Source organism: Cannabis sativa, chromosome 6 (assembly GCF_029168945.1).
Source record: "Cannabis sativa cultivar Pink pepper isolate KNU-18-1 chromosome 6, ASM2916894v1, whole genome shotgun sequence".
In the NCBI taxonomy this organism is placed as follows: Eukaryota; Viridiplantae; Streptophyta; class Magnoliopsida; order Rosales; family Cannabaceae; genus Cannabis; species Cannabis sativa.
In genome coordinates, this window is record NC_083606.1 from 21171509 (window position 1) to 21315687 (window position 144179).

The following is a 144179-nucleotide window of genomic DNA, read 5'->3' on the forward strand; positions in this document are numbered from 1 at the left end:
CCTATGGCATGAAAAACTTGGTCACATTCACTTTAAAAATCTGAAAAAATTATCTCGTTTCGTGGATTGTTCGAGGATTACCTAAATTAGGTAAAGAGTCATTGGGAAAATGTGGTCCATGCCGCTAGGTAAGCAATCGAAAATTTCTCACAAGAGTGTCCCAGATGTGAATACTTCTAGAGTTCTCGAACTCTTGCACATGGACTTAATGGGTCCAATCCAGGTAGAAAGCTTAAATGGTAAAAGGTATATTTTTGTTTGTGTTGATGATTTTTCTCGATTCTCATGGGTGGATTTTTTGAGAGAAAAATCGGATACTTTTGAAGCTTTCCAAACTCGTGTTTGAAATTACGAGTTGAAAAAGATTGTAACATTGGCAAAATTGTTAGGATTAGGAGTGATCATGGTAAGGAATTTGAAAATACCATATATGATGAATTTTGTAAAGCTAACGGTATTTCTCATGAATTTTCTGCTCCTAAAACTCCTCCACAAAATGGAGTGGTTGAAAGAAAGAATCGTACTCTAACGTAAATGGCTAGAGTAATGTTGAATAGCAAGAAGCTCACAAAGCGCCTTTGGGCCGAAGCCATTAACACCGCCCGCTATACCATCAACGCAGTATTCTTGCGCCCGTGTACTCACAAAACACCATATGAAATCTGGAAAGGTAAGAAACCAAATGTAAGTCACTTTCATGTGTTCGGATGTAAGTGTTATATTTTACGAGATCGTGATTACATTGGTAAATTTGATTCTAAAAGTGATGAAGGTGTTTTCTTAGGATATTCCACAAATAGTAGGGCATATCGTGTGTATAACATGAGAACCCAAACCGTTATGGAATCTCGCTAATGTTGTTGTTGATGATCTAAAAGATTTTTCCGAGTTTTCCACGGAAGAACAGATTGAAGATTTGCTTGAAAAGCCCGTCGTCGAGGAAAAGGAACCCGACGAAGCTTCGAAGCGATCGTCGAGGTTACCGTGCAGAATCTCGTTGCTACGTAAAATCCAACAACAAAAGAAACCGAGTATCCTTTAAATTCAATCACCGATCCAATACGAGGGAACCATCCTCCGGGGTTAAAAAGAATCATCCTTCGCATCTCATCCTTGGAAACTTGGATGAGAGCATGGTTACAAGAAGAAAATATGCCAATATAATTCAATTTTTATGTTTTATTTCTTCTTTAGAACCTAAATCTGTAAAAGAAGCTTTAATGGATGAAGATTGGTTTTTAGCTATGCAGATGAGCTTCATCAGTTTGTTCGAAACAAAGTCTGGAAAATGATTCCAAGACCACCGTTTGTGAACATCATTGGAACCAAGTGGATCTTCAAAAATAAGAGTGATGAGTTTGGCACTATCATTCGAAACAAGGCAAGGTTGGTCGCCCAAGGATACACTCACGTTGAGGGTGTTGACTTTGATGAAACAGTTGCTCCAAAGAGCTAGACCGGAATCGATCGAGTTACTTCTTTCCATAGCTTGCATTCTTGGTATTAAATTGTATCAAATGGATGTCAAATCCGCTTTTTGAATGGGCCGTTAAAAGAAGAAGTGTATGTGGAACAACCTAAAGGGTTTGAGGATCCACATTTTCCTGATCATGTTTATAAGTTAGACAAGGCATTGTATGGTCTAAAACAAGCACCACGTGCTTGGTATGAGCGTCTAACTGAATTCTTGCTTTCTCATGATTACAAGAGAGGAAATGTTGATAAAACACTTTTCATCAAAAACATTAATTCTGATGTGATTGTTGCTCAAATATATGTTGATGATATTGTGTTTGGCTCTACCTCTAACTCTGAAGTGCAGGTTTTTGTTTCCCAAATGCAAAAGGAGTTCGAAATGAGTATGGTAGGTGAACTCACTTATTTTCTCGGTCTTCAAGTGAAGCAATCAGATGAGGGAACTTTTGTCACTCAAAGCAAGTATGCAAAGAATTTGGTGAAAAAGTTTGGCCTTGAGAAAGCCAAACATACCAACACTCCCATGAGCACAACTTTGAAATTAAGCAAAGATGAACAAGGAGTAAAGGTAGATCAAACCTTGTATCGAAGTATGATAGGAAGTTTGCTTTATCTTACTGCTAGTCGTCCTGATATTTGCTATAGTGTTGGTGTTTGTGCACGTTATCAGGCTAATCCCACGGAATCCCATCTTTCTGCTGTGAAAAGAATAATTCGCTATGTAAATAGCACTATTGATTTTGGGATTTGGTTTTCAAAAGACACTAATTCTAACCTTGTTTGCTTTAGTGATGCTGATTGGGCAGGTAATGCTGATGATAGAAAAAGTACTAGTGGTGGATGTTTCTATCTTGGAAACAATTTGGTTTCATGGCATAGCAAGAAGCAAAACTCAATCTCTCTGTCCACAAAGCAGTAGGCCGAGTACATTCTTTGCGGGTAGTTGTTGTACCCAATTGTTATGGATGAAACAAATGATGGCAGATTATGGGTTTGATTTGAAAACTTTAACCATTTTTTGTGATAACACTAGTGCTATAAACATTTCTAAGAATCCTGTTCAACACTCTCGCACTAAGCACATAGACATTCGTCATCACTTTATTAGAGAGCTTGTGGAAAATAAAATTCTTGTCTTAGAATATGTTGAAACTAGCAAACAAATTGCAGATATTTTTACTAAAGCTCTTGACTCGGTCCGATTTATTTCTCTAAGGAAATCCTTAGGGGTTTGTACTGTTTAATGCTTTTATTTTTCCATAGTCCTTGATATTTGAGTTGTCTTAGAGTTCATAATGTCTTGTCTTTGTCCTAGAAGAAAATTTCAACCTTATAAGAATTTCAGTCATTATTTTATTGCTAATGTTGTAATATTATGATGTCATACAGGTTTGTCAGGAAAATTGTCCACTCCTCACAGGAATATTCAGGTTCATCAAACAGTGTTATGTAAGCTACCTTTTTCGAATGTTGTTGTTCAAAAACTGTGTGTTCAAGCTCCATTGGATGAATAGAGCTACCTATCTCAATGTGTGAAAGCCATCTCTGAGTAAGTTGGAACTATGTAATTGGGAGTTATGTAGAAGATACGCTACCATTGAAAAGGGCTACCATTGAGGTAGTGTGACAGCGTCTCCTATGGGTACAATTTATCAGAAAAAAGTCTTTTTGACAACTTGGGCAATGTTCCCTGCTTACACTTTCACACACTAATGCTTGACACAGTTTGTGGTAAAATGTGTTTATTCTCGAAAATGGTGTTATAAAGCTATTACATACTGTTTGATGTGCTTTAATATTCTTGGTGATGGAGTCAATTTTCCTGTGAACCGGTATGACCTCATTCTATTACTTCATTAGTTTGATAAAATAATTTCTGATTATTCTTATGAGTTTGATTTTTTCATCAGGGACAAAGACAAATGGACATTGTGAATTCTAGTTGCAAAAATATCAAGGTTATTTTATTTTTCTGTCTTTTAATTAAAAAAAAAAAAAATAAATAAATAAAAAAAAAAAAGGTTCGTGATCGAGTTGTCAAGTGAGCTTTGTTAAAAATTTTTGTTATTTTTTTTGTTATGTTTCATTATGTTCTTAGACACAATTTTTGCTCTTAAGTGGTGATTAGTGCTTTTTGTGTCTTGGTGTGTTCTCTTGTTTATTATTTGCATTTTTTCTTTGGGGGGCATTTTTTGAAAAAATAAAAGAAAAAGGGGGGCATATTTTTTCGAATTCATTTTCGAATCCTTGTATGTTTTTTTTTTTCTTTTATTTTTTATTTTATGGAAACATGCTTTAATTGTATTTATTTATTTAGAATGTTTCCTTTATTTGTGGAGATTTGGTCTTTTTGGTGTATATAGGAAACTTGTTCTTAAATAATTAATTTTATTTTTGGTTTCCTTGTTGGTGGCATTTTCGGATTTGGTGGGGTTATTATTTCTTGGATTTTGTGGGAAGATATGGTTTCCTTTTTTCATTTAAGGAAACATTGACCACATTTGAAAAAAACTTTCTTTGGTTTCCTTTTTTTTCCTTCCACACGTGGGTCAAAGGTAAGGAAGTTACCTTCCTTTTTCAGTTTTTTTTATTTATTTGGGCATTTAAAAATTGAAAGTTATATATTCTCAACTTCCCTTAATCCCACGATCACCACTTTCTCTTCTCTTTTTATCTTTTTTCAAAGGTCTAACATTGTTCAAAGTGTAAGAGGGATTGTGTTCTAGGGTTTCAAAGAAAAAATGGCCAAAACTAAGAATGCCCAACCATCCAAGAAGCCCACTCGTGGATCTGCGTCTGCTTCACCGGTGTCTCCGCCTGCGCCGCCTGCACCAGCAACCGGAGCTTCTGGTTCGTCTTCTGCTCCAACGAAGTCTGCCAAGAAATCGAAGACCCAAGCTCGAAAATCAGTGGCAAAATTCTCATCTCCTCTTGTTGGTGCCTCTCCTATTGCTTCTCCAACACCTGGGTTGGGTGATCATGATGAATCCCATTCATCCGATCACACATTGTCGAAGTCCTCTTCTTCGAATGGTGCTCCTAATGTCGACCAAGCTTTGGTGACTTTGCCCACGGTGAGTTCTCGAACAAGGTCCAAGGTTTCCACTCCTTCAAAACCTGAAGTGGTTAAACCTAAAATTGCATCCAAAGGGAAAAAGGTGGTTTCTTCATCTTCGAAGGCCAAAAATCTCAAGGAGAATCCCCCTTCGGTCTCTTCCTCGGATTCTGAACCAGAAGAAAGTGAGGAGGATCATGATTCAGAGGGCTTGTCCGATTCAAGTGAAGAATTTGTGCCCAAAGATCTTCCTGTTGTTGATGATTCTGGATCCGAGAGTGAAGAACCGTAAACCGAGCCCGTCACTACGTAATGCGCTCCGGTGCCTCCCGCTCGTTCCAAAGAAGGACAAAGGAAAAAGGCCCATTGTCTCTAATCCCGTTCTTCCACGTAAAAGAAAGAGGCCCTCTGGTATTTCTCTTGATAACTTCAAGCCTCACTCTCATTATTTTTGTTATAATGATCATGCTAGAGATATGAAATTCTATGAGAATAGGAATTTTACTGTGGAGAAAAATTTTAATGTTATTGCTCATAAGCCTTTTGGAGTGTATAACATGTTGAAAGAAAGACAATGGGTAGATACCTTGATCGGTTTTGATGGGTATGTGGATAGAATTGTGAAGGAATTTTATGCTAACATCACTGATGAGTTTCTCGATGAGGACTCTTTCATGTTTGGCAAAGTTTTTGTCAGAGGACACTGGTATTCCTTCACTGTGAAGGATGTTGCTGAGGCTCTCAATTTGCCTATGGGAATTGAGCCAACTGATGTGGAGTTTGATCGTCAAAAGGTGTTCGGTTATCTCTCTGGTGATGATGAAATTGAACTTTCCGACACCATGCATATGTCTCAACTCACCTATCAACATGCTGCTCTTATGAGGTTTGCCCTATCCAATTGGTTTCCTTGCTCTAATCCGGTAAATGTTTCAAATGAACTTGCTTTCTTTTTGTATAAAGTTTCAATTGGTGCTAAAATTGATTTGGCTGACATGATTTGGGAGCAAATTGTCTCTCTTCGAAAGGGTAAGAAACCTAGGCTCAATCTCATTTTTCCTCACTTAATCTATAAAATTTTATCTGATCAAGAGGAATTGATTCTTGAGAATGAATCAATTGAGATGCCCGTCGTTGGAACCACTTTCAAAATTCCCGAGAAGCCTCCTCAAGGAAAAGTTTGCTCAAAGAAAGGCTCGGTCCGCTTCCCCGGTCTTACGAATGATCCCCGTCGTCGGATTCGCTTCCACTTCGCTCCCGCAAATGGCAGAATTCAACTTGCGTTTGGGAAGAATGGAGACCAGTCAGGCCTTGCTTCTTAGGAAGATGGACAGCATCATGAAATACTTCCGACCCAATGATGATGAATAAGTGGTTCAATCTTTTATCTTTTGCTTTTTATTAATGTTTATTTGAACTTATGACTTTGTCCATGTTTGTTTTTGTTATCTTTGGCTCCTTGATAGACAAAAAGGGGGAGTAGTCATATTTTTTTTGGATTCATTGAACTTTTTGTTTCAACTCTGGACCCTTGGTTTTAGGGGGAGTTGCTTGTTTGTGGTTTAACACTTTTCCGTTTAAAAAGTTGTTTGTGGTTTAACACTTTTCCATTTAAAAAGTTGTGTTCTTCGGTTTGTAAGCTTTTCCGTCCAAAAAAAAGTTCTATGTTTTATGTGTTAGAGAGCTTTCATGCAGGGGGAGTATTTTCTATACTCTTGTATCTTTAAAAAGCTATTTGCTTTGGTTTCTAACACTTGATGCAGGTTTTCTCATAATAAAATGTTTTGTCAATCAAAGTGCCAAAGGGGGAGATTGTTAATTCCATTTTTGGCATATTTAATTGACAAAAATATTTTATTATTTAATGTATATTTCTTTGGCATATATTGATTTGGTTTCCATATTTGTGTAAATCAAACTTGAAAGGAAAGTTGTCTAGCTTTCCTATTTTTGGAAAAAAGGTAAAACTGGTAAGTTTGGTTACCAATTTCGTTTGTTATCTAACCAAATTATTATTCTGATCTTGTGTTGAGTTTCCCATTTTCTAAGATCAGGTTTCTTGAAGAGAAAACCGGAGCTAGACTTTCCTTTTCTATAAAAGGAAAGTTGTAGTTACTGCCCACGATTCTGTATGTACAGAAACGGAAATTCCTGGACTGATTGAAGATTTATTTTAGGGAAGTTTCTAGTGGGTTGAGGTCTTGTTCAGACCGAATGTAAGCTGTCTATGAGATGTATATTCATTATAAATACATCTTATAGCTGCTAGGTTTTGTATCTCTTTCATACACTTAGAATTGCTTTCATATCTTAAGGAAAGAGTGTCTTTGTTTAGTACCTCTCTTGGTACCTCTCTTGTATCTTTGAATTTCATTCATATCTTTAGAAAAGAGAGTCTTTGATTTGTAGAGAAGAGTTGTTCTACTCTTACTCTGTTTATTTGTTGTTTGTATTGTCTTGAGTCTGTATTCAAGTCTACAACGAAGAAGAACATCAGTGCACCTTCGGGAGAAGGGTATTTACAAGCTTTCGGGAGATTGCTTTTGAAGTCTTGCATCGGGAGGATACAAGCACACAACCTTCGGGAGATGGTTGTATAGGCTTTCGGGAGATAGCCTTTAAGCCTTGAATCGGGAGGATTCAAGCACTCTTCAAGGTGATCGAAGGGAGTTCGAGCACTTGGAGTTTTATCAAGATTCGGTTAGTAGGTGGAATACATCAAGCTTGCGGCATACAATAAGAGGGAGTCTATTTATGCATAAGTCAATTACTTTGTATTTTTGATACCGATCTAATGAATCTTATCTCTGGGTTTCTCTGGAGTTACAGAGTTGCATTCTGTAACTACAGAAAACTGTTTTCAGTACCAGTTTTATTATTCCGCATTTAATTAATCATTTAATTAAATAATCAAACTGGGAATATTAAAATACGGAATTTCAATTTTTTCAGCCGATGAAACAACCTCAACCCATATAATGAAAAAAATGAGAAATTTTTGTAATTAAATTAAAAAATTAAGTATAAAAATTCAATTTTTTTTAATATTACCTATTCATGGTAATATTCATTAAAAGTACACCCATATAAATATATATATAGATGAGAAGTCGTGTAAGAACAAATTAATATATCATACTATCATGACATAATTATTTTGGCCGTTTGAAAATCATCAATTAACTATTTTGGTTTACTTCTTTAGTTTATACTCAATCTGTTATTAGGTATATATATACATGGCCTAACAAGCTTAATTACGTCATCCGAGTTTACATTTTTTTCAATATACTCAAGTAAACAAAATAAACACAAACTAAGACTTTTCTAATATCCCTAACACTTGCCAACCAATTGTGTATCACTTCGAAGGAGCGAAAATTGACTTTCTGTAATGGCTTGTCCAAACAAACAAACTTCTGTGTTAGCTTTTTGTGTGTTTTGTTTGGTGGAAACTGACTTGTTATTAGAACCACACAAAATCAAACATGAAGACTACTACGTACTTAAATATAAGTATGTTTGGGATGTACAATCCCAAGTCATTTCCCTTCTTATTGGTCTCAAGATATGCCTGAATTGACCACGTATATTTTCCATATGAGTTATGACGTATTTGATACAAAGTCTGATTTGAATTTAAGAAAAGTGGATAAGATATGTATCAATTTTAAGATTGGGAGTTAGGGCATATGAAGCTAAATGTTCATTGAATATTTGTAATTAGTTCACCAAATACAAAGTACACAGCTAACACTAATTAATTAATTAGGCTTTAAATCGATATATATAGTACAATATGAGATCTAATAACTGAACTTGGTTAATCCTTTTTCTCTTCTCCATAGAAAAAAGAAAAGTGATGCTAATAGACAATTAGAGCAAAAATCCAGTTACAACTTACACACCAAATGCATTAGGCATTAATTAGTACAATACAAATTACATTTTAATCGTTGCTACATTTCACCCTATAATCAAAGCTGCATAGATTATTTATCAATATAAGCCGTTGACTTTCTGTCAAACATCAATTTTGCATACAAGTATACTCATATGTTTATAGAAGGAAAAAAAAAAGAAACTGCAAATTCATCTTCCCTTGCCGACATCCTTTGCTAATATAATATATATTTATTAGACAAAAAAATCCACATGTATATGTTATGAAGCGTGGTCGGTAGAGGGAAGAGCCAATGGGCTGATTGGCACGTGGGAAGCCCAAAAGAGAAACCCATCAAAACAATGGGCCGGTGATTAAGGATCCTAAGGCACCTCCGATTTTAACGGTCAAATAAATATATAGCCGTTGAGACGACTCAGCTTTTTTAAATGTTCAAATAAATATGCCTGACAACACTGAACAGTGTAACGCATTAAACAATTAATAGAACATGAACAAGTAAGCACCTGCGGTTGGGTTCTCTAGGAAGATTAATTAAGCAAATTTAGTTCTTTTTTCTTTTCTTAATTTAATTTGAGATTAAAAATCATTAAACCCCACATAAAAAAAACATTTGGATTAGTAGAAAGAACATGTCTTTTTTGGTCATTTGGTGTCCATTATTAATTAATCTAAGTTAATGGCATTTTTGGAAATGGCGAAATAACAACTCTCATTGGAATTTTGGGGTTGTAGCTTAGTTTATTATCTGCACGAGCATGGTTATCCACACTAATCGTATTCAGTACATTTAATAAGTCAAGCTTTATAATTGATTAGTAATATTTTTTTAAAATTATTTTTTTTAAAGTTATATGAGATTCGATACTTAATTACCAGTATGACATCGAGTATATTATTTGTCCGAATTATTATGAGGCACCCTCCGTGTCCCACACTTTCTATAGGTGGCGCTTCACGATTAGTTAGCGATATTTTCTGAAAGTTAATTTTTAAATTATATGGGATCTGATACTTAATTACACCATATAATAATATTACACTAAGAAAAATATTAAACACTAATAATATCCACACTTTCTATAGGTGGCGCTTCACGATTAGTTAGCGATATTTTTTGAAAGTTGATTTTTAAATTATAAGGGATTTGATACTTAATTACACCAATAATAGTATTATACTAAGAAAAATATTAAACACTAATAATATATTTTAGCAATTTTCTTATCTACCCCAAGTCTTACTCTAGAAAAGGACAACAAGCTTTTACTACCGACTCTACGGCTTTATAAGTTACAATGAATGAGAAAAACAAATCAAAACAAAACAAAAAAGAAATAGAAGGCTCTTAGGTTCTTATCATAAATGCAATTCTTTATGAAAGTAAACCAAGTTATTTGTAGCTTTATGTCCATGGACTTTTTGCGTTTGTAGGCACATAATGTAGCTAGACTTTTCTTTGTATGAGAGGCTCCCGAAAATTGTGACTTTGTGAAAAAGTAACTATTATTAGACCCATCCAATTAATCACTTTCATTATGCACAACCAGTTAGTGCAGCCTTTGAAATTGAACCATTACTAAACACTGTAACTATTAAGTTATTCACTAGTTGGGAAACCATCATAGATTCACCATCGATAATGGCACATCTGATATTGAATAAAAATATGTAAAATATAAATCATCATTACATTACCATATAGGATTAAAAGTTGGCTAACTTTGAAGCTAAGTCTCGGCTAATTAAGAAGTTTGTCATTGTTCAATTTAGATAGGTCATTTTTGGATTTTAGCAATTTTTTTCTTTAAATGTCATTATTATCAAAATCTCATTTCTTGAACTTCATGTGTTAAAAAAGTTACACTCCACTTGTCACTAGTGGTACGTGGAAGAAAATTGCTCACGTGTCATTTCTTACCTACACGGAGACCCAAAATTTCCCCCCAACTTTTTAATTCTCTTCCTTCATCTTAAGCTGTAATCCAACGGCCTATATTCCATCACTGAAGTTGCGTACTCTTCTTCCTTTATATACAGTTTCTTTCCTCGTTACTAGCACTCTCTCTCTCTCTCTAAAGTTTCAGCTCTGTATTTTGGAACCTTCACCGGAAAAAAAAATAAAAATATTTTAGAAAAACCATGGCGATGTATTCTTCTTCTTCGAGCTCAAGCAACAATTGGTCGCTTTCACTCAAAGTAGTCCTGATTTCAATAGGAGTTTTGTCCATGGCTGTGGCTCTGAAGCTCTCAATTCCGGTGGTAGCGAATTTCTTTTCTTCCGAGATCCCTTCTCTATGGAGCTTCATTCTCTCATGGCTGGAGCCTCCATACCTTTATGTTGTCATAAACTGCATCATTCTCAGCATCGTAGCTTCCTCTAAGCTCCAGCAAAAGGCCGAAGCTCCTCCACCACCGTCTCCGTTGCCGGGTATGATGATTGTCCCGCCAGTGACGGTTGAGACAGTGAAAATCATAGACGGAAACAACGACGTCGTAACCGGAAGAACGGATTACGCGGCGTACACTGGGGTCGTTTTGACTGGATACGGTTACGATCCGACTGAGGCTGCGGCCTCAGCGAAAGTCTCGGCAGCTCAGGTCACGGTAGAGGAGCCTGCTGCATACGAGCCGCCGCAGCAGCCGACGAGAGCAGTTTTGAAAGAGGTGAGTTCTACCAACTCTGATCGGGTTGTGATGAACGGCGGTGATGAGATGGTTGTACCGTCGACGTCGTGGAACGGCCTTCAGAGAAAAGATTCTTCTCAGCTTTGCTTTTCGAATGAGAACGAGAAACCACCGCTTTCATCTCGGTTTGGTAACCGGAAATCTGTCAAAGGCAGTCCCGAAGGTATTTATAGCTGCTTTTTTGATTTTTTTTTTTTATAAGGATATGACTGCTTAGTTTTAGACCATCCTAACTTTCGGTGGTCCGAGTTCACACATGATTAATTTTTCTCAGTGGCAAAAGTGCTATTAAGTGATATAGGTGTTTAATTTTTTTTTTTTTTTTTGAATAGGTGGTAAGTCGCTTAGAGTATCGAAACCGCCGAAGAGGCAGGACACACTGGAGAACACTTGGAAGACGATAACGGAGGGCCGTCCGATACCTTTGACGAGGCATCTGAAGAAATCCGACACGTGGGATTCGCACGCGCGACGGAGCGGTCAAACGACGTCGGAGTTTTCATCCCCTCCTCCAGCGCCAAAGATGAAGAAATCTGAAACATTCAGTGACCGAAACTCGTCGATGACGCAGCTGAGCCCGGCGAGCGGTGGGTCCGGGAAGTTGAGGAAGGAACCGTCGCTGAGTCAGGATGATTTGAATCGGCGAGTGGAAGCGTTCATTAAGAAGTTTAACGAGGAGATGAGACTGCAGAGGCAGGAGTCGTTGAATCAGTACCAAGAGATGATCAGTCGTGGGGCCCACTAGACGCCGTTAAAAGAGGCGAGGAGCGTGTTCTCAATGCCCATCATCATCGAGATGACCAAGTTGATCCTCATCTTGAGAGATGACCACGTGTCATGTTTTGATTCGTTGTTCATACTTTCTTTTCCATTCCCCGGAAAAGGAAAAAAAAAGAATATATATATGTTTGATGATTTGGAAGAACATAGGGTGTCAGTATAGTAATTAACCAAAGTTGTAGAATGCGAAAAAGACATAAATGTAAACGGTAAAGTTTTGATTTTTTTTTTGTTCATTTGGTTGTATATTTAGCATATTGCTAATTGATTTTCATTTTCCCTCTGAACTCGAAATTAAGTTTTTTTATTTTTTATTTATTGAGAGATATGAATTGTGTGGTTAACAATGTTGAAAATGATTGTGCTTTTGTAGCTTATAGTTTGTTTATTTGTTTTTTTTTTTTTTATTTGAATAAAGTAATGCTGTGAAATTTTCAGAAAGAAATATGAAAATAGCGACCTATAATGCAAGATAGACCAGTACATGTTAGGCAGATTCGATAAGATGCAATGTGGCCAAGAAAATGTGAAAATAGGCGGCTTATAAGTGCCATTAATAATGTTGAAGATTTTCATGTCTTTGTCTATTGCCCACTCCAACCTCACATAACACTAGTAATAATGTAGTTTACCCAGAATGCAGTTTTTTAGGCTTTTCAGCATAAACTTTCTTGACGAGGGGATTTAACAATATAGGAATACATCTTCAAATTTTATCTAGAAAATGTTGCAAATACACTAGTAATAATGTAGTTTACCCAATATAGTAATAATAAACTTTCTTGAAGAGGGGATTTAACAATATAGTAATACATCTTAAATTTTTATCTAGAAAATGTTGTAGTTTACCAAGAATGCAGATTTTTAGGCTTTTCAGCATAAACTTTCTTGAAGAGGGGATTTAACAATATAGTAATACATCTTAAAAATTTTATCTGGAAAATGTTGCAAATACACTAATAATAATGTAGTTTACCCAGAATGCAGAATTTTAGGCTTTTCGGCATAAACTTTCTTAAAGAGGGGATTTTTATTTATTTATTTATTTTTTTGTGGAAATGAAATAGCAATTTTATTCAAATTTAGCATTATGAGTACAAAAGGCCTTGAAGATCAGGCAGAATATTCTGTATGTGAATGCTACAACCAGATAAGAATCGAGAATGCCTAGCAACGTAGTGGGCAACTCGATTAACTGATCGTCTAACAAAATGCAAAGAAACATTAGGGAGATTTAAGAGTAAACTTAAAGAGGGGATTTAACAATATAGTAATACATCTTTAAATTTTATCTAGAAAATGTTGCAAATACCCATTTAAGTAATGTCTTCTTAAAAAAAATGATATTTTTATAGTACTTATTAAGTATATTCTCTTTTAAAATTTTAAATAAAAATTATTATGCGTATTTATAGATAGGTGACATATGTATATATAAGTTGTTATATCTGAAATTCGGCTACACTTTAGAAGTTAATACGAGTCTAACACAAAGAATACGAAATAATTCTAAAATGATACAACAATATCATTAATTACATATTAAATAACTCGTTTATTAATTAAAGGTTAAATAGATAATATTCAAAACTTTTTGACTTTATAGTCAATAGTGAGACAAGAATAGTAACTATTGATCTGAGATTAACGAGACATATGCCTGCCTCGGAATATACTGACAAGAAAGGAACATTTATCCATCCGAGCGAAATGAGTGTATCAGCATAAGATGCCTCGCATTTTATACAGCGAGAAGATCACATCGCATTACAAATATCACAAAAGAATATAGCGAGATGGGAACCTTCCCAACACTTAGCGTATTTTTTTATCAAGATGGACAAGGAGGATAACTCAAATCGGAGATGATATAACCTTCAACGTCAGCAATAACCATTTAAAAGATAAAACTAAAGAACGACTGTATAGTTATTTAGTATTATCTCACATGTGATTTAAATGAAACGTGGGGATTGTCCACGTGTCATGAACAGTTATACATGAATCAATCCCAAAAAAGATAACCGTCAACCTATATTCCTATAAATAGGGGCAGACTCCATGGGAAAAGGGACAACAAATTTGAGAGTGAAATGTTATTATTCAAATTCTGAAATTGTAATCTGTATTCAATAAAGATCCCTAATAATAAGGACTCGTGTAGTATGTAGATTTTAACTACAAAACCACGTAAAAATATCTAGTGTCATTATTGTTGGAAATATTTTACCAGGATCTAGATTTACTACCAAGTATGTTTTATTAACATCCTAATATGAATTCTAAAATAATGAAATAAACACATAAGAGTTTAAGAAAACCTTACATTGGGTGCAGCGGAATATAATGACTCCTTGCGTTCAGATCTCTAGCCCTTGATTCCTTTCTGTAGCAGAGCATAATCAAGATCTGAACCTGGATCTCTTTCTCTCCTTCTTGTTGGTGCTGATTTTCCATAGTCTTACATACTATGATTGAGGTACCACTTTATGTGTGTGGGCACTACTCATCACTCAAAGGAATTTCGAAAAACAGAGAAGAAAGAGAGATTGGCGGCTTCAGAGTGTTTGAGAAAATAATCAGTAAAGTGTGTGTGTGGGCACTTTATGTGTATGGGCACATAGTCTGTGGGCACTTTATGTGTGTGGGCACTTTCCATAGTCTTACATACTATGATTGAGGTACCACTTTATGTGTGTGGGCACTACTCATCACTCAAAGGAATTTCGAAAAACAGAGAAGAAAGAGAGATTGGCGGCTTCAGAGTGTTTGAGAAAATAATCAGTAAAGTGTGTGTGAAACCTGAAGCCTTTACCTTCTATTTATAGAATACCACATAGGGTTAAGGTTGAATTACTTGGCATTTAAAAATGAAAAATAAAATGATAAATAGGAAGCATAGTGGCCGGCCATGGAAAATGGAAACAAGCCTCTCACTTTTGCAACTTTCCTATTTTATCATTCCTAGTTTCCCATTCTCCAAAATTGCCAATTTTCTCATTCAACCACATAAATGTCAAATCTAATTATTTAATAACTATAATTAATTATTAAATAATATATAGTCATTTATTTTATTTATTAATAAAAACTAATCACAGTTTCTCAATTAATAAATATACCCTTTAAACTCTCTATTTACTGTTTTACCCTTGCTTAGTGAAAATTCATAAAGTAGACATACTCTAACTTTTAGAATTATAATTGATTAATTAAAATCAATTAACTGAGTCTTACAAGCAGTATGGTCTCAACTAGTATGGGGACCATGGGTCTATATAACCGAGCTTCCAATAAGTTGAATCGAATTTACCAAGTAAATTCCTTAACTTATTAATTCCTTATTGAATCTACGCTTAGAACTTGGAATTGCACTCTCAGTCATATAGAACGCTTTATATGTTCCATGATATAGACACGTCATTAGTTATCCATTGTTATGATCCTAATGTGATCAATGTCCCTCTAATAGATGATCTACATTGAAAAGGCACTAAGTTACCGTTACACCTTCAATGTATTTTATCTTTAAAACACTTAGCTCCGTATAAATGATATTTCAGCAAAGTGAAATGAGATCTCCACCATTTATCTCTATTTAGCCAAATTCGAAGGATATCATCGTTTCACTTCTAAATTCCTATAGAAGTTATAGATTCCATATTTATGGTAGCGCTCCCACTCAATTATACTATCATGTTCCCAAAATGTACGTATCACCCTGACCCAAAAATAGGCTTAACTAACAAATCAAAGAACATGTATAGTACTCTTGAGATCGAACCTAACCCTATCAGGATTAAGATCATTTGATCTAGGATCAACAGGTGATATTGAATTGAATAGATATTACGGTAAGTTTTAATATATCTAATCAAAGTTTAATATCGGTCCCTTCCGATGTATACTCCATACATCCGATACTGGTAAACTTTGCCAATGTCCTGGAAAGGACATAACTGTTGGGTTTTATGCCCTAAATAAAACTCATTTCAATATAATCAGATTTACTTATTAATATAGATCAGAAATAACATTTAATGTTGCATGGTTCACATGATTTATTTCATGATTATACGTACATAATGTATGAATTCATCTGAAACCCTTTTCACATACTTAGTCCTGTTTATTGTGCCGTCAACACATTGGAAAGTAAACATGACTATGTGAATAAAGTTTCCTAGATTTATCAGACATAGGGTTTTACTGATATGATAATCTACAACAGAGTTTACTTGCATTTGGAGAAGTGCTATGTTCTTTCCAGAGCATTGGTTAAAGTAAAGCTCAGGTTGGATGCATGGAGTATGCATCGGAAGGGACCGATATTGAACTTTGACTTAGATTTATTAAACTTACCGTAATATCTATTCAAGTCAATATCGCCTAGTTGATCCTAGATCAAATGTTCTTAATCCTGTTATGATTAGGCTCAATCTTGAGAGGCTATTCGTGTTCTTTGATTTGTTAGTTAAGCCTACTTTTAGGTCAGGGTGATACGTACATTTTGAGAACACGGTAGTGCAATTGAGTGGGAGCGCTATCATAAACATGGAATCTATAGCTTCTATTTGGCGAATAGTAAGCAAAGGATGATCTCCTTCGAGCTTGACCAAACAAACATAAATGGTGGAGTACTCATTTCACATAAGCTGAAATATCATTTATACGGGGTCAAGTGTTTTAAGGAATAAATACATTGTAGGGTGTAACGGTAATCTAATCCCTTTACAGTGTAGATCATTCATATAGAGGATCATTGATCACATTAGGATTATAACAATGGATAACTAATGATGTGTCTATATGGTGGAACATATAGAGCATTCTATATACTGAGAGTGCAATTCTAAGTTCTATGCGTGGATTCAACGAAGAATTAATAAGTTAGTGAATTTTAGTGCTAAATTCTTGATTTACTTATTGGAAGCTCGGTTATATAGACCCATGGTCCCCGCACTAGTTGAGATAATATTGCTTGTAAGACTCATGTAATTAGTTTTGATTAATCAATTATAATTCTCAAATTAGACTATGTCTATTTGTGAATTTTTTCACTAAGTAAGGGCGAAATTGTAAAGAAAGAGTTTTAGGGGCATATTTGTTAATTATGATACTTTGTGTGGTTCAATTAATAAATATGATAAATGACAATATTATTTAATAATTTTTTATAGTTATTAAATAGTTAGAATTGGCATTTAAATGGTTGAATTTGAAAATTGGCGTTTTTGAGAAAATCAGATGCAGAATTGAGAAAACTGCAAAATCCAAGTAAGGCCCATTACTGTACATGGCCGGCCACTTGGTTTAAATTTTTAAACTGATATTTTCATTATTTTAATGCCAAATAATTCAAACCTAACCCTAGTAGAATGCTATAAATAGATAGTGAAGGCTTCAGGAAAATTACACTTCTGATTCAGGAAAAACTGAGCCTCTCTCTCTCCCTATCTTTAGCCGCCACTTTCCTCTTCTTTTCTTCTTCAATATTTCGAAATTCTTAGTGTATGAGTAGTGCCCACACACAGTAAGTGATACCTCAATCATAGTGAGGAAGATCGTGAAGAAAGACTTTCAGCAAGAAGGAGTTTCAGCATCAAAGATTCAGAGAAAGAGATCCAGGTTCAGATATTGATAATGCTCTGCTACAGAAAGGAATCAAGGGCTAGATATCTGAACGGAAGGAGTCATTATATTCCGCTGCACCCAATGTAAAGTTTCCTAAACTTTATATGTGTTTATTTAATCGTTTTAGAAAGTTCATATTTAGGGTGTTAATCAACATACTTGTGAGTAGATCTAAGATCCTGGTAAAATAAATTCCAACAATAACACTTTTCCAAGGTGTAAGAATACCTATGGCTGATTATACCATGTCAGACTAAATCCAGTGTTTTGACAAATCAGGGAATAAACTTTTGAACATATAATTAAGATTATATTCCGTTGTGTTGACAACACTATAATCATAACAAATTCATGTGTTCTGGACTTAAATAGAATTCATACATTATATATATAATCATGAAATAAATCATGTGAACCATGCAACATAAAATGTTAATTCTGATCTTTATTAATAAGTAAATCTGATTATATTGAAATGAGTTTTATTTATGGCACAAAACCCAACAATTATATCTTTATTTACTTATTAATTTTTTGTAGAAAATTTATTACTGAAAGGCTATTTATTTTTTGTTAACGAAAATCTGCGTTAACAGTTTGGTGCTTTCATTGAGAGCCTTAGTGATAAAACTCAAAAAAATCCCTCCTTACAAACAAAAATCTATCCATATTCAATGGCTGATAACAATCAAAACGATGGAAATCATCCTAAAGAAACCACACGTCGCCCTGGAAAGGAGCCAATGGGATCCCAAAGACCCCATACCACTGGAATTTCACGTTCAAGGAGGATTGATGGTGGTAATGATCAAAATCCATAAAGATGGAGTGAAGATCCCAATAATTCAACCAAATACGTGCATAGAAGTGAGGATACTTATGATCCAACTAGGTATGTACCATTAGTGGAGTTAGAGAATAGACAACTCCGACAACGCTTAGCTGAATATAATCGACAAAATGCTGAGTTGGAAAGAGAGACTCCAGCAGCCAGGGCGACACAAGGAACAAATCCTCAGAATCAACTTGATCTCGCGGCAAGGAGACCACGAGGTTCTAGAACTAGGAGACAGGAAATAACAAATTAGGGAAATCCCGAAACACCTAGGAAGAGCAACCTGGGGGTACAAGGGATGTTCCAATGGATAATCAGACAAATAATCGAGAGCAACGGCAAGACGTTCCTCAAGGATCCCAAGGATTTACGAACCAAGGGAACAAATAAAATGATGTACCAAAAGCTTCTTGCATGAATGAGGACGCGAGACAGCCTCGACCTGGGAATCAGGGGATCCCTCGTGGCAACGAAAGAAACACTGGAAACTAACCCATGACAAGTGGGCTACCTCTGAGACACCTTCAATGTCCTTCTTGATCAGAAAGAGAGGATGTATACATGTATCTAAATATAGAGGATGTGTATCTAACCTCTTTTGAAGGAGAAGGCCGATACAAGATGAAGCAAGTTCTAGTTCAGGACACTCAAGGTCTCGAGCACACAATCGATCAGGTAGGAAAATGCAAGAGGGAAGTAGGCCCCGACGTTATGCTGGCCAAGAAAGCATGAGCAATACACGAAGCTATCAATCTGAGAGTTATTCAGAGACAATGTCTGCAAGTAATTATGAGCGAAGACAGCCAGATCTTTGCGAGCACTTAAATCAAAGACAACCCGATCTTTGCGAGCGACTAAACCAAAATGCATCTGATTTGCGCCATCAACTTAATGCTAATCAACAACAAATAGATCCTATCTAATTGCGAATAATTAAACTGGAGGATAAGTTCAGAAAGTATCAGGATGGAGAACATGGGCAATTACCTGGTTACGACTCGAATGAGGAAATCGAGTCGTTTCATCTTGATATTTTAAATTCTAAATTCCCTCAGGGATTCAAAAACCCGCATGTCTCGCAGTATGATGGAACTACGGATCCAGTCGTTCACCTGAACAACTTTAATACTATAATACGAGCCAGTAATGTCTCGAATAATTTGTGTTGCATCTTATTCCCAACTTCCTTGACTGGAGCTGCGAGCAGCTGGTCTGACAAATCTACTCATCATTCTATGACGTCTTGGGAGCAACTGTCCAAGGACTTTAAAAAACAATTTTCAAGCTGCTAGAGACAGGCGACCTGAAGCATCATCTTTAACTAACATAAAATAGCAACCAGGCGAGTCACTTAAGGCTAACCGAAGTCGCTTTAGCACAGTCGCTGCAAAGTTTGGAAATATGAATGGCAGTATTCAGCTTACTGCTCTTCAGGCGGGGATCACAACTAACCTATCCACAGCTGGAGGTGAGTTATGGGATGACCTACAGGGTCGCCTAGTGAGGAACATTAATGAATTTAATGAAAGAGCGCAAGTTTTTGTGCCCAAATAAGAAGTCAGAAACGAGATGAAGTTATTGAAGACTGGCTCAGGAAATAAACCTAGCACAAGTACTGCAACAGCAAGTACAATCTCAACTAAGGAGGATAATCCTAGTAGTTCAAATACCAAAAGAAAATATGTTTCGAGAGAATCATCTAAAAATAAAAAGAAACAGAAAAAGCATGACAAGATTGTCTCAATTTATTCAATATAGACCGAGTTGAATGAAACTCGTGAAAATATATTTCTTGTAAATGAAATAGGATTGCATTTTGCAAGTCTGAGCCCATGCGACATGCGACACATAAGTGAGACTCAACAAAATATTGCTCATTTCACAAAGACATAGGGCATACTACTAAAGAATGTCGACAACTAAAAGACGAGATAGAGAGTCTGATCTCGCGTGGATATTTCAGACAATATGTAAGACATCAAGGAAACGAGCCAAACCAGCCCAACAACCCTAATAACCCAAATAACTAGAGAATACAACCTCCCCCCTATTGAGGGCAAGGATACTGGTCATTTCGCGAGGGCCGCATCTCGTTGGAAATAGTAATAATGCCCCGAAAAGATACATCAATGAAATAAAGAATGGACAATCGGCGTTTGCTCCAGAACCACTGAAAAGAGAAAAATTAGATGAACCTTCGATTGTCTTCTCGGAGGAAGACAAAAAACATGTGCAGTATCCACATGTTGATCCTCTTGTCGTTATAGTTCATCTTGCCAATAAGAGAGTGAAATGAGTATTGGTGGATAACAGGAGTTTGATGAACATCTTTTACAAGGATACATTGAAGAAAATGGGGTTGCAGGATGCAAAGTTGAAGCCTTGCATGGTAAGCTTATGTGGATTCACAGGTGATAGTATCGCCAGCCAAGGCATCATTGAACTTACATTAACTGTAGGATAGCCACCATTATCAACGACGCTAATGCATGAATTCTTATTTGTTAATCTTCCATTAGTTTACAATGTATTGATGGGTTGCCCTACATTGATTGTGCTAGGGGCAATAAGCTCATTAAACACTTATCTCTAAAGTTTCCAACACAAGTGGGAGTAGGAGTTGTACAAGGTGACCAATTGCTGGCTCACGAATGTTATCGCATAGAACTTTAGAATAGAAGAGCCAATCATCAATTGATGGTAGTCATAACAAGAGAAGGTGAGAAGAAAGATGAGGATCTAGATCCCAGAGTCCAAGACGAGAGTAACCAGCTCAAACCCATTGAAGAGTTGGAAGAGGCTATTTTAGATCCAAATAATCCTGATTAATGTGCATACAATACTGCTTGTAAGACTTAGTTAATTAGTTTTAATGAATCAATTAACATTCTAAAATTAGACTATGTCTTATTTATGAATGTTCACTAAGCAAGGGCTTAATAGTGAAAAAGAGAGATTTTAAGGTTTATTTGTTAATTGAGAGACTTTACTAAGTCTAATTAATAAATAAGTTAAATGGTAATTTTATTTGATAATTAATTTTAATTATTAAATAAATATTTTTGACATTTAAAGGATTGAAATTGGAAAATATGACATTTGTGAAAGAAAATGATATATTGTTGAATAAAAATGACAAAATTATAATTTAGTGGGACCCATCTTATGGCCGCCCACTTAAGGTGAATTTTGGCCAATTTTTATCATTTTTTTAATGCCATATAATTTAAATCTAACCCTTGGAGAAATCCTATAAAAAGAATAAGATTGTTCTCATTCTATCCAACCTAAGGTTCTAGTGTTCATTCTTTGTTAGACAACTAGAAACTTGTGAACCTCCTTCTATAGAATTCAAACCCTTCTCCCTCTCTTCTTCTTCATATATTTGAGCCTCATAGTGATAGAGTACATGCCCACACATAGCAAGTCAAGTACTTAATCATAGTGTGTAAGACTGTGAAGAATCCAACACCTGAAGGAGAGTCGGGCTCAGATCTTGATAATACTCTATGACAGAAAGAAATAAGAGTTAGAGATTTAGTTCTGCTGCAATCAATGTAAGGTTTCTTGAACTTTATATGTGTTTAAATTCTATTGTTTTAGAAATTCATGTTTAGGATGTTAAACAACATACATGGTAGTAATTCTAGATCTTGCTAAAATAATCCCCAACAATCATGACAATAGCCTCCTAAACCTCGTCAAGTTTGAAGAAAACTCCTCAAAAATTTGAAGATTCAATGTTTTGATGGTGGGTAATCAGACCCACCTCCTACAATTTCTTTGTGGTCACTAAGTTTGTAACTTTTACCTCTGTTAGAGACATGTTGTAGTAGACCTTCCAGTGCTCTTCCTAGTAGGGAGTTGGTCAGGGTGAGAGAAAAAACATAAATGATGAAAAAAGAAAGAAAGGTTCGAATTAAATACTCTAATCCCAGAGACGTAATCGTCAGAAAGCAGAATAGTGACACTTAACAATTGTTTGAATATCAAGGAGGAGAGTGAGATGCCTATGTAGACGGAACCCAGAGGTGAAGATCCAGTACTCTTGTATGTCTAGGGGATGGCTCCAAGTGTTGATAAGGCACTTCACCTTGTTCTTCTTCTTCAAATGGTGGAAACCGTCCTTATTCCTATCTTTCTTGATTGGATTTGACTCCACCTCATAGAAGAAGAGAATATCCTCAAAACCAGGCACCTCCATCTCCCTTACTTTGTAGAAAATAAAAAATCCCGCCAAAAGCCTATAGCTTCGCGGGATCAGCGAAAAGGGAGCCATCCCAACTACTGCCACAAACTGGGAAAATTAGTCTATCAGTGCTAGATGAGCCCCAAAAAAATATGGCCCCTACTCCAATCCCCAAAGTCCTCCACGCTTAAGTTGGTCTTCTCGCCTTTAACGGAAAGTCTGATGCAGAATAGACAGATAGTGTTATGGAATCCACAACCATTTTTTGAGTCCTCTAGCATTCTGTAGTTGCTAAATTTGTTGTTGATGAAATTTATCTCCCAAAATGGTCCTCTGGCTTAATATGCTAGTGTTGGCTCATTGTTGGCATCGCGATCTTGTTCCACATAATTGGCGACAGCTTGGATTCGCTCTGTATTCTAGTTTCCTCGTCCAAAAATCACTGGGCCTCCTTATAAACTCATGAGTGTCGTTCTCTAAGTCTTACGAGGTCGATATTGCGACTCGAACAAATGGAGCGGTGTTCAAAAAAGCTTTGATTGGAGTTGTAGACTCTTTGATTTTTTCTAAAGAAACCTTATTCTTTTCACAGCTTGGCATGGTAAATACCTAGCTAGTTGTGTAATTCAATATTGGGGATGGACATTCACCAGAAAAGGGTTTCTAGGTTTACAGACAATTTTTCTCTTTAAAAATTTGAAAAACACAAAGAAAATGGCTAAAGATCCAAATGGTCGGGCCTCTGGCTATTTCTAAGAACCATGGCGATCCGTCTGTCTCCGATCCAAGGGCTCATATTGAATTTGAGAAAGCACAATTCTCCTAGATCCAACAGTCGAAGGATGCCAAAGATTTCATTTGTTGCCATTTATGGAACCAGGGACGTGTGCATTTATGATGATATTTGCCTCGGGTAATTTGCTGACATAACCAGTCATTAGTCTGTAACCCAAGGCAACACACGTTTCTTTGAATCGCGTGACATACATGGACCAAAGAATACTCGACATGTGTACTCCACCAACAGAATATGAAGGGTTTAGGATCTTCTGCTAGATTTCATCATGGAATCTCAAAAGACTCAAATCGTTTGTGGCCCCAGATTCGATGACAAATTTGAATGATGGTTGCAAACCTCTAGGACTCTTAAGTCACAAAGGCTTGGAGTAAATGTTATCTGTATTTTCGAATAGGCAACACGTGTGTATTCAAATAAGCCCATTAAGCTTAACAGGCCCGTTCACTAGGACTACTAGGTTGATTGACCGCCCAACCCTTGAGCAGAGCCAAACAGAGTGTCCAGATCTGATAGTTTCCTCTTAGCGACTAAGTCGAACATATGGATCCAAAAGGTAATCACACATTTATTAAACAAGCATTCAAAGAGGTAAAGTAAGATACCTTTAGGGGTCGTCCAGAAACGACAATAAAAAAGGCATCTAGAAACATTCAAGTGCCACGAACCATCCTACGTGGCATACCTCTAACAAGAATTCTAAGAAATTTGGCGGCTTGTCCCCTGTGTCAGGTCTTGAAAAGGCACACAACAAAAGGAAATCCCCTTTTTGGGCCAACATCCACTACTCTGATATTCTTTCAACAATCCAACAACTCATGCAAGGCTATCACTGTCAATAGTACGTCCGCATACGGACGACGATTTCCAACACATTGGGCCTCACCTAACCAACCCAAAGATCAATATTAAAATGTAATCTACTCTATCAATGGGCTTCCCGTTTACAAAGGGAAACTTACAAAAATACTGTTTTTTTACCAAATGTTTTCAAAAATACTGGGACACGACAAACTGTACATTTTTACTGTTCAAGCCCATTTTTATTTCTTTTATACTACCCAGACCCAATATATTTACTTTTATACTGTAAACAGTAACAAAACACAAACGGCACCTCTCCTTCGTGGTTGGGGACAAACAAATCAACACCGAAATCATAGAAACACCAGAAAAAAAAACCATAAAATCTGGCAAAGAAAAAAAATTACTAAATCAACAACAAATTACTGTTTTGTAGTGTTATTTTACTGTTGTTTTAATATGAAAAAAAGGCCTCATAAATGAAATATTGTAAAAAATGACGGGACATGGAATCTATACCAGTTCTCATAAAGAGCAATGGACAATGGGAAAAAGAACATAATTATTTCAAGAGGATGTGACAATCCTATAAAAAAAATATAAGAAAACACTACTAAAACAACACAAAAAAAATAAAGAACATAAAAAAAAAGCATAAAAAAACTCTGGAATGGTAGTATTCCGATCGGGTGTACTTGGATTCCCAATCCTATAAAAAAACATAAGAAAAAACTACTAAAAAATATAAATAAAAAAATAAAGAACATAAAAAACAAGCATAAAAAAACTCCGGAATGGTAGTATTCCGATCAGGTGTACTTGGATTCCCAATCCTATAAAAAAAACATAAGAAAATACTACTAAAACAAAACTAAAACAACACAAAAAAAAAAATAATAAAGAACATAAAAAACAAGCATAAAAAATATTGAAACTAAAATAATGAAATGACAAACCTCAACAACCCTTTTCCTAATTATGTCTTCAAACAAATCAGTTGATTGAACAATCTTCACTTGGTATTTACCCTTTCCCTAAGAGTTAACAAAATAAAACCAAAACAACAACAAGACACAAAGTCAAACAAACAAAAAACTATAAAATAGGACTAAACAAAAAAAAAACATGCAAAAAAAAGGAAATATAATCAACTTGAAAAAAAAACCTAAAACAACACAAGATCAATAGAAAAAAACCTTATCAGATTTGGGAGACTTTGGAACTTTGGCTCAAACTCAAAATCAGAGTCGGAGTTCTCCAACACAGATTGAGGGTATTTTTGATTTAGTATTCTTTGAAGTACCAGAACCTATATTTGCAAGAACAGATCTAGAAAATCAAAATAAAAAAACCACTCTTTTATTTCCCCCCAAAAAGTGTGACTAAAAATTAGAAAAACTAAAAAAATGAGAACAAGATAAAGAAGAAGAACTGAACAAGAAATAAAATAAAAAATTTATATGTTAATGGAGAGAGTAAGAGAACTTAAGGAGGAAGATAGTTAGAAAAAAGATGATAAGTGTATGGATTTTGAAAAAAAAAATAAAAGAAAGAGACCCATGAAGAAGAAGAAGAACAGAAGAGGAGCAATTACTATTACATGACACCTTATCTTCATGTTCATCAGATGAGTCCACCCATCTTCTAAAAAGAACAGGTACTTCATGTTGTTCTTGTTCTGCAATTATTTTAGAAGGAAAGGTGTTTCATAAAATATTTGTAGATATTTGGGATAGGAGCTGGTGTGTTGTCACTTTCATGGAGTGTGTCTCACTTTCATCAAAAAATAAAATGAAGACACGTTTTGACTCAAATCTTTATCATTTTTAATTTTAATTTAATAAAAATAAAAATAATAAATAAAAATAAACATGTAAAAGAAGGTTTGTTCAACTTTAATCATTATTTTTATAAATAAATAAAAAAGCTGCCACAAAATTAATCACATCATAATTTTTACACTCATTAAAATAATAAAAATAAATATAAATAATCCATAGGATAATAAACTTGAAAAAGAAAGTTTGTTCAGCTTTAATCAATCAAATCATAACTTTTACACTCATTAAAATAATAAAAATGAATATAAATAATCTATAGTGTAACATGTATCAGTTAAAATGGAATAACAAATTTATTTAGCAAAAAGTTAAGACATAGTAAAAATGTAATAAATAACATTCAATAGTAAAAATGAAATAAAAGTAGAAAATACAGTACCAAGCGTAAATTTCCCTTTACAAATCCTAATGAGTTTAGGTTAACCTGACCCATTACTCAAAATACTTATAAATACGGTCTTATTCCTACAAAGGGTTACCAAGTGGTTAATAATATTAATTCGTGAATTAAAATTCTTTTAACACCCTAATTATATAAAAAAAATCTCATCTTATTCATTTCTTAATCTTATTTTATTCAACTTAATATTCTTTTAATTCTGTTTTAGAAATCTCAATAAACAAAAATATTTTTTCAATTTTCAAAAATGGACTGCAAATTAATTTATAATCATCCATTTTTATTAGTCAAATTCGTATGCCCTTTTTTACACGAGCACTATGGAACACACATTGTAGTCAAATAGCCTCGCACCACGATTTTGTTATATGATGTCATCTCTCCAGAAAAGTTTAAGAGATTGAGAGGCCATTAATATTGATCTTATCTGCTCTAATCTAATGTTAATCTAATTCTGTCCCAGAATATGATAGAAGCTCCCACTGTTTGATATCATTTATGAGGCTTACTTCATTGAGTGGACTCCATTCAAGCAGCCAGTCCACAAAGTTTAAGACACATCACTTTCTGGATAAAAATTGCTTAAATAAATTTTGCGGCGTTGTAAACGTGTCATGCAGTTTTATATAAATATAATAAAGAAAGAAGTCACATTAGAATTGACAATTTTGAATCACAGTTTATTAGAATTGGATGACCATAACTAAATACACAATTACACATTTCTATTGCTCTTTCCTATCTTTTCTTGTACACGTTCTTTTTCTTTTGCTGAATTTTCTTGTACACGTTCTTGCTACACAGATTTAGATGAAGCAAAATACCCGTTCGAGACTATAACTTTCAGCTGCCCTTTTGTGTTGTTTGACCTTATATTTTATATATATACGGGGAACAATATTTACATAGACATTGTTGAGGCTGGGAAAAGTCTATCAAGGAAAGTATATACACCCCCTCCTAACAGTAGGGCACCACTGCAAAAATAAATAAATACATAAAGAAAGAAAGAGAACGAGAAAAAGTAAGCATAATTAGAGATTTGAGTGTGGGGAATCTCGTATAAAAAAAGTTGGTTTAAGAGAAAGATGAGCTGCCATTATACGAGTAACGAGAGAGTGCAAAGGTGGCCTATTCAATAGTTAGAAGAGATCAAATGAAAGATGAAGAATCACCTCACTGGGTTGATCCAAGCTGAAAATTTGCGAAATGAAAGCAGGCTCTGCACATAGCATGAGTCAAATACATTGAGTAGATTAGTTAGGGAGCAAAGCAGTAACCTGACTTCAACCACCCAAAAAATTGGAATGCAGAATAGCATTTTATTTTGCAATTTAGACAATGTCAAAGTTAAAATAAGTGATGGATGAAGAACCGCATACCTGCAATGCGCCAGCAAAAGAAGCAGCAATGAGCAGAGGAGCAACATAACCAGTTGTATAGGTCAGCAATAGGCTTCCCCCAATAATTGGATCCTGTCACCAGGGCGAAAAATGTTAACTAGCTAGGCAATGTCATACCATGAATGAGCTAGAATGCATCTCTGAAATTAACATATTTGTGGTTTAAGTATATTTGAGAGCTGCTGTGTCACCGCAAAAAATTAACACAATCAGCTAGTATATAAATCCAGTCGGAATGAATCCAACAGAATTTAACAAATATTTAAAATACCTTGGAAGTAGCTACATATGCTAACAAGCTGGCGAGTACTGGTGTACTGCACGGTGAGGCAGCTAAAGCAAATGTAAGGCCAGCTAGATATGCTTGCACACCTATCAAATTGTCCCAAAAATAGAAGCTTGTAAGACTTTCAGGATACCAAACTTTATACAAATACAAAGAGCAGTAAAAACTAGAATGAGAAGAAAAATGCCAATTACTTGATGGCAAATTAGCGGCAGCAGCACGGGGATCAAAATTGTCGAAGAAAGATGGAAGCTGCAATTCAATTATCTGCAAAGTTTACATGAAGATTAGTCAGACAAAATAATTCTCAGAATAAATGAAGCCAGCACATTCTCTTATAGCAACATGATACCTCAAGAAGATTCAGGCCCATAACAACAGCTAATCCTGAAGCAGCCAAAGGTAACCCTTGCCCTATCTGCCCATATGCCTTTCCAGCAAATGAGGCTGCTATCCCTAATACTGCTAGCGTAGTTGCCAATCCCAAAGCGAATGAAATTGAATTCCCAATAACCTGGCCAGGAAATATATTGAAATTCATAAAACAAATTCACGTGCGGTCTATGATGCAATTTGCAAAGAAACACTTTAGTATGTGACCTTCATTTACATACATATAGCTACAAGTAGTTTTTCTATACTCGTAAAGAACCAACACTGGCAAAAATGGTAGTCCTCATTTTATTGGTTTTTTAATATAGTTTAGCAAACGCCCACAGTGACCCTAGGGTTCTATTGCTCACCAGTTCAGCAATGTAAAATAATAAAGGAACATTTGGATGAAAATAACTCGGTTAGCAAACATTTACCTCTGATCTGCTTTTCCCAGAGCCAAATGCACCTGTAAACAAATGATCAATCAGTATATGCGATGGTTATATGTAAAAAAGTTACAAAAGGATATAGCCAAAGACAGATACCATTGCCGTAAATTTGAAGCACAAACTGCTTACCAATGTAACCAAGGGTGAGTGGCAAAACACTAAGAGTACAAGGTGAAAGGCTGGTTACAAGTCCTGCTCCAAAAATTACTGCCACACTGCAAAAAAATAATACACGTTAAAATAAAGAAACAAGCAAATGCTGACTTGTATGTTCACAGATTCTCCTTGAAATTGAGGGGAATAAGTGGAGCTGAACCTAGTGAAACTTAGTGCTGCTAATTGGTCCTGAACAGCGTCATTAGCCGTTTGACCAGCAGAAAAAAGAAAGCCACCAAACCAATCTCCAAGGCCCCCATCAGACAAAGTGTACACTGAAGCAGCGGTTACGGTTTCCTGAGAAAGTAAATTAATTCAAGTTCCTAGACATATATACAAACACAACTAGAATGAAGAGATTCATAACAACATAAAGAAATATCCTTTGTAAAAAATTTCAGAACTATATTTCTTGAAAACAGCAACTAAATATGATTATGTTAAGTTTTCAAAGCTTTTTTCACATTAGCAAACTTGTAATGGATACAAAGTATAAAGAGAGATTTGATAAACTAGGAAGCAAAGGACACTTCTAAAGAAAATTTATTGTACTCACTGCCTTTGCTAGGTCGACTGCAGCCAAATTTGCTACTGAAAACATTATAAACAGAGGAAACTGATTACAGTGCAAGCATTTAAAAGTAATGAAATGCTCATAGGATAAAACTATGAGACAAGAAAAAGGACATAAGTGAATCTGTAAGGAAGAACAAAAATAAAACATGCAAATGCAAACCACATGTGTAAATCGTGTGTAGGGTGCTTAAGAGTAAGTTAAGGAGATGAATAGTTTCAAAGCCATCAAAACAACATTCCCCACCCAAGTGAAAACAAAAAAAATTATGATAACATAATGCAATACGATATAGAAATGGGACAACAAATATCTAATAAACCTCTTTGAAAAGAGTGAACAAATGAAAGAAAACGAAGTATTGTAAAACATGTCATGTTAAGCGAAGGATAAAGACTTACCGGCCATGCCATTCATAGCTGCCATAAAGCTCAAGCTGCTGTTTACATTGATCTTTGACAATGGTGCAAGATCTCGGCAATGATCATCCTCATCTATGGAAGATGATTTTTTCACTAATGTGATTGGCCTCATATGGATACCTTGAAAATAAATATTGTAAAATTTTATATAATATTCGTACAAGCAATCCCACTGGATCACAGATACACAAAAACCTCTCAGTACATAATATTTCCATTACAGAAAATTGGAAACCACTCCTGTCGATACAGCTCAATGAAATTCTTCAAAAAAACAATAGTAACCATAAGTGTTTATTAAAGTTAATTAAAACAGATCCCGAAATTCTGCAAACACTAATATTTTCAATTAAAATTTTTTTAGAACATGAACCAAAAAAAATGGTAGATTACTTAAAGCTGAGAACGTTGTTTCCATAGAGAGTATAAAACCCTAGTAAAACTCAAAAACAGTAGATGGTAGGAAAGTAGAGACCAAACAGACTCACCACAAGTGCTTTTGTGAGCCCGCTTGAGGCTTGAAATTCTAAGAGAATGAATTCCATAGCTTCCGCAACAGTTTAGGATTAAACTCATCTCAAAGACGATTACGCAGACCGAAAATAGGGAATTTTGAATCTCAACTTCTCCGTTTTTCCAAAACTATATACAGCGCAGAAAAAAGTAGACCAGATACTGGGAAAGTAAACGGGAAATGAAACCAAAATTGAAAATTTCCTACCCCAATTTTCTCAGCAGCCAAGCAGATGTTAACAGATTTTACAGGTGTCAATTAAGGTTTGGAGTCTCGAAACGAGAGAAAAATGGTAGTTTGTTTTTTCTTTGGGTAGATTTGTCGTTATTTGGTTAGTTAAGACTTACGATAGTTAGTGAGAGTAGCACTTTAAAGTGACACGCAAATAATTATGCTCTCTTAATTTTTGTTCTGTTCAAATTTTTATACGATTTAATAAAATAAAAAATACACGAAATATGGATATTATTATTATTATTATTATTATTATTAGTATTATTATTATGATTTTTAGCCTCAGAATATAATAGTAAACAGCCTCAAAAAAAAAAAAGAAATTGTTAAGGCGATTCTCTCTCTCGGCGAAGGCGATTCCCATCTGCGACTGGTGAACTCCCATGCTCTCTTCGGAAGAGCCTAATCAAAGGATGTGCTCAGAAAGCATGGATCAAATAGAGAAATTGCTCTCTCGCATTAGCCAATTGAAGGTTATTGATGTAGAAGGATGGGAAATCAATGAGGAAGGGGAAGAAGACATTGGCAAATCTTGCCTTATTGGAAGGCTATGCACAAAGAAACCGTTTAGCCGTTCTTTGCTAAAGAACATATTGTGTAGACTCTGGAATTTGGGGGACACCGAATGGAATCTAAAAATCAAGAAAACCACTGCGACAACCATCTTCTTGGTCCTGTCATATAATTCGAACTCTACATTGGAAAGAATACTGGGAAAAACTCCATGGGTGCTGAATGCGGGCTTCTTGATTTTGGAAAGAATGAAGGGCATGCCGGAGGATTGGGAAGCGACTCTCTGCTCATACACCACTACAGGTCGTGTTCTTAACCTCCCAATTAAAGCAATAACCAAATCAAATATGGCCAGGTTGGTAGGAATGGCAGGGGAGATTCTTGATATTCAAGGAGCGGAAGTCAAGAGAATTGCTATTAATGGATTCTTCAAATTTAAAATTTGGAACTCCATTCAATCCAAAATCTTTCCAGGTTACCTCTTCCCACATGAAGGACGACGAATTTGGCTTCAATTCCAATATGATAGACTTCCATATATGTGTTTTAATTGTGGAAGAATTGGCCATGAGATGCGCCAATGCAATGAACGTCGAGCTACTGGGATCCAAGAGGATGGGATAGAGAGGCCAACTTATGGTTCTTGGCTCAAAGTCGACTCGACGGGAAGGATTGAAACCAAAACCAGCAATGAACCAACTCAATCCTATCATGAAGAAATTCATGAAAAGAACAACCTTTGCCCTCCTCAAATGGCAGATAAGAGAATCAAAGAGAAAAGGGATGCAATTTTAATCAACAATCCACCAAAAGGTATCAATAGTATTAATTCTAACATTAATAATTATAAACATAATATGTTACATACTAATAATACCAATCTGACCACCAATTTTATTCCATCTCCTATTGTGCTGAATGAGATGAATGAGGCAGCAACTACAGCTATGCAAAAGGATCAAATGGGTAATGGAATACGTAAAAGATTGGGCGAAGATATCACCAATGAGACAACCATGAATCAAATGGGGGGTAGGACTTGTAAAGCAAGAACAATGGAGACAGAATGTTGTATCAAGGGACTGGATAACACTCTCTTTGAGGTGCCAATAAGCTTCGACGAAGGCTGCAATAATCAACAGAAAGGGACACAGGAAAAAAGAAGGAAGTTTGTCACAAAGAAAGGAAATCGTCCAACAAAGAACCAGGGCAATGGGGAGGCAGGAAAGCACCAGATAAGTGGAAAGATGGAATCGGGATATCGGGACAACACATTCACAGGGGAAGTTTCTATGACAAAGGATTCAACCTCTGAAGAGAATACAGAAGCGGCAAACTCTGCAGAGCAGGGTCGCCGAGAACAATGAATTCCCTATTTTGGAATGTCCAAGGGCTTGGCAACCCTTGGACAGTGACAGCATTGGCCACTCATGTGAAAGATTATAATCCTGGTCTTGTTTTTCTTTCTGAAACTCGTTCAAAAAGCTCCTATATGGAATCAATTCGCATTCAGCTGAGGTTTGAGGGCTGCTTCTGTGTGGATGCTAAAGGCAAAAGTGGGGGGTTAGCTCTCTTATGGAAGACTCCTTTTTACTGTTCAATTGAATTCTTTTAATGCTTACCATATTGATGCTTGGATCAATATGGATGAGGACCTTTCTTGGCATTTTACGGGTTTTTATGGGGACCCCGATCCTTCTCAAAGGAAACATTCATGGAAACTTCTTAGGCGGCTTGCTGGAAATAACATTGGTCCTTGGCTCTGTGGGGGAGACTTTAATGAAATTAGAGGGCACCATGAGAAGCTTGGTGGTGGTGGAAAGCCCGGGTATCTTATGAAGAATTTTAACCATGCAATCGATATGTGTGCATTACAGGAAATAGATTATGAAGGCAGCAAGTTTACTTGGTGTAATGGCAGGGCAGCCAACATGGTTTTCGAAAGGTTAGACCGGGGTAATGGTGAATAACAGCTGGTGGAAGATCTATGCAATTGCTAAAGTTAAACACCTTAGCAGGTGGTGTTCGGATCATAGCCCATTACTAGTAACTTTTAATACCATGGCTAGTGATACTCAGACTCAACAACGGTGGGGACATAGATTTCATTATGAAAAGGCTTGGGCGGATAAGAAAGAGTGCTATCAAATAGTGGAAGACACTTGGAAAGAGGCAACTAATATAGGCTCGGCAGCAGCCCTGGATGAAAGAATTCACACTTGTGGCACTTTATTGGATCAATGGAATACAATTCAAAGGAAATCAAACCAAGCTAAAATAAAAGAACTGCAAAAAGAAGTGGAAAGTTGTTCTCGGGACCATACAAGCCAAGGATTTGCTAAGCTTAAAGAAAGGGAAAGAGATCTTAATGGACACCTAGAGAAGGAGGAACTTTTTTGGAAACAAAGAAGTAGAGCCATTTGGTAAAACCATGGAGATCGAAACACTAGATACTTTCACCAAAAAGCAACCTCTAGGCGAAAGAAAAACCGAATAAAAGGTCTCTTTGATAAAAATCTGCAATGGATGAGCACTAAGGAGGACATCGAACGAACCATTTGTGACCACTTCCAAGAATTGTTCGAAGCACCAGCCCATGGAGATGCTACGATCGCCAACTTGCAAAGATTTGTTCCTTTCAGACTTAGCAGAAATCAAAATGACATTCTGCTAACAGAGTTCACAGCAAAGGATATACAGGTTGCACTGTCCCAAATTAATGCACTAAAAGCCCCTGGAGTGGATGGAATGTCTCGGATTTTTTATGAAAACCATTGGGAAGTCATAGGAGAGGATGTTACTCGGGTATGCTTGGAAGTCCTCAACAACAATGGAGACTGCAGACAGATAAATAAGACTCTTCTCTGCCTCATACCGAAAACTAAACAATCGAAACAAGTTGGAGAGTACAACCCATAAGCCTTTGCAATGTGAGCTACAAGATCATCGCCAAATGCCTTGCCAATAGGATGAAGGATAGCCTAAAGGAAGTCATATCAGAAAATCAAAGTGCATTTATTTGGGGCTGCCTCATTCAAGATAATGCAATATTGGGTTTTGAAAGCCTTCACTGTATGAAAAAAGGCAGGTTCGGCAATCGAAAAAAATAGCACTCAAACTAGACATGTCCAAAGCATATGACAGGGTGGATTGGAGATTCCTTGAAGCAATGATGATTTGTTTGGGTTATGACAAACGGTGGGTGGACAAGGTTATGAACTGCATTACTTCGCCTTCATTCTCAATACTTATTAATGGAGAAGTGAGTGGTCAAATTCAACCCAGCCGTGGCCTTCGTCAGGGAGACCCCCTCTCGCCTTACATGTTTCTTCTTTGCTTGAAAGGCCTCTCTTGCCTTATCCAAGAGGCTGAAAGAGCGGATAGGATCCATGGCATCATATTTGGTCAAGACAAAATCAAGTTATCTCACCTTTTCTTTGCGGATGACAGCTTCATATTCATAGACGGCACCCCTTCCGAGTGTCTTCATCTGAAAGCTATATTGGATAACTATTCAAAGCTCTCTGGCCAAAGAATAAATCTTGAGAAATCAGAGCTTTGTGTGGGGAAAAAGATTACATACGAGACCGGGCTTTCACTTGCGGCTGTGCTGGAGGTTAAACTTGTGGAGTGTCATACAAAATATTTGGGTATGCCAGCATCAATCGTGAAACGAAAGAAAGAGGTGTTTGAAGAAATTCGGACTATAATAAGAACCAAACTCCAAGGGTGGAAAGCTAGTTTATTTTCTCAAGCAGGAAGAGAGGTGCTTTTAAAAGCTATAATTCAAGCCATTCCAACCTACGTAATGAGTTGCTTCCGTCTTCCTAAGGAGCTAATCAAGGACATCCATGCCATGATGGCCAGATTTTGGTGGGGGTCTTCGGACTCAAAAAGAAAAATACATTGGGGAAAATGGAAAAAACTGTGCAAACCGAAGGATGAAGGGAGAATGGGATTCAAAGATTTGGAGAAGTTCAACCAGGCCTTATTGGCTAAACAAGGGTGGAAAATCATAAATAACCCCCAATCAATGCTTGCAAGGGTGCTAAAAGCTTGCTACTACACCAACTCAAGCTTCTTGGAGGCTAAAATAGGAGGTTATGGATCCTTTATGTGGAGAAGCATCATATGGGGCAGGAAAATCATAGAAAAAGGGGTTCGGTGGAGGATCATTTCAGGAAGAGGCATACGAATTAATGAAGATAAATGGATTCCCCGTCCCTCAACCTTTACATTGCGCTCCAAGGCAACAGTGCCTCAAGGGACCACCCTAGACTACTTAAAGAATGCTGATGGCTCGTGGAAAACAACAATAGTTGAATATTGCTTTCACTCGGATGACATTCCAATGATCCTTGGAATAGCTCCTTGCTCAACAAGCAAAAATGATGACCTTATATGGCACTTCACACCGAATGGAAACTATACAGTGAGCAGCGGCTGTAAAGAGGCTTCTAAAGATGAAATGAAAGCAGGTCCCTCGGAGACAGAGTTAACGAAGAATTGGTGGAAAGGAATATGGAAAATAGAGGCCCCCCTAAGATCAGAAACTTCATATGGAGAGTGTGCAATGAGTGGCTCCCTGTTAATGTGATTTTAAGGCATCGGGGCATGAATATCAATCTGGTTTGCTGCTGGTGTGGAGTGAAAGTAGAGACAATCAATCACAGTCTATGGTTTTGTTCCTTTGCATAAAACATTTGGAGGCGATTTTTGATTTGGCCAATCCTCAAAAAAAGCGAAAACAACACACTGGATTTGCTCATCCATATTCAGGAACAGGTATCAAAAGAAGATTTCCTTTTTTTTATAGTAATGTCCTGGTTAATTTGGAACAGAAGAAACAAGAAACATCTCAACATTCAGCTTCCTCCTGGTGAGATATGGATCAAATGGGCTCAATTGGAAATCGATTTTATCATGAATAATATACCCCTGAAAGATCATAGCAGCACACCTCAGGAGATATCTCTTATCGGCTGGGAAGGACCTCCTGCAAATAGCTTTTGCATCAACAGTGATGCTAGCTTAAATAGCACTGATCCATCAATAGGGCTGGGAGCTCTAATCAGGAACACCTCGGGCGATGTTATAGCAACTGAAATTCAGCAGCAGCAGGGCTCTTACTCGGTGGAGCTTGCTGAAGTCCTGGCCTTGCGGATGGGTATTCAATTGGCTATTCACACAGCGGCTGTCCCTTTTATCATCCAAACAGATTGCGTTCGGGCGGCTAACTTCTTGAAGGGCAGCAGCCAGGTGAAAACAGATTGGAGTGCGCTGCTTGAAGAGATTAAAGACTCCCCATCATTCTCAAACTGCCTAGCCGTGCATCACATTGGGCGCCAAAGAAATAAAGCTGCTCATTCTCTTGCGAAATCGGCAATTTCTTCAAAGTGTAATAAGTTGTGGATGGGAGATTATCCCTCTTGTGCGTCTGTCTTTGTTAAGGCGGACTTGCCTAAACTTGTGTAGTTGTTCGTTATGAATATACATCTTTCAAAGAAAAAAAAAAAAGAAAAGAAATTGTTACATGTAAAATATAAATTGGTACTTTTATTATTAATATACCCTCACACAATTTGAGCAACTTTTTTTACCTTTAATATTCTTTTATTTACAAAAATATCACTTAGACACGCTCTTTGCATGCATGATATCATTTGACAAGTTTGACACTCAACCAATTTTTTCTCTCTTTTTCTAATTTTTTTTCTTTTCATTTTTAGCTTTCATTTCTATTTTCAATCTCGGTTTCTGTTTGAAATTATATCCCACGATCAAAACTCTCTTTTGATCCAAAAAAATTGATCTCCTCCATCATGTCCAACTTCCTTCCTCCATCAATTGCCCACATGTTCTCCCATTTTTTTCTTCTTTGAACTGTTTTATATATATATATATATGGATATTACTTGGTCTTCATCTTCTCCATCACTATTGTTGAAAAAATATTCAAAAATAGGTATTAAATCTCTTGCCAACAAAGCTAAAGGCAAATGTCCCATTGTTGAAGATGATGATTTAGATTTTGCTTTGTCTACGACTAAACGTGATCGTTGACCTGTTAAGAAGAAATTGAAGAGTAATGTGGCTGAAAATATTTTCCTCCTTAAAATTAAGAATGGAAAAAACCAAGTAGATGGAAGTCCAAAGGTTTCTTTTTGGTTTCATTTTTGTTTTGCCGCAACTTTAAAATTTTATTTCTATTTTAGGTTGTGTATATTCTTTTGACTTTATTCTAGGGTTCAGATTGTTTAGTTGTTTTGATATTTTGTAGTGTTATTTTCTCAGTTTTGATGGCTGAAAGTATTTCCCTCCATGAAATTAACTTGTTTTTTTGGGTATTTATTTCTAATTTTTTGTTTATTGTTTTATATAAATCAATTCATATTGGTCATTTTTTTGTTATCTATTTTTTTTTATGTATTTTTATGCTTATCGTTGGTATTAGCCCCTTTTGTGACATATGTTATTGATTTAATATTTTGTGATTTTTTAATAGTTTGTTAATAGTTTTATTCTCGTTGCTATATAGATTTGTTTTGACATTTTCCTCTGATCATGACACTTTTTGATTTGATTTCAAGAATGAGAATGCAAATTCTCTGTGTCTGATCATTACAAGTCTAAAGTTGTATCTAGTTGTAGTTACGGAGTAATTAAGAAGCTTAATGACATTGTTTCAGCAAATGCTAAGATTTTGTTCAGTGCTACCCAATTCAATAAATTCTTATACATTCCTTCATTTAAATTCTACCCACAAATTTTTCATGGAATTCTATTAAGAGAGGTGCAGTAGTCAAATGTTAAGGAATTTTGGGCTAATATTTGAGGTCGTTGTGTTTAATTTAGTGTCAAAGAGTTTGCATTGATTTCGGGTTTGGATTGTATGGGGGATTGAAACAAAATGGATTTTTCCTAGAATTCAAGCTATATTATTGACACATGTTTTTGGGGTGTTAAACAAATCACTCAAAAATGTGTTTGAGGATGTTATTTCAGGTTGTGTATGGGGAAATGATGATGCTTTGGGTTTGAAGGTTGATGTGTTCTATTTTATTCATTGCTTTCTTCTTAGTAACACAAGGGAAAAAAAGATTAGTAGGGTAGAAATTGACATTATTAATAGTGGGAGATGGGATGAGTATTGTTAGGGTAGACAATTTTTTGAGTTGACATTTCCCTCTTTTAAGGGTAATGTTGCTCATGGTATTAAGAAGAAAATGACATGAAAGTGAAAAGCTTATCAAGTTGGTATAGACATTTGAGTTGCCCTTGGATTTTCAAGTGTGGTTTTATGAATGTTGTGTGAATAAGATACGAGATTTTAGTAAACGTGTACATTCTCGTATTCCAAGAATTTTAAATTGGAGCAGTGGTGAGTATCCTGGTCTTGGTATGCCACCTTTGCATGATCTAACAATGAAGCTTGTTGATTTGTCTCTTAAAATGGTAAGTATTTAGTTTGCTTGTAGTTGTATTATAGTTGTTTTAAGCTTAATTTGTTGTTAATTTTATCTTTTTATTAATTTATTTTTGTTGTTATTTTTTATAGGTACAAGTGAAGAACTTGAGCCTTACTTCTGAAGAGTTTAAGTAGTTTTCCCTGGATGGTTTCTTTAAGGATCTTTTAATTGCTGATTGTGCCCCAGTTAAGTTTACCATTAATGTTGGTTATTCTTCGGGAGAGAAGGTTTCTCCTGATATTGAATCTTTGACATACAAGGTTGTTGAAATTATTTGTTCTCAAAATAAATTATTTGATGACTTTGCTCTTTTGAGAGGTTTTGTTGAGGTTAATTTCAAGGATGTGTTGTCTGTAACTGGTGAACTTAAGAGAAAGGTCACTAATTTTTGTGATAGGTCTCGTGTTTAGGTTTGTTTAATATATCATTTTAAGTTGGTCTTCTGTTGATTAGATCAAATCAAACTTTATTTCTGTGATTAGTTGTAATTAAGAAGCTTAATGACAATCTTTCAAAAAATGTCAAGGTCTTGTTCTGTGCTATCCAATTCGGTAAATTCTTAGACATTCTTTCATTTAAATTCTACCAATAAATTTTCTACAAAAAGAAACACAAACATTAGTATCACGGAAGCAACAAAAAAACATGCAATAAAATTTAAAGGAAAAGCTCAAGTATGGTCCAAATCATTAATTCTATTATACTTAGGATTTCCACTAGCAAACAGGGAAACGTCTTTCCTGCCTAAAAAAGTCTCATATTGGAAGAATCCTAGATACTTCATCTCAAGAAAAGAATCAATCCTAAAGGTTTGTGTAGACTGAATGAAGTGGTTAGGATTCTTTCATCTACCATATCAATATATTGAGCAACTGGGTATTATAGTGATCTAAGTTCCGAAAATGTGGGTCAAATCCACCCAGGTCAAAATGATTTAAGTTCTCCAAGTGCAGAACACGAACTAAGTAGAAGGGTGTTTTACCTCTTCAGATGTACTTTCTCTTGGAGTACCCTCGTTCTGGACTACAGTCTCAAAGAGGATATAGAGTTCTTCTTCTTCACTTAAAGTTGCTATATGACTCTAGTTTCAATTAGCTAGCCACTCTTGGTCCTTCTTGATGGCTTTCAGCGCCTCATGAGCAACGATTTCAACAATTGTTTGCTTAAGCTCAGAAGAATCGCCGTGAAGGTCTTAGAGTGAGTCCTTGACATGAAAGGAATATATGCTCTGGTGGGGAGCAAGTAAGCTAACCTTCCTAAGGTTGATTGAAAAGACGAGTTTTCCCACCTGCAAGTCTTCAGGTGAAAAACTCTGGTACAAAATTCTCCTGACCTCCAAGAAAGGAGTCTTAACCGGATGAGGTATGGTGTCTAAAAGAACAAAAAGAGATAAACTTGGTCAAATTTCGAATATGGAAGGGAAAAAAGAAAAAAATAAGGAAAAGGGGATCAACAACTACACTTACTTGTAGTGTTGAAATCTAAAGTGAGAGTTCGAACCCTCTTCAGTGGGAAACCTGAGGTATAAAACTAGTAATCCTGAAAGTTGTTGGTGTGCATCACGGAGCTAGCCAGACAAACCAAAGATTTAGAGTACCTCTCAAGCCGATAAAATATAGTCTTGTGCTTATACTTCCACGTGTTTTGAGGCTTGATCTTGTAGCAAATTCTTCCTCATCTACTGCAACCTCTTCATGATGGTCGCCCTTCGCCATGGTACATTCTGAAAGAGTAATAGGGAAATATGTCAAGCAGATAAATATCCATACTAACTAAGATAGCAAGGATACGGGCGAGTCCTCTCTTATAACAACTTGGATAGGTCCCCACCGGACCCTACATCCAGAATCAAGATTCTCAAGAAGTATCCAATTTGGATGATGAGATTGGGAACAACGAAGGCCAAACAAAAGAAAGATAAAATATCATCTGTAACCAGAATGATTCCGTATAGAGGAAATAAAATTTTGCCAATATTTTTGCTACAATTTGGATAAATTACGGTTTCAATAAATTATGGTTGATAAAAATATTCAAACTTGATGTCACATAAGTAAATGCGAGATAAGAATAATAACTATTACCATTTAAAGATTGACTAGATTATAAGTACATCTCGGGATAGACAGAGTGCATATCAAAAGTGTTCAAGAAGAGATAGTAAAGAGCTTGCAGCTCATTGACCCACATACTTGGAAATAAGAGCCTGCAACTAAATGATCCACATATGTGTATATGGAGATAATAACTACATTCATCCATCTCGCCATTTATACGTAGAAATAATCACCTCGTTAATACCATCAAAGTAAAAGAGTATTGCGAGGAGAAGTCTATCTATACTTAGCATTTTTTTCTACAAGGACGGTAAAGAAGGACAACTCGTACTTAGCGAGAGACAACCTTCATAGTTAGCAGAACCGTTTAAGGAGAAAGATAAAGGAACAGTTGGGTAGTTATTAAATATTATCCTATATGCATAGAAATGAAATGTGAGGAATGTTCTCATCTCATGAGCAGTTGTGAATGATTAGATCCCAAAGAAAATAAATGCCACCCTGTACACCTAAAAATAGGGGCAGAATCTAGGGTAAAAAGAACGACAAATTTGAGAAAAAAAGCTATCTATTAGATTGATTAAGAGAATTTGTACTCTGTATCTAGATTATCATTCATAATAAGATGGATTCGTGGAGTATGTAGATTTTAACTATAAAATCATGTAAAAATATCTGGTGTTCATTTATCGTCATCATCAACTCTGTACTATATTTATTACGTAAAAGGTTCATATATTTTGGTTAACAAAAATCTACGTTAACGGTTTGGTACTTTCGTTGAGAGCCTTTGTAATAAAAAACTCAGAAAATACCCTCCTTTTAAACACAATTACAAACCTATATCTATGGAAAATAATACCCCTCGAAACGAAGAAAACCATCTAGAGGAGACTACCCATGGCCCTGGAAAAGAACCCCAGGGATCACAAAGAACCAACACAATTGAAACCCATCATATTGGGAGAAACGGTAGAAACTTCAATCCAACTGGTGAACAAATCCCAGAGAGGCAAAGTGAAGACGCCTATGATCCCACCAGATATGTCCCACTAGTGGAATTAGAAAATAGGCAACTTCGATAATGCCTAGATGAATCAAATCGAAGAAATGCTAAGTTGGAACAAGAGGTTGCGGCAGCCAAGGCTGCATAGGCAAACACTCCTCAAACTCAACCTGATCCATATGTAAGGTGACCACGGGGAAGACCCCAAGGTTCCAGGTCTAGGAGGCAAGAAAATGTTCAAGGGAATCCCATAAATACACAGGAAGACCAACATGCGAATACAAGGGATATCCCAATGGATAGAGAAAACCAACCCAATGCAAGCAACACAAGAAATCAAGAGCATCAACGTGATGTTCCAATAATTTCCCATGGATTTACAAACTAGGGGAATGAACAACCTGATATACTAGAATCATCTCACATGAATGCAAATGCAAGGCAGTCATGACCAGGGAGCCAAGAAATCCCTCGTCATGATGGGAGAAATCCTGTAAATCAACCTGGGTCAGGTCGACCCCCGAGTCATCCATAAAGGCCTTCTTGCACAGACAGAGAAAATACACATACATACATAGGTAGGGGACGTGTGTCGAATCTCTTTCGGAGAAGAAGGCCAATGCGAGATGACTTATGTTGAGCTAGTTCAAGTATAGGGGAGTCAAGATCTCACAGGCCCAGTAGGTTAACTGGGACTCATAGGCAAACACGAGATGGGAATAGGTCACAACATTATTTTACTAATCAAAAAGTATGAGTAACTCGCATAGATACCAATCTGAAAGTTACTCAAGGACTAGATCTATGAGTAATTACGATTAGAGACTTTGTGAACTTGACCTCCATGAACGATTAAATCGAAGGCAGTCAGACCTACGTGAACATTTAAATCGCAGTGCACCCAATTTGCGTAACCAACTCAATCAAAACACAGATCAACATCCTTTGGATCCCATTCGGTTGCGAGTAATACAATTAGAAGAAAAGTTTAGAAAATACTAGGATGGAGAGTATGGAAAACTACTAGGGATGACTCGGATGAAGAAACGGGACCATTCCACCCTGATATCCTAAACTCATAATTTCCTCAAGGATTTAAAATTCCACATGTCTCGCAATATGATGCTACTACTGATCATGTTGCCCACGTGAATAATTTCAATACAATAATAGCAAGTACTATTTCAAACAACTTGTGATGCATATTGTTTCCGACCTCATTAACAGGGGAAGTAAGTAGTTGGTTTGATAAATTCACCAACCATTCCATAACTTCTTGGGAGCAAAAAATTGATGTATTGCTCCAGAATTTTTCGGTTTGTTGTCGATTATTCTCTGCAAGTTCGAATGTGGTTTGAAATTTGAGTAAAAATGATAAACAATGGTATGTCAAAGTATTTATACTCAAAAAGGGTGATTTGCACCTTCCCAAAGTCAAAGGCCAAGATCAAGTTCCAGAATACGCAAAACAAATCCAATGGTTTGGGAATGCCATCAATCAAAAATTTAATGCAGTATATGGAGTCAAGGAAATCTGCATGATGATATTCCCCTCGAGACTCGCACTGAAATAATCCACCGCCAGTCTAATAACTCTGCTCTAAGTGCTTCCTCGATGAACGTTAATCCCACAAACCAATGAAGCAATACCATGTATCACCTTAATTCAAAAAAAGGAAAGTTGTCAACCACCTTTGAAGTTAATTTGAAATTCTTAAAGGCTTCACCTTTAGCCTCCACATGTCCATCCGTGCAGTATGGAGCAAGCCTCCGCAACCCTCAAAGTTTTGGAAGGTTGGGGGTAAATATTATCCATTTTTGTAACTTGGGACACGTGGAATTCCCTTAGTAAATTTAGATTAAATACCTAAGGCCAACCAATGAGCCCAATTGAGATAACTGGGTTGGATCCATAAATCATCAGTCCTTCCGAATGAAGAATAAGCAACTCATCCAGGCAAGATCCCATCTAGCATGGTTAGCTTTCGGAAGAAATAAAATTGCGTAGCCAAAAGAAACCTTTAGCGTGTATTCAAAAGCCCAGTGTAGTTTCCTATTTACTATTAGATCGCATAAGATCAGGGATTTCCTTCTAATAATCTTGGACAAAAGATCATATCTTTCTAAATAAGGAAAGATGGTAACTGGCAATCAAGTAATTAATCTTTCATTAATTCCCACAAAGATAGGAAACATTTTTTACAACCAGCATCGTGATGTGGCCTCCATGTCAACATACGCTAGGCACCTCATGGATCGGGCTTCACCAAATAAGCCCAAAGTTAATGTATAATTTGTAAACTCCCCATTATAGGGAAAACGAGTAACTAGTATGACCTCTATACACTATAAATACTCAACGGATCCTGCATGAAAAGGGTTAGAATTTTTTTACTCAACTTGCCTAGGAAAAAGAGAGAGTACTCATACCTTCTTGTAATTCCTACGGCTTTTCTAACCTACTTTAATAATATTGAATCATGAACTAAGGCTAGTTAATGCCCCAATCACGTAAAAATCTTGAGTGTTCTTATTTCTTTTATTTCTGAATTATTATTCTTTGGCTCTTACATTTAAATTATTGATTTTCAAAAAACTCGTTAAACACAAGTGAAATAAGAGACTAATGAGAATCAATCAATTATTATTTATTGCAAAATAAATAATAAATCTTATTTAAGACAAATTTGAGAAATTAATTTTGAGCTTTAAAATATGACCCGCACGTGTGGTGCTATGGCTTACACGTGTAGGTGACATATAAAGGCAAAATAGTTTTGTTTTGATTATTTAATTATTTAAAATAAATTAAAATAAAATAATAATTATCTTTTAATTATTTGAATTAAATATGTTATAAGATAATGTATTTAAAATTAAAGGATAATATAAAATAATAAAGGTATACCCTGATTCTGTTATTCAGTTATATTATATTATTTTGAATGTCAAATTTAAAATAATATTATCTATTATTTTATAATGGATTAAAAAAAGTTTTAATATATATATGATATATATATATAGATAATACGTATTATGAGAAACAAATACAATCTTTAAAAAATTAAAAAATATACGATATATTTCTCAATCCTAAAATCCTAAAAGAGTTGAACTCTCTCTCTCTAAAGGTTTGGCATTTTCTCCCATATCAGGTTATAGTGTCTCACGAGTTGAGTGCGAAAAGAAATTCATCTTATCAATCTTATAAGCTCACTTTTATCCTGAGTGTTGAGGTTGATTTAGAATATTGTGGTATGAAATCTTCAACAAGTTTATATTTATAATTGGATTGGATATACGAAAAGATACAAGGATCCTCTAATAGGCTTCAAGAGATAAAATCCTTATTCTTGTAGTTTAGATTTAATCTCTGTAATTTTGATGAGATCTTGGGATTATGGTTCATGTCAGATTCAATCTAAAATAGTTTTATAAAACTAAAGATGCTTCCCCTGCGACTTTGATATGAACTGTAAAAACCAACAGATGGGTGCCACAACCACTGAGTTTTAAAATTTATGATTGACCACCAATTCTGGATCAACTCAATGCTATCAATTTAAAGGAGAATGGGACTTATGATGATGACTTCGTTCGAGATGTGATTAATGAGGAAGATACAGAGATCATCCTTAAAATCTTAAGTGAAGGTTGGGATTTGGAGGATAAAATTAGGTGGCATTATAGCAAACATAAAGAGTATTCTATCAAGAGGGTATAGAGTGGCAGCTGATATTCAGGAGGAGGTAACACAATCTAATACTCAATATATGGAACACTGGTAGAAATTTTTATGTAAATTAAAGCTTCCGTCAAAGGTAAAACATTTTGTTTAAAAAATTTGCTAGTCTTGGATTCCTACGAATCATGCTTTATCTAAGAGAGGAGTCGTTGTGAAACCTTATTATGGGCATTGTTATGGTGATCATCAGGAGAAGGTGTATCGTGCATTATGGGAATGCCAGGCAAATATTGAGGTGGAAGCTAAGTGTTTTGTGGGCACAAATGACCACTTTTTGTTATTCATATTTGTTGTTTTATCTACAAACTTATCTTCATGTCGGGATACTAATGTTTTTGAATTATTTGTGTTGTGTCATGGCATCTATGGTCCATTCATAATAATATGAAGCAAGGTGGGGTGAAACCTCGAGCATGGGATGTTTTAGAGTGATGTGGCAAGTATTACAATGAGTTTCTAGAAGCCAACGAGGGAACCACCTACTAAAGGAAGCATCACGATCAATGTAGATGATAGAGTGCAATCAGATTTGCAGCAAGGAGGAATGAATATAAAACTATCATGGTTGCTATAACCAAAATTCTGTAGTAGGATTTAAATCCTCTTCAAGCTGAATTGCATGCCATCAGGGGGTGGATACAATTAGGTATTCGAAGAAAAGAACATAGATGGAGAGTTGAGTCTGATTACAAAGAGGCATTGCAGCTTATTCAACAAGGGGAGAGGAGAGATGTCATGATGCGGATGAAATAGTGCAGTAGATCATACATCTTTTAAATTCTAGTTGTTTTATTGGTTTGCATTTTGTATATAGAAAAGTCACAACAATGTGGCTCATCTTTTTAATGCTTTGATTACCAAAGATAGTGCTATGCGAATTAAGGTTACTCACCCTCGTGTTAGTCAAGTATAACAAATAATACAGATTATGTAATTTAAATGCTAAAATAAAAAGAAAAGTAAAAAAAAAAAAGTAAAGTACTTAAATGGAACCAACTATAAAATTTAGATAATTTAGCATCAATTAACCCAAACTATTTACTAAAATGCAGTAGCAAGACTCACAAAGAAGAAGCCTCAATACTGAATCCACCTCCCCAATATTCAAAAAAACATGATAATGATAATTATTGTAATTAAGGTTAGAGTAATTTGCAGTTAAACCCCCTGAACTCTCAATTTACTTACAATTAACCCTCCAACCTCAAATTTTGGTAGGAAAACCCTCCAAAGTACTATTATGTTTGTATTTTTAAGGTGTCATCCATATAGCGAGATTTTTACACCTGATGCCACATTTCATCATTTTTTTACTTTTTTGGCATTACACGGTTTATTAAACTTTTATACCTTTTACATTTTTCAATTTTAGTTTTCAAAAAGTTTCATAATTACAAAACTACATTTACCATGCATATGTCATCTTCTCTTCACACGTTCACGCACGCCACCTCATAACTCCATTTTTCCTTTTTTTTTTGAATTTTTTTTGGACTATTTACAAAAATATGGGAAAATGAATATATGTTTTGATATATATGACATAAAAACTTAATTACCCTAAATATGACATTTTTTTTAAAAAAACTTACAAATATGGGAAAAAGTAATGAGGAATGCCATAAAAAACTTTAAATTTGTGTTTCTTTTTATTTTATTTTTCTTTTTTTAAAAAATAAAACACTAAAATAAAGAAAAAATGATCTCAACTGTAGATGTTGTTGTTTTTTTTTTTTTTACAGAAATTAAAGTTGCTTTTTTATTTAAACTACTGTTTTTTTTTTTGGTTAAAAACTAATTATTTCATTAAAAGCAGCAGAAAAAAAAAACCAGTTTCATTAACATCATCCTGAAAAAAATACCAGTTTCATCAACATTGAAAGAAACTAATAATTTCATTAAAAAAATAAAAAAATAGTTTCATTATGTTATTACAAATTTTTTATTTTAAGTTACTTTTTTAATATTTTGTTTCTAGGTTGGAAACTTACACTTATATTTTGTTTTTAATATTTGTATGCATGGTGTGTTGTTTTGATTATATTTGTGATTAATATATTTTTTTTTTGTATTTTTGTGTGTGTCTATTTTTTTTTTATTTGATTATCTGATGAAACTAGTTTCAGTTAACTTTATAATTAATATTTATATTTTGTTATGATTTTTTATAGCGTCAAAACTGGTTTCATAGGTCGAAACTGGTTTCACATGTTTTAACTGTTCTCTAATGGGGTTGCTCTATTTTTATGATATTATTGTATTTTTTTTAGTTTGTATAAAACTAGTTTTATTATTGTATGATATTTGAACAACAATTTTTATTTTATTTTAAATAATCAGTTTCTGACACACATATTATTTTATTATTTTCATAACTGGTTTTTTTTAAGTAACTAGTATTCATAACTGATTTTTTTTTATTGTTGTTCATAATTAAGTTTTAAGTTTCAATTTTTTATTTGATTATTTCAAGAAACTGGTTTTCATTTGTTTGTTTTTATTTTTGTTGTTTTACTAACTGGTTTCTCACATTCCACTTTTTTTTTGTTATTCTTTTATGGTTTTTATTCGAGTTTTATGGTTTTTTTTTTTTGTTTTTATGGTTTTTATGGTTGTTTTACTCTTATATATTTTTTTAAATATTTGTATGCATGGTGTGTTGTTTGATTATATTTGTGATTAGTATTTTTTTTTTGTATTTTTGTGTGTGTATTTTTTTTATTTGATTGTCTGATGAATAGTTTCAGTTAACTTTATAATTAATATTTATATTTTGTTATAATTTTTTATTAGCGTCAAAACTGGTTTCATAGGTCGAAACTGGTTTCACATGTTTTAACTGTTCTGTAATGGGGTTGCTCCATTTTATGATATTATTGTATTTTTTTAGTTTGTATAAAGCCACTTTTATTATTGTATGATATTTGAACAACAAATTTAATTTTATTTTAAATAATCAGTTTCTGCACACATATTATTTTATTATTTTCATAACTGTTTTTTTTTTCTAAGTAACTAGTTTTCATAACTGGTTTTTTAATTGTTGTTCATAATTGAATTTTAAGTTTCAATTTTTTATTTGATTATTTCAAGAAACTGGTTTTTATTTGTTTGTTTTTATTTTGGTTGTTTTACTAACTGGTTTCTTACAATCCACTGTTGTTTTTTTGTTATTCTTTTATGGTTTTTATTGCATTTTGTCTCTTTAATTTTCTTTGTTTCTTTTTTTTCTCTTTGATTTTAATTTCTGTTTCTCTTTGCTATATTCGCTACATAACGTATGTTTAAATCAATTCTATTTTTTGAGCAAGCAAATAAAAATTAAATGCCAAAATAAAGAATGAAGTTAGAAGTTTGGTTATTAGGTATTGATATAAAATTTATATATTCAAAACTGGTTTTAAAGTTAGTATCGTTTTTAGATTGTAACTTTTTTTTCATTATCTTGTTGATGAAACTATTTTTTTTAATCTTTTAATGAAATTATTAGTTATGTTCAATGTTAATAAAAGTAGTTTTTAAAGCTTGCATTCTTTCTAGATTATGATTTTTTATATTTTTTTTTTTCATGATGATGTTGATTAAACTGGTTTTTTTTTTTTTTGCTGTTTTCAATAAAATAATTAGTTGTTAACAAAAAAAAAACAAAAAAAATAAAATAAATAGTAGTTTTAATAGAAAAAAAAAGTTTAATTTCTATAAAAAAAAATGAGATACAAAAATGTACACTAATTATATATATTTATATATATACAAAGAGAAAAAAAAATAGTTTGAGAAAAAATAAAAAGAGAGAGACACAAAGAGAAATTAGAAAAAATAAAATAAAAGAGAAAATTAGAGAGAGAAGAGAAAGAAAGAAAAAAAAAAGTCAGACTTAAAAATGAAAAGAAAAAAAAAGAGCCAAAATTGACTAAAAAATATATAAAAAAGACAAAAAAAAAAAACTTTTTAAAATTTAAATAAGTAAAAAACAATAAAATAGAAAAAGAAAATAAAGAAAAGTATAAATGTAAAAATATCTTTGTCAAATTATAAAAGTAATGTTTGAAAAACAAAATAGTATTTGGTGTAAATATTTCAAATAGAAAGAAATCCTAAAATGTAAATGTAAAATAAACTAAAAAAAATAAAACTATTTAAGTTAGAAACAAAAACATGAAATATGGGTTTGGATAAAAGGTTTACAAAAATATGGCATATCAAATACCATAAAAAGTCTTAAATGTGAAAAAATGCCATAGAAGATTGACAAATCTATAAATGCCATATTTTTGTAACTTTTTTACAAAATCCCATATTTCATGTAATTTTCACTTTTTTTTTCCTCTGCTTCTTTTCGTCTTCAACAGTTGCTTCCCACGATCACCATTTTCAAGCCCTAACCCATTTCTTCTTCCCACGATCACCTTCTCCAAGCCCTCACCCACGTTTTCCTCAACCTACATTGTCATCCTCCCCTGTTTTTTTTCTATATAAATGGCAACCACTAGAAGTGGTTCGAAATCCCCATCTCCGGCCAAGAAACACCCTAAAAAATCTAAGAAGCCTCCAACTGTTTCTTCCAAAGTCGAAGCTAAGATGGGGTAAAAAAAAATTGCTAAGAAATTAGTGGGTGATGTTCCAGAGACATCGGGCACTAAGAAAAGAGCCCTTCCAGTTAAGGTCGACGCTCCTAAGCCTAAGAGAGCTAAAATTTCCAAGTCTGCACGCGATGTAAGTTTCTTATTGTTGTTTTTCAATTTTTCTTTAGTTTTTTTTTCTGGTTGTTCTATATGTTGTATTACATTTGATGATTTAATGTTTTCCCCCTTTTTGTTCTAGGTTTCCTCAAATTTTGATTTTGAGGATGAAGTGCATGCTGAGGACCAAAAGCCTAAACTTAAATCGAAGGTAATTTTAAATTGCTTGGTATCATTTTATTGAGTTAATTTTTACATCAGCTTTTTAGGTCACTGATTTAGTTTATGTTTTGTGTTGTTCTTTATGTATTTCTGTCATGTATTGTGGTTGATGTTGTTTTCTTGTTTTTATTCAGTTGTTCTTTGGTTGTTTTTAAATTACACAGTTCAATTCGTATTGTGTTACAGTTATTTACTGCAATTTCCCCATTGGTTATTTATATGTTTATTGTGAGTTTTTGTTCGGTTGTCTACCACAATATTAGTATTGAGAAGCATTTTAGTAATTTCATTTTCAACAAGATGTTACAGTGTTGTTAATACTTTAGTTATTTATATGTTTATTGTGAGTTTTTTTTCGGTTGTTTATCACAATATTGTTATCGAGAAGCATTTTAAAATTTTCATTTTTAACTAGCTTTTACAGTGTTGTTAATACTTTTAGTTGTTTATCTGTTTATTGTTAGTTTTGTTTTGGTTGTTTATCATTATAAAATTTTCACTTTTTACAAACAACTACAGTGTTTTAAATATATTTCGTTTGTTTATCTGTTTATTGTGAGTTTTGTTTGGGTTTTTTTATGATAATTTCAGTATTCACAACCAATTTATAACTTTTATTTTTTACAAGTTGTTACAGTGTTGTTACTGTATTTTTTGAAAGTTGTTTATCTTTTACGTTTATCATACTGTAACGGTTTCATAAATGTTGTTTTTAGGTTTTGTATTGGTTGTATTTTGGTTACTACATTTTATGTTTGCCTTGTTCTTGTTGCTCAGATTTGTTGCTTATGTTTTATTTTGTATTTCTATTTTTTGCAGGTCCATGTTAGGACCTCAGAGAAGGTTGAAGGATTTGACTTACCAAAAAAAAAATCCCCCTAAGGTGTCCTTTTTTAAAAAAAAATTGTTTTTATTATTTGTTTTCTGTTTCTGTTTTAGTTTTTTTGTTTTGTCCTCATTTTTTTTTTCAATTGATACAGGAATGGGATTATATTTATGATCAGACGAATCTCTTCATTGCGAAAGCCTTTTCGACTGCTACTTTCCAGGTGTTAGAAAACATTAAGTCTTGCATTTCACCTGAACAGCTTGAAATGTTTTCCAAAACCTGTTTTGGACATTTCCTTAAGCTTCCTGATTTTAAAGTTCAACCGCAAGTGTTTCATGGGTTGTTGTTGCGGGAGGTTCAGCAACCTAATGATGCTGAGTTGTGGGTAATGATACGCGGTGTTAGGCTTAGGTTTAGCATTGAGGAGTTTGCTTTGATTACTGGTTTAGACTGTGAAGGTGACTGTAGTGTTTTAGATTTTAAGCAAGACGTTAATAGTCTTTCTGAAAAATATTGGCCAACTTCATCCTCTATCACTAAGGAATCTGTTAGGGAATGTTTTACCACCAAGAGGTGGGGTGATTCTGATGAGGATCCTGTGAAGTTGGGAGTTTTGTATTTTGTGGAATGGTTTTTGCTTAGTGCCACTAAGCTTTAAAATGTACCTAGGTCTATTTTAGATGTTGTAGACAGTGGGAGGTACAATGAATTTGCTTGGGGACGGAGTTCTTTTGAACTGACTATTTCGTCATTGAAGGGTAAGCTTGACAGTTGAGTTGAAGGTGTTAGGAAGGCAAGGAGTTCGGGAAAGAGGCCGAGTGTTTTTTACACTTTGATTGGTTGTCCTCATATTTTTCAAATTTGGTTCTATGAGTGTTGTAAGTACATGAAAGGTAAGTATTGCCAAAAGGAAAACTCTCGTATTCCAAGGATTATTCAGTGGACATGCAATAGTCAGCCGACTTTCAAAGTTTTAAAGACTACTATTTTTGATGTTTCCAAAGATAAGGTATATCTGCTTGTTTTAATTTGGTTTTTTAGTAGTTGTTTTTATGTTGTTTTTCATTATTAATAATCTTTATAATTGAAATTTTCATTTTGTTGTTTTTTAATCAGCTGGAACTATCAAATATGAGGCCCACTGCTGCTGAGTTCAAAGCTTTGAAATTGAGCAGTTTCAAGTTTGACACTGACTACAATTCTTACAAGAGTGTTCCTGTTCCCGAAGAGCCTTCTGTTGCTCAGAGTGACATTTCTGTCAAGCTTGATGCTTTTTCTGAGAAATTTGATGGGTTGGAGGTGAAGATCGATTTGCTGCATACTTCCCAACAGAAGATTTCTTCCGATTTGGTTGAGTTGAAAGAGTGTGTGTCTGCACAGTTTGTTTCTTTTGGTGCTCAGATGGCTTCAATGCAGACACAGTTTTCTAATATTTTTGCCGATTCTTATGCTAAGGTATGTTAGTTTTTCAATGGTTGTTTTTCAGTTTTTTTTAGGTTGTTTTATACTAATTTAAATTATATTTTCAATATAGGACAAAGGCAGTGACTCTTCCAATGATGATGGTGGAAGTGGTAATGAAGAAGATTTTGATTTAGATGAATCTGAAGAAAGTGATGACAATGAAGAAGAGAATGTTATGGGTGATGAAGAAGGTGAGGGTAGTGAAGGTGAAGAGAAGGATGGTGAAGCTGATGAACATTCTGAGTCAAAAGAAAAAAATGATAAGGGCAGTGATGATGAATGCACTGATAGTGAGGAGAAGGTAGATAAGTAGACAATGTAACTAGATTTTAGTTACTTTGTGTGGTTTATTTCGTTGTAAGTCCGTTTAGGTAGAGGTTTTGTAATTCTATGTTCTTGTTATGTCTCTTCTTATGTTTTAGTTTTTTTTTTTAAAAAAAAAAATTGCAACTATTTTTCAGACTATTTATTTGTATTTATTATGTTATTTAGATGGCTGTGTTTATAGATTATGTTGTTCGCAATTATTGTTGGTCTTCTTATTTACTTTTTGTTTTTATTTTGTTTTTTAGTTGTTATGTAGTTTTTTCTTTGTTGAAGCCTTTTACAAAAAAATAACTTCATTTTTTTTTCTATCTTTTCTTTCCTTTTTTTTTTTTTTCTGTATCAAGAATTTCGTTGATTTCAATGACGGATCTACTCAAATAGATGTTGAGGCTACTGTTCAGTCCGGTGTGAAAGCAGTTGAGATTATGGTAATGTTACTTTTGTGTTGTTTTTTGGTTGTGTAAAGGTTGTTATTTTTTAACCTTGCTCTAATTACTTTTTAATACCATATATAAACAGGTGTCTTCATATGGAATTGGTGGTGATTCTAGTAAATAGATTTCAGTTTCTGAAAATGTTGAGGTTACGGATCATCGTCTTGTTTGTTTTGAGGTATATTTTTTTAATGGTTGTTTTTTAGTTTCTTCATACTTTTTGTGTTTAACACTGACTTTTTTTTTCATTTTGTTGGAAAAAATATATTAGATGGGTGCAACAGGTCTCAATGTTGATTCTAACATTGAACTTGTTGAAGATGACCCAATTCCCGTTGAAGAAACTCCTCTTGTTGACAAGAGGAAATCTAAGAAACCCATAGCGTTGACGTCTCCGTTTATGGAGTATGACTCTTCCATTTCTAGTTCTAAAGATGGTTCTGGTTATGGAGTTGTTAAGTATGTGGCTGGTTTGTGTCCTCTTGATGATAAGATTGGTGAAGATGTAGAACATAAAGACGAGAATAATTTTGACTTGTGGCTTGGTGAAGGACGGCGATCAAAGAAAGATCCGTAAGTGTTTAATTTCAGCACTTTTGTTGTGTTTTTTGTATATTTTGTTTTTTTACTTTACTATTTATGTTTCAATTCTATTTTTTTTATGTTAGCCATGACAAGGACAAGGTTTACTTGAAGGGTAAGGATAAGATTGTTCCCCATTTTTCGTTTTGGCGTGGAAGATGTTGCAACCAAGATGTGGTTCCAAAAGCTTGCATATCCTGGCCAATGTTTAACTAATTCTGTAAGTTAATTTTTTTTTTTTGATTTTTTAAAAAAATGTCAGTCTATAGTTTTCTTCATGTTGTTTGTTGGTTGTTTTTCAGTTGTTGATATATAATTCATTTTCTTAATTTTGAACATTTCTCATTTTTTATTGTTTAGCATTTGGATATCATTTTTTACTATCTACGTAAAAAAGGAAAGTATGCAAAGGAGCCAAAGGTTAAGTTCACAACCACCGATTGCTTATTCTTCAAAACCATTCATGCTTTGTATAAAAAATTTGTTGCACAGAAAAAAGATCTTTCTTTGATAACTGCCCAGCATGCCATTGCTGATTATATCAGAGGTAGAAAAATGTTATGTGGTTCCCCTTGGCATTTGTGCGATCATGTTTTGTTTATCATCCATATGGAGACTGAATCACATCGGATTCTTGGTCGCTTGAATATTGAGGAAAGGCGTATGTACATGTACAACTCCTTGTCGACTGCTATGAAAGATAGTGCCGCTATCAAAGCTTGTCAGCCATTTGCGGTGTTGTTGCCCCACTTTTTTGCTTTGTTCGATGAGTTCAAAAAGGAAAACAAACCGGTTTGTTTAGACCATTTCGAAGTTGTTAAGGTTGATGGTTTGCCTCAACAAACCTCGAAGTAAGTTGTGTTTAGTTTTTATTTTCAAGTGTTGTTTTATTTTTTTTATGTTATTTTCCTTTTTTTAAGTTTTTCTGATGTTGTTTTTGTTGGGTTTTATGCCCTAAATAAAACTCTGTTTCAATGTAATCCAGATTATTCAATATCAATAAAGTAACAGAAGTAATTTTTCATTCACTTGTGTATGTTTTGGTTCACTTAATCAATTGCTTGTCTATTTGATTTATAAATTCATCCAAACCCTTTTTCACATACTTGATCATGTTTATTGTGTTGTCAACACAGTGGAAAATAAACATGACTATGTGAATAAAGTATTCCTAGATTTATCAGAACACTGGGTTTCATTGATATGACAATCTACAACAGAGTTTACTTACATTTGGAGAAATGTTATGTTCTTTCCAGAACATAGGTTAAAGTAAAGCTCAGGTTGGATGCATGGAGTATGCATTGGAATGGACCGATATTGAACTTTGAATTAGATTTTGAAACTTACCGTAAACATCTATTCAATTCAATATCATAAGTTGATCCTAGATCACATGATCGAAATCCTGATATGGTTAGGCTTAATTTCAAGAGTATTATTCGTGTTCTTTGATTTGTTAGTTAAGCCTAATCTTTAGTCTGGGCAATACATACATTTTGGGAACACGGTAGTGCGATTGAGTGAGAGCGCTAACATAAATATGGAATCTATAGCTTCTATCTGGCGAATAGTAAGCAAAGGGTGATTTCCTTCGAGCTTAACCAAACGAGATAAATGATTGAGTACTCATTTCACTTAGTTGAAATATCATTTATACAGGGTTAAGTGTTTTAAGGATAAAATACATTGTAGGGTGTTACGGTAATTTAGTCCCTTTATAGTGTAAATCATCCATATAGAGGATCATTGATCACATTAGGATTATAACAATGGATAACTAATAATGTGTCTATATGGTGGAACATATAGAGCATTCTATATACTGAGAGTGCAATTCTGAGTTCTATGTGTGGATTCAACGAAGAATTAATAAGTCAGTGAATTTAAGTGGTAAATTCTAGATGCCTTATTGGAAGCTCAGATATATAGACCCATGGTCCCCTCACTAGTTGAGATGATATTACTTGTAAGACTCATTTAATTGATTTTAATTAATCGATTAAAAATTCTCAAGATAGACTTGTCTATTTGAGAATTTATCACTTATTAAGGGCAAAACAGTAAATAGAGATTTTGAAGGGCATATTTATTAATTAGGAAACTTTAATTAGTTTCATTATTAATAAAATAAATGACAATATATTATTTGATAATTAATTTTAATTATTAAATAATTAGATTTGACATTTATGTGGTTGAACAAAGGAATTGGCAGTTTTTGACAAAACAGGAAACTATCAGTGTAGGAAAAGGAAAGTTGGAAAAGTGGCAAGCCTTGTTTCCACAATGCCTAGGCCGGCCACTTAGCTTCCTTTTCTCTTTGATTTTTTCAATTCCAAATGTCAATCACAGCCCTGGGTGGTCTTCTATAAATAGAAGGCAAAGGCTTCAGAGTTGAACACAACTGTACAACCTTTTCACAACATTATTCTGAAAGAATTTTCTCTCAGAAAATTCTCTCTGAGCCGCCACCCTCTCTCTCTCTTCCTTCACTGTTTCGAAAAGTATAAGTGCTAGAGTAGTGCCCACACACATCAAGTAATACCTCAATCATAGTGAGGAAGGCTGTGTAGAATTCAGAAACAACAAAGAAGGACTATCGGGCTCAGATCTTGATTATACTCTGCTACAGAAAGGAATCAAGGGTTAGAGATCTGAGTGGGAGGAGACATATATTCCGCTGCAATCACTGTAAGATTTCTGATACTCTTATGTGTTTAATTTCCTATCGTTTTAGAAGTTCATATTTAGGTTGTTAAATCAACATACTTGTGAGTAGATCTAAGATCCTGGTAAAATAACTTCCAACAGTTTTTTGGTTGTTTTCCAATGACTGTGGTTGTTTCGTGGCATCGTTTGCCGAATACTTCATTGATATGAAACCGATTCCTCCCATATTTGATGTTGAGAAACACCGTGATAGGCTTGCTGTGTTGTTCTATAAGTATGCTCGCATGAAAGAAGTGGATTTTATTGATAGTGAAGATGAGGCTCCTCCAAAGGGTCCAAAGAAGAATTTGTTTTAGTTATCTATTTGTTGTTTTTGGAAATAGTACTTTTTTATTTAGCTTTTATTTTTTCTATTACCAGATTATGTTCATAATCATGACAAGTTGTTGTTTCTATCATGTTTTTTTTTTTATTGAAATTGGTTTTTTATTTGTTCATAGTTTTGGATTTTTAATTTTTATATTCAGTTTAACCCATGAAAGCATATCATTAACAACCTTATTATAACCATCTTACAAACGACTAACCTTGCATTTTAATCACTTTATGTAGTTTTGTTTCGTTCTTATTAATTTCAACTTTCTTGCACTCGTTTAATTATTTAACTATAATATTTGATGTTCTTTGTATATTAAAGATAATAATACCAATTCTCTATTATCAATATCTCTCCACATAAAAATGCACAGTAAAAAAAATGTAACAACCAATAGTAATATGCAGTATGTTTTTCCTAATGTTTTAGTATAGTTGTTTTTTGGTTGATGTGTAGTTGTTTGTACTTCTATGCTGTAATTCTTCTGCAGGTCTTTTTGTTATGTCCCTTTTGTCCACACTTGCCACACTTGTTTTGTTTCTTTGTTTCCCAAGCTGCTGCCATTCTTCTTTTCCTCGGCCTTCCAGACTTGATTCTTTCTTTTGGAGGCAACACTATGATGTCTTCAAAAAATTCTGGTAGTTCCCATTCTCTAACGTTTCCAACTGGGTATACTGTTTCTTCATATGTTTGCAGCCATTCTTTTGATGTGTAGTATTGTGCACAGTAGTTGTATGTGTTTATGTTCAAGTCCTTCATGACGGCGACTGCATGGTTACATGGCATTTCATCTTTTTGAAATCTATTGCATGTGCACGTCTTCTCCTTCAAGTTTACTATTCTTGTTCTGTCCTTCATCTATCACCTCAAATAGGTTTTGGTTTGCTGGTTTCACCTGCATGTTTTAAACCAACTTTAAAACAACCAAAAAACTATGCAAAAACAACTGTTTTCATTTTACTTTTTTTTTTTTTTTTTGATAAATCAGGACATTATATTGCACAAATCGTATTTACAAACTAAAGGCACCCAAATCGGGCCCAATCAATCTATACATCTCATCTTATCTACCTTATAGTTCATTGAACCATGTTTTATCTACTTCTTTAGTCTTCTTGGGTATGAACATAGCAATTCGGTTTTTGATGTTCCATTTTGTCTCCTCAACCACCCGATTAGAGGACAATGATTCCCCTTGCCAAGTGATGTTGTTCCTCAGTTTCCACACACTATAGACCAGTCCAGCTACTGCAGCAGTGTATACCTGCTTGCGAAATCTCGAAATCTTTGCCCTTGCAATCCATCTAAGTAGAGTAACAAGGTTCAAAGACACCACATTCCAAGATAGCCACTGTTTGATGTCTTGCAACCATTTCACAGCCACATCACATTCAAAAAAAAGATGTTGCACTGTTTCAGCTTGATTATTACACAGGCAGCATAGTTCATTTTACTTTATGCGAACAATAATCTCAACTTACTGTTAGTCGCAATGACTGTACATAGTTCCCTATGAGTTTTTTCTCAGATGATGGTGCCAGCCTTGTTGTGCATTTTTGTGCCTCCTTTCTATTATTGTATGTCCACTCTTGCATTTGTGCCCTCAAGCACTCCATTAATGTTGTGACTGATGTTTCCCTTGCTGCTAAATTTGCCGAGTTCAGTGCCTCAACTATGTTTGATGTCATGGTAGAGTACCTATAATTTGGACAGTTTCTATCATAGTTCTATTTTTAAAAAAAAAACTCAAACGCAACGCAAATACAACGCTTAAAATATCTGAATATGTAATTAATGTTATCCTTTTTATTTGTTTTCACCTGTTGTTTTCTGAATGATACCTTGACCATTTTTGATGGCCAATTTTTTCCAGGTACGGTCTTATGCGCTTATCCAAGTTGTTTAGCTCCCTCATATGGAATTCAAACTCCATTTCTGTGTAAGCTTTTGCAGCTGCAAAGAATGGAGCTCTGAAATGCTTTGCATTTTTTTTTTAATTTAGTTTTGAGGTTCGACAAGAGGTGGAAGATGCAGTAGTCATGTGTTATTTCAGGGAACACTTTCCTAGTTGCTTTGATGATGCTTTCATGTCTGCCTGATATTAGGCATTGATATTCTTGAACCTCGAATGCTTCTTTTATTTTTTTTTTTAAGAACCACTCCCATGATTTATCGTTCTCAGAATCAACTATGCAGTATGCAAGTGGAAAAAATTTCGATTCTGCATCTTGTGTGTTGGCAGTGAGCAACGTGCCTCCATACGCGGCCTTTAGGAATGTGCCATCCACAACGATGATTGGTTTGCAGTTTGGCCAACCTTTTATAGCAGCATTCAATGCAACAAATGCATATTTGAAACTGTCATCATCTTCTTTCTCTATGTCAATTAATGTTCCTGAATTTTAATCAAACAGTGTTTTTCAAACAACTGTTACGCAACTAAATAACAACGCAAAAACAACGTTTTTATTTTTACAACTATTTTCGAACTAAAATATTTTATTTTTTTTTACCTGGATTTGTTTTCTGTAGCATGTACAGGTATCTTGGCAAGAGATTGTACGACTCTTTAGCATTTCCATGTAGTTGGGTTTGTGCTCGCTCTTTACTACGCCATGCTTTCATGTAATTCATCTTTATTCCGTATTTGTCTTTCATTTCTGTTTTTATGTCTGTCGGGCTGCACTTTGTTTTCAGGTTCAAGAATTTTGGTTTTACAAAATCTGCTATCAACTTTGATGTAGCTTGTCGTTGATCTCTAAATCTTATTGTAACTGCACATGTGTGTTCTTCTTGGTAGCTCCTTATTATGAATGTTTCTGTGTTTCCATTTTTTGTAGCCTTTAAACTCCATTTGCAGTTTGTGTCCAAACACACTATGTTGTATTCTTTTGTGCAAGATTTCACTACTTTGTATTGAAATGTCTTCTTGATTGCAAAGTAGCATAGTGTACTTATCAATGTTTCTTTGTCCTTGTAAATTTTCCCCTTTTCTATTGTTTCATGTCGTTTGTCATTGATGATAATCATTTCTGTGTTGTCCACTTCCTCTTCTTCTTCCTGGTTGTTTTCGAGTTGTTGTACCATTTCTGCAGCCACAAGCTTTACATAGTCGGTGAAGTCAAAATCTTCATCTACTGCTGTAGTTTTTTCTTTGTTGTTTTCTAGTTGTTGTATGGTTGATTCTGATGACACTGTCCCTGTTTCTAGGAAAAATGTATCATCTTCAGCAGATCTTATCGTCTGCGCAGATAGTTGTTGCTTGGAAGTTGTTGCCGTGTTGTTTCCAGGTTGCTGCAAATCTTCTTTGTCTTTGCGTTGTTGTCATACGATTCCATGATCATATTGTTCCACACCATTGTTTGGTTAGGTGGTGCCGTGTTGCTGGTTTTGTTCACACACAATGGGTACCTTGTGAAATCAACCTCCTTTGTTAATAGCTTTATGTAGAACAACAGACTTTTGTCATCCTTGATTTGTAGTGGTTGGCCTCCTTCCTTCAGTTGATATTTCAGCTGTAGTTGTGTTGATTCAGGATTGCATTGGAGTTCTTCCATCATTATTCTCATTAGTTTCTCAAAAGTGCACTTGGTGGAAATTAATTCTCCACTTGATTGATACTCAGCATAGTTTTTGTGGTCATCCCAATGCCCATTGCTCTGTACCAATATTTGTAATGGTTCCGTGTCCTGAAATAATGTAAATTATTTACTTGGTTCAGTTTTTGTAGTTGCAAACAACTATTTTAATCTGTCAAAACAACTAATAAACAACTCTTTCCAGCAATAACTTCTGCAACTAACACTTTCATCTGGACGACTATTTAAATCTGTTAAATCAACTATCAAACAACTATTTTAAAAGCAATCAGTAATTAATAACAATATAGATTCATCTTTTCTAGTTTGCAGATCCCAAACAACTATTATTCCACTTGAAAACAACTTGTAAACAACTGTTTACAGAATAAAACACTGTAGCAACTATTTATATGCGTTAATGTTTATTTTCATGCAAACCGTTGTTGTTTTTTTTTTCAGCTTCACCAATATTTAATTATTATTTCAATTTAATCCGGTTTTCATCAATTAATAACAAATTTCTATAAATCTACACTAAAGGATTTGAGTACGTTCATGAAAAAATTGGTTTACCTTCAATTCTCTTTATGATTCAATCATGGGTGAGTTTCTTTGACTTCCAGATCTCCTTCTATTCGGTTCTTCACCTCTGATCGCAATTTCTTTTTTCAATGATTGTTGTTTTTGAGTTTTTTTGTACATCAATGGAGGTTGGCTATTTTTTTTCCTTTCCGTTTTTTGAATTTGGATTTTCGGGATTCAACTTGTTTTCCTATAAGATCTACATTTTTTTAGATTTTGATTTTGCTGGTTTTGGAAGAAAAATGGTTGAGAATGGGTTGTTGGGGTTGGACGGCTGGGTCACGAAGAAGGATTGGCTGCTGGGTTGAGAATGGAGGTTTCCGTTTTCTCTGCCGGTATTTTTGTAATTACCAACTTTTTAGTTTCCACTTTTGTTTATTTCCTTTTTGTTATTCATATTTGTTGTTTTATCTACAAACTTATCTTCATGTCAGGATACTAATGTTTTTGAATTATTTGTGTTGTGTCATGGCATCTATGGTCCATTCATAATAATATGAAGCAAGGTGGGGTGAAACCTCGAGCATGGGATGTTTTAGAGTGATGTGGCAAGTATTACAATGAGTTTCTTGAAGCCAACGAGGGAACCACCTACTAAAGGAAGCATCACGATCAATGTAGATGATAGAGTGCAATCAGATATGCAGCAAGGAGGAATGAATATAAAACTATCATGGTTGCTATAACCAAAATTCTGTAGTAGGATTTAACTCCTCTTCAAGCTGAATTGCATGCCATCAGGGGGTGGATACAATTAGGTATTCGAAGAAAGGAACATAGATGGAGAGTTGAGTCTGATTACAAAGAGGCATTGCAGCTTATTCAACAAGGGGAGAGGAGAGATGTCATGATGCGGATGAAATAGTGCAGTAGATCATACATCTTTTAAATTCTAGTTGTTTTATTGGTTTGCATTTGGTATATAGAAAAGTCACAACAATGTGGCTCATCTTTTTAATGCTTTGATTACCAAAGATAGTGCTATGCGAATTAAGGTTACTCACCCTTGTGTTAGTCAAGTATAACAAATAATACAGATTATGTAATTTAAACGCTAAAATAAAAAGAAAGTAAAAAAAAAAAGTAAAGTACTTAAATGGAACCAACTATAAAATTTAGATAATTTAGCATCAATTAACCCAAACTATTTACTAAAATGCAGTAGCAAGACTCACAAAGAAGAAGCCTCAATACTGAATCCACCTCCCCAATATTCAAAAAAACATGATAAAGATAATTATTGTAATTAAGGTTAGAGTAATTTGCAGTTAAACCCCCTGAACTCTCAATTTACTTACAATTAACCCTCCAACCTCAAATTTTGGTGGGAAAACCCTCCAAAGTACTATTATGTTTGTATTTTTAAGGTGTCATCCATATAGCTCTGTTAAATCCTTAGTTTGCCTACGTGGTAAAGATAGATCACTCAAAAATTAGTCAACGTTGCCATATTTACCAAAAGTCAAAAACTTATGTGTGCATTCTTGTACACGTGACACAATTATATTGACACACCTATGATAATTATTAAAAATTATACAAAAAAATATATTTTAAAATTCATTTCCCATTATTGTGTGTCATTACTATTTCTTAAAAAAAATAAATAAATTAAAAAGCCCTAATCTCTTCATCATGTCTCTCCTGCTTCTTCATATTCTGCCTCGAAACCTAGCCGCCATAGAGTTACCATCTTCCTCAACCCAACCTGATGAAGATGGCTTTGCAATGGATGGCTGCTCAACGACATGGATAACTTTGCGACAATAGAGAGATCTGCGGTGACAACAATTTGGGAAACCAATGAAGGTCCTCTAGGGTGGGTCGAGGTAGTCTTCTATCAAATTAGGTGTTGCCGACGAGCTTAACATACGCCACAATCGGTGACCACGTGGTCAGAATTCCAATCTCCCTTTCTTGTTTCATCTCCTCTTTGCTCGCAATTTCCCTCTCTCTCTCTCTCTCTCTCTCTCTCTCTCTCTCTCTCTCTCTCTCTCTCTCTCTCTCCCATCTTTTCCCTTCTCATCGACACCATTAACGAAGATTGCTAACACATCAACTTTCTCCTTTTTTCTTCTTCTTCTTCTCGCTCAAGCATGCTATCCCAATATACCCAACTCTCCTTCTCTCTCTCTCTCTCTCTCTCTCTCTCTCTCTCTCTCTCTCTCTCTCTCTCTCTCTCTCTCTCTCTCTCTCTCTCTCTCTCTCTCTCTCTCTCTCTCTCTCTCTCTCTCTCTCTCTCCAGATCTTACACGCTCTCTCTCCCTTTCTAATCTGCCCAACTCTCTCTCAATCTCGATATGCATCGAAGTTGCACCATTCGAATCCAAAGCAAGGGGAAGAAAAGAGAGGAAGAATTAAAAGGTTGTTCATGGCTCAATCTCAATCGATCTGCATCAAATCTGCCCATTTGTTTTTTTAATACATTTTTTTTGTGTGTTTGAATATGAGATTGGGATTGCGATCTCGATAATTGATTATTTTTTTATTGTTATTTTAGATATTTTTAATCTAAAATGTTTAGAAAATTTTATATGTAAGTTATTTTAGATCTGGTTTTGTTGTTTAAATTTAGTGTGATTTTTGTTTTAATTTTTTTTTTGTCTAATTTGAATATGAAAAAGAGATTAGGAAGGTGATGGTGGTGGTGGTCTCATTGGTGGTGGGTGTGAGACCCTAACTCGGGTTCGCTCATCGGACCTTGACATCACTCAATGCTTAGCTTGTGGGATGGCGGCATATGAGTGAAGTGCACCTGCCTTGGGGCAGCAGGCAGCAGCAGCATAGGCGCTAAGCAACATTAGGGAATGTTAGCTGAGCTTGGCTACGTGATGGGCTTAGATGGACGTGACTTTGCATGGGCATGCATGCAAACGGTTACTCAAACAGTGTGCATGGTGACACACGTGAATGACGGTTATCGGAAGTTACTTATGTCTATCCAAAGACATGCATGTGGGCTTAAGTGATCTGTTGGAGGACAGATGCAAGGAATCTAGGCGAGGGCTTGGATGGCTGACACGCGGGTGTTAGTTAGTTTGCATAGATTATGCTGATGTGTAATGTGCTGGTGTGTCCAGCATGGCCTAGGCGGTTAGGGATGTCAACCGCAACCTATTATTGTGTAATATAGTAGGCTTTGGGCGCTAGAGTCATCAGTGTGTGATGTCCAGCGTGAACATTGTGTAATCCTTGATATTGTGTGAATAACAAGGTTGGGAAAAGGGTTTCCTGTATACTGTGTGTTCTTATGCTTGTGTATGCATTTACTTGATAGCAATTGTGTGTTGTTGAGTGACGTTGGGTAAAGAGTGAAACCGTGAGTGTGTGTGCATACTAACGGGTTGTTGGGTTGGCTGACTAGATTTGGGTGAATCTAGGCCATCGCAGGGAAAATTTGAGTGTGAGAAATCAGCCTTGTGACAACTGGTATCAGAGCGGGAATCGTGTTGGGAAATAGCAGAAATCATGGTGACGAATGCTGAACTTTGTTCTCGGGTTGAAAGGCTCGAGGAATTGGTTGGTTCTCCCAACGAAGAGGATAGTGTCAGTTTGTATGTTCTAGGTGAACAACATTCTGATCAACTGGAGTCCCTTGAGATGTTGGCTCAAGATTTGTTGAAGGAAGCGTCGAATCAAGTTGCGGGTTGTGGCAGGGCCATGATGGATATGCAAAAAGAATTCGATGAGAAGATGAAAGGGGTGGTGGACAAACTATCGGATCTGTCAAATTCTGTGAAGGAGAGATTCATGGATCTCGATGCGGATGTAGAATTGATCAAGAGGGCGATAGCAAATCCGTCCCAAGGAACCGACTCATCTTCGGCCCATTCTTCGAAAATCAAAGTCCCTGAACCGAAAGCCTTCAATGGTAGTCGAAACTCAAAGGAATTAGAGAATTTCCTTTGGGACGTGGAGCAATATTTCAAGGCGGCAAGGATTCCAGATGCAGATCGAGTGACCATTACAAGTATGTATCTTCAGGGTGATGCTAAGTTGTGGTGGCGCACTCGGATGGAGGAAGATACTCGATCGGGAAGGCCCAATATTGAGACTTGGGAAGTGTTGAAGAAGGAGTTGAAGGATCAGTTCCTTCCATGCAACACAGCATGGATCGCTCGTGAGTCCCTTAAGAAACTCAAGCACACTGGTTCAGTGCGAGAGTATGTGAAAGAGTATAGTTCTTTGTTGCTGGATATAAAGAACATGTCTGAGGAGGACAAGATGTTCAACTTCTTGTCGGGATTGCAGCCATGGGCACAGGCTGAATTAAGGAGGCAAGCGGAACTGATTTAACCTCGGCGATTGTTGCTGCCGAGAAATTAGTGGATTACAAGTATAATTCGAATCCTTCACAGGGTGATAATTCGAAGAAATTCGCTGGAGGAAAGAAACATAATCAGAAGCCTTCTTCGTCCAAGGGTGGGCAAAGTTACGATGGCAAGAAGAAAGATGGTAATGGTGGGAATAACCAAAAAGGATCACAATCGAATGCTAAGAAGGGTGTGGGGTGTTTCATCTGTAATGGTCCTCACATGGCGAGGGAATGTCCTAGTAGGGAGAAGTTGAATGCCCTGATCGCACAAGACGGAAGAAGCGGCAGCGAGCAAGAAACAACTTCTAGGATGAATCCTTTACAACTTCTCAATGCAATCACTACGAAGAAGTCGAGTTTATTCAAGGGCTTGATGTATGTGAAAGCATTTGTTAATGGGAGAAAAGTCACGGCCATGGTTGACTCGGGTGCAAAAAATAATTTTGTGGCGCAAAAAGAAGCAACTAGACTTGGTTTGGAAGTGATTGGGAGTTCAACTCGGTTGAACGCAGTGAACTCAGAAGCAAAACCGATTCAAGGGTCTTCTACGGTAATGTTGAAGGTTGGGGCGTGGGAGTCTCAATCTAAACTCATGGTGGTCCCGTTGGATGATTTTGACATGATTCTAGGTGTGAAATTTTTGAGTACAGCCAAGGCGATGGTTGCACCTCATTTGAGAAGAATTATGATTTGTGTGGAGGAGTGCGCTTGCTTTGTTGAAGCAATCTCCTCAAAACAGAATAAAGAGAAGGGCGTTGTGCTGGAATCAACGACCCAATTTGGAAACTCTAGTAAGAAGAAAGGCAATCAAGCGTATGTGGCTGCCTTGATAGAGATTAAACAAGATCAGTGGGTAGAGGTACCCAATGAAGTGGCTGGATTGTTGGAGGAGTTTGCTGACACCATGCCAGACGAGTTGCCTAAAGAACTCCCTCCTAGGAGGGCAATTGATCACAAGATTGAGTTGATATCGGGAGTTGTTCCGCCTGCAAAGGCGCCGTACAAGATGGGTCCTTCGGAGTTGGAAGAACTCAGGAAACAATTGAACGGGATGGTGGAATCAGGATACATGGTGCCTTCTAAAGCTCCATATGGTGCTCGGTATTATTTCAAAAGAAATCAGATGGATCGTTGAGAATGTGTGTGGACTATAGGGCGTTGAACAAAGTGACAGTAAAGAACAAGTATCCGGTGCCAAATGCGGCAGACTTGTTCGATAGGCTGACAAAGGCGTCATACTTCACCAAATTGGATCTCCGGGCGGGGTACTGACAGGTCCGAATTGCAGTGGGGGATGAAGCAAAGACAACCTGTGTAACAAGGTATGGGTCTTTCGAATTTTTGGTGATGCCTTTCGGTTTGACAAATGCCCCTGCAACATTTTGCAACCTGATGAATGATGTGCTATACGAGTTTTTGGATAGATTCGTTGTAGTATATCTTGATGATATTGTGATTTATAGCAATTCGTTAGAGGAACACTTGCAACATCTACGGAAGGTGTTGACAAGGTTGAGAGAGGAAAAGTTGTACATTAAAAAGGAGAAGTGCGAGTTTTGTCGGAAGGAGGTGAAATTCCTTGGTCATTGGGTTGGTCAAGGGAAATTGAGAATGGATGAGGGAAAAGTTAAGGCAATCATGGATTGGCCTATCCCCACTAAAGTAGCGGAGTTGCGGTCATTTTTGGGGCTGGCTAATTACTATCGAAAATTCATTAAAGGGTACTCCAAGAGGGTGAGCGCTCTTACTGATCTTCTTAAAAAGGATCATAAATGGTGTTGGTCTGAGGAATGCAATGAGGCATTCGAGAAGCTGAAAGTGGCGGTGTCTTCGGAACCAATACTAAAGTTGCCTGATTTTGATTTACCATTCGAAGTCCAAACTGATGCATCGGATCGTGCCTTGGGTGGAGTTCTGGTGCAAGATGGCCATCCAATAGCTTTTGAAAGTTGGAAGTTAAAGGATGCTGAACAAAGGTATTCGGCTCATGAGAAGGAAATGGCTGCGGTGGTGCATTGTTTAGATGTGTGGAGGCACTATCTTTTGGGAACAAAGTTTACAGTGGTGACGGATAATGTAGCCAACACATACTTTAAATCTCAGAAGAAATTAACTCTGAAGCAAGCTCGTTGGCAAGAGTACTTGGCTGAATTTGATTTTGTGTGGGTTCATAGACCGGGGAAGCAGAATCAAGTGGCTGATGCACTTAGCCGAAAGGATGTACAAGTTTTTGTTGGTGCGTTGACTCAGGTGAGTTCAACTTTCTTCGACCGGGTGAGGGAGCAGTCCTTACTCGATCCTGGTTACAAGAAGCTTCTTGAAGAAGCAAGAAAGGGAGAATTGGTGCGGTACTGGGAAGAAGATGGTCTTCTCTATGCCAAGGGTGGCAGGTTGTTTGTACCGAACAGTGGAACTTTGAGAAGAGAGTTACTTAAAGAAACCCACGATCCCAAGTGGGTTGGTCACTCGGGTGTGGCTAGAATGCTAGCTTTGTTGTCAAAGTCTTACTACTGGCCAAAAATGGAGCAAGATATAGAAGTGTATGTGAGGACATGCCTTGTGTGTCAACAAGACAAGACAGAAAGAAGGCAAGAAGCTGGGTTGCTTCAACCTCTGCCAATCCCAGAGAAACCATGGCAGTCAATAAGCATGGATTTCATTGTGGGATTTCCAGAAGTGACAGGGTTTCGGTCTATCCTGGTGGTGGTGGATCGATTTTCGAAATACGACATATTCATTCCTGCGCCTCATGCGTGTCCAGCAGATGTGGCAGCAGAACTGATCATGAAGAATGTGGTCAAGTACTTTGGGTTACCCAAAGACATTATAAGTGATCGGGATTCCAGATTCACGGGGAAGTTTTGGACGACATTGTTCAACATGCTTGGTTCAGACCTTAAGTTTTCAACTACGAATCATCCCCAAACTGATGGTCAAACGGAAAGAATGAATCAGTTGCTGGAAGAGTACTTGAGGCACTATGTGATTGCCAGTCAGAGAAATTGGGTTGAGTTGCTTGATGTGGCCCAATTCTGCTACAACATTCAACAATCTTCTACAACGGGAATGAGTCCAACGGAGATTGTCTTGGGAAGACAACCTCTGACGCCACATGAAGTGGCAAAACAGAAATCTCAAGGGGTTTGTCCTGCAGCATATCAGTTCGCGAGGGATAGAACTGAGTTGTTGGAATTGGCTAGGGACAGCCTGGGAAAAGCTTCACGGAGGATGAAGAAATATGCTGATAAGCATAGGAGGGATTTGGAATTTTCTGTTGCAGATCGAGTGTTGTTGAAACTCACTCCACAGATTTGGAAGAAGATAACCGATAAGAGGTATCATAAGGGCTTGGTCCAGAAATACGATGGTCCTTTCGAAGTTGTCCAGAAAGTGGGGGATGTAGCATATAAGTTGAAGCTGCCGGAACGTTTCAAGCTACATCCGACTTTCCATGTTAGTTTCTTGAAGAAGTACCATGAGGACAAAGAGGAAGGAAGACAGCAAGGGGTGAGGGCACCGCCTAATGTAAGGAAGCAATTTGAGAAGAAGTTGTCGAAGATCCTTGATCATCGCACTTTTGGAGCCAGCAAGAAAAACCAGAGAACTGAGTATTTGGTTCAATGGGAAGGTGAAGATGTAGTTGACGCTACATGGGAAAAGGCTGTGACTTTGTGGCAGTTTGAAGACGAGGTCCAGTCCTATGTCAGAAGTATATCGACGAGGACGTCGATTCCTTCTGGTGGGGGTGGTTTGTGAGACCCTAACTTGGGTTCGCTCGGCGGACCTTGACATCACTCAATGCTTAGCTTGTGGGATGGCGGCATATGAGTGAAGTGCACCTGCCTTGGGGCAGCAGCAGCAGCAGTATAGGCGCTCAGCAACATTAGGGAATGTTAGCTGAGCTTGGCTACGTGATGGGCTTAGATGGACGTGACTTTGCATGGGCATGCATGCAAACGGTTACTCAGACAGTGTGCATGGTGACACACGTGAATGACGGTTATCGGAAGTTACTTATGTCTATCCAAAGACATGCATGTGGGCTTAAGTGATCTGTTGGAGGACAGATGCAAGGAATCTAGGCGAGGGCTTGGATGGCTGACACGCGGGTGTTAGTTAGTTTGCATAGATTATGCTGATGTGTAATGTGCTGGTGTGTCCAGCATGGCCTAGGCGGTTGGGGATGTCAACCGCAACCTATTATTGTGTAATATAGTAGGCTTTGGGCGCTAGAGTCATCAGTGTGTGATGTCCAGCGTGAACATTGTGTAATCCTTGATATTGTGTGAATAACAAGGTTGGGAAAAGGGTTTCCTGTATACTGTGTGTTCTTATGCTTGTGTATGCATTTACTTGATAGCAATTGTGTGTTGTTGAGTGACGCTGGGTAAAGAGTGAAACCGTGAGTGTGTGTGCATACTAACGGGTTGTTGGGTTGGCTGACTAGATTCGGGTGAATCTAGGCCATCGCAGGAAAAATTTGAGTGTGAGAAATTAACCTTGTGACAGTGGGTGTTGTTGGCAGGTTTGAAGAAGATAGTAAAATTTTTCTAATTATGATTTTTGTATATGTTAAATTAATTAGTTAATTTTATTTAATTTGAAAATGATTAATAAGTTTTTGAATTTTGGTAAATATGATCACCTTGGTCAATTTTTAAGCAATAAGCTGTGTAAATGACACTTAAAAAATGCAAACAAAATAATACTTTAAGAGCTCGTTTGAAATGTTGTATTAGGTCGTATTGTATTATATTGAATTAGATTATATATCATATTTTTATGTAATACTATGTAATATGTTAAACTTTAATTTATACTAAAATATTATATATTTAAGTGTCCATAAAAGTTAATACCATATATAATTTTACATAAAATACAATTCAATATAATACAATACAATACGACCTTATACGTCGTTCCAAACAAGTCCTAAAAAAATTTTCTACCAAAATTTGAAGTTGGATAGTTGATCGCAAGTAAATTGAGAGGTGGAGGAGTTGAGAGGGAAATTACTATCAAGGTTATACTAATTACTTTGGTTTACAGCTCCTCTTGCTGTTACACATTTTTCAATAACAATTTAACCTTCCCCACACCACACACTTTATTTATGGATTTATTATTTACCTCAAAATTAAAAATCAAAACGAGCCGAAATGATAATGACCATTCCCCACCAACCTAAGCATCAGAAAAATAGCATTGACAAGTTGGCATATATATATAAACTAATAATAATCATCAGAAAAAATAATAGGAGAATTTGACACGAAAAACTAACTTCTTGCAATCCCTTAATACAAAATAGTAGCTCTTTACTCGTATAGCAATTTGGCAGACTGTGTTCTCGATTTTTTGTCGTCATGCTTCAAAACTTTCTCAACTGTTTTCTCGCTCTTAGATATTGCTTTCGCTATGGATTTCATCTTCCGGACATTTTTGGACCTCTTCATTGGTCTTCCCTTCTTTACCTTCCTGTTTTAAAGAAAAAAATTACAGTGAGATGAACGTTGATTTTAGTGTAGATGTACAGGATACATATCAGGAAACAGCCTGAAATGAAACCAAGATTGGTAACCATACCAACTTCATAACATTTAAACGAGAATATGAAGCAAATATACAAGTATTCTTCATTCATTTATTTCAAGTTGTTTATAGGCAACTGTATTATATGGGGTCATGTTGGCATTGTAACGTGAATTCCGAAACTTTCCCTTTTTTCATTTACTAGTTTTGGCTTCTTCATGTCATTCTTTTATAAATAAATAAATTGATAAAATATACCAACCACAAAAATCAAATATTCTCAAGAACAATACTTTCATACAATATCAAAAATATCTATATAAGTTTCATACAATACTTTCAAACTATTTATGCCAAACAACGCCTAGATCTTTCTTGTTTTTAGTCCTCTAGCAGCTGAACTTACAAACTTTTAGAGGGTAAAAAACACAATCACATTCCTAGGTAGAAATAGCATATACTCTATTAGGGGTGTGCAGAAAGTCATCCGATCCAATCCCAACCGACCGATCCAATCCCATCCAATCCAATAAATCGGATATCCAATCGGATGAGACATCCGATCCAATAGATAACCGAACCGACCCAATCCAATATCATCCAATGTCCATCCAATCATATTTAATATTTATAATTTCATATATTTAATTATTTTGTTTTAAAAAAATATATTAATTATTAATAGGTTTTATTATACACCTGCACATATTGATTTAATATTTTATATAATATTTGCATTTGATGTATTGGACTTGTTTATTAAGACTTTTGCTTGATCTATTGGATGGATCCAATCCAATCCAATAAAAAACCAGTTAAAGCATCCAATGGATGAAACCGATCCAATCCAATACATCCATTGGATCGGATCGGATGACTCAATTCAATTGGATTGGATCGGATGGCAAAATCCAATATCCAATAAATAATTGGATTGGATCGGATGGGTCCAAATTCATTGGATTTGATCCAATGAACACCCCAATGTAACTCTATAGATTCAGTGAATACGCAGGATGCTTATGAATGAAACAGTTCCTTCCTACTGTTACTACAAAAACTCATACCAATTTAATTAATTGGCTCTTAATCAATCATCTTTCCTTTAAATCTCAATCCTGTCAACTAAGATAATACATTCATTGATACACCTCTAAAAGCAGGGCCAAATACCAGGATTTTGAAGAAAGAATTAACAAAACCCACTAAGCTTACAAAGAAAACGACTACAATTTAGACCGAAAGGCATAATTATCACATAGCTAAATGGGCATTTCAGTTTCGATACGTACATATTGGGAGAAACGGTGGCCACGTTTCGAGCTCCAGTCTCTGAAGTGTCCATTGCTGAAAGTAAAGCAGATTTTGAATCCAATTACAAAAGAAACTTCATTAAATTTAATCAAAATCGTATGTATATATTGTTTCAAAGATTTGTCAGCTACTTAAGAGAGGCCTTTCCTGAAACCGAGTAAAATATTACCTTGAGGGACATCGGAAACCAAATCTTCCGTTACTTCCATAGCAGAGCTATCTCTTTTCTTCTTGTTTCTATTTTTCGCCATTGCGAAAGAGAGAGAGGAATTTGCGAACCAAACCTTCTCCAACTTTAGAAGACAATTGCATTGGGGCTACAGTCAGAAACCCTAAGTTAATGTGCAGCAGCGACCACCGTCAACGTCACTGGGTGTCTTTGTGTTATTGTCTATTTGGACCATTGGATGCATAGCCCAATGGTTTTGGGTCGGGCTTCGCGAGCAATATGAGATTTAGGCATGGGCCTTGATATCTTAGAATAATTATGGAAATTTATATCCTTTACTAACTTTTCCAAATTTTTGGTTCAAATTGTATATGATGGGTTTGTGGCTTACTGTTGTCTTCTTGGGGTTGTGCCACTTTTTTAAGAAAGTAAATGTTTTTAAAAAAGTTAGATTTGAATGTTTTTGTCAAATTTTTGTGACAGTTTATACTTTTTTATTTTTATTTATTATTTTCAAATACAAAAAAAGTGTTAAATCATTTATTTTATCCCACTCCCCCACATATACTGTTCATCTTCTTCTTCTTTTAGTACATATATGTATTTTATTTCTCTCTCTAACTCTTTTTGTGGGTTAGTATCTCTTTTATATATGTATTCTCTTTACATGTGTTTAGTTTATTAATGACTTATATCACTTTTTTAATAATTAGTTTTTTACTTAAATTTGAAAGTGGGCACAACCCACCCACGTGATCCCCATTCACAAGAATTTAAATATGTATTTTATTTCTCTCTCTATCTCTTTTTGTGGGTTGATATCTATAGAAAATTTATTGAGATTGGTGTTTAAGATAAAGACAATCAACAAAGACTTTACATAAAATCCTTCTCCCCACTCTTCACTATTTCAAAAACTTACAAAGTTCACTCATTTCATTCATTTTTCTACTTGGGTTTTGAGAGAGAAAAGCAAGAAGAACAATACAGAGGAAGAAGAAGAACAACAGACAACTCAAACTTTCCAAGTAAAAAAAAATCTATTTTTTCTTTATTTATTTTTTCTAGAACAACATAAACTTTACTGGGTTTTTGTTGTTTTTACTAATTCGTTTTTTTTTTCTTTTTTGGGGTTGTAGTTTAGCTCTGATTTTGTGAGTGGTGGTATTGTATCGTTTGATGACTCTTATGGCTTATTTTGTTATTGTTTTAATGTTATTTTACTGTTGTTTTCTTTCATTTTTTATCACATTTTTCTAAATATTATTGTACTGCTCTATTTTTAATAGTAATAGGGAAAAAATAAAATTTGTATGCAAGTTATTTTTTTCAGTATCATATATTACAATATATGTTCAGTTTTTCTTTGTTGTTCCACTGTTGTTTTTTGGTTGTTCTCCTTCTTTTTATTTTTGATGTCTTCCCCTGTATGTTCTCTTGTTGTGCCCCAGCTCCCCACATTTACTGCATTTGTTAAGTTGTTTCTTTTCCCAGCCAGCTTCCATCCTCTTTTTTTTTTTTGGTCTTCTAGATTTTACCACTTTAATGGAAGGTAAGATTATTGTACATGATTCTTTCATTCTGGTTACCTCAAACAAATATTCAGTGGTTAGTTTAACTTGTGTAATTTAAAACTAACATTTGTTAAACATACGAAACAATAGTGGAACAACCCAAAAACAACATTAGAAAAATCACGACAGCCCCAATATTAATAGTTTTAATGTTTCTGCTTCATCTCACCTGATTTAATGGTTATTTTTTGGCTGTTCTGGTGTTGTTGTGATGGTTTTGTCTGTGGGTGTGAAAGATGGAGATCTTTTTTATTATTTTTATTTTTTTATTTTTGGTGTTTACAGTATAAAAGAAAAAAAAAGGTCCCAAGACAGTATAAAAGTTATTTTTGCCCTGTGGCAGTATTTTTGTGAAGATTGCGTCAAAATCCAGTTATTTTTGCCGTGTGGCAGTATTTCATTTTCGTGGCCTTTTTTTCATATTAAAACAACAGTAAAATAACACTACAAAACAGTAATTTGTTGTTGATTTAGTAATTTTTTCTCTTTGCCAAATTTTATGGTTTTTTTTTTGGTGTTTCTATGATTCTGGTGTTGATTTGTCCGTCCCCAACCACGAAGGAGAGGTGCCGTTTGTGTTTTGTTACTGTTTACAGTATAAAAGTAAATATATTGGGCCTGGGCAGTATAAAAAAAATAAAAATGGGCTTGGACAGTAAAAATGTAAAGTTTGTCGTGTCCTAGTATTTTTGAAAACATTTGTTAAAAAAGCAGTATTTTTGTAAGTTTCCTATAATTAATAGGGAAATTTTATTTAGACCCCAAAAAGGCAAAAATTTCTAAGTACACCCCATTTTAATAATTTTTTATTTTATATAAAATTTATATCTTTAATTGTACTAAGTATTTTTAACTTTTTTCTTTCAATTTATATTCGTAAAAAATATACCTATCAAACAAAATTAAATTATATTTTAAAAATTATGACAAAAAAATTAAAATAAAAAATTATATGAAATTTTCTTAGAAAAAAATAAAAAAATATATATACATGAGTTAGAAAAAATTATGAAAATGAAATCAAAATAAGTATTAAAATTAACATAAAATAATGTGAGGAAAAGATTTTAAAAAAGTATTGAGAGTAATTTTTAAAAATTATTTAACTTTATATTTTTTTAATAATGGAGTGTATTTATAGTTTTATGGGGTGCAAATATAACTCCTCTAATTAATAAATTGGGGAAATTACACTCTATACCTTTTTTATATTCAAGATACTCTCCATGTGACTCTCTTATGTCAGGGTATTATGGGTACAATACATATAAAAAGAGGTATGTTTCAATTAAATATAAAATTATAGGTAAATTTAAATAATTGATCAATAAAAATGGTATTTTTCAACATACCCCTAATAAATTAAGGGGATCCTACAAAAATTACTTTTTTTTTTCCTTTTGTTAATTTTTACATTTTTACTATCACAATCTTTTTTTTTTTTTTTTTTTTAATATTTTTACTCTTTTTTTTTATATATATATATTTTACTGTACTAAGTTTTAAAAATATTGTGTTAAAGTTTAAAATTACAAAAATACTGTATTGTAGTTGTTGTCTAAATTTTTATAACCATGACACGTGGGATTTAGCAGAGGAGGCCAAAATAATCTTTAGCTAATTAGTGCCTTCGGCCCCAGCTCCAAGGAGGGACTTTCGTGAAGGATGCATCCATCGCAAGGCAAGGACGCATGGAGCGTCAAGGAGCCTGACATCTCTAGTTCCCGAGAGTGGAAGGAAGGCCTTGTCTCCCGGGAAGGAAAGCATCCCACAGAAGCCGAGGACTACCTTAAGCAGGCCAATGTGAGTTACGAGAATACTTAGGATAGGTGTTATCCTCATGTGATGTCGCAGAAGATCTCTGTCTGTACCTGTCGAACCACGAAGGTGACGGTAACGCTTTTTCTGGTACAACGTCAGTCTTTATCTCCTATGTCAGGCCATAATACGAGGCATGGGCACCACCGTACCTGCCCATGGTCCAGCGACCATTTACAAGGGCGATTCAAAAGAAAGCAAAGACCTTTGGGTGACACGTATGCTATGTTCGGACGGTACCAGTCATATCTCTACGGACCGCACGATGGAGCGACACCTACAAAATCGATAGTCAGATCCCTTATGGTGGGACTGGTCCTGATTAATCGGTTTACTTATTTCTTGATCTTTAATTAATTGGTTTCTAAAAATTTCAGTAAATATTTTGGTGCTTTCATTGAGATTTGAGGAAAGATTTAAACCTACATTATTTCTATTATTACGATCCTAGAAAATAAAGAGAGGAATTTGCTCAAAAAATGGAGAAAGTGTTGGGTTTTATGCCCTAAATAAAACTCATTTCAATATAATCAGATTTACTTATTAATATAGATCAGAAATAACATTTAATGTTGCATGGTTCACATGATTTATTTCATGATTATATGTACATAATGTATAAATTCATCTAAAACCCTTTTCACATACTTGATCCTGTTTATTGTGCCGTCAACACATTGGAAAGTAAACATGACTATGTGAATAAAGTTTCCTAGATTTATCAAACATAGGGTTTTACTGATATGATAATCTACAGCAAAGTTTACTTGCATTTGGAGAAATGCTATGTTCTTTCCAGAGCATTGGTTAAAGTAAAGCTCAGGTTGGATGCATGGAGTATGCATCGGAAGGGACCGATATTGAACTTTGACTTAGATTTAATTAGACTTACCGTAAAATCTATTCAAGTCAATATCGCCAAGTTGATCCTAGATCAAATGTTCTTAATCCTGTTATGATTAGGCTCAATCTTGAAAGGCTATTCGTGTTCTTTGATTTGTTAGTTAAGCGTACGTTTAGGTCAGGGTGATACGTACATTTTGGGAACACGGTAGTGCAATTGAGTGGGAGCGCTAACATAAACATGGAATCTATAGCTTCTATCTGGCGAATAGTAAGCAAAGGATGATCTCCTTCGAGCTTGACCAAACGAACATAAATGGTGGAGTACTCATTTCACATAAGCTCAAATATCATTTATACGGGATCAAGTGTTTTAAGGATAAAATACATTGTAGGGTGTAACGGTAATTTAATCCCTTTACAGTGTAGATCATTCATATAGAGGATCATTGATCAAATTAGGATTATAACAATGGATAACTAACGATGTGTCTATATGGTGGAACATATAGAGCATTCTATATAACTGAGAGTGCAATTCTAAGTTCTATGCGTGGATTCAACGAAGAATTAATAAGTTAGTGAATTTTAGTAATTAATTCTTGATCTACTTATTGGAAGCTCGGTTATATAGACCCATGGTCCCCGCACTAGTTGAGATAATATTGCCTATAAGACTCATATAATTGGTTTTGATTAATCAATTATAATTCTCAATTTAGACTATGTCTATTTGTGAATTTTTCACTAAGTAAGGGCGAAATTGTAAAGAAAGAGTTTTAGGGGCATATTTGTTAATTGTGATACTTTGTATGGTTCAATTAATAAATATGATAAATGACAATATTATTTAATAATTATTTATAGTTATTAAATAGTTAGAATTGGCGTTTAAATGGTTGAATTAGAAAATTGGCGTTTTTGAGAAAATCAGATGCAGAAAAGGTAAAACTGCAAAATTGCAAAAAGTGAGGCCCAAATCCACTTGTATAGGGCCGGGCACTTTTGTAGGAAATTTAAACTGATATTTTCATTATTTTAATGCCATATAATTCAAAAGTAACCCTAATAGAATGCTATAAATAGATAGTGAAGGCTTCAGGAAATTTACACTTAAATTTCTACACTTCTGATTCTGAAAAAACTGAGCCTCTCTCTCTCCCTATCTTTGGCCGAACCCACTTTCTCTTTCTTCTTCCTTCAATTTTGAAAATCTTAGTGTGAGAGTAGTGCCCACACACAGCAAGTGATACCTCAATCATAGTGAGGAAGATCGTGAAGAAAGACTTTCAGCAAGAAGGAGGTTTCAGCACCAAAGATTCAGAGAAAGAGATCCAGGTTCAGATATTGAGAATGCTTTGCAACAGAAAGGAATCAAGGGCTAGATATCTGAACGGAAGGAGTCATTATATTCCGCTGCACCCAATGTAAGGTTTCCTAAACTTTATATGTGTTTATTTCATCGTTTTAGAAAGTTCATATTTAGGGTGTTAATCAACATACTTGTGAGTAGATCTAAGATCCTGGTAAAATAAATTCCAACAACTGGCCTCAGAGCCATGGTAATTGATTTACTTGCAAGAAATTTGGACTTTAAAATGATTGTTTGTTTGTTTTTGGATGGTATCATGTTGTATTGAGTGTTATTTGATGATTGATTGGTGTTTGTGAATTTTTGTTAAAAATAATTGAATATCTATTTCTGGAATTATTTTTATTGGATAGTATGGAAAAAATTAAGCAAGTTACTTTTTTACAGAACTCAATTTCGATTTAATTTGAATTAGTTATGATATTTTGAAGATTCGAAAAAGTCGGAGTTGTGCTGAAATTTTCATGCGCACGCGAAAACTGTCCGTACAGCTCGCAATTTTTTCGTTTTTCTTCGATTTTTCATGCTTTTTCATAGAATTAACTTCCGATTTTTTGTGTAGTTCTATATTTATACTATTACTATTCCTAATTCAATTCTAATTATCATTATGAATTAATTTAATATTTTTTAAATTTAATTCAAGATATTAGTGTAATTTGAATTTAAAAATAGTTAGTATCTATCTTATTTGCTTAATTATCTATCTTATTTTTAAATTTGATTATATCTTATCTTATTTTTAAATTTAAGGTCAGATTTTAAATATTAAATTTTTTTTTAAATGATTTGACCTTATTTAAATTTAAAATAAGATAACTATAATCATGTAATTTTAAAAGGATGTAAGATATTTTGCTAACTTTTAAATTTTGTTATTTTATTTATTTAAATTACATTTAAAATTTGAAAAAGATATTCATTTATCTTTTTTAATTTTTTATTTATAAAATAACATTTAAATTTTAAAAGAAGTTAGCAAATTTTGAAATGATATTTAGGTTGGTTGAAACCTAACTTTTCAAAATTGTAGGTTTAATTTTAAATTTAATTTTTTTTTTTTAAATTTTGAATTTTTTCAAATTTTTTTTAAATTTTCGAAAATTATTTTTATTTAATTAATTATTTCGAAATTAATAATTTAATTTAAAATTAAATAAATCCTACATCCAACTATCCAGCTAACCTTGTTGCAGGAGTATGTGTTTTAGCTTGTGTGTAAGTTTTCAAAACCTATTATTGCTTGATTGCAAATAGCCATGGTTAACTTGTTGACAGATCCAATGATCTGATTTTAACTCATGGCTCCCTTGGTCAAGTAAATAATTTGTAACAGGTATATTTACAATCTTCTTTCATTTGTGTATGACCTAGCAACATGATAGGATCCATCCAAAGTGTGCCTGTGTGAGCCTATGTGTTTAATTTCATTATAGATGCATATAGGTTGTTGTTGCTAAATAAATTATCATAGTTCTTGATAGATTTTATTTAGGCCCATTTAGTTTTTGGGCCTATTCAATTAATAACAGTTGTTCATTTTAAGGTTAAATTCCTCTCTTTTGGGCCTTGTGTGAGAGTTGGGAGCCATAGTAGTGGGTACGACATACTGAACCCAGCACCCCCCCACATGAACCACCCCAATTGTGAAGGCCCATTTGCCTGATTTGAATAACTGTACTAGGTTAATTAAACTAGTTTAACCTAATAAAATTGATTAGCAACATAATTAATTTCATTTATTTTGAAATTAATTTAAGAAAATTATAGATTAAAGAATTTTTTATTCTAAGCTAAACTATATGTATTTTCTTGTATTTAATTAAATATAGAATTATAACCATCTAGATTCTTTCTGAAGCTTAATTTAAATTTTTCATTAAATATTCCTATTTAAGTTGATATTTAGTTATCTACAACTAACCAACTTAAATCTGAATATCTTTTGGATTTAAAATTTTAAAATTAAGTTGAGGAATTTTAGGCATTGGTTATTAAGATTCTTTAAATATTTTTTTAAGTTAATATCTTTTCGAATATTAACTTAAAATGGAATATTTTAGATATTTTTTAAGTTGATATCTTTTCGAATATTAACTTAAAATGGAATATTTTAAATTAAGTGGTTACAACTTAATTTTTGATATTTAATTAAATTTAAATTTGAAAATATTTAAGTTCTAGATTTTTTTTCTAATACAACTTAAATTAGATATTTTTTCAAATTTTGTGGAAAAGATACTTAGTCAAATAAGATATTTTCTAGATAATTATTTCTAGACTACTTATTATTTCTAATATTAAATAGGAAAATATTATACATTGTGAAATTAATTATTTTAATAATTAATTTTGGTACAATTTATTTTAAGTATATTTTTTCCTAGCATTAAACTATAGATTAATAATTAAGCCTTCTCTACAGTTAATTATTTATTTCTTGAATTTAATTATTTTAATTAATTTGAAAATTAAATATCTATGTAAAGCCCGCTTAGTTAATTTGGAAATTAGCAGTTAATCATGATTATTTATGAAATTATTTATAGCTATTTAAATAATTTATTATACTGTTATTTATGGAATTCTGAAATGCATGGTTATGTTATTCAGTAGTTTTCATATTTTGCATTTTCAGTGCCCGGTATTTTGGAACTCGGCGTTTGGCTCAGTAGAAATCACAATTTAGTATGTTAGTAATTTGGGACTGGTTTTAGACATTGGGAATGTCGGGAATGGTCGGGAATTTAGAATTTCCCAAAAATACCCCTTTAGTGATTTTTATGTGATTTTAGTGTGGAGGGGCAAAATGGTCTTTTTGCCCCAATGACTTTTTGTCTTTTAGTGACTTGATTATTTGAAAAATAAGTGTTGTTTGTTTAATTAATTGGATGAAGTGAAATATTATATGTGGCTTTGTTTCCATTTATTCATTTTTACAAAAAAATACAAGTTAGAAAAATAGAATTTTCAAACACTCTCTCTCTTTCTTTCCTCTCATTTCGGCCAAGCCTTGGAGCAGCAAGGAGCGGATTTATCCATTGATATTTGCTTGATAATTCATCTCTTCTTAAGGTCCATTGCAAGCTAGGTTAGCTCTTGTTCTTCCTTCTTTAATTTCTTAAAAAAAATGATGAAAATGGTGATGCATGCATGATGTTTTTAGTTGTTGTTGCTGTTGTATGTTGTGGATATTTTCAGAGGTTTAAAGCATGTTTTTAGATGTTAATGAAGCTTCTTGTAGTACTTGATTGTTAGGTTATTTAAGGTTATGGTTTTTTATGCAAAAATATGTGATTTTGATGGAAATATAGTGAGTCTGTTTCTGTGTTATTGTTATTGTTTTTAATTGTTTTCAGAGGCTTAGTTAGGCTTAATTAAGTAGAATTAAGCAGGTTTGAATGCATGTTTGTGGGATTTGCTCAAGTGTGAGTTTAGAACTCAAAGCTTGAGCTTTAATGGCAAATTTTGTATCTGTGGTTTCTGGGCTATTTTAATGCTTTGAAAATGTTCTTTGGGGTATTTAGAGCAGGTCTGGAAGGTTTGGTATGAATTGGGTTTGATTTGGTTGAGTTAGGAATTTTTAAAAAATTCTGAGAACCGAACCTAATTCGGTTGTGCAACCGGAATTCCGGATGAGGGTCCAGTAATTCCCAGAACCGAAATTCCGGTTGGGCAACCGGTCTGCCGGTTGGGGAATTTTCAGAACCCGTGTTTTTCCTCGTTTTTATGTTTTAGGGGGTATTGCACTTGCTTTTTATCGATAGGGAAACTTTTAGTTCCTAGTTTAAGTCCCCGGGAAGTGATTTAGCGTGTCACTTATAGTGTTGTGATTTTTATGGTTTAGGAGCCTGTAATCCGCCGCTCAGCTAAAGTTCCAGTCAGGTTGACCGGCACACCTGAATTCGGAATCCAGGTAAGATTAGTATAACAGTATGCATATGTAGATTACATGTTTAGCGTGAATGTAGGAAGCCTGTTAGATTACATTAGTTATGTATGTTGGCTTCGAACCATCCAACCCCGTCACGTCGGTAGACAGCCGGAGTATGACCAAGAACCGAGTATGACCGGATTCGACCGATAAGGCCGACATTTGGTTGGTGGTTCCGTACTATTGACCTATCCCGTCGGTACGACAGCCGAGTATGACGAGCGGCGGAGTATGACCGCCCGACCGATCGGGAGGATACTGTCAATAGTACCGTCCCCGTGAACGTTCAAAACTCGGTACCATGTTGGACATGGCGGTAGTGGCTCGATGCAGGTGTTGGACACGGCGATGGCGGGACTCGGCATCGTGTTGGACACGGCAGGTTAGGGTTATGATCGGGGGTATGGGCGTCCGATCATAACCGGATTATGTATGAGTATTATTATGCTTTTCTTCCGAGTCCGTCGACTCACGGTTTACGTTTATGTGTAGGTAAAGGCAAGGCTAAAGCTGATGGGCCGTGAGCGAGCTTGTGAAGATTGTACATGTCGGGGCGGTTAGGCCTGGAGCGTACGATCATCGGGACAGCAAGGCTGATTTTTGTAACTGGTCGCTAGGCGACATTTAGTTATTTTATGTATCAATTAAACAGTTAAATCTTTTTGTAAATGATTTTATAATCGGGATCCCGAGTCTTTTGTAATATTGTTTTATAAGTTTAATTAAAAAGCAAAATTTTAATTAATCACGTTTTTCCATAAACCTCGTTGATTAGCAACGAGCCGCACAAGATGTTTAAAAATCACGTAATACGCCTATGTTAGTTAGGGTGTTACAATTTGGTATCGTAGCCGCTGTGTTGTCTTCCGAAGATCGTCACGACATGTACAATCATCATCAGCAGTTAGCTTGTTTCACGGTTCAGTAAGCCTTTATTGCTTTAGTAGTTTATTTTATTCAGTTATGAAAAAGAAAAGCCTGTTAGGAAGCATGTTAGTAGCCTGATAGTAGAATAGGCGCATGTTTCATTTTTAATTTCCAAATTAAGCGGCATTAGTAAGCTCTCCTTGAATACGACCTGATATGCCAACTCTTGGTTTCGCAGGCGGTTCTAATCAGATGGACGCCAGGCGGACCACCAGGAGTCAGGGCAACTCAGTGGGGTCGAACCAAGGACAGGGAGCTCAGTTTCCCCCACCTGTTAGGGGCCGAGGTAGAGGTCCCCGAGGCAGGGCTCGTGGCCGGGGTGATGAGAACCCACCACAGGCTGCCTGTGCTCCCGGCCGATCGGGGAGCCCGGGGTGGGAGTTACGGTTTGCGGAGATGCAAGCCGGATAGAAGAACAAGACCTCGAGATTCGAGAGGTTGAGACGCGGGGTGCTCCTGCAGTTCCGTGCACCGCCCCTGCCGCCTGTGCCGAGATAGTGGTGGCGGCCCACAGATTGGAACCTCTGTATGAGCGGTTCCGGAAGCAAGCACCTCCGGTTTTCCTGGGAGGTCCGGACGTGATGAAAGCCGAGCAGTGGCTGACGGTGATTACCAAGATCCTGAATTTCATGGGTGTCACCGGTAACGACAGAGTGGTGTGCGCCACATTCCAGTTCTAGGAGGACGCTCTGGTCTGGTGGGACATGGTGTCTCAGATCCATGACGTCACCACCATGACCTGGGAAAGGTTCCAGGAACTCTTCAACGCAAAGTACTACAACGAGGCGGTTAGAAGCGCCAAGAGAAAAGAGTTCGCTCACCTGACCCAGCGTGAGAACATGAGCGTCACTGAGTATACTACTCAGTTTGATCGGTTGGCGAGGTTAGCCTCGAGAATTGTGCCGACCGACTTCAGCAAGAAGGAGAAGTATCTGGACGGGTTGAATGCCAAGATCAGGCATGACTTGATGATCACCACGGACGACAGCACCACCTATGCTCAGATGGTGGAGAAGGCACTGCGAGCTGAGGGCGCAGTTGGGTGTATGTCAGAATCAGCCAGTACTCCGGTGAGTGGCGGGGCTCCTACCCCTCCTGCATCAGGCTATAGCAGGGGGAGTAGTGGTTCGGCCATTGATCGGAGGAAGAGAGCACCCACGCTTCCGTGGCTCGAGTCGAACAAGAGGTTCGGGGAACCGAACGCAGGAGTCGTCCCGGTGGTACCGAGACCCGATTCTCCTATCCCGAGTGCCCTAGCTGCAAGAGGCACCATCGGGGTGAGTGCAAAGGTCAGGGATGCTTTCATTGTGGCATGCCCGGACACTTCAAGAGGGACTGTCCCCAGCTCCGATCAGAGGCACCGAGAGCTCCAGCGATACCCACTCCAGCCAGGGTATTCGCCATCACTCAGGCTGATGCAGATGCTAGCCCATCAGTTGTCACAGGTCAGCTTTCTATTAACAACTCGCTATATTCAGTGCTGTTTGATTCTGGGGCTACACATTCTTATGTGGCGGCCAAAGTCTTTAGTAAATTGGGTAGACCGTATGATAGATATGAATCAGGGTTTGGAACCCTTTTACCTGGCGGAGAATTGGTTATCTCCAATAGGTGGATTAGGTCTATGCCGATCAGGATAGATGGTAGAGAGTTAAGTGCTGATCTGATAGAGATGAGTTTAGTCGAATTCGATATTATTTTAGGAATGGATTTCCTATCTAAATATTCGGCGAGCATTGATTGTAAAAGGAAGATGGTGGTCTTTCAACCGGAAAGTGAGGAACCATTTGTGTTTGTTGGTTCAGTTCAGGGATCTCGGATCCCGGTGATCTCGGCTATGTCAGCTAGAGAATTGTTGCACGACGGTTGCTTAGGGTTTCTGGCCGTGGTGGTGGACACCACTCGGCCAGATACCATTCGGCCAGAGAACATTAAAGTAGTTCGGGAATTTTTGGATGTTTTTCCCGAAGAACTTCCAGGGTTACCACCTCAGCGGGAGATTGATTTCGTGATAGACTTGGCAGTGGGGGTGGAACCGGTTTCCAAAGCCCCGTATAGAATGGCTCCACTGAACTTAAGGAATTAAAGATTCAGCTCCAAGGGTTGCTTGACATAGGGTTCATTCGGCCCAGTGTGTCACCCTGGGGAGCCCTGGTTTTATTCGTCAAGAAGAAGGATGGATCTATGAGGATGTGCATCGACTACAGAGAATTGAACAAGCTGACGGTGAAGAATAAATATCCATTACCTAGGATCGATGATTTGTTCGATCAGCTTCAGGGGAAGACGGTCTTTTCTAAGATTGATCTCCGTTCGGGTTATCATCAGTTGAGAATCCGAGAGGAGGACATTCCGAAGACGGCTTTCCGCACTAGGTATGGACATTATGAGTTTCTGGTTATGTCATTCGGACTAACCAATGCTCCTGCAGCATTCATGGACATGATGAATAGAGTATTCAAGGATTTCCTCGATATCTGTGTGATTGTGTTTATCGACGACATCCTCGTGTACTCTCAATCAGAAGAGGAGCATGAGTTACATCTTCAGATGGTATTGCAACGGCTTCGAGAACATAAGCTTTATGCCAAGTTCAAGAAATGTGAGTTCTGGCTATCTCAGGTGTCCTTCCTAGGGCACATTGTGAGCAAAGATGGGATCAAGGTGGATCCCGGGAAGATCGAATCCGTCAGGGATTGGCCGAGACCGAAGATCAGAAGCTTCTTGGGTTTAGCTGGGTACTACCGTAGGTTCGTCGAAGGGTTCTCTAAAATTTCAATGCCCCTAACCGAGCTTACAAAGAAGAATCAGTGATTTATTTGGTCAGACAAGTGCGAAGCTAGTTTTCAGGAGCTAAAACAGAGGTTGATTACCGCTCCAGTACTAGCTTTGCCTTCGGACAAGGAGAAGTTCGTAGTATATTGCGACGCATCCAAACAGGGTTTGGGGTGTGTATTGATGCAAGCCGATCGGCTCATCGCTTATGCCTCCCGTCAGTTAAAGGATTATGAACAGCGATACCCGACTCATGACCTAGAGTTAGCCGCGGTGGTTTTCGCATTGAAGATTTGGCGGCATTACCTTTACGGGGAAAAGTGTGAGATCTATACCGACCATAAAAGTCTCAAGTATTTCTTTACTCAGAAGGATTTGAATATGAGACAAAGGCGTTGGTTGGAATTAGTGAAGGATTACGATTGTGAGATCCTCTATCATCCCGGAAAAGCCAATATTGTGGCCGATGCCCTGAGCAGAAAGGGTCCCGGGCAAATAGCTAGTATGGTTCAGATCTCACCTCAGCTAGCAGAGGATATGGTTAGATCCAGCATTGAGTTTGTGGTAGGTCAGCTTCACAACTTAACGCTGCAATCTGATCTGTTGGAAAGAATAAAAGTCGCGCAGATGACGGATCCAGAGTTAGTGAAGATCCGAGATGAGGTGTTGGCTGGTCAAGCCAAGGACTTTTCAGTGTCAGACAGTGGGATGCTTTTGTATAAAGCCAGGGTTTGTGTTCCGAATAGTGTGGAACTTAGAAATGAGATCTGATGTCGCCCAATTAGTTACACTGCGGTCGCGGTAGTAAACGGGCTATATGTCGTATCCACAGGGAGGAAAAATACACTCAAAAGGACAGTTAGTAATTTTACGAGAATAAAATAAGAACCTTGAATGTGATGTGAGAATATTTGAGAAAATGATTTTTCAAAATTAAACAAGTAATTAAAATGAGAAGTGATCAGAAAATAATTATGGAAGACACAAGCTTTGTACATGCAATTATATTTTCATAATAAAATTGATTCTTTAACCTCAACTATAATTCTACACCATTAATTATAGTTGGAAAATGTGTATGATTAAGCTCACTAGAAAAATATGTTCTTTAATTAAATTAATACTACTTCTAAAAATACTATCATATTATATCATTTAAATCGACAAAATACCACTGGCAGAATGCAGTAAAAATCATATAATATAATAAACACTCTAATAATTAATAGCCTAACTTACATAAGAAAAACATGACTGAACTTATATAAAAGTTACTATTAAATTTAAAGTGCAATTAAGAAGAAGGGAAATTTAATATAACAAATGTGAAAATGAAGAACAAAGAGAATCAATATATTAAAAGAATAAAAATTGCATGAACTTACACTTGAGTCTTGCCAAAGAAATTAGCCTAGAAAAGGCATTGTCTTTACACCAAAATTAATAAAGTAAAATAAAGAAGAAGGAAAGAAAAAGATAAAATTTTGGTATAATAACACTACTAAAATCTGATTATTTTGCTCTCCATAATGATCCTATTTATAGAGCCATAATAATCTCAATAACTGATATTTTTTGTGCATCAGGTAGTGGGAAATTCTTGCTCAAAAAGCTGAACACATTGGAGAACATGGGACCATGCAGCAGAGAAAATTGGAGAGAAAGGGGCAACTGGGTCTCGCTTGCGGTCACTCCGTGCATCAAAAGTGGGACTCGCATATACATAGCTTGAGTGGATATAGTCTTGATCGTGGCCAATTGTTACTAGATATAATATGAAACTTGGACCTGGAGTAATTGGGCTGGAATGATGTTCTTTGGGCTTATTAATGTATGAAGGAATAATGGATATTCATATGTCTCTTATTTCAAGTCAAACCCATAAATCCTGTATAAGTCCACACTCAAAGAGATTAATTAGTATATATATGAACATGTATATTTAACTATACAAGTTTACATGTATACATATGATATTAGACTCCATTTATATTTATCCCCAAATATGAATAATAATATAAAATTAAATTAAATTAAATATTTTCAATCCAAAAAATTTTACAATAGAAAACTACAAAAATATTTAATTTAATTAATTTTATATATATAATTAAAGGCTTAAAATGTATAAATTTGAGCTCTAATCACAACCCCCAACTAGCTTATTGCTAGTCTCTAGCAATTCAAGCGAACCAAAAGAATATCAACATCATATTTTCAGGTCAAATATATATATTTTTTTTAAATGGCCCAATTATTCAAGCAAAATATTAGTAACAAGCCAATAAGAACTATACAGAATTACCTTAAATAAATCTAGAGTTGTGAGTGTGTGCACCAAACTTGAACCTTCTTACCACAAACCATAACACATAGATGCTTTCGAAAAATATACCAAGTAAAAGTCTCAACTCCATTTGCCTCACAGGTATTGAAAATATTTATTCATGGCTAAGGATTTCACTCATGGAGTTGGAAATTGAAAAGTGAGCACTCGAAAAGGATAGATTAATTAAGGACAAACATTTGAATAAATATTGAAACGAAGATAGATTATGAATTATTTGGACAAACCACCATAAGAGTACCACAAACCAGCTTTTCGGGATTTTTAAACAAAAATAGACAATCTTTTACATTTATTCTAGGAGCCAAAACAAATAAAAAAATGAAATACTACAAACTCTTTTTTTCTTTTCTATATTTTTTTTTCAAACAAGAGGCAACATGTTAGACAAATGGATAGAAATGTTGCTCTTGCAATTTTTTTTTCTTGATTTTTTTTTTTTTTTTGAACAAGAGGCAACATGTAATAATAGAAATGTTGCTCTTGTATCATTTTTTTTCTTTTTTTATCCAACAAGAAAATAATTACAAAAAGGCTCCCTAATAAGATTTGTCTATAAAAATTATCCCTTAAAGCAACATCCAATCAAACCCTAGTACCATGTCCAAAATAATTATAACCATTTCTAAGAATCAATAAAAATTCAAAAATTGTTTTCTCAAATCTCGCCACTCACAAAAACATAAACACTTAAACTTGGTAGCTTTTCTAAGCAAATATGTGCTAACAACCATCTTACCACAAAGTTTGGCATGTGCATTTTGTAACTCCAGAAAAATTCTAAGCAATAAAGATAGCAAAAATTGGCTTGAAAATAATATTTTACAAGAATAAATGAATAATTTTTGAAAAATTTGACCATGAAAATATTAATATGACAAAAAATTAAGAAAAATGCTTGAATATGCTCACCACCCCCAACTAAAATCAGACAGTGTCCTCAATGTCTAAATATATAAAAATTAAAAGAATAGGGAAAGAGAACACCTGGAGAACAAGCAACCATGGATAGCAACGATATTGATCCTCGAAAAAAAAAACAAAACAAAAACAAAGGAAATAAATAGTGAATAAAATATAAACATAAACAGAAATAGAAACAACCTGATCATTTTGGGTAGGCCAGAGTCACAAAGGTGATCTCCTCAGGTAAGCCTACCCTCTTACCAGAATTTGTCAATATCGCACATGGACCCGAAGAAGCGTGTCATAGATCGGGTTTGGAATCGCAAATTCTCATATTGCGACGGTGATGCTTCATCTTGGGACATCTCAAGAATGGAAGAAAGATTAGCTTCCTCAGGTGGATAAAGCATATTTTCAGTATCAAAGTCATGGAGGAGATCATTTAAAGAATCAGAATCATCATGCAAAAGAACTTCCTCCTCAACAATTGTGTCTATCACATCAGTATGATAGCAATCTTCCTCCTCGTCTGGTGGTTGTTTCGCAACATGAAAAATGTTAACCTCCATAGTCATATTCCCGAAAGATAATTTCATGAGACCATTCCTGCAGTTAATGAGAGCATTGGCTGTTGCAAGGAAAAGCCTACCGAGAATGATGGGAATTTTTGACTCAGTATTAACCTCAGACTGAGTGTCCAAAATCAAAAAGTCAGCGGGGTAATAGAATTTTCCAACTTTAATCAAGACATCTTCAACTATTCCTCGTGGCTTTTTAATTGAGCGGTCAGCCAATTGTAGCACCACAGATGTGGGCTTGATTTCTCCTAAGCCTAGTTGCAAGTAAATTGAATAAGGCATGAGATTAGCACTTGCACCTAAGTCTAGGAGAGCTTGACCAAATCCTTGTGTCCCAATTTGGCAAGCGATTGTAGGACAACCTGGATCTTTGTATTTGATCGGTATCTTTTGTTCAATCACCGCACTTACTTGTTCTGTCAAGAATGCAGTTTTCTTGACATGGTGTTTTCTTTTCATGGTGCATAAATCCTTGATGACCTTGGCATATGCTGGTACTTGTTTGATCACATGCAAGAGAGGCAGGTTGATCTTCACTTGTTTTAAATTTTCTAGGATTTCACCATGATTTTCCAGTACCTTCTTAGAAGATTTCAAAGCTTGAGGGAAGGGCACCTTCACTGGAGGGTTCTGTGGCATATTAGCATCTGGAGCAGGCATTGGTGCACTAGTTGTCTTAGGTAATGGTGATACTGTACTTTGACCACTTCGAGTAGTTATGGCATTAACCCCCTTAAGATTAGACTCTGAAGAAGTAGAGGTTTGTGCCATATGTTGCCCTTTGGGAGTGATTAGAGGCTGAGCGGGAAGCTTACCACGCTCTTGAATGGCTGAAGAATCATTTAACTTTGTTAATTGAATCTTTATGTCCTTCAATTCCTCTATCACCTGAGCAAAATAATTCCTGAACTCTAGTTGAGAGTCTGCGAGAATTTTCATGGAATTCTCGAGAGAATTATTTTGTTGATCAGGTTTCCATTGGCTCCCAGATGCTTGATTTTGACTTGTATCTTTCCAACTGAAATTGGGATGGTTACGCCAACCAGGATTGTATGTGTTGGAGTAGGCATTATAAGGCTTCGTGTAATCCCCTAAGGCATTACACTGTTCCTCATCTCCTCCCCTCAACATACTAAGACTAGGGCACTCTTGTGGTTGATGATCAGTCCCTCCACAAATGAAGCATGGTTCTTGCTTTTCCACTTTTGCAGCCATCTGGAGTGCTTTACCTTCTTGAGTTTTGAAAGCCTCAAATTGTTTTTTCAAAGCTTCAAGTTGAGCTTTCACACTATCCTCCTCCTTCAATTGGTAGACTCCGGCTGTTCGTGGCTTGTCTGTAGGACTTGGCGCATTCCATGTGTATGATTTTTCAGAGATTTCTTCAAGATATTCCAAAGCTTCTTCAGGATCTTTCTGAAGGAAGTCGCCATTGCACATCATTTGTACAAATTGTCTTTTGTCGGCTGTGAGACCGTCGTAGAAATAGCTGACAAGACGCCAACTTTCGTATCCATGATGTGGGCACTGGCCCATCAAATCTTTAAACCTCTCCCAGACCTGATGAAATGTTTCGTGGTCCTTTTGGGTGAAGGTAGAGATTTGCCTCTTAAGGTTGCTGGTCTTATGGGGTGGGAAAAATTTAGAGAAAAATACTTTTGTCATTTCTTCCCATGTCCCAATAGACCTTGGCCTTAAAGAATACAACCAACTTTTGGCTTTTTCCTTAAGTGAGAAAGGAAAGAACTTTAATCTCACCAAGTTAATGATGTCAGCTTGGTTGTTGAATGTGGCCACCACCTCTTCGAAGGCCTGAATATGCACATATGGACTCTCATTTTCCATACCATGAAAGGTTGGTAAAAGTTGAATCATGCCAGGTTTGAAATCGAAGTTGGGCATATTCATGGGATACATTATGCATGAAGGTGTGGCCGTACGCGTAGGATGTAGATAATCCTGTAGCGTTCTTGGTTGGATTTCCTGTTGTTGAGCCATCATTGGAAGTGCAGGAAGTATGGGTGATGGTGGTGAATGAGAACGAGTGGAAGAAGACGATTTAGGAGAGTTTTCTAAAATTTCAATTTGTTGTTTTACAAATCTCCCTAATTTATCTCTATTTCGTGACATTCACTTTTTTTCTTTTTGTGTATTTTCACTTGTTAAATAATGTAAATTACAACTATGTAATAATGCAAGGGTATTCACACAAGATATTTCCAGGCCGATTGGGAAGGTTGCCAAGGTACCGCTTCGTCCCACACTTTTACTAGAACTCCCCGGGGTTGCTAGAAAGTGTAGAGGGTACTCTATCACAAACCTTTAAAGCCAATCTTTCTTAGACAGAATAATCTCAGTTTGTACCACTTTTACCATTACACAATTGGGTTTACACTAAAAAGTTTATGAAAATATTTTATGCACAATTTTTCTTTTTTTGTTTTTTTTTAGCCTAAAGGATAAAAGTCTACAACTAACCTAAAATAAATAAAAAAAATGGCTAATCCTAAAAGAAAAGTACACAAAATAAAATAATGTAAAAAAAAAAAAAAAACTAACACCCTAATATAGTAGCAAAATAATAAATACGACTGACAAATAAACTAAACAAAAAAAGTACTTGCTGTTTTTTTTTTTACTAAAAGAGTAAAGAATAATAATAATAATAATAATAATAATAATAATAATAATAATAATAATAATAATAATAATAATAATAATAATATATAATGATTTTTTTTTTGAATCTATATATAACTTTAAAAAAAACTAAATTATATTATATTAACTAAAAAGTTTTTTTTTTTTTTTGATATAAACAAATAAAGAGAGACAAAAAAATAAAAAAAAAATAAAACTACTATACTAACATCTTGTAGCGCAGAAACCTCCCCGGCAACGACGCCAAAAATTGATGTCGCCCAATTAGTTACACTGCGGTCGCGGTAGTAAACGGGCTATATGTCGTATCCACAGGGAGGAAAAATACACTCAAAAGGACAGTTAGTAATTTTACGAGAATAAAATAAGAACCTTGAATGTGATGTGAGAATATTTGAGAAAATGATTTTTCAAAATTAAACAAGTAATTAAAATGAGAAGTGATCAGAAAATAATTATGGAAGACACAAGCTTTGTACATGCAATTATATTTTCATAATAAAATTGATTCTTTAACCTCAACTATAATTCTACACCATTAATTATAGTTGGAAAATGTGTATGATTAAGCTCACTAGAAAAATATGTTCTTTAATTAAATTAATACTACTTCTAAAAATACTATCATATTATATCATTTAAATCGACAAAATACCACTGGCAGAATGCAGTAAAAATCATATAATATAATAAACACTCTAATAATTAATAGCCTAACTTACATAAGAAAAACATGACTGAACTTATATAAAAGTTACTATTAAATTTAAAGTGCAATTAAGAAGAAGGGAAATTTAATATAACAAATGTGAAAATGAAGAACAAAGAGAATCAATATATTAAAAGAATAAAAATTGCATGAACTTACACTTGAGTCTTGCCAAAGAAATTAGCCTAGAAAAGGCATTGTCTTTACACCAAAATTAATAAAGTAAAATAAAGAAGAAGGAAAGAAAAAGATAAAATTTTGGTATAATAACACTACTAAAATCTGATTATTTTGCTCTCCATAATGATCCTATTTATAGAGCCATAATAATCTCAATAACTGATATTTTTCGTGCATCAGGTAGTGGGAATTCTTGCTCAAAAAGCTGAACACATTGGAGAACATGGGACCATGCAGCAGAGAAAATTGGAGAGAAAGGGGCAACTGGGTCTCGCTTGCGGTCACTCCGTGCATCAAAAGTGGGACTCGCATATACATAGCTTGAGTGGATATAGTCTTGATCGTGGCCAATTGTTACTAGATATAATATGAAACTTGGACCTGGAGTAATTGGACTGGAATGATGTTCTTTGGGCTTATTAATGTATGAAGGAATAATGGATATTCATATGTCTCTTATTTCAAGTCAAACCCATAAATCCTGTATAAGTCCACACTCAAAGAGATTAATTAGTATATATATGAACATGTATATTTAACTATACAAGTTTACATGTATACATATGATATTAGACTCCATTTATATTTATCCCCAAATATGAATAATAATATAAAATTAAATTAAATTAAATATTTTCAATCCAAAAAATTTTACAATAGAAAACTACAAAAATATTTAATTTAATTAATTTTATATATATAATTAAAGGCTTAAAATGTATAAATTTGAGCTCTAATCAAGATCTTTGAGGAGGCTCATTCTACCCCGTATTCTCTGCATCCCGGCACCACTAAGATGTACCAAGATTTGAAACCGTACTTCTGGTGGAGCGGTATGAAGAAGAATTTGGTAGAATTCGTATCGAGATGCCTCACGTGTCAGCAGATTAAGGCTGAACATCAGAGACCAGCAGGGTTGTTGCAGCCTTTAACCCTACCAGAATGGAAATGAGAAGATATTACGATGGATTTTGTGGTCGGGTTACCTAGGACCACGGGTTTATTTGATTCTATTTGGGTAGTGGTGGATCGATTTACGAAATCTGCTCATTTTCTGCCGGTTAGAACAACATTTTCAGTGGATCAGTTGGCAGAACTGTATGTCAGAGAGATAGTAAGACTTCACGGGGTACCGAAGTCTATAGTTTCGGACAGGGATCTGAAGTTCACCTCCAAATTTTGGCAAAGTTTGCAACGGGCAATGGGTACAAAGCTGAAATTTAGTACAGCATTCCATCCTCAGACAGATGGTCAGTCCGAAAGGACAATTCAGATATTGGAGGACATGTTGAGAGCCTGTGTTATGGATTTTGAAGGCTCATGGAATAAGTATCTACCGTTGATAGAATTTTCGTACAACAACAGTTATCAGAGTACGATAGGGATGGCTCCCTATGAACTGTTATACGGTAGGAAATGTAGATCCCCTATCCACTGGGATGAGACAGGGGAGAGGAAATATCTAGGTCCAGAGTCAGTGCAGCGGACCAATGAGGCAATAGTGAAGATAAAAGCTAGAATGCTTGCCTCACAGAGCAGACAGAAGAGTTACGCAGATCCGAAACGCAGAGATGTTGAGTTCCAAGTAGGGGACAATGTGTTTTTACGGGTATCTCCGATGAAGGGGATTAAACGTTTCGGGAAAAGAGGCAAGTTATGCCCTAGATTTACAGGACCTTTCGAGATTCTCGAGAAGATAGGTCAAGTGGCATATCGGTTAGCATTGCCTCCAGCCTTATCAGCAGTTCACAACGTATTCCATGTCTCGATGTTGAGAAAATACGTTTCAGATCCCTCTCATATACTCAGTTATGAGAGTCTTGAGCTACATCCAGACATGACTTATGAGGAACAGCCAGTGCAGATCCTGGATAGAAAGGATAAAGTCCTTCGGAATAAGACCATAGTATTGGTCAAGGTTCTCTGGAGAAACAGTAAGGTGGAAGAAGCCACCTGGGAGCTAGAGTCAGATATGAGAGCTCAATATCCAGAGTTATTCAAGTTAGATTTCGGGGACGAAATCCTTTTAAGGGGGGAATAGTTGTAAAGCCCGCTTAGTTAATTTGGAAATTAGCAGTTAATCATGATTATTTATGAAATTATTTATAGCTATTTAAATAATTTATTATACTGTTATTTATGGAATTCAGAAATGCATGGTTATGTTATTCAGTAGTTTTCATATTTTGCATTTCCGGTGCCCAGTATTTTGGAACTCGGCGTTTGGCTCAGTAGAAATCACAATTTAGTATGTTAGTAATTCGGGACTGGTTTTAGACATTGGGAATGTCGGGAATGGCCGTGAATTTAGAATTTCCCAAAAATACCCCTTTAGTGATTTTTATGTGATTTTAGTGTGGAGGGGCAAAATGGTCTTTTTGCCCCAATGACTTTTTGTCTTTTAGTGACTTGATTATTTGAAAAATAAGTGTTGTTTGTTTAGTTAATTGGCTGAAGTGAAATATTATATGTGGCTTTGTTTCCATTTATTCATTTTTACAAAAAAATACAAGTTAGAAAAATAGAATTTTCAAACACTCTCTCTCTTTCTTTCCTCTCATTTCGGCCAAGCCTTGGAGCAGCAAGGAGCGGATTTCTCCATTGATATTTGCTTGATAATTCATCTCTTCTTAAGGTCCATTGCAAGCTAGGTTAGCTCTTGTTCTTCCTTCTTTAATTTCTTGAAAAATGATGAAAATGGTGATGCATGCATGATGTTTTTAGTTGTTGTTGCTGCTGTATGTTGTGGATATTTTCAGAGGTTTAAAGCATGTTTTTAGATGTTAATGAAGCTTCTTGTAGTACTTGATTGTTAGGTTATTTAAGGTTATGGTTTTTTATGCAAAAATATGTGATTTTGATGGAAATGTAGTGAATGCATTTATGTTATTGTTATTGTTTTTAATTGTTTTCAGAGGCTTAGTTAGGCTTAATTAAGTAGAATTAAGCAGGTTTGAATGCATGTTTGTGGGATTTGCTCAAGTTTGAGTTTAGAACTCAAAGCTTGAGCTTTAATGGCAAATTTTGTATCTGTGGTTTCTGGGCTATTTTAATGCTTTGAAAATGTTCTTTGGGGTATTTAGAGCAGGTCTAGAAGGTTTGGTATGAATTGGGTTTGATTTGGTTGAGTTAGGAATTTTTAAAAAATTCCAGCGAGGAACCGGAATTCCGGTTGTGCAACCGGAATTCCGGATGAGGGTCCAGTAATTCCCAGAACCGGAATTCTGGTTGGGCAACCGGTCTGCCGGTTGGGGAATTTTCAGAACCCGTGTTTTTCCTCGTTTTTATGTTTTAGGGGGTATTGCACTTGCTTTTTATCGATAGGGAAACTTTTAGTTCCTAGTTTAAGTCCCCGGGAAGTGATTTAGCGTGTCACTTATAATGTTGTGATTTTTATGGTTTAGGAGCCTGTAATCCGCCGCTCAGCTAAAGTTCCAGTCAGGTTGACTGTTAGGCTATTTTTAGCCTATGTTTTGGATCCAATTTATGTGCGTTTTTAGCTGTGTTGGGACGGAATTGCGCTTGTTTTCTATGTTTTCAGGTTCTTTGGAATAAAAGAGGTCTCGGGTGCAGAAATTCGTTAAAAGACGTGCTGAGCCGAAGAAAACTCAATTTTTGAGCAATTGTGCATATCTGGCCGCGGCTAAACACAACTTGGCCGCGGCTAGATCTCGAAGTTTAGCAAGGCGTCAGTCGCCGCGGCGATGAAGAGGCTCGCCGCGGCGAGTTACGAGATACAGAGAGCACCCAAATTTGGCGATTTCTAGCCGCGGCGAGAGGAAGCTTGGCCGCGGCGAGATCCCGTACGGACCAGGGGCATTTTCGTCCATCGAACCCTAAATTTCAATTATAAATAGAAAACTGCGATTGGAAGTCTGGGGGAAGCGATTTGGAACCCTAAAACACAGCAGAAAGAGGCAAGAAGAGCAGAGGAAATCAAAGTGAAGATCCAGAGTCAATCCACCAACAGTTTCTTTCTCTATTCCTCTTTAATTTCTTTATGTTGAATATTGTTATAGGAATGGTTATGGATTTATTTCTGAACTAAATTTCCCATTTAGGGAGGATGATGATTGTTGTTTAATGTTCTGCCTAGTTAATGTTTAATTACCATTCCTCAATTCTTGTGTGTGAAATTATCTTAATTTGTTCTTAATTTCATGTTTAAGATTGATCACCTTGTGCATGCTCTATGATCTCAATTCGAAATCTGAAAAGTGAGAATTGAGAATGCTAAAATTAAGATAATCAATGTTCTATGTGAAACGAAAGTATTTGCATGACTTATGTGACAAGTAGATTATTGCTTAATGCTGATTTCATGTTAGTTTAATTAAGGAATTAATTAGATAACATGTGATTTAGAATCTAGAAGATCTGAAAGGAGCTAGGTTGTTTCATAATCTGTCATTCACTTCAAGAATAGGATAGTAATTAAGCATTAATGATTTGGGTAAACAACAACAGGATTCTCCTCCCTATTGTCTCATCTTGCTCGACTTTAAATTGTGTTATTAAGTTTTCTGAATTACTTTCATATTTTACTGTTTTTAAATCATAATTGCTTTTGATTTACAGAATAGAATCATAAGTATAATTTAGTGGTACTTAATCCAATTCCCTGTGGGATCGACCTCACCTGTGTGAGATTTACTACTTGATTGCGTATACTTGCGTAGTGTTTAAAATTATAGCAACAAGTTTTTGGCGCCGTTGCTGGGGAATTGTTAAAGATTAATATTACATAAAATTATACTAACTTCTACTTTGGTATATTTTCTCTTGCTGATTTTTCTAACCTTTTTCTTGCAATATTTTCTTGATTTATTTCAGGAATCCTAAGTGCATGCGCCGTCAAGGACAAACAGTCATATTACCAGTTGATCCTGAAATTGAGAAAACTTGCAGGAGGAATCGAAAGAACAAGAGGCAAGAAAGAGTTTCGACAGCTATTTGAAACATCAGAGATCATGGCTGCGAATGTGAACAATAATGCTGGAAACAATGGGGGTAATAACGGTAATAATGGAGGTGCCGTGGAAGATCAAGCTAATGGCCGTAGCTTGAGAGATTACATTCTCCCTACTCTTACGGGAGTGCAGTCATGTATCAGGCCACCGGCAGTGGATGCAAACAATTTCGAGATTAAGCCTGCCATCCTTCAAATGGTGCGATCTTCGCCCGTTCAGTTTGGTGGTCTCCCTTCTGAAGATCCTAATTTGCATCTCTCTAACTTCATGGAACTTTGTGAAACTTTTAAGGTTAATGGAGTTAGCGATGATGCCATTCGACTGAGGTTGTTTCCATTCTCGCTCAGAGAACGAGCCAAGAGTTGGTTGAATTCTTTGCCACCTAATTCTATTGCTACATGGAATGATCTGGCAACAAAATTCTTGTCAAAGTTCTTTCCTCCAGCTAAGTCTGCAAAGCTAAGAGGAGAGATCAATAATTTCTGCCAACAAGATAATGAATCTCTCCATGAGGCTTGGGAGAGGTTTAAAGATCTGATCAGGAGGTGTCCTCATCATGGTATAGAGAAGTGGATGCTGGTTCACAACTTTTATAACGGGCTGGTTGGTAATACTAGAACTTTAATAGATGCAGCAGCGGGCGGAGCTTTTATGAGAAAAAGTGCTAATGAAGCGTATGATCTATTGGAGGAGATGGCTCTAAACAATCGGCGGTGGCCAATGAAAGGAGTCAATCTAAGAAGGTAGGCGGTGTGTTAGAAGTTGATGCCATCACAAAGTTAACGGCTCGGAGTTGAGGCATTGACTAAAATCATTGCGGGGCAAGCTAAGCAAGCCCAAATTGTTTGTGAGTTATGTGGAGGAAGTCATCACTTTTCGGAGTGTCAAGCGGATGTGGATGATTTGCCAATGGATGAAGCTAAAGCCATTGGGAATTTTTCACGTAACAACAACAACAACAATTATGGGTTCAACCGAATAACAACCGAAGAAATAGTGGGTTCTATCAACAAAGAAATCGTAACCAACGGTTTAATCGGCAACAAGCCTGCGGTGGAAGTTCTAGTTTGCAGACATATTTACTGCTCCAATTCATGACTGAAACTAGATCTTCAATTAAAGACCTTCAGACTCAGATGGGCCAGCTAGCAACTCAGGTAGCAACCCGCCCTCAAGGGAATTTGCCTAGCACAACTGAAGTTAATCCCAAAGAAAATTGCAAGGCAATTACCCTGAGGAGCGGTAAGAAGTATGATGGGCCCGAGTTACCACAACCAATTGAGGAAGACGAAGAAATAAATGCTCAACCGGTGCAAACACCAACACCAACGGCGAGAAGGCTGCGACGGCCCGGCGGCACCACCACGGTCTCCACTAATTAGTATTGATCATCATGTAAAAATACCCTATCCTCGGAGGCTCGTAAAGTCAAGCTTAGACAAGCGAGTTCACCAAGTTTCTAGAAGTCTTCAAAAGACTTCACATTAACATTCCTTTTGCAAGCTCTAGAGCGGATGCCAAGTTATGTGAAGTTTATGAAGGAAATTTTGTCAAAGAAGAGGAAGATGGAAGACTATGAGACAGTGGCTCTAACTGAAGAGTGTAGCGCTATTCTACAGAAGAAACTCCCTCCAAAACTCGTAGATCCGGGGAGTTTCACTATTCCTTGTACTATTGGTAAAATTGAAGGAATAAATGCACTATGTGATTTGGGAGCCGTATAAACTTAATGCCTTTGTCGGTGTTTAAAAGATTGCAGCTAGGTGAAGCAAAGCCAACTACTGTAACTCTTCAATTGGCAGATCGATCGCTAGCTCACCCTAGAGGAGTCATTGAGGATGTGTTAGTAAAGGTGGACAAGTTCATCTTTCCACTCGATTTCATTGTTACGGATATGGAAGAAGATAGTAATGTTCCTATCATCCTGGGTAGACCTTTCTTGGCAACAGGGAAAGCACTAATTGATGTTCAGAAAGGAGAGTTAAAGCTAAGGGTACAAGGAGATGAAGTTGTATTTAATGTGCTCAAAGCAATGACCTATCCTACGGCTAGTGACAACTGTTTTGCAATTGATGTGGTGGACCAGTTGGTGGAGACAAAGACACATGCTGAAGATCCTCTTAATCTGACTTTGGTACAAGAAGAGGTGGTGGAACAAGATGGTAAGGAAGCTTATGAATATGCTTTGTGGCTCGATTCTTATGGACCGCTGAATAGAAAATATTATGAAGAGTTAGGAGTCATACCAACAAAGCCTACCCCATCTACTGAAAAGCCTCCTCAACTAGAGTTAAAAGTCTTACCAGAGCATCTCAGGTATGAATATTTGGGAGAAAATAAGACACTTCCTGTTACTGTGGCTTCTTCCCTATCTTCTCGTAGAGACGAGATAAGCTATTACGGGTTCTAAGGAAGCATTCAAAAGCCATTGGATGGACTTTAGCAGATATTAAAGGGATCAGCCCTTCAACTGTAATGCATAGAATCTTAATGGAGGAAGGAGTGAAACCAACCATTGATGCACAACGTAGATTAAATCCACCAATGAAGGAGGTTGTCAGAAAAGAAGTCTTGAAGTGGTTAGATGCCGGGGTAGCGTATCCTATTTCAGACAGTAAATGGGTGAGCCCAGTCCAAGTTGTTCCAAAGAAAGGAGGGATGACGGTGGTAAAGAATGAGAAGAATGAACTCATCCCAACCAGAACTGTCACGGGATGGAGAATTTGCATTGACTACCGAAAACTCAACAAGGCCACAAGAAAAGATCACTTTCCACTCCCATTCATTGATCAGATGTTAGACAAGTTGGCAGGACAAGAGTACTATTGTTTCCTTGATGGATACTCAGGGTATCACCAAATAGCTATAGCACCGGAGGATCAAGAGAAAACAACATTCACATGTCCATATGGTACTTTTGCTTTTCGACGAATGCCATTTGGGCTGTGTAATGCTCCAGCAACATTTCAGAGGTGTATGATGGCTATATTTTCAGATTTAATAGAAAAGTGCATCGAGGTGTTCATGGATGATTTTTCAGTGTTTGGCTCATCGTTTGACCAATGTCTGAGTAACTTGGAATTGGTTTTAGCAAGATGTGAAGACTCTAATTTGGTGCTGAACTGGGAAAAGTGCCATTTCATGGTTACAGAAGGAATAGTGCTTTGGGACATAAAATCTCAAAAGAAGGTATTGAGGTTGACGAGCCAAAGTATCTACAATTGAGAACTTGCCTCCTCCAATTTCAGTTAAGGGAGTTCGAAGCTTTTTGGGTCATGCCGGGTTTTATAGAAGATTTATCAAAGATTTTTCCAAAGTGGCCAAACCGCTATCCAATCTTCTTGCTAGTGGAGTACCTTTTGAATTTGGGAAAGATTGTCTTGAAGCATTCCAAATTCTCAAGGAGAAGTTAATCTCAGCACCGATTGTGACTACACCAAACTGGGAATTACCTTTTGAAATCATGTGCGATGCAAGTGATTATGCTATTGGAGCAGTTTTGGGACAACGGGTTGACAAGGTATTCAGAACCATTTACTATGCAAGCAAAACCTTGAATGATGCCCAACTAAACTACGCTACTACAGAAAAAGAAATGCTGGCTATAGTGTTTGCATGTGACAAATTTCGACCCTACTTGATTGGCAATAAAGTGATAGTGTATACAGATCATTCAGCAATCAAATACTTGATGACTAAGAAGGATGCCAAACCACGACTGATTCGATGGGTTCTTCTTTTGCAAGAATTTGATCTTGACATAAAAGACAAGAAGGGTACTGAGAACTTGGTGGCAGATCACTTGTCAAGACTAGAACTGGAAGAAAGTCAGAATACGAAAGAGGTACAAATAAATGAACAATTTCCCGATGAACAACTCTTTAGTGTGAGGGAAAGTCTTATGGTACCATGGTATGCTGATTATGTTAACTACTTAGCTGCTAATATCACTCCTCCTGAGCTATCTCGTCAACAATTAAAGAAATTCTTTTCCGAGGTAAAACATTACTATTGGGAAGAGCCAATCCTCTACAAGCACTGTGCAGATCAGATAATAAGAAGGTGTGTGCCTGAAGAGGAGATGTACTCTATTCTTAATCACTGTCATGCTTTACCATGTGGGGGACACTTCAGTGGAACTAGAACAGCTGCCAAAGTGTTGCAAAGCGGGTTCTTTTGGCCAACGCTTTTCAAAGATGCTAGTACTTTTGTGAAGGCATGTGATAGTTGTCAGCGTATAGGAAACATCTCAAGGAGAAACGAAATGCCCTTGACAGGAATCTTGGAAGTAGAGTTGTTTGATGTGTGGGGGATAGACTTTATGGGTCCTTTTCCTTCATCGTTTAGCAATCTATACATTTTACTAGTCATGGATTACGTATCAAAATGGGTAGAAGCCGGCAACACCAATTAATGATGGAAAAACAGTTCTTCGGTTCCTTCAGAAGAATATATTCACACGGTTTGGTACTCCCCGAGCGATCATAAGCGATGAAGGGAGTCATTTCTGCAACAAACAGTTCGAAGCACTCCTTTCAAAGTATGGTGTTCGTCATCGAACTGCCCTTCCCTATCATCCGCAAAGTAATGGCCAAGCTGAGATTTCTAACCGGGAAATAAAGATGATTCTGGAGAAAACGGTGCAGAGATCAAGGAAAGATTGGTCAAGAAAGTTGGATGACGCATTGTGGGCTTACAGAACAGCGTTCAAAACGCCAATAGGGATGTCACCATATCGGTTGGTGTTTGGAAAGGCGTGTCATTTACCGGTGGAGTTAGAACACAAAGCTTATTGGGCAATGAGAACTCTAAACATGGACTTAAAAGCTGGCCGGCGTAAAAGACTACTACAGTTGGATGAGTTGGAAGAATTTCGAAATGAAGCTTATGAAAACGCCAAGATTTACAAGGAAAGAACTAAGAGATGGCATGACAGAAATCTAGTGAGAAAGGAGTTTCAACCTGGTCAACAAGTTCTACTCTTTAACTCAAGACTAAAGTTGTTTCCTGGTAAATTAAAATCAAGGTGGTCAGGGCCATTTACGGTGATCAAAGTGTTTCCCTACGGAGCAGTGGAACTAAAAGGTGAAAGTCCTAATACTTTCAAAGTGAATGGACAGCGATTAAAGCTCTACTTGGGAGGTCAATTTGATCAAACCAAGTCCGCCATGATTCTGGCGCCACTTTGAAGATCTCGATCAACGTCTAGCTGAGCGACGATAAAGTTAGCGCTAATTGGGAGGCAACCCAAGTGTTCTTTTGATTTAGTTGAACTTTTTTTTAAGTTTACGGTTATTTTTCTTGTTGTGCATTCTTTTTCGTTACAAAAAAAAAAAAAAAAAAAAAAAAATATTTGATCAGTGGCCGCGGCCATGGGATGTATGGCCGCGGCCAGATTTGACTTACAGAAACAGGTCTAATTTCCCAAATTCTAGCCGCGGCGAGGGTATACACCGCCGCGGCCAGATTGGACTTACAGAAAGGGGTCCAATTTCGCGAAATCTCGCCGCGGCGAGGATACATGTGGCCGCGGCGAGAATGGTCAGATTTCCCTTTTTAAACTCAAAATCCCTAACATTTCAAATCAAAACCCCACATTCAACCCCTACCTTCTCCAGCCGAAAACCACCCTTTTCAACCTAATTTCTTCATCTAACCCCATTCAAACCAATTTTCCTCAAATTTATCCATAAACTCTCATCCTAAATCATCATCATCCCTTATTTCTCTCATCTAACACTCTTTTCCTCTAAAAATCCACTCCAAAATCCCTAATTTTTCACCCAAAATTTCAGAAAATCACTATTCACCTTCTTCTTCCCTAAAGCTTCAAGGTTCTCATCAATGGAGGTTGACTAAAGAGTGATTTTCATTGAGGTAACAAATTTTAATTTCTCTACACAAGTTTTATTGGATTATTTGTGGATTGCTAGAGAGTAGTAGACTTTGTGTTGAAATTTTTGGAATTGTTGCTCATTCATTGTTGAATATTATTGTGGTGAGTCAATTGAATGTGATTGTGAAAGGGTTAAATCCCGGGAAGTCGATTTTTAAGGGGAAGTGCTGTCAAAATTTTGAAAAATCTTGAGAGTTAGAAAAAAATTTGGGTGCTATGGGTCCAAAGAGGTCAAGGGTTAATGAGGAGGGAGCTTCATCATCCAACCCATCTAGGGGACGCTCTAATCTTGATAGAGTTAGGTTTACCAACATGGAGGCTCAAGAGCGGTTTCTGAAATTGAAAGATAGGGCATTCATTGAAGATAGAGGGATAGACATTGTCAACCTAAGCCAAACTGCCAACATTCCCCCTGCTTTTGCATCTATTAGGGATCAAATCCTACATAGGCAGTGGACTAAGTTCGTAGATATCACTGAGCGTGGTAATCAAACTCTAGCTTTGGAATTTTTAGCCAACTGGCCTGAAAGAGAAGAGGGCAAAGTTAGAGTTAGGGGGGTTAGAGTGCCTGCTACCACAGCCGCTATTCATGCCCTTTATGACCTCCAAACTTTCACTAATGAAGAACAACCCTTGAAACGACAATTTTATGAGAGAAGTTTGAATTATGTGGATATTGCTGAGACTCTAGGGTATCCTGGCCTTAGGTTCCATGAGCTTAATGGAGAACCATACCAATTGTACCGATGTGAACTCAACCCAGTGGCCAAGGCTTGGCTTTACTTTGTTAGTGCAAGGATGCTCCCCAACAAGCATTTTTCTGATGCTCAAATGGACAGACTTAAATGGGTTTACGGCATTATGAAAGGATATAATTTGAATATGGGGGATATTGTTCGAGTGACCTTTGACATTATGGTTGAGGGATCTTCCGGTGGAGGACTTGGGTTGGCTGGAATAATCACTGATCTATGTGAGAAACATGGGGTACCACAGTACTCATATGATACAAAGGCACCGCCACAGCGCCCTATTAACTTGGCGACTGTTCTTCGCTTCAAACCTCCTCATCCTCATGGTCAACCGCCAGTTCAAGGAGGTCCTCCGGCAAGAGAAGAAGAGGAACGTGAGGACATCGAACCACCACGTCTTGTCGAGCCTCTTGACCCTGCCATGCAGTACACTCACGATCAGCTGAATTATCTGATTCAGCAAAACATGCATATGCAAAATTACATGGCCCAGAGGAGTATCTTCGATGAGCAGCAGGTGGCTCAATTGAACACACTTGTCACGAGAATGAATATCGGTGTGGATGATCCAAACTATTTTCCCATGCCACCCCGTTTCAACCCTTATGACCAGCCACCGCCGCCAAACCCCTTTTAAGGGGCTCAGGTAAGTTTCTCTCACCCTGCTTTATTTTCACACATTGGGGACAATGTGCATTTTAGTTTGGGGGGGGGGGGGAAACTTAATTTATTCGCATTTATTTGTTTTAGTTTAGTTTGTTTTAGTTTTTTTTAGTCTTGCGTGATAGCTAAATTGAAAGATGGATTGAATTGTTGTTATTCACTTGTGCAATGGATTAAAACATAACTGTGTGCTTGACTTGCAACTGTTTGAATTAAATTGGATGTGTGCTAGGAAGTGATTCATGTAGATTTAAAACATTTGCTATTCTCACATATCACTTGTGTTCTATTTGGATTGTGGAATGACTGATTGAACATGGAATAGAATTTGTTTGACATACTCTCTTGAAGCGAAATCCTTGATGATTTTTGTTTGGAAAGTGATTTAGGCAAGTTTTCTTTGGAACGATTGAGCCTTTCAAGCCTGCCTATGAATTTTTTACCATAGTATACCCAAAGTTGAGCCTTAGCCTGTTTTAAAATTTTTTTTTTTTTACCGCTTAACTGAGCTGAATTCGTATCTTAAATTCTTTTCACCCTGAACGTAACTTATTATGCCATGAGCCTTGAAGCAAGTTTGGGGGGATAACTGCTGTAAGTGGAAAAATAGAGTGTAGGAATGAGAGATTGAAAAAAAAAGAATAATATTGTGTGTTGTGCCTATGAAAAAGAAGAAAGAGAAAAAAAAAAGAAAAAATGTGTCTTCTTGAAGAAAAAAAAGTTAAGAAAATTATGAGGTATATACATAAGAAAAATTGCAATCTCTTATTTCTGTTTTTGGGATATATGGAAAGAAAGCAAAATCAATGTCTAGGCTTGTTTGGTTAATAGTGCTTATGGTATAGTAAAGCCTAAATGACTTCTCACCTACCCATGTACCTAAGCCATGTGATGTTAACCGAAAAAGACCTATTGATTCCAAATAGAAATTTGTCAACATTAGTGGAGAGAGGTATGTCATTCAAACTTATTGATCATGTGTTAGTGGAATGTTGGAAAGTTAGAACAGTTGTGATATTGATGGAAATTGCGATGCTTTATGTTTGTATGAATTACTTACTTGTAAATTGCACATTCAACTTAGTTCTTAGAGTTGGCAAGTTGAAATTCTGGTTATTGATGGATTGAAGTTGTGCAGGTGGTGGTAACAATTAAATTGTTGGAAAGTTTAGCTATCATTGTCAGTTTGTTTTTAGTTTAGTCTTAGTTTACTCGGGGACGAGTAAAGAGTCAGTTTGGGGGAGTTTGTTAGGCTATTTTTAGCCTATGTTTTGGATCCAATTTATGTGCGTTTTTAGCTGTGTTGGGACGGAATTGCGCTTGTTTTCTATGTTTTCAGGTTCTTTGGAATAAAAGAGGTCTCGGGTGCAGAAATTCGTTAAAAGACGTGCTGAGCCGAAGAAAACTCAATTTTTGAGCAATTGTGCATATCTGGCCGCGGCTAAACACAACTTGGCCGCGGCTAGATCTCGAAGTTTAGCAAGGCGTCAGTCGCCGCGACGATGAAGAGGCTCGCCGCGGCGAGTTACGAGATATAGAGAGCACCCAAATTTGGCGATTTCTAGCCGCGGCGAGAGGAAGCTTGGCCGCGGCGAGATCCCGTACGGACCAGGGGCATTTTCGTCCATCGAACCCTAAATTTCAATTATAAATAGAAAACTGCGATTGGAAGTCTGGGGGAAGCGATTTGGAACCCTAAAACACAGCAGAAAGAGGCAAGAAGAGCAGAGGAAATCAAAGTGAAGATCCAGAGTCAATCCACCAACAATTTCTTTCTCTATTCCTCTTTAATTTCTTTATGTTGAATATTGTTATAGGAATGGTTATGGATTTATTTCTGAACTAAATTTCCCATTTAGGGAGGATGATGATTGTTGTTTAATGTTCTGCCTAGTTAATGTTTAATTACCATTCCTCAATTCTTGTGTGTGAAATTATCTTAATTTGTTCTTAATTTCATGTTTAAGATTGATCACCTTGTGCATGCTCTATGATCTCAATTCGAAATCTGAAAAGTGAGAATTGAGAATGCTAAAATTAAGATAATCAATGTTCTATGTGAAACGAAAGTATTTGCATGACTTATGTGACAAGTAGATTATTGCTTAATGCTGATTTCATGTTAGTTTAATTAAGGAATTAATTAGATAACATGTGATTTAGAATCTAGAAGATCTGAAAGGAGCTAGGTTGTTTCATAATCTGTCATTCACTTCAAGAATAGGATAGTAATTAAGCATTAATGATTTGGGTAAACAACAACAGGATTCTCCTCCCTATTGTCTCATCTTGCTCGACTTTAAATTGTGTTATTAAGTTTTCTGAATTACTTTCATATTTTACTGTTTTTAAATCATAATTGCTTTTGATTTACCGAATAGAATCATAAGTATAATTTAGTGGTACTTAATCCAATTCCCTGTGGGATCGACCTCACCTGTGTGAGATTTACTACTTGATTGCGTATACTTGCGTAGTGTTTAAAATTATAGCAACATTGACCGGCACACCTGAATTCGGAATCCAGGTTAGATTAGTATAACAGTATGCATATGTAGATTACATGTTTAGCGTGCATGTAGGAAGCCTGTTAGATTACATTAGTTATGTATGTTGGCTTCGAACCATCCAACCCTGTCACGTCGGTACAGGCCGGAGTATGACCAGCAGCCGGAGTATGACCGGTTCGACCGATCAGGCTGACATTTGGTTGGTGGTTCCGTACTATTGACCTATCCCGTCGGTACAGGCTGGAGTATGACCAACGGCGGAGTATGACCGGTTCGACCGATCAGGAGGATACTTGTCAATAGTACCGTCCCTGTGAACGTTCAAAACTCAGTACCATGTTGGACATGGCAGTAGTGGCTCAGTACCGTGTTGGACACGGCAGTAGCGGGACTCAGTATCGTGTTGGACACGGCAGTTAGGGTTATGATCAGGGGTATGGGCGTCTGATCATAACCGGGATTATGTATGAGTATTATTATGCTTTTCTTACTGAGTCTGTCGACTCACAGTTTTACGTTTATGTGTAGGTAAAGGCAAGGCTAAAGCTGATGGGCCGTGAGCGAGCTTGTGAAGATTGTACATGTCGGGACGGTTAGGCCTGGAGCGTACGATCATCGGGATAGCAAGGCTGGTTTTTGTAACTGGTCGCTAGGCGACATTTAGTTATTTTATGTATCAATTAAACAGTTAAATCTTTTTGTAAATGATTTTATAATCGGGATCCCGAGTCTTTTGTAATATTGTTTTATAAGTTTAATTAAAAAGCAAAATTTTAATTAATCACGTTTTTCCATAAACCTCGTTGATTAGCAACGAGCTGCACAGTATGTTTAAAAATCACGTAATATGCCTATGTTAGTTAGGGTGTTACAATCTAAGTTGATTTTCATCATGATACTTAAACATTTCTTTTTCATGACACTTAATTAAATAGAAAATTATTTTTAGTTGAAATTTATTTTTTCAACTAAATTTAAATAATTTTCAAAATATATTTTTTCTTTATTTTATTAATCAAATTTCAAAATTGCATTTTTTAAATGCTGGAATTTCGAATTTTATTTGAAAAATAGATTAAAGTTGTAAATTAATTATTTATTAATTCTTGGATCAACTTAAATCAATGATTTTTTCATTTATTGATTAATTTAAAATAAATTGAATTAAAGTATAATATTAGAAATTGAATTAATTAGTCAAAGGAAAATCTAGATAGATGATATTTTTACTTGAAGTATTTTTCTAGTGTATTTAATTAAATAGAAAATTAATATTTAAGTTGATTTTCATTATCATACTTAAATATTTGAAATTTTTCTTATATATTTAATTAAATATGAAAATTATATTTTTGTTATAAATTAATTTTATTAATTAATTTTGGGCCAACATTAAATTAGAATAATTTTTCCAGGATTAATTTTTTATTTTAACATGCATTTTCGAAAATTGTATTCTTAAATACTTTAATTTTTCGAAATGCAATATATATTTATAGAAAATTAAATTTGAGTCGTAAATTAATTTAAATTAATTTTGTAACAACTTAAATTGAATATTTTTCTAAATATTTATTGGAAATTATTACTAAGATGGAAATAATTCATATTATTTTCATATCCATCTAAGTAAAATTTATAAATATTAAATTAAAATTTATATTTAGAATTTTTCATTCTAAATTGGAAATTTTAATTAAATAAATATATATTTAAAATAAATAGATTAAATAAAGAGAATCAAAGAAAATACAACTCACTATAAATAATGAGCTTTATTATTATTAAGACATTCGATCTCCATTGTGGGTTTTACACCGTGTTTGTTTTAGTGAGTAATCCTCCCTAATGGAGGAACGTTCATTAGCAATTTCGCACCGTTTAATCTCGAATGATAAGTAGTTTGTAAGTGTTTTGTATGGTATGAATCACCCTAATGGTGGTGACCATACTTGACTTGCAAATTATGAAACAATGGTGGAAGCTCATAAGATAGAATTGCCTTGACTCTCGCCTAAACTGGACAACGCTGAATTCCAATCTTGATCGAATAAAAGTTTGCTAGAATGTTTAACATTTTAGATGAGCTGACAACTCTATTCAATGAATGGTAGCTTTGACTCTCGCCTAAACGGGACACTGATATCAGTTTGTTGAAAACCTTGAAAATTATTTAGGATTGTATGTTTTAGTATTTTCACTTGTCATTCCTACTTGCTATATGCTTATAATTTCTGAATTGTGTATGAATTTATATTTAACCATGTTATTTTCTGTTATTAAGTTGTAGTTTAATTTCGAATCTTCATTGTTGGTCTAACTTGGCTTGTTTATCTAATGAGATAAATCCCTAGTGGATTTTCACCATTAGACATACATAATAGCGTTAGATCTCGAAAGATAAATATTGTATATGCGACATCTAGTTGTTCATCAATCGATGACATCTTAGACTAGTACTTTTACGATATGAAACAAGAAGATTGTATAAATAAGATTACTTTGACATTCGCTAATCGAAGCATCGTTCGATTCTTATTTATAAAAGAAATTATCCTAATTCCTCTTAGCTTATTCATTTCGAATTAGCTTCAAAACATATCATTGGATGAATGGTCTATAAATCATTTCATGTCATTCTATATTTTCTCTTAAGAAATTAAATGACGCATATGATTATAATCCCGAAATTCTATTCCCAATTGATATAAACCTCAATCTTAGAAATTTCCTACTTGTATGGGCAAATCAGACTTAGAATTAAATTAGTAGTGGTGGTCCAAGATAGAATTACTCATTATATTTGGTATAAATTTAAGTCTTTGACTTTAATTTTAGATTCCAAACAGAAATTTTCTTATATTTCTAATTCCAGAATACAATACAGTTACACTTTCTCAAGTGTTTAATATCCATCTTCTATTAATGGATTCAAACTGTATGGAATATGAGTTAGGTATTCTGTGACCATGATCCACTTGCACTAATCTAAGAACTCTTTGATATAACTATACCTAAGTCATCAAAAGACTCTACCACATTTTTTTTAATCTATGGCATTTGTATCTTGTTCATAGTAGATTTGACAAGATCAATCTCTGCAAAGAGTTAATATGCCTATATCCACTGAAAGTATTTCATCTCATTCGCAGATGGATGTACATTCAGGGGTGGATATGAGTTTTTCGTTGTATTCTTAAAACGATAACTCTAGATTATACCTTTTATCAAGAAATTTGAAATGTTTGAAAAATTTCATTAATTTCTAGCAATGGTTAAAACCATTAAGGTAAGTGGTTAAAGATCTTCCGAACTGATAGGGGTGGAGAAATAGTTAGTAGATATGCAGCTCAAAGATCATTAAATTGATTTTTGAATTATATCCAAACTTACCTCCCTAGAAATTTCGAGTTGCATATTGATGATTAGTTACTAGTCGTTGCCTAAATCCTTCTATGGTAATACAATTTCAGAATGATGTAATGGTTGTATACTTAATGTAAATCATTACTAGATTCATGGATGACCTAATCAAAATCTTAAGAAAAGCTAGAACTGTTAACCATGGTTTGTTAGCTGTTCTAAGTGATTAGGGGTGGACCATCCCATTGTCAATAGATAAGAAAGTGTTTGTTCAAACAAATACTACTTTTCTAAGAAAATGACTAAGTCTGAAAATCAAGTAGCAAATAAAGGAGATATTTAATTCTTGATTCCAAAAGTGTTCTATCATCTTACATATGATGATCCCACTGCCTCTGTTGTATTGTCACAACCAAAGAGGTTGATACCATTTAGTTTTCTTCGACATAATTCACGGTACCTTGTCGTAGTGGGAGAGTTTCTAGGAACTCACCTTCTTATGACTTGGGAGACACTAATGATTAAAATCCATTGTGAGTTTAAACAAGTAATGGATTGTCAAGAGAAGAAACTAAGAAGAAAAGCCAATAGAACTATGGTTTAATCCATTCACATGGAATAACCTAAAGTTTTCTATTACAAGGACATAAAAGGAAATTTTAGTTAATAAGTCTATTCTATGGACTTAACAAACTTCCTGTTCCTAGTATTATAGGTTTGAGTTTATTTAAACCTATGGCTTGTGGTATACCTGGTAATTACTTACTCTAATGCAAGCAACTTGCTTTAGTAAGATGCTGAAGCATTTTCTTTCTAATGGAAATCTATAGAAGCTTCTCGACTTCTAGGCATAGATTTTATTTATCTAAGGAAAAGTCTCAACTACTCCAGAAAAGATAAAGCCATGAAAGAATTTCTTAAATCAACAGTGAGAGGTCTTAGATATGCTTTTGTATGCCTTAGACCAGACACCTGCTGTTGAGTGGGAGTAATGAGTAGGTATCAGATTAATCCAGCATTGGAAGACAATCAAGTAAATCTTAAGATTAAGAAGAGGAACTATATGTTAGTCTATAAGGGTGTGTTTAAAACTCTTAGACTACACCATATCAGATTTCAAAATTTGGCTAGAAAATCTTTATGATAAGATGGTGATTACTCTGGGGGTGGAATAGTGATTTTGGAGAAGTGTAAAAACCTATCTGAAGTCTCTAGGTCTACCAGATAGGGACTGAATGTTAAAGTTGCAGGAAAGGTACTTATTCAGTCTAAGGAAAATTCTATACATTTTTGGCACCATTCCAAATTGCCTAAACTACTAGTGTTATTTCCTGATTAACCAAAAGTAGTTGCCAAAGATATAGAATCCAGTATCCCAAGAGAGTAGACATATAGAGAGGAATTTCACATTATCAATGATTTTGTGATTAAAGGAAGAGTAATGGTGGAGAAAAGGTTGTGTTTAATTCAACCTTTCAGATCCTATTACGAGGAGTTTACTACTACTACACTTGATTTGTATATCAAGGTGTTGAGATTATTTGAAACACACTTTTTTGTTTTATATTAGTGCAAGTGGGAGTTTGTTGGGTTTTATGCCCTAAATAAAACTCATTTCAATATAATCAGATTTACTTATTAATATAGATCAGAAATAACATTTAATGTTGCATGGTTCACATGATTTATTTCATGATTATATGTACATAATGTATAAATTCATTTGAAACCCTTTCACATACTTGATCCTGTTTATTGTGCCGTCAACACATTGGAAAGTAAACATGACTATGTGAATAAAGTTTCCTAGATTTATCACACATAGGGTTTTACTGATATGATAATCTACAACAGAGTTTACTTGCATATGGAGAAATGCTATGTTCTTTCCAGAGCATTGGTTAAAGTAAAGCTCAGGTTGGATGCATGGAGTATGCATCGGAAGGGACCGATATTGAACTTTGACTTAGATTTATTTAAACTTACCGTAAAATCTATTCAAGTCAATATTGCCAAGTTGATCCTAGATCAAATGTTCTTAATCCTGTTATGATTAGGCTCAATCTTGAAAGGCTATTCGTGTTCTTTGATTTGTTAGTTAAGCCTACTTTTAGGTCAGGGTGATACGTACATTTTGGGAACACGGTAGTGCAATTGAGTGGGAGCGCTAACATAAACATGGAATCTATAGCTTCTATCTGGCGAATAGTAAGCAAAGGATGATCTCCTTAGAGCTTGACCAAACGAACATAAATGGTGGAGTACTCATTTCACATAAGCTGAAATATCATTTATACGGGGTCAAGTGTTTTAAGGATAAAATACATTGTAGGGTGTAACTGTAATTTAATCCCTTTACAGTGTAGATCATTCATATAGAGGATCATTGATCAAATTAGGATTATAACAATGGATAACTAATGATGTGTCTATATGGTGGAACATATAGAGCATTCTATATAACTGAGAGTGCAATTCTAAGTTCTATGCGTGGATTCAACGAAGAATTAATAAGTTAGTGAATTTTAGTAATAAATTCTTGATCTACTTATTGGAAGCTCGGTTATATAGACCCATGGTCCCCGCACTAGTTGAGATAATATTGCTTGTAAGACTCATATAATTGGTTTTGATTAATCAATTATAATTCTCAATTTAGACTATGTCTATTTGTGAATTTTTCACTAAGTAAGGGCGAAATTGTAAAGAAAGAGTTTTAGGGGCATATTTGTTAATTATGATACTTTGTATGGTTCAATTAATAAATATGATAAATGACAACATTATTTAATAATTATTTATAGTTATTAAATAGTTAGAATTGGCATTTAAATGGTTGAATTAGAAAATTGGCGTTTTTGAGAAAATCAGATGCAGAAAAGGTAAAACTGCAAAATTGCAAAAAGTGAGGCCCAAATCCACTTGTATAGGGCCGGCCACTTTTGTAGGAAATTTAAACTGATATTTTTCATTATTTTAATGCCAAATAATTCAAACCTAACCCTAGTGGAATGCTATAAATAGATAGTGAAGGCTTCAGGAAATTTACACTTAAATTTCTACACTTCTGATTCAGAAAAAACTGAGCCTCTCTCTCTCCCTATCTTTGGCCGAACCCACTTTCTCTTTCTTCTTCCTTCAATTTCGAAAATCTTAGTGTGAGAGTAGTGCCCACACACAGCAAGTGATACCTCAATCATAGTGAGGAAGATCGTGAAGAAAGACTTTCAGCAAGAAGGAGGTTTCAGCACCAAAGATTCAGAGAAAGAGATCCAGGTTCAGATATTGAGAATGCTCTGCAACAGAAAGGAATCAAGGGCTAGATATCTGAACGGAAGGAGTCATTATATTCCGCTGCACCCAATGTAAGGTTTCCTAAACTTTATATGTGTTTATTTCATCGTTTTAGAAAGTTCATATTTAGGGTGTTAATCAACATACTTGTGAGTAGATCTAAGATCCTGGTAAAATAAATTCCAACAGAAAGATCATAGCTTGCCTACATGCCAGGTTCTAGCAAAAGCCTTTTAGTCAAGTGTGTTGTTGAGAATAACAGAGATAACGCTGTCAGGGCGACGCCTCTGCTCTTGCGAAGGGCGAAGGAAGGTGAGTGTAGGCAATATTGGGGTTCCCGCTACTCCCATACCTCTTTGAAAAAACATGAATCTAGCCGGTCAACCCTCTAAAGACGCAGAAGGCCACCGGTGCTTTCGAGCCTAGGCACCCTTCTGCTCACAGAGGAACAATCATGCAGAAAAGGAAAAGGGTGAAAGTATCTGAGCTCAAAGGCTAAGAGGGTCGCCCTAGCAATTCTGTTAACTAAGATGGTAGGATCAGGGAACATTATTCAAACGACATGTAGTCTAGGGTGGACCTCCAAAAGTATCTCAACTTTGAGTGCAAAAAGGCTAGAAAGAGGATGCTACTAGATAATAGCCTCCGCGACCGTTTAGTGGATAAGTTTTCGGAAAGAGGTTGCATGGGCCATAACACTAAAAGGTTGGACGAACAGAATGGAGTCTTCACCAACTTTGGCGGTAAAGAGCAGGAGCCTTGCATCAAAAGGTCATGGGGGTTGTACTCCCGGGGAATGTTGGTAGTTGGACCAAGACGAAAAACTTGCCCAAGCTTGCGTCGAAGGCCCAGAGTCTTTGTGGACATTCTCATTCTTGGAGCCCAATGTATTTTGACTATTTATGGACATTATGTGTATATATCCACACATACGCGAACCCACTTCTTCTGGGTAAGGTCTGGCATGATCCAGACAAGAAGTGCTTCCTGGATGGTTCAAAGCAGAGGTCCTAGAACAGAATTTGAGTAGCTCTTGTGTCAAGGTCAAGAAGCTTCAGGAAAACCCAAGAAAGAGTGTGGACTAAAAATGCCCATGTGGCAGAATCCCCAAAGAAACTCAGAGGAGTGGTGTAAACATGACGGGAATGGAACATTTAGCCAAGATATGGTTATTAATGCATATTTTTATTAACTAAATATATAGCATTTACGTAATAAATTACTAAAGAATTAAACAATAATAATAAATAAACACCAGATATTTTATGTGATTTTGTACTTAAAATCTACATACTCCACGACTCCTTCTTATTAGGGATATTTATTTTGATTCAGGGTATAATTCTCAATAAAAGTAAATAATAGTATTTTCTCTCAATTTGTCATCTCTTTTTCCATGGATTTTGCCCCTATTTATAGGTGAATAAGATCGTAGTTATTTTTATTAGGATCTATGTTAGGCTAAAATTAGTCTAAGTTTTGGGTTGTATTTTCGGTTAGTTTTCACTCTTTGTTTCTAGTTTTAGGGCTATTTTACGCTTGATTCTTTTGTTTCAGGTCCCCGAGTGTTTAAAGAAAGTATGTATAAGAATTGAGGACAAGTGGTGAAAGAATCGAGAAGAAAAACTGAAAATTGTGTCGCTGCCTGTTCCAGTCGCGACGGGGAACATGCCAGTCGCGACGGGAACTGGCAGAAAGATTTTCAAGAAATCGCAGCTTACCCCGTCGCGACGGGGGCATTCCCAGTCGTGACGGGGACCCAGAGACGGGATTTTTGGGCAGTTTCGTAATTTCACGAATTTTAAAGATGAGATTTGGTTTAAATAGAGAGAGTTCATGAGAATTAGGGATTATTCAGAATTAGAACCCTAGAAACAAAGAAGGAGGCTAGAAGAGCGGCTTGTGGCGACCCGGATCAATTGCTTCAACTAGTTCTTTCTCTTTTCTTTAATTCTTCTATGCTATTTTCTGTTTCAATGTTAATTATGGATGTTTTGAACTAAACTCCTATTTAGGGAGAATGATGAATGTTGTTTAAGTTTTTCCTAGTTAATGAATAATTGCCATTCCTCCATCTTGATTGTGAACACTATTCATATTTGTGTTTAATTTCCATGTGCAAGATTGATCACCTTTTACATGTTTTATGATCTCAATTCGAAATCTGAAAAGTGAGAATTGAGAATGCTAAAATTGGATAGTCTAGGTTTTGATGTGAAACGAAAGTATTTATATAGCCTTTGTGACATTTAGATTATTGCTTAATGCTGATTTCATGTTAGTTTAATTAAGAGATTAATTAGAGAGCATGAGATTTAGAACCTAGAAGATCTGAAAAGAGCTAGGTTAATTTATAATCTGTCATTCACTTCAAGAGAAGAATAGCAATTAGACAGTAACATTGGTAACTTAACAACAGGATTCGTCTCCCTATTCTCTCATCTTGATTAATATTCACTTGTTTCTTTAAGTTTCTTGAATTTCTTTCTTCCTTTTTCAATCATAAATACTTTTGATTTGCCAAATAGAATTATAAGTATAGTTTAGTAGTAATTAATCCAATTCCCTGTGGTTCGACCTCACTTGCGTGAGTATACTACTTGATTGCGTGCACTTGCGTAGTAATAAATAATTTTCGCAACAAGTTTTTGGCGCCGTTGCCGGGGAATTGTTTAAAGATTGATATTACACAAAATTGTACTAACTTCTACTTTGGTTTATTTCTCTTGCTGAATTTCTAACCTGTCACTTGCAAAGTTGCTTTTATCTATTTCAGGTATCTTGAGTGCATGCGCCGCCAAGGGCAAGCAGTTGTATTACCCGTCGACCCTGAAATTGAGAAAACTTGTAGGAGGAACAAGAGGAACAAAAGGCAAGAGAGAGTTTCAGCACCTGCTGAAACACTAGAAATCATGGCTGACAACGCTAATGCTGCAAACACTGGAGGTAACAACGGTAATAATGGGGGTGCCGTTGAAGATCAAACTAATGGCCGTAGCTTGAGAGATTACATTCTTCCTACTCTTACGGGAGTGCAGTCATGTATCAGGCCACCGGCAGTGGATGCTAATAATTTCAAAATCAAGCCTGGCATACTTCAAATGGTGCAATCCTCAGTTCAGTTTGGTGGCCTCCCTTCTGAAGATCCTAATCTGCATCTCTCGAACTTCATGGAACTTTGTGAGACTTTTAAAGTCAATGGAGTTAGTGATGATGCCATTCGTTTGAGACTGTTTCCATTCTCACTTAGAGAAAGAGCCAAGAGCTGGTTAATCTCCTTGCCACCAAATTCCATAACAACATGGATAGACTTAACAACTAAATTTTTGTCTAAGTTCTTTCCCCCAGCAAAGTGTGCTAAGCTGCAAGGAGAGATCAACAATTTCCGTCAACAAGAGAATGAGTCTCTCTATGAGTCTTGGGAGAGGTTCAAGGACTTAATCAGAAAGTGTCCTCATCATGGTATTGAGAAGTGGATGCTGGTTCATAACTTCTACAACGTGCTGGTTGGTAACACTAGAACTCTTATAGATGCAGCAGCTGGTGGAGCTTTTATGAGAAAGAGTGCAAATGAGGCTTACGATATATTGGAGGAGATGGCTCTAAACAATTAGCAGTGGCCAACTGAAAGGAGTCAAACTAAGAAGGTAGCTGGTGTGCTAGAGGTGGATGCCATTACAAAGCTGACAGCTCAGGTTGAGGCCCTAACAAAGCTGATCGCAGTGCAAGCCAAACAAGCTCAAGTGGTTTGTGAGATATGTGGAGGTCCCCATCACTTTTCTGAGTGTCAGGCAGATGTGGATGATGTTGGAAATTATTTTACCAGGATCTTAGATCTACTCACAAGTATGTTTATTAACATCCTAAATAAGAACTTTCCAAAACGATAAATTAAACACATATAAAGTTTAAGAAACCTTACATTGGGTGCAGCGGAATAATATGACTCCTTCCGTTCAGATATCTAGCCCTTGATTCCTTTGTGTAGCAGAGCATTATCAATATCTGAACCTGGATCTCTTTCTCTGAATCCTTGATGCTGAATCTCCTTTGCTGATGATCTTTCTTCACGATCTTCCTCACTATGATTGAGGTATTGCTTGATGTGTGTGGACACTACTCTAATCACTAAGGTAAGTCGAAATTATCAAGGAAGAAGAGAGAGTGAGGGTGGCGGCCAAGGTAGAGAGAGAGGCTCAAGTTTTCTGAATCAGAAGTGTAATTTTCCTGAAGCCTTCACTATCTATTTATAGCATTCCACTAGGGTTAGATTTGAATTATATGGCATTAAAATAATGAAAAAATCAACTTAAAATACCTACAAAGGTGGCCGGCCATGCACTTAGTGGATTGGGCCTTGCTTTTTGCAATTTTGCAATTTTAACACCTTTTGTATTTGATTTTCTCAAAAATACCAATTTCCTAATTCAACCATTTAAATGCCAATTCTAACTATTTAATAATCATAAATAATTATTAAATAATATTTTCATTTATCATATTTATTAATTGAACCATACAAAGTATCATAATTAACAAATATGCCCCTATTAACTCTTTCTTTACAATTTCGCCCTTACTTAGTGAAAATTTCACAAATAGACATAGTCTAACTTGAGAATTATAATTGATTAATCAAAACCAATTACAAGAATCTTACAAACAATATTATCTCAACTAGTGGGGGGACCATGGGTCTATATAACCGAGCTTCCAATAAGTAGATCAAGAAATTAGCACTAAAATTCACTAACTTATTAATTCTTCGTTGAATCCACGCATAGAACTTAGAATTGCACTCTCAGTATATAGAATGCTCTATATGTTCCACCATATAGACACATCATTAGTTATCCATTGTTATAATCCTAATTTGATCAATGATCCTCTATATGAATGATCTACACTGTAAAGGGATTAAATTACTGTAACACCCTACTATGTATTTTATCCTTAAAACACTTGACCCCGTATAAATGATATTTCAGCTTATGTGAAATGAGATCTCCACCATTTATTTTCGTTTGGTCAAGCTCGAAGGAGATCATCCTTTGCTTACCATTTGCCAGATAGAAGCTATAGATTCCATGTTTATGCTAGTGCTCCCACTCAATTGCACTACCGTGTTCCCAAAATGTACGTATCACCCTGACCTAAAAGTAGGCTTAACTAACAAATCAAAGAACACGAATAGCCTTTCAAGATTGAGCCTAATCATAACAGGCTTAATATCATTTGATCTAGGATCAACTTGGCGATATTGACTCGAATAGATTCTACGGTAAGTTTAATTAAATCTAAGTCAAAGTTCAATATCGGTCCCTTCCGATGCATACTCCATGCATCCAACCTGAGCTTTACTTTAACCAATGTTCTGGAAAGAACATAGTATTTCTCCAAATACAAGTAAACTCTTGTTGTAGATTATCATATCAGTAAAACCCTGTGTCTGATAAATCTAGGAAACTTTATTCACATAGTCATGTTTACTTTCCAATGTGTTGACGACACAATAAACAGGATCAAGTATGTGAAAAGGGTTTCAAATGAATTTATACATTATGTACATATAATCATGAAATAAATCATGTGAACCATGCAGCATTAAATGTTATTTCCGATCTATATTAATAAGTAACTCTGATTATATTGAAATGAGTTTTATTTAGGGCATAAAATCCAACAAACTCCTACTTGCACTAATATAAAACAAAAAGTGTGTTTCAAATAATCTCAACACCTTGATATACAAATCAAGTGTAGTAGTAGTAAACTCCTCGTAATAGGACCTGAAAGGTTGAATTAAACACAACCTTTTCTCCACCATTACTCTTCCTTTAATCACAAAATCATTGATAATGTGAAATTCCTCTCTATATGTCTACTCTCTTGGGATACTGGATTCTATATCTTTGGCAACTACTTTTTGTTAATCAGGAAATTAACACTAGTAGTTTAAGGCAATTTGGAAAGATGCCAAAAATGTATAGAAATTTCCGTAGACTGAATAAGTACCTTTCCTGCAGCTTTAACATTCAGTCCCTTTCTGGTAGACCTAGAGACTTCAGATAGGTTTTTACACTTCTCCAAAATCACTATTCCACCCCACGAGTAACCACCATCTTATCAGAAAGATTTACTAGCACAAAGGCAAATTTCGAAATCTGATATGGTGTAGTCTAAGAGTTTTAAACACACCCTTATAGACTAACATATAGTTCCTCTTCTTAATCTTAAGATTTACTTGATTGTCTTCCAATGTTCTTCTCCTGGATTAATCTGATACCTACTCATTACTCCCACTCAACAGCAGGTGTCTGGTCTAAGGCATACAAAAGCATATCTAAGACCTCTCACTGTTGATATAAGAAATTCTTTCATGGCTTTATCTTTTCTAGAATAGTTAAGACTTTTCCTTAGATAAATAAAATCTATACCTAAGAAGTTGTGAAGCTTCTATAGATTGCCATTAGAAAGAAAATGCTTCAGCATCTTACTAAAGTAAGTTGCTTGCATTAGAGTAAGTAATTACCAGGTATACCACAAGCCATAGGTTTAGATAAACTCAAACCTATAATACTAGGAACAGGAAGTTTTGTTAAGTCCATTAAATGGACTTATAAACGAAAATTTCCTTTTATGTCCTTGTAATAGAAAACTTTAGGTTATTCCATGTGAATGGATTAAACCATAGTTCTATTGGCTTTCTTCTTAGTTTCTTATCTTAACAATCCATTACTTGTTTAAACTCACAATGGATATTAATCACTAGTGTCTCCCAAGTCATAAGAAGGCGAGTTCCTAGAAACTCTCCCATTACGACAAGGTACCGTGAATTATGTCTAAGAAAATGGTATTGACCTCTTCGGTTGTGACAAGACAACAGAGGCAGTGGGATCATCATATGTTATATAAGATGATAGAACACTTTTGGAATCAAGAAAAAAAGCCTCCTTTATTTTCTACTTGTTTTCAGACTTAGTCATTATCTTAGAAATGTAGTATTTGTTTGAACAAACACTTTCTTATCTATTGACAATGGGATGATCCACCCCTAATCACTTAGAATAGCTAAGAAACCATGGTTAACAGTTCTAGCTTTTCTTAAGATTTTGATTAGGTCATCCATGAATCTAGTAATGATTTACATTAAGTATACAACCATTACATCATTCTGAAATTGTATTACCATAGAAGGAATTAGGCAACGACTAGTAACTAATCATCAACATGCAACTCGAAATTTCTGGGGAGGTAAGTTTGGATATAATTCAAAAATCAATTTAATGATCTTTGAACTGCATATCTACTAACTATTTCTCCACCCCTATCAGTTTGCAAGATCTTTAACCACTTACCTTAATGGTTTTACCCATTGCTAGAAATTAATGAAATATTTAAACATTTCAAATTTCTTGCTAAAAGGTATAATCTAGAGTTACGTTTTAAGAATACAACGAAAAACTCATATCCACCCCTGAATGTACATCCATCTGCGAATGAGATGAACTACTTTCAGTGGATATAGGCATATTAACTCTTTCCAAAGATTGATCTTGTCAAATCCACTATGAACAAGATACAAATGCCATAGATTAAAAAAAATGTGGTAGTGTCTATTGATGACATAAGTTTAGTTACAACAAAGAGTTCTTAGAATACTGCAAGTGGATCCTGGTCACAGAATACCTAACTCATATTCCATACAGTTTTAATCCATTAATAGAAGATGGATATTAAACACTTGAGAAAGTGTAACTGTATTGTATTCTGGAATTAGAAATATAAGAAAATTTCTATTTAGAATCTGAAATTAAAGTCAAAGACTTAAATTTATACCAAATATAATGAGTAATTCTATCTTGGACCACCACTACTAATACAAACTCTAAGTCAGATTTGCCCATACAAGTAGGAGATTTCTAAGATTGAGGATTATATCAATTGGGAATAGAATTTCGGGACTATAATCATATGCGTCATTTAATTTCTTAAGAGAAAATATAGAATGACATGAAATGATTTATAGACCATTCATCCAATGATATGTTATTGAGCTAATTCGCAATGAATAAGCTAAGAGGAATTAGGATAATTTCGTTGTTTAAATAAGAATCCAACGATGCTTCGATTAGCGAAAGTCAAAGTAATCTTATTTATATAATCTTCTTGTTTCATATCGTAAAAATACTAGTCTAAGGTGTCATCAATTGATGAACAGCTAGATGTCGCATATACAATATTTATCTTTCGAGATCTAACGCTATTATGTATGTCTAATGGTGAAAATCCACTAGGGATTTATCTCATTAGATAAACAAGCCAAGTTAGACCAACAATGAAGATTCGAAATTAAACTACAATTTAATAACAGAAAATAACATGGTTCAATATAAATTCATACACAATTCAGAAATTATAAACATATAGCAAGTAGGAATGACAAGTGAAAATACTAAAACTTACAATCCTAAATAATTTCCAAGGTTTTTCAACAAACTGATACAGTGTCCCGTTTAGGCGAGAGTCAAAGCATCATCCATTGAATAGAGTTGTCAGCTTATCTAAAATGATAACCATTCTAGCAACCTTTTATTCGATCAAGATTGGAATTCAGCGTTGTCCCGTTTAGGCGAGAGTCAAGGCAATTCTATCTTATGAGCTTCCACCATTATTTCATAATTTGCAAGTCAAGTATGGTCGCCACCATTAGGGTGATCCATACCATACAAAACACTTACAAACTACTTATCATGCGAGGTTGAACGGTGCGAAATTGCTAATGAACGTTCCTCCATTAGGGAGGATTACTCACTAAAACAAACGCGGTGTAAAACCCACAATGGAGATCGAATATCTTAATAATAATCAAGCTTATTATTTAAAGTGAGTTGTATTTTCTTTGATTTTCTTTAATCTATTTATTTTAAATATATATTTATTTAAAATTTCCAATTTAGAATGAAAAATTCTAAAAATAAATTTTAATTTAATATTTATAAATTTTACTTAGATGGATATGAAAATAACATGTATTTCTTCCATCTTAGTAATAATTTCCAATAAATATTTAGAAAAATATTCAATTTAAGTTGTTACAAAATTAATATAAATTAATTTACAACTCAAATTTAATTTTCTATAAATATATATTGCATTTCGAAAAATTAAAGTATTTAAGAATACAATTTTCGAAAATGCATGTTAAAATAAAAAATTAATCCTGGAAAAATTATTCTAATTTAATGTTGGCCCAAAATTAATTAATAAAATTAATTTACAACAAAAAAATATAATTTTCCTATTTAATTAAATATATAAGAAAAATTTCAAATATTTAAGTATGATGATGAAAATCAACTTAAATATTAATTTTCTATTTAATTAAATACACTAGAAAAATACTTCAAGCAAAAATATCATCTATCTAGATTTTCCTTTGACTAATTAATTCAATTTCTAATAATATACTTTAATTCAATTTATTTTAAATTAATCAATAAATGAAAAAATCATTGATTTAAGTTGATCCAAGAATTAATTAAAATAAATAATTAATTTACAACTTAATCTATTTTTCAAATAAAATTCAAAATTCCAGCATTTAAGAAATGCAATTTCGAAATTTGATTAATAAAATAAAGAAAAAATATATTTTGAAAATTATTTAAATTTAGTTGAAAAATTAAATTTCAACTAAAAATAATTTTCTATTTAATTAATTGTCATGAAAAAGAAATATTTAAGTATCATGATAAAAATTCAACTTAGATATTTAATTTTCAAATTAATTAAATGTATTAAATTCAAGAAATAAATAATTAAGTGTAGAGAAGGCTTAATTATTAATCTCTAGTTTAATACTAGGAAAAAATATACTTAAAATAAATTGTACCAAAATTAATTATTTAAATAATTAATTTCACAATGTATAATATTTTCCTATTTAATATTAGAAATAATAAGTAGTCTAGAAATAATTATCTAGAAAATATCTTATTTGACTAAGTATCTTTTCCACAAAATTTGAAAAAATAATATCTAATTTAAGTTGTATTAGAAAAAATCTAGAACTTAAATATTTTTCAAATTTAAATTTAATTAAATATCAAAAATTAAGTTATAACCACTTAATTTGAAAATATTCCATTTTAAGTTAATATTCGAAAAGATATTAACTTAAAAAATATCTAAAGAATCTTAATAACCAATGCCTAAAATTCCTCAACTTAATTTTGAAATTTGAAATTCAAAAGATATTCAGATTTAAGTTGGTTAGTTGTAGATAACTAAATATCAACTTAAATAGGAATATTTAATGAAAAATTTAAATTAAGCTCCAGAAAGAATCTAGATGGTTATAATTCTATATTTAATTAAATACAAGAAAATACATATAGTTTAGCTTAGAATAAAGAATTCTTTAAACTATAATTTTCTTAAATTAATTTCAAAATAAATGAAATTAATTATGTTGCTAATCAATTTTATTAGGTTAAACTAGTGTAATTAACCTAGTACAGTTGTTCAAATCAGGCAAATGGGCCTTCACAATTGGGGTGGTTCATGTGAGGGGGTGCTGGGTTCAGTATGTCGTACCCACTTCTATGGCTCCCAACTCTCACACAAGGCCCAAAAGAGAGGAATTTAACCTTAATAAGAACAACTGTTATTAATTGAATAAGCCCAATAACTAAATGGGCCTAAATAAATTCTATCAAGAACTATGATAATTTATTTTAGCAACAACAACCTATATGTATCTATAATCAAATTAAACACATAGGCTCACACAGGCACACTTTGGATGGGTCCTATCATGTTGCTAGGTCATACACAGATGAAAGAAGATTGTAAATATACCTGTTACAAATTATTAACTTGACCAAGGGAGCCATCAGATCATTAGATCTGGCAAAAGGTAACCATGGCTATTTGCAATCAAGTAATAATAGGTTTTGAAAACTTACAAACAAGCTAAAACACATACTCCTGCAACAAGGTTAGCTGGATAGTTGGATGTAGAATTTATTTAATTTTAAATTAAATAATTAATTTCGAAATAATTAATTAAATAAAAAATAATTTTTCGAAAAAAAAAATTTAAAAAAATTGAATCATTCGAAATTTTAAAAAAAAAATTAAATTTAAAATTAAACCTACAATTTTGAAAAATTAGGTTTCAACCAACCTAAATATCATTTCAAAATTTGCTAACTACTTTTAAAATTTAAATGTTATTTTATAAATAAAAATTAAATAAAAATTAAATAAAAATTAGAAAAGATAAGTTAAATATCTTTTTCAGATTTTAAATTTAATTTAAATAAATAAAATAACAAAATTTAAAAGTTAGCAAAATATCTTACATCTATTTAAAATTACATGATTATAATTATCTTATTTTAAATTTAAATAAGGTCAAAATATCTAAAAAAATGATTTAATTTAAAAAAGATATATATAAAATCTGACCTTAAATTCAAAAATAAGATAAGATATAATCAAATTTAAAAATAAGATAGATTTTTAAGCAAGAAGATAGATACTAATTCTATTCAAATTCAAATTACACTAATATCTTGAATTAAATTTAAAAAATATTAAATTAATTCAAAATGATAATTTGAATTGAATTAGGAATAGTAATAGTATAAATACAAAACTATACAAAAAATCGGAAGTTAATTCCATGAAAAAGCATGAAAAATCGAAGAAAAACGAAAAAATTGTGAACTGTACGGACAGTTTTCGCGATCGCAGGAAAATTTCAGCACAGCTCCGATTTTTCCAAATCTTCAAAAATTCATAACTAATTCAAATAAAATCGAAATTGAGTTCTGTAAAAGGCTAACTTGCTTAATTTTTTTCATACTATCCAATAAAAATAATTCCAGAAACAGAATCGCAATTATTTTTCACGAAAATTTACAAACATCAATCAATCATCAAATAACACTCAATACAACATGATACCATCCAAAAACATACAAACAATCGTTTTAAAGTCCAAATTTCTTGCAAGTAAATCAATTACCATGGCTCTGAGGCCAGTTGTTGGAAATTATTTTACCAGGATCTTAGATCTACTCACAAGTATGTTTATTAACATCCTAGATAAGAACTTTCCAAAACGATAAATTAAACACATATAAAGTTTAAGAAACCTTACATTGGGTGCAGCGGAATTATATGACTCCTTCCGTTCAGATATCTAGCCCTTGATTCCTTTCTGTAGCAGAGCATTATCAATATCTGAACCTGGATCTCTTTCTCTGAATCCTTGATGCTGAATCTCCTTTGCTGATGATCTTTCTTCACGATCTTCCTCACTATGATTGAGGTATTGCTTGATGTGTGTGGGCACTACTCTAATCACTAAGGTAAGTCGAAATTATCAAGGAAGAAGAGAGAGTGAGGGTGGCGGCCAAGGTAGAGAGAGAGGCCCAGGTTTTCTGAATCAGAAGTGTAATTTTCCTGAAGCCTTCACTATCTATTTATAGCATTCCACTAGGGTTAGATTTGAATTATATGACATTAAAATAATGAAAAAATCAACTTAAAATACCTACAAAGGTGGCCGGCCATCCACTTAGTGGATTGGGCCTTGCTTTTTGTAATTTTGCAATTTTAACACCTTTTGTATCTGATTTTTTCAAAAATGCCAATTTCCTAATTCAACCATTTAAATGCCAATTCTAACTATTTAATAATCATAAATAATTATTAAATAATATTGTCATTTATCATATTTATTAATTGAACCATACAAAGTATCATAATTAACAAATATGCCCCTATTAACTCTTTCTTTACAATTTCGCCCTTACTTAGTGAAAATTTCACAAATATACATAGTCTAACTTGAGAATTATAATTGATTAATCAAAACCAATTACAAGAGTCTTACAAACAATATTATCTCAACTAGTGGGGGGACCATGGGTCTATATAACCGAGCTTCCAATAAGTAGATCAAGAATTTAACACTAAAATTCACTAACTTATTAATTCTTCGTTGAATCCACGCATAGAACTTAGAATTGCACTCTCAGTATATAGAATGCTCTATATGTTCCACCATATAGACACATCATTAGTTATCCATTGTTATAATCCTAATTTGATCAATGATCCTCTATATGAATGATCTACACTGTAAAGGGATTAAATTACCGTAACACCCTACTATGTATTTTATCCTTAAAACACTTGACCCAGCTTATGTGAAATGAGATCTCCACCATTTATTTTCGTTTGGTCAAGCTCGAAGGAGATCATCCTTTGCTTACTATTTGCCAGATAGAAGCTATAGATTCCATGTTTATGCTAGCGCTCCCACTCAATTGCACTACCGTGTTCCCAAAATGTACGTATCACCCTGACCTAAAAGTAGGCTTAACTAACAAATCAAAGAACACGAATAGCCTTTCAAGATTGAGCCTAATCATAACAGGATTAAGATCATTTGATCTAGGATCAACTTGGCGATATTGACTTGAATAGATTCTACGGTAAGTTTAATTAAATCTAAGTCAAAGTTCAATATCGGTCCCTTCCGATGCATACTCCATGCATCCAACCTGAGCTTTACTTTAACCAATGTTCTGGAAAGAACATAGTATTTCTCCAAATACAAGTAAACTCTTGTTGTAGATTATCATATCAGTAAAACCCTGTGTCTGATAAATCTAGGAAACTTTATTCACATAGTCATGTTTACTTTCCAATGTGTTGACGGCACAATAAACAGGATCAAGTATGTGAAAAGGGTTTCAGATGAATTTATACATTATGTACATATAATCATGAAATAAATCATGTGAACCATGCAACATTAAATGTTATTTCTGATCTATATTAATAAGTAACTCTGATTATATTGAAATGAGTTTTATTTAGGGCATACAACCCAACAGATGATTTGCCAATGGATTAAGCAAAGGCATTGGAAACTATTCCCAAAACAATAATTATGGGCACAACCAACAGGGGTTCTACCAGCAGAGAAACCAGCCTCAACAAAACCAACAACAGCTGGAACAACAAAGTTCTAGTGGAGTCTCCACTATCCAAGCTGATTTATTGCTCCAATTCATGATGGAAACTAGAGCCTCTATTAAAACTCTAGAAACTCAAATGGAACAATTGGCTACTCAAGTGGAAAAACAAGCTCAAGGAAATTCACCTAGCACTAATGATGCAAAAGGAAAAGAGCAATGTAAAGCAATTTCCTTGAGGAGTGGAAGGAAATATGATGGGCCTGAGATGATACAACCAGTGGATGAAGAGATTAAAGATCAAATAGTACCAACTTAAACATCATCAGATAAGAAGATTACTGATAGTCCAGCACCACCACAGCAGTCTCCACCAATCAGTATTGATCATCATGTGAAAATACCCTATCCTCAGAGACTCCGAGAGACCAATCTAGACAAGCAGTTCACAAAATTTCTAGAGGTCTTTAAAAGATTACACATCAACATTCCTTTTGCTGAAGCCTTGGAACAAATGCCTCGTTATGTGAAGTTCATGAAGGAGATTCTGTCAAAGAAGAGAAAAATGGAGGACTATGAAACAGTGGCATTAACTGAGGAGTGTAGCGCCATTTTGCAAAAGAAACTACCGCCGAAGCTTAAAGATCCGGGTAGTTTCAATATTCCATGCTCTATAGGGGGTTCGGTGGAAACTAAAGCTCTATGTGATCTGGGAGCAAGCATTAATCTAATGCCCTTGTCTGTCTTCAAAAGGCTAGGATTGGGAAAAGCAAAGCCCACAACAGTGACTTTACAACTAGCGGATCGTTCTTTGACTCATCCTCGTGGGATAATTGAAGATGTACTGGTGAAGGTTGGTAAGTTTATCTTCCCTGCTGATTTCCTAATTCTTGATATGGAGGAAGATTCAACTATTCCCATTATTTTGGGAAGACCATTCTTAGCCACGGGCCGAGCATTAATAAATGTTCAAAAGGGGGAGTTAAAGCTGCGAGTGCAAGATGAAGAGGTCAGTTTTAATGTTTTTGCCCCAACCGACATTCCTACCTGGTGCAAGATTGAGATGGTGAAGGGTTCTTTTGTTAAAGCTGATAAGAACGGAGCAAAGCCTAAAGAGAGACTTCGAACGATTCGGTGTCGTTTGAAAAGATTGATGTGTGGTAGTTCTGAAGGTGAACTTACTCTTGTGCGAAACTCTAAAATTAGCAACATTGGAGGTTAATTTTCTTCATTTGGTACAAGGACCCTATTGGATGCAAGAGGTGGACTTGATCCAATTTGAAGCAGTTTTGGGGCCAAACCCCTTCTGATGGGGGTTCAGGTAAGTCCTTCTCACCTTGAATATTATAGCACATTTGGGACAATGTGAATCTTTAGTTTGGGGGGAGGGATTTAAAAATTTTATTTTTAATTTGCATTTTTAATTTTCTGCTTTGATTTTCTGTTTTAGTTAGGAATGGCAATAAGATAAAAGATAATTGTGTGCTGCTGTTTAATGTAATGTGCTCTAAAATTGCAAAATAACTGTGTGCTTAATTCTGATAACTCTTTGGATTAGTTTGGATGCTTGTATAACATGTGTAAGAATGCAATTTGATGATCTGTGAAATATGTTATAATTGTTTTACTATGGTTTGTGGTAGGATTGACTGGATAGCTTAGAACTTGCATGTCTTATTCTTTTGAGGCGAAATCCTTGACAACATTCAATAGGAATATGATTTAGGCATTTGTTGGATAGCTTGAGCCTTTCAAGCCTACCATGAAATGATTATCCTTAGTTGACCCTCTTGAGCCTAAACCTGTTTTATTCTTCACCTGTTGAACCGAAATATGTATCCACACTGTTAAATTTTGTCCTCACTATTTTATCAATGATATCATAAGCTATATAATTAGTTTGGGGGAGCAAAATGCATGGTGTGAGAGAAGATAGAAAAAAAAAACGTGCAAGATTGAGAAAAAAAAATATAAGTTGTAAGATCAATATCACTGAAAAAAAAAATATTGAAAAAAAAACATGATTCAAGAAAAATAATAAAATTCAGTGATGTTGGGAAAAGAAAAAAATTTTCTCAATCATGGTTAGTTCTAGGAACACTTTGGGAAATCTGAAGCTAAAAGAAGCTTGTGGGTTATTTGTTGTGCTTATGATATCTTTAGCCAAAAATTGTTTTTCCTTTTCCAAAATCTAAGCCATACTTTATAAACCTCGAAAAGTCCTATTGATTCCGAAAGGATGTTGTCAACATTAGTGGAGAGAGGTAAGCATGCAAGCATATGAGTTATTGGGTAGTGGAATGGTTGGAAAGAGTAAAAACTATTATAACATTGTTTCGATTGTGAAATCATCTTGTGTTTATGCAATATGTGACAAACTGAGCATCTAAATTAATTGTTAGAGTTAGTGGAATTGAAATTCTATTTTGAGCAATGGAAGAAAACAGAGCATGAGGCAGTAGTATTGTGATTATCTGATAGCGTAATTAGTAGTTAGTAGTATTTAGTTTTTTTATCTTACTCGAGGGCGAGTAAGAATCTAGTTTGGGGGAATTTGTTAGGCTAAAATTAGTCTAAGTTTCGGGTTGTATTTTCGGTTAGTTTTCACTCTTTGTTTCTAGTTTTAGGGCTATTTTATGCTTGATTCTTTTGTTTCAGGTCCCCGGGTGTTTAAAGAAAGTATGTATAAGAATTGAGGACATGTGGTGAAAGAATCGAGAAGAAAAACCAAAAATTGTGTCGCTGCCTGTTCCAGTCGCGACGGGGAACATGCCAGTCGCGACGGGAACTGGCAGAAAGATTTTCAAGAAATCGCAGCTTAACCTTGTCGCGACGGGGGCATTGCCAGTCGCTACGGGGACCCAGAGACGGGATTTTTGGGCAGTTTCTTCATTTCACGAATTTTAAAGATGAGATTTGGTTTAAATAGAGAGAGTTCATGAAAATTAGGGATTATTCAGAATTAGAACCCTAGAAACAAAGAAGGAGGCTAGAAGAGCGGCTTGTGGCGACCCGGATCAATTGCTTCAACTAGTTCTTTCTCTTTTCTTTAATTCTTCTATGCTATTTTCTGTTTCAATGTTAATTATGGATTTGATTATGGATGTTTTGAAGTAAACTCCTATTTGGGGAGAATGATGAATGTTGTTTAAGTTTTTCCTAGTTAATGAATAATTGCCATTCTTCCATCTTGATTGTGAACACTATTCATATTTGTGTTTAATTTCCATGTGCAAGATTGATCACCTTTTACATGTTTTATGATCTCAATTCGAAATCTGAAAAGTGAGAATTGAGAATGCTAAAATTAGATAGTCTAGGTTTTGATGTGAAACGAAAGTATTTACATAGCCTTTGTGACATTTAGATTATTACTTAATGCTGATTTCATGTTAGTTTAATTAAGAAATTAATTAGAGAGCATGAGATTTAGAGCCTAGAAGATCTGAAAAGAGCTAGGTTAATTTATAATTTGTCATTCACTTCAAGAGAAGGATAGCAATTAGACATTAACATTGGTAACTTAACAACAGGATTCGTCTCCCTATTCTCTCATCTTGATTAATATTCACTTGTTTCTTTAAGTTTCTTGAATTTCTTTCTTCCTTTTTCAATCATAAATACTTTTGATTTGCTAAATAGAATTATAAGTATAGTTTAGTAGTAATTAATCCAATTCCCTGTGGTTCGACCTCACTTGCGTGAGTATACTACTTGATTGCGTGCACTTGCGTAGTAATTAATAATTTTCGCAACAATCTATTCATTTATAACTGCTCATGAAACGTGGACATTCCCTACGTTTCATTTATATGCACATGAGATAATATCTAATAACTACCAAACTACTCTTTGTCTTTATCCTTTCAATGGTTATGCTGATTAAGAAGGTTATTTCTCGCTAAATGTGAGTCATCCTTCTTATCTGTCTCTATAGGAAAAAATGCTAAGTATAGATATTCTTCTTCTCGTAATGTTCTTCACATCGTAAAGTTATTTTTGAGGTGGCTACTCCATTGCGTAAAGAGCGAGATAGATGAATGTAATTATCTTCACCATATATAAATATGTGGATCAATAAGTTGCAAGCTTTTACTCCTAAGTATGGGAGTCAATGAGCTACAAGCTCCTTGATCTCTCATCTTATACATTCTTATTATATACTCTGTTTATCTCGAGGTACACATATTGTCTCGTCAACTTTATCTGTTAATAGTTATTATTCTTATCTCGCATATGCTCACGTGGCAGCAAGTTTGAATATTTCTATTAACTTTAATTAATTGAAACGAGTTATTTATACTGCATTTAATAATGCAATTTAATTATTATATTCTTTGAGCTGATTCCTATTTCTTTGGTAGTACATGTGTCATCTCCTAGTGAATAGCTGAATTTTAGGTATAACAATTACCATATTTATCTTGTTTAAAAATTGCATGCTTATAATTTTGGCGATTCAAAACTTTGAGGCACATCATTTCTTATTTAATGCTCTGACTATTCCATTAGTATAAAGTTCCCATCCGTTAGATTGGATCTCCCTTGATCAAATGGTGAGCATCTTTTGGGTATAAATTCAAAATTGAACATCTATTTTGCCATTTCAACTTTCAACCTTCGAGCTTTTTGCAAAAATCTCAACCACCTTCTTCCCAAACTTGCATGCCCTCATTATCTCTTATATTTTTCTTACGTATTTCGTCTAGTCATATTTCTAATCCTAGAAATCATCAAGACCCAGCTTTTCAACCTTCAGCGTTTCCATCGCGAAGTTTTTCTTTGCCCAGAAATTCTTATCAAAACAGTAAGTGACACACTCTCTTTTTCTATTGATTTTTCATTCTATTCTCATAATTTCTTTTTCTTAGTTAGTGTTTTCCTTATTTGCATTACTTTGTCATTTGGGTATTTTGATTTTGGATGTTTGCATAAATCTAGGGTTAAGAAAATTTAAGGTTATACAAGTCGAAGAATTTTGGGTTTATTTGTGTTCTATTTTCTAGAAATTGAGACATTATTATAAATAATCATGTCTCAATTTTGCTCAAAAACCACAATCCTAGAATTCTTATAATTTGTTTATCCTCAACTTTCTGCCATAAAATTTAAGCCCAAAAATCAAAAACCTCAAACCAGTCTTGAATTAAACGACAAGAAAATTAGGAATTACATTGTTAGGGTTAGTCAAGATGAAACTTCTAGTCGCTATAGGCAATTCTTACAAGAAATAATAGATGGTAGGTGTCACTATTTGCGAGAAGCTGCTTGACTTGAACCTTCAAACTTGATTAATATTCCTTTAGAGAGGCCAAAGTTTTTACCTCTAGTCACTGTTGCAATTTCACAAGGCGACTTAGATTTTGAAATTTTGGCTCAGAAAGCATGCAAATCAAAGATCCCTCAAGACCCTACAGTCACCTTCGAGGTTGAACTGATGGAGTCTAAAGTCAGATCCATAGGATCTTATGTTGAGGAAGTATTAAGGTCATGCGGCATCAAAAATGAGCAAGGATGTTGAATTAGGTATGTTGTCGAGGGGGAGTTCAGCTGTTATCCCCCTAAACGTGTAACTTGAGAAGAGGGTTGTAGCACCAGCGAGCCTTCTAGGATAGGCGCTTGGAGCCTATAACATATTAGGGTTGGGGCAGTTTTGCAATTATCTTGGCATTGCCTCTTTCCAATTGGCGCCCAATTCATAAAGGATATTGGTCTGTTTGAAATCTTTATATCATATTTTGAAGTGGGAGTGTCTGACCCCACTAGAAATTTTATGTTTTTACTTTGTAAAGGCATGACCTGCAAGGAAGCGAGGTGAAGGTGGTTTCTATTACCTTTGAACATACACCAACGATCACAAGATTATCGTGAGACTTCCCAATAAAAAGGAGATCAAAGATGACTTCTTTTGGACCTCGGGTCTCTTTCCCATCAACACCACCAAATTTCAAATCATACGTAAGTATTGCCTTTTCTCAAAAGCTTAGTTTTGAGTTTTAATTCAATAAATGTAGGTTTTATTTTACTACTTTTTTTATTTTCTGTGTTGATAGTGATCACTAGGAGGCCCGTCCCCACTCTCGAGATCAAAAAAAGGCATAAGATCCTTCTTGGCCTTTCTTTTAGGTTGCAAGCAGCTAATTTCTTATTGCACGAGAACAATCTAAAGGCTTGTGCTCTCCTGAGTAGAGACCAATCTACTAATGACTTCAAAGTTCTAAAGTTTTCAGATTGGTGACAAGTTCCTATTCCTACTTATGAGGAAGATAGAGATTATGTGTCTCGCACCCACTATTTGAAGAACACGACCCCTCAGGAAGCTAAAGATGATGCCTCATGAGGTAATAATTCTGTAGTTTGTGGATGGTCCCTGACCGTTCTTAGAGCCGAGCGAACAACTGTAGTTAAATTTAGAGATAGTCGATACAACTTTTACATTTGGAACTGTGTAGATCTTATCACTCATAGGTTTGATAGTTGATACCCCGAGCATCATGTCCAATTGAGTTGTAATAGTTCTTACTTCAGGATTGCCAATCAGTATGGTACTAACTTTGATAGCGCTGGTCATCCAAATTGGGATATGTCTTCCCTTAACCCCTTTGACCTATTCATGATTACCGATTCTACGAAGTTTAGTAACTACTATAGTTTTTCATCCTCCTCTGATGACAATGGTAATTTTCTTAAGTGGGAGATTATCTCACCACATTTTTTCTATTTATATTGCATAAGTATTGATCTTTATCCTTTTGTCTTGTAGATATGGACTTTGAATATCTCTTATCCAGCCCTTTGGGTTCCAAAAAAGGGAAGAAGTAAGCTGTTGCGTTAAAGACTGTTTTTGGGTCGAACCCAGAATCGTTGAAGACATTGAAAAAAATCGACGACTAACAAAAAGCGTGTCTTGACCCAGATTGTAAGTGAGCTAGAGATGCCCCCAACGACCTCTTCGGTACCTGCTGCTGTGAATACTAATGAATAGGCTTAAGGGACTGTTCATCAAGTTAGATTCTCGGGATCACAACCCGGGATGGTGTTCTTGGAGCCTTCTTGCCCTCTGCCAAATTTTGCAAGCATTAAGGGTTCGCAAGTTTGCCACAGTATGCCACCACCTGCTAGCATCTTTACAAATATTTTCAACAAGATGATTGGGACCTTATTAATGATGGTGATTTTCAAAGTTTATCTGCGAGGAGCGCCGATCTTACTCTCTCTGTTAGTATGCACCTTCTTCTTTTACTTTTAATTTATACCTCTCTTTTTAGTTATTCTTTCCTGACTTCGTTCTTTTGCATGCATCTTTTTTATCTCACGTGGCTCAACAAAGGGTCCTTTAGAGAATCAACTAGTTGGAGACTGAGCTTCGCAAGTCTAATGAACAACGTGAAGTTGTTGCGAGGCAATAAAATAATTCTTAAATTGAGATTTCTCGATTGAAGAAGGACGTGTTGGAACTATTTTACCAGGATTTAGATTTACTAAAAAGTATGTTATTAACATCCTAAATATGAACTTCTAAAACGATATGAAATAAACACATATAAAGTATCAGGAACCTTACAGTGGTTGCAGCAGAATATAATGTCTCCTTCCACTCAGATCTTTAACCCTTGTATCCTTATGGTAGCAGAGTATCACCAAGATCTGAGTCCGAATCTCCTTCTCTTGAAACTGGATTCTTCACAGCCTTACACACTATGATTGAGTACCACTTGATGTGTGTGGGCACTCACTCTTTCACTATAGGGTGCGGTTTTGAAGAGAGGAAGAGAGAGAGAGAGAGAGAGAGTGGTTTCGGCTAGGTATAGGAAGAGAGGCTCAAATTTTTACTGAAGGAATGAGATGCATCATCTTTTCCCTTAAGCCATCACTACCTATTTATAGAAAACCACTTAGGGTTAGGTTAGATTTAATTAGAATTAAAATAATAGAAAAATAAAGTGGTAAATCCCTTGTGAAGTGGCCGGCCATGGATTGCTATTGGGCCCACTTTGTAATTTTGCCATTTTTTTCATTTTCCTTCTTATTTTCTCAAAAATGCCAATTTTCCAATTTAACCTCTTAAATTCCAATTCTAATTATTTAATAACTAAAAATAAATTATTAAATAATATTGTCATTTAATATATTTTTTAATTAGACTTAACAAAGCCTCTTAATTAACAAATAAACCCTAGAAACTCTTTCTTCACAATTAAGCCCTTGCTTAGTGAAAATTCATAAACTAGACATAGTCTAATTTTAGAATTATAATTGATTAATCAAAATCAATTAACTGAGTCTTACAAGTAGTATTGTCTCAACTAGTATGGGGACCATGGGCCTATGTATCTGAGCTTCCAATAAGCAGACCTAGAATTTACCAAGTAAATTCACTGACTTATTAATTCCTCATTGCATCCACCATAGAACTTGGAATTGCACTCTTAGTTATATAGAACGCTCTATATGTTCCACGATATAGATATGCTATTAGTTATCCATTGTTATAATCCCAATAATAAATGATCCTCTATAAATGATTTACATTGTATAGGGATTAATTTACCGTTACACCCTTCAATGTATTTTATCCTTAAAACACTTAGCCACCCATAAATGATATTTCATTGAACTAACATAATCACTGAAATGAGTACTCAACCATTTATCTCTGTTAAGCCAAGCTCGAAGGAAATCATCATTTCACTTCTATGTCGTGATAGAAGCTATAGATTCCATATCTATGTTTAGCGCTCCCACTCAATTGCACTACCATGTTCCCAAAATGTACGTATCACGCGGACCAAAAAGTAGGCTTAACTAAGAAATCAAAGAACATGTATAATACTCGTGAGATCGAACCTAACCATATCAGGATTAAGATCATTTGATCTAGGATCAACTAGGTGATATTGAATTGAATAGATATTACGGTAAATTTATCATATCTGATTCAAAGTTCAATATCGGTCCCTTCTAATGCATACTCCATGCATCCAACCCAAGCTTTACTTTAACCAATGCCCTGGAAAGGACATAGCACTTATCCAAGGTGCAAGTAAACTATGTTGTAGATTATCATATCAGCTAAACCCAGTGTGCTGATAAATTTAGGAATATATATTTAATCACACAATCTTGATTGATTTCCACTGTGCTGACGACACAATAATTAAGAACAGAAATGTGATAAGGATTTGGATGAATTTATAAATCAAATAAACATATAAATGATAACATGAACCAAATGACACATTAAATAAGTGATGAAAATACTTCTGTCTCTTTATTGATATTTAGATGATAGAGATTACATTGAAATAGAGTTTTATTTAGGGCATAAAGCCTATCAGGACGCTGAAGAGGAAAAGAAAACCCACAAAGTTGAGCTCGAGGATGCCCCAAAAAAGCTAAGGATCACCTTGAGGCCCACCGAAAAACCTAAGAGGAGCTTAATGAAGCCAAAATAAAGCTTGAAGAGGCTGAAGCCAATACTAGGGCTAGATACAACTCGATTGCCAAGTGTTCCATTTATAAGGCTTGACTAGCAAATCCAGATATGGATCTAAGCTTCTTGGAAGATGGTGGTGATGAGCTGCGGGATTTTCGCGAGCAAATCGAAAGAGATGAAGAAGCTGAAGATAAGGAAGTTGAAGAAGAAGAAGTTGACCCCACTAAATCTTGACCATGTAGATTTAGTTTTATTATTCTAATTTCTGAACAATGGCTTTTAGGCCGAGACAATGGTTAAATGGTTAGTCCTTTGTGGCATTTTGTAATATTTAAACTTTGCTTTGTTAGATGGCCAACACTACTAATTTTTATATATATCTTGTTATGCTAGTTTATCCCACTTTTCTCGAGTTTATAATGCTTATGTATTGTGTTTTTATTTACAATAATACTTTCCTCGATTTAGCTTGGGATATTTTAGGATTAGATGTATGCCAATGTCATTATCTTATTCTTTCATATGCGAGCAGTTAATATTTTGCCATATTTTTATGAGCAGTTAGTAATCTGCTATATTTAGAGCCAACTTCAAGTATTTTGAACAGTTCTTTTAAGAACTATTTTTAAATATTTTTGATTGCTTGTATGAATAGTTAATCCTTTATTCATACTTTAGCTTGCGTATTATTTTTGAGGGCATATTTGTATCTTGTTTATAATACATGCTATAATATGCGAGCTGTTATTGTTAGGTTTTATGCCCTAAATAAAACTCATTTCAATATAATCAGATTTACTTATTAATATAGATCAGAAATAACATTTAATGTTGCATGGTTCACATGATTTATTTCATGATTATATGTACATAATGTATGAATTCATCTAAAAACCCTTTTCACATACTTGATCTTGTTTATTGTGTCGTCAACACATTGGAAAGTAAACATGACTATGTGAATAAAGATTCCTAGATTTGTCAGACATAGGGTTTTACTGATATGATAATCTACAACAGAGTTTACTTGCATTTGGAGAAGTGCTATGTTCTTTCCAGAGCATTGGTTAAAGTAAAGCTCAGGTTGGATGCATGGAGTATGCATCGGAAGGGACCGATATTGAACTTTGACTTAGATTTATTAAACTTACCGTAATATCTATTCAAGTCAATATCGCCTAGTTGATCCTAGATCAAATGATCTTAATCCTGATATGATTAGGCTCAATCTCAAGAGGCTATTCGTGTTCTTTGATTTGTTAGTTAAGCCTACTTTTAGGTCAGGGTGATACGTACATTTTGGGAACACGGTAGTGCAATTGAGTGGGAGCACTATCATAAACATGGAATCTATAGCTTCTATCTGGCGAATAGTAAGCAAAGGATGATCTCCTTCGAGCTTGACCAAACGAACATAAATGGTGGAGTACTCATTTCACATAAGCTGAAATATCATTTATACGGGGTCAAGTGTTTTAAGGATAAAATACATTGTAGGGTGTAACGGTAATCTAATCCCTTTACAGTGTAGATCATTCATATAGAGGATCATTGATCACATTAGGATTATAACAATGGATAACTAATGATGCGTCTATATGGTGGAACATATAGAGCATTCTATATACTGAGAGTGCAATTCTAAGTTCTATGTGTGGATTCAACGAAAAATTAATAAGTTAGTGAATTTTAGTGCTAAATTCTTGATCTACTTATTGGAAGCTCGGTTATATAGACCCATGGTCCCCGCACAAGTTGAGATAATATTGCTTGTAAGACTCATGTAATTGGTTTTGATTAATCAATTATAATTCTCAAATTAGACTATGTCTATTTGTGAATTTTTCACTAAGTAAGGGCGAAATTGTAAAGAAAGAGTTAATAGGGGCATATTTGTTAATTGTGATACTTTGTATGGTTCAATTAATAAATATGTTAAATGACAATATTATTTAATAATTATTTATAGTTATTAAATAGTTAGAATTGGCATTTAAATGGTTGAATTAGAAAATTGGCGTTTTTGAGAAAATCAGATGCAGATTTAAAAGATAAAACTGCAAAATTGCAAAAAGTGAGGCCCAAATCCACTTGTATAGGGCCAGCCACTTTTGTAGGAAATTTAAACTGATTTTTTCATTATTTTAATGCCAAATAATTCAAACCTAACCCTAGTGGAATGCTATAAATAGATAGTGAAGGCTTCAGGAAATTTACACTAAAATTTCTACACTTCTGATTCAGAAAAAACTGAGCCTCTCTCTCTCCCTATCTTTGGCCGAACCCACTCTCTCTTTCTTCTTCCTTAAATTTCGAAATTCTTAGTGTGAGTAGTGCCCACACACAGCAAGTGATACCTCAATCATAGTGAGGAAGATCGTGAAGAAAGACATTCAGCAAAAGGAGTTTCAGCATCAAAGATTCAGAGAAAGAGATCCAGGTTCAGATATTGATAATGCTCTGCTACAGAAAGGAATCAAGGGCTATATATCTGAACGGAAGGAGTCATATTATTCCGCTGCAACCAATGTAAGGTTTCTTAAACTTTATATGTGTTTATTTCATCGTTTTAGAAAGTTCATATTTAGGGTGTTAAACAACATACTTGTGAGTAGATCTAAGATCCTGGTAAAATAATTCCCAACAATTGGTATCAGAGCCATGGTAATTGATTTACTTGCAAGAAATTTGGACTTTAAAACGATTGTTTGTTTGTTTTTGGATGGTATCATGTTGTATTGAGTGTTATTTGATGATTGATTGATGTTTATGAATTTTCGTGAAAAATAATTGCGATTATGTTTCTGGAATTATTTTTATTGGATAGTATGGAAAAAATTAAGCAAGTTACTTTTTTACACAACTCAATTTCGATTTAATTTGAATTAGTTATGATTTTTTGAAGATTCGAAAAAATCGGGGCTGTGCTGAAATTTTCCTGCGATCGCGAAAACTGTCCGTACAGCTCACAATTTTTTCGTTTTTCTTCGTTTTTTCATGCTTTTTCATGGAATTAACTTCCAATTTTTTGTGTAGTTCTATATTTATACTATTACTATTCCTAATTCAATTCTAATTATCATTTTGAATTAATTTAATATTTTTTAAATTTAATTCAAGATATTAGTGTAATTTGAATTTGAAAATAGTTAGTATCTATTTTTTGCTTAATTATCTATCTTATTTTAAATTTGATTATATCTTATCTTATTTTTAAATTTAAGGTCAGATTTTAAATTTTTCAATTAAATCTTTTTTTAAATAATTTGACCTTATTTAAATTTAAAATAAGATAACTATAATCATGTAATTTTAAATAGATATAAGATATTTTGCTAACTTTTAAATTTTGTTATTTTATTTATTTAAATTACATTTAAAATTTGAAAAAGATATTCATTTATCTTTTTTAATTTTTTATTTAATTTTTATTTATAAAATAACATTTAAATTTTAAAAGTAGTTAGCAAATTTTGAAATGATATTTAGGTTGGTTGAAACCTAATTTTTCAAAATTGTAGGTTTAATTTTAAATTTAAATTTTTTTTAAAATTTTGAATATTTCAAATTTTTTTTAAAATTTTGAATATTTCAAATTTTATTTTAAATTTTCGAAAATAAATATTTTATTTATTTTATTAATTATTTCGAAATTAATAATTTAATTTAAAATTAAATAAATCCTACATCCAACTATCCAGCTAACCTTGTTGCTGGAGTATGTGTTTTAGCTTGTGTGTAAGTTTTCAAAACCTATTATTACTTGATTGCAAATAGCCATGGTTACCTTTTGCCAGATCTAATGATCTGATGGCTCCCTTGGTCAAGTTAATAATTTGTAACAGGTATATTTACAATCTTCTTTCATCTGTGTATGACCTAGCAACATGATAGGACCCATCCAAAGTGTGCGTGTGTGAACCTATGTGTTTAATTTTATTATAGATGCATATAGGTTGTTGTTGCTAAATAAAATATCATAGTTCTTGATAGATTTTATTTAGGCCCATTTAGTTTTTGGGCCTATTCAATTGATAACAGTTGTTCATTTTAAGGTTAAATTCCTCTCTTTTGGGCCTTGTGTGAGAGTTGGGAGCCATAGTAGTGGGTATGACATACTGAACCCAGCACCCCCTCACATCAACCACCCCAATTGTGAAGGCCCATTTGCCTGATTTGAACAACTGTACTAGGTTAATTAAACTATTTTAACCTAATAAAATTGATTAGCAACATAATTAATTTCATTTATTTTGAAATTAATTTAAGAAAATTATAGTTTAAAGAATTCTTTATTCTAAGCTAAACTATATGTATTTTCTTGTATTTAATTAAATATAGAATTATAACCATCTAGATTCTTTCTGGAGTTTAATTTAAATTTTTCATTTAATATTCCTATTTAAGTTGATATTTAGTTATCTACAACTAACCAACTTAAATCTGAATATCTTTTGGATTTAAAATTTTAAAATTAAGTTGAGGAATTTTAGGCATTGGTTATTAAGATTCTTTAGATATTTTTTAAGTTAATATCTTTTCGAATATTAACTTAAAATGGAATATTTTAGATATTTTTTAGGTTAATATCTTTTCGAATATTAACTTAAAATGGAATATTTTTGAATTAAGTGGTTACAACTTAATTTTTGATATTTAATTAAATTTAAATTTGAAAATATTTAAGTTCTAGATTTTTTCTAATACAACTTAAATTAGATATTTTTTCAAATTTTGTGGAAAAGATACTTAGTCAAATAAGATATTTTCTAGATAGTTATTTCTAGACTACTTATTATTTCTAATATTAAATAGGAAAATATTATAGATTGTGAAATTAATTATTTAAATAATTAATTTTGGTACAATTTATTTTAAGTATATTTTTTTTCCTAGTATTAAACTAGAAATTAATAATTAAGCCTTCTCTACACTTAATTATTTATTTCTTGAATTTAATACATTTAATTAATTTGAAAATTAAATATCTAAGTTGATTTTCATCATGATACTTAAATATTTCTTTTTCATGACACTTAATTAAATAGAAAATTATTTTTAGTTGAAATTTATTTTTTCAACTAAATTTAAATAATTTTCAAAAATATTTTTTTTCTTTATTTTATTAATCAAATTTCGAAATTGCATTTCTTAAATGCTGTAATTTCAAATTTTATTTGAAAAATAGATTAAAGTTGTAAATTATTTATTTGAATTTTGGACCAACTTAAATCAATGATTTTTTTCATTTATTGATTAATTTAAAATAAATTGAATTAAAGTATATTATTAGAAATTGAATTAATTAGTCAAAAAAAAATCTCGATAGATGATATTTTTGCTTGAAGTATTATTCTAGTGTATTTAATTAAATAGAAAATTAATATTTATGTTGATTTTCATCATCATACTTAAATATTTGAAATTTTTCTTATATATTTAATTAAATAGGAAAATTATATTTTTTGTTGTAAATTAATTTTATTAATTAATTTTGGGCCAACATTAAATTAGAATAATTTTTTCAGGATTTATTTTTTATTTTAACATGCATTTTCGAAAATTGTATCCTTGAATACTTTAATTTTTCGAAATGCAATATATATTTATAGAAAATTAAATTTGAGTTGTAAATTAATTTAAATTAATTTTGTAACAACTTAAATATTTTTTCTAAATATTTATTGGAAATTATTACTAAGATGGAAATAATTCATGTTATTTTCATATCCATCTAAGTAAAATTTATAAATATTAAATTAAAATTTATATTTAGAATTTTTCATTCTAAATTGGAAATTTTAATTAAATAAATATATATTTAAAATAAATAGAATAAATAAAGAGAATCAAAGAAAATACAACTCTCTTTAAATAGTGAGCTTTATTATTAAGATATTCGATCTCCATTGTGGGTTTTACACCGCGTTTGTTTTAGTGAGTAATCCTCCCTAATGGAGGAACGTTCATTAGCAATTTCG

General features: G+C 34.9%; 6 protein-coding genes and 3 non-coding genes across 9 annotated transcripts; 3 read left to right on the forward strand and 6 right to left on the reverse strand.

Annotated features, from left to right (window-relative positions):
• The first annotated feature begins 10280 nt into the window (after positions 1-10280).
• LOC115725373 (uncharacterized) lies at positions 10281-12259 on the forward strand. The gene is made up of 2 exons (XM_030654873.2): positions 10281-11286; positions 11456-12259. The coding sequence occupies exons 1-2, from the start codon at positions 10578-10580 to the stop codon at positions 11866-11868; spliced, it is 1122 nt and encodes a 373-aa protein (XP_030510733.1). The 5' UTR covers positions 10281-10577; the 3' UTR covers positions 11869-12259.
• A 14734-nt stretch (positions 12260-26993) lies between these two features.
• Positions 26994-30986, reverse strand: LOC115725652 (cytochrome c-type biogenesis ccda-like chloroplastic protein). The gene is made up of 12 exons (XM_030655233.2): positions 30556-30986; positions 30047-30187; positions 29628-29662; positions 29232-29368; positions 29045-29130; positions 28901-28932; positions 28444-28605; positions 28286-28358; positions 28077-28177; positions 27785-27877; positions 27578-27624; positions 26994-27379 (listed from the first exon to the last, which is right to left on the reverse strand). Exons 1-12 carry the CDS (start codon positions 30641-30643, stop codon positions 27304-27306), a joined length of 1071 nt encoding a protein of 356 aa, XP_030511093.1. The 5' UTR covers positions 30644-30986; the 3' UTR covers positions 26994-27303.
• Positions 30987-49933: 18947 nt separating this feature from the next.
• LOC133038816 (uncharacterized) lies at positions 49934-56010 on the forward strand. The gene is made up of 2 exons (XM_061117167.1): positions 49934-54139; positions 54235-56010. Exons 1-2 carry the CDS (start codon positions 53838-53840, stop codon positions 54362-54364), a joined length of 432 nt encoding a protein of 143 aa, XP_060973150.1. The 5' UTR covers positions 49934-53837; the 3' UTR covers positions 54365-56010.
• Positions 56011-57665: 1655 nt separating this feature from the next.
• On the reverse strand, positions 57666-57983 carry LOC115695136 (uncharacterized). The gene has a single exon (XM_030622226.1). It carries the CDS (start codon positions 57981-57983, stop codon positions 57666-57668), a length of 318 nt encoding a protein of 105 aa, XP_030478086.1.
• A 12895-nt stretch (positions 57984-70878) lies between these two features.
• LOC115695687 (uncharacterized) lies at positions 70879-72901 on the reverse strand. Its single transcript, XM_030622753.2, has 3 exons — positions 72694-72901; positions 72503-72557; positions 70879-71156 (listed from the first exon to the last, which is right to left on the reverse strand). Exons 1-3 carry the CDS (start codon positions 72773-72775, stop codon positions 70997-70999), a joined length of 297 nt encoding a protein of 98 aa, XP_030478613.1. The 5' UTR covers positions 72776-72901; the 3' UTR covers positions 70879-70996.
• Positions 72902-89446: 16545 nt separating this feature from the next.
• On the reverse strand, positions 89447-91894 carry LOC115695134 (uncharacterized). Its single transcript, XM_030622224.2, has one exon. It carries the CDS (start codon positions 91892-91894, stop codon positions 89447-89449), a length of 2448 nt encoding a protein of 815 aa, XP_030478084.2.
• On the forward strand, positions 91275-91381 carry LOC133039546 (small nucleolar RNA R71). Its single transcript, XR_009688686.1, has one exon. It is a non-coding gene; the product is annotated as a small nucleolar RNA R71 (small nucleolar RNA).
• A 6846-nt stretch (positions 91895-98740) lies between the features above and the next one.
• Positions 98741-98847, reverse strand: LOC115696041 (small nucleolar RNA R71). Its single transcript, XR_004007642.2, has one exon. It is a non-coding gene; the product is annotated as a small nucleolar RNA R71 (small nucleolar RNA).
• Positions 98848-118121: 19274 nt separating this feature from the next.
• Positions 118122-118228, reverse strand: LOC115696050 (small nucleolar RNA R71). Its single transcript, XR_004007650.1, has one exon. It is a non-coding gene; the product is annotated as a small nucleolar RNA R71 (small nucleolar RNA).
• Between the last annotated feature and the right edge of the window lie 25951 nt (positions 118229-144179).

Excerpts from the sequence above, each read along its gene's own strand:
- LOC115725373 (XM_030654873.2), top strand. The coding sequence starts at position 10,578 with ATGGCGATGTATTCTTCTTCTTCGAGCTCAAGCAACAATTGGTCGCTT. Across the intron at positions 11,287-11,455 it reads TGTCAAAGGCAGTCCCGAAG|GTGGTAAGTCGCTTAGAGTA; the intron begins GTATTTATAGCT and ends TTTTTTGAATAG.
- LOC115725652 (XM_030655233.2), bottom strand. The coding sequence starts at position 30,643 with ATGAGTTTAATCCTAAACTGTTGCGGAAGCTATGGAATTCATTCTCTT. Across the intron at positions 29,663-30,046 it reads AGCTATGAATGGCATGGCCG|TAGCAAATTTGGCTGCAGTC; the intron begins GTAAGTCTTTAT and ends TAATGTTTTCAG. Across the intron at positions 28,606-28,900 it reads CTGGGAAAAGCAGATCAGAG|GTTATTGGGAATTCAATTTC; the intron begins GTAAATGTTTGC and ends TTTCCTGGCCAG.
- LOC133038816 (XM_061117167.1), top strand. The coding sequence starts at position 53,838 with ATGGGTGCAACAGGTCTCAATGTTGATTCTAACATTGAACTTGTTGAA. Across the intron at positions 54,140-54,234 it reads CGGCGATCAAAGAAAGATCC|CCATGACAAGGACAAGGTTT; the intron begins GTAAGTGTTTAA and ends TTTTTATGTTAG.
- LOC115695136 (XM_030622226.1), bottom strand. The coding sequence starts at position 57,983 with ATGCCATGTAACCATGCAGTCGCCGTCATGAAGGACTTGAACATAAAC.
- LOC115695687 (XM_030622753.2), bottom strand. The coding sequence starts at position 72,775 with ATGGCGAAAAATAGAAACAAGAAGAAAAGAGATAGCTCTGCTATGGAA. Across the intron at positions 72,558-72,693 it reads GGTTTCCGATGTCCCTCAAG|CAATGGACACTTCAGAGACT; the intron begins GTAATATTTTAC and ends CTTTACTTTCAG. Across the intron at positions 71,157-72,502 it reads GCCACCGTTTCTCCCAATAT|GAAGGTAAAGAAGGGAAGAC; the intron begins GTACGTATCGAA and ends TCTTTAAAACAG.
- LOC115695134 (XM_030622224.2), bottom strand. The coding sequence starts at position 91,894 with ATGTCACGAAATAGAGATAAATTAGGGAGATTTGTAAAACAACAAATT.